We start from the raw sequence: 120,000 nt of genomic DNA, 5'->3' as shown, positions 1-120,000 counted from the left end.
ACATATTTCTGTGCATTTTGAGCTGTGGAACCACCATCAGCCACCCTGTCCCTCTATCAGCCATAAACCACCCTGCCCTTCCATCAACCTGAGGACTTGTTCACCACCAGCCATAAACCACCCTGCCCTTCCAGCAGCTTGAGGGCTTGTTCACCACCAGTCACCCTGAGGGCTTGTTCACCACCAGCCACCCTGAGGGCTTGTTCACCACCAGCCACCCTGCCCTTCCATCAGCCTGAGGACTTGTTCACCACCAGCCATAAACCACCCTGCCCTTCCAGCAGCTTGAGGACTTGTTCACCACCAGCCACCAACCACCCTGCCCTTCCATCAACCTGAGGGCTTGTTCACCACCAGCCACCCTGCCTTTCCATCAGCCTGAGGACTTGTTCACCACCAGCCACCCTGCCCTTCCATCAACCTGAGGACTTGTTCACCACCAGCCATAAGCCACCCTGCCCTTCCAGCAGCTTGAGGACTTGTTCACCACCAGCCACCAACCACCCTGCCCTTCCATCAACCTGAGGGCTTGTTCACCACCAGCCATAAACCACCCTGCCCTTCCAGCAGCTTGAGGACTTGTTCACCACCAGCCACCCTGCCCTTCCATCAACCTGAGGGCTTGTTCACCACCAGCCACCCTGCCTTTCCATCAGCCTGAGGACTTGTTCACCACCAGCCACCAACCAGAGGGCTTGTTCACCAACAGCCACCAACCACTCTGCCCTTCCATCAACCTGAGGGCTTGTTCACCACCAGCCACCAACCACTCTGCCCTTCCATCAACCTGAGGGCTTGTTCACCACCAGCCACCAACCACCCTGCCCTTCTATCAACCTGAGGGCTTGTTCACCACCAGCCACCCTGCCTTTCCATCAGCCTGAGGACTTGTTCACCACCAGCCACCAACCAGAGGGCTTGTTCACCAACAGCCACCAACCACTCTGCCCTTCCATCAACCTGAGGGCTTGTTCACCACCAGCCACCAACCACTCTGCCCTTCCATCAGCCTGAGGACTTGTTCACCACCAGCCACCCTGCCTTTCCATCAGCTTGAGGACTTGTTCACCACCAGCCACCCTGCCTTTCCATCACCTTGAAGACTTGATCACCACCAGCCACCCTGCCTTTCCATCAGCTTGAGGACTTGTTCACCACCAGCCACCCTGCCTTTCCATCACCTTGAAGACTTGATCACCACCAGCCACCCTGCCCTTCCATCAACCTGAGGACTTGTTCACCACCAGCCATAAGCCACCCTGCCCTTCCAGCAGCTTGAGGACTTGTTCACCACCAGCCACCAACCACCCTGCCCTTCCATCAACCTGAGGGCTTGTTCACCACCAGCCATAAACCACCCTGCCCTTCCAGCAGCTTGAGGACTTGTTCACCACCAGCCACCCTGCCCTTCCATCAACCTGAGGGCTTGTTCACCACCAGCCACCCTGCCTTTCCATCAGCCTGAGGACTTGTTCACCACCAGCCACCAACCAGAGGGCTTGTTCACCAACAGCCACCAACCACTCTGCCCTTCCATCAACCTGAGGGCTTGTTCACCACCAGCCACCAACCACTCTGCCCTTCCATCAACCTGAGGGCTTGTTCACCACCAGCCACCAACCACCCTGCCCTTCTATCAACCTGAGGGCTTGTTCACCACCAGCCACCCTGCCTTTCCATCAGCCTGAGGACTTGTTCACCACCAGCCACCAACCAGAGGGCTTGTTCACCAACAGCCACCAACCACTCTGCCCTTCCATCAACCTGAGGGCTTGTTCACCACCAGCCACCAACCACTCTGCCCTTCCATCAGCCTGAGGACTTGTTCACCACCAGCCACCCTGCCTTTCCATCAGCTTGAGGACTTGTTCACCACCAGCCACCCTGCCTTTCCATCACCTTGAAGACTTGATCACCACCAGCCACCCTGCCCTTCCATCAGCCTGAGGACTTGTTCACAAGTAAAATGCTGCACAACGTTACACCCTCAATGTTAACCTTTCATAATCCGATACACAGCATGATGTACACAGATTGTGGTGACCCTTAATTGCTGCATGGTCGTTTCACTGTCATAAAAAAAAAAACAAGAAAAAAAATACACATTAGTCATGGAAGTTTATTAATTTCTGGAATGCAAGAAAAACATGTCATGTAAAGTTTTGTTCTCATCCTGGGAATTTCAATACTCCGTACATATCATCGTCCTCTGATGAATGGTTCACGAGTTGATGACTGGAATGGAAAAAAGGTGGTGTCTTTAATCATCCCCCATCTCATCATCGCTGCACAAATCCCTACAACCACCACCATTCATGACGCCATCATCATCACCTCCACCATCCATGTCGCCATCGTCACCGTCTCCACCATTCCCTTCTCCTTTTCCATTCTCGTCACCACCTTGCCTGGCAGATCGTTTCTTGCGGAAGCACAAGATGCTGCCAACACTGTACGAGCACGAACACCAAACATCCACCATTACAATGAATAAAATAAATAACTCGATGGTACTCAGAGAGTAGAACCGCGCAGTACCGATGGTACCGCGCAGTCTTCAGAAGGACTTGGTGCGAGCGAACTGTTCTGGCAGGAAATTTTGTCATCGCATCTGTCTACACTTCTGAGGTTAAATGTGTACAAATTATTCGTTAAAAAGTCTGCTATAATGTACATTCATAAGCCTTTACAAAGTAGCTTTTATTCTCATTGTTGAGCGTTTCCATAACGACCAAGGCTGACAAAGACCCTTATTGTTCTTCTTCCTCTTCTTCGCTATTTCACCAGCTGAGCACAGTAAAGACCGAAGCGATTACAATGATACTAATTTCGAACGCGAGGAAGTGACGTTGTCACTGGGCACGAGGCTTCGTTTAATTCACCATGTAAGTTCCTGAGGGGGTGTGCATCATCCAGTGTAATATACACCATGTCTAATGGCAATGTTTCATTTGGTGAAGTTTCAATTTCCTCAGTTGAACGGTTTTCGATGTTCGCTCTTAACACCAGAACTGCCGCTTTATAACTACAGGCAGTGATGACCGGGTACCAAGACATCCCATTTTGATCGGACACCTGACCCATTACGTCCTCTTCATTCAATTGAATTCAGAATGGGATTTTTTTTTAATTAAAAAAAAAAAACTTAGATTCAAATCAAATGGAAGTCATCAGAAGGAAACCGAACGAGCAAAAAAAGCAAAGATGACGTCATCAGGAGGAACCTGGATAAGACTCAGGCTGCAGCTGCTACTCCTCTACCCTCAAACCCATCCAGGCACAGCCAAGTGAACCTTATTCAAAAATAAAAAAAAAGAATTCCCCATGGAGAATGCTTCAATTTTCTTTTCCAGGAAGCGGTTTTGGAGATACCGAGGTCCAACTTTTCTCCTTTTTTTTCCATCATGGCTGCCACACCGCATGGCCTATGACGTCATAATCATTATAGCATTCCACATGAGTCGGCACACCAATGGCCGATGGTGAAAATTTCGCGTCAACCCGACAAGAGGTTGCAGAGAAAAGGGAATCACAAAATGCAGACACGTACGTACGTTCTACGTACGTACGTGCGAGACCGATTGCTCAAGCCCCATTTTTCACTTCGTGCTGCCATGGCCTAACAATGCCAAGTTTGTGTCAGTACAGTGATTCTGTTTTACACATTTATTACTCACGTAATACTGATGATCGTGATCACTACAGGAAGAACGATCAGGGCGACGATGACGCATTGAGCTTTCGTGTCCATTTCCCGGATCTTCTGGATGAAATTTCGATCGTCTTCTATTAAATGTTCCATCGCTTCTTCCATGTCTTCCACCTCATCCATCAAGGAATTCTCCGTCTCGACACCATCTTCTTCCTCTTGTGCCTCATCCGAGTCAAGCTCTTCTCCCTCGTCCGGATCAGGCATGGGAGCTGCAAGTCCACAGATTGTTACAGCTTGGTTTCTTGCCACTTACAGATACACCAGATCATTTGTAGAGTTGATGGAGGTTTTAAAAAAGGAGTTTTAAAATGGAGAGGCAAATTAACACAAAGTTATCACCTTGGTAGTTATAGTCAAATTCACCCGTTAGTGCGACGGATTCATCAGCAGATCCGACATGTTTTAAACATCGGGAAACAAATGCTTTGATGATTCAACTTTACTAGTTAACCGCTTGGGAGCGGCAGGAAGGGACATGTTGTTGTCCTCTCGGGGGAATATACATTACAGTAGATCTAGGCTCGGGTCCGTTCGTCTGTAGGGGACGCGATAATCAAATAATGCCTCCAGAACGTCGGGTTTCCCCGCTTTCAGTTTAATGTCAAACAGCAGTAGCGACTGTGAAAAAAGGTAATCATACGTGTTTGTGGTTTATAATATTTTTTTAGCTCACTTGGACTTTAGTCCGGTGAACTTATGTGATGAGCAGTGTCTGTAGGCAAGTCAGTCAGTCAATCAGTGAGTCTGTAAACACCAGTCATTATCGCTTGAACCAAACAAATGATTTTCATTAAACTTTGCCATAAGCTTCATATTTGATGCTGAACGAAGATGTATTGACCGCATCAAAATCTGCGTTCATTAATGGGTTGAAATCAGGCCAAAAACGCAACAACAAAAAAAATCCTGGTCTAACCTACAGAGGACATTGCTTCAGCAGCACCGTCATTCCCTCAGCCAAAAACACGACTTGTAACTTGTAAAAACATGATCTCTAACCTGTACAAATCTATAACCTGTAAAAACATGACCTCCATAAACATAACCTGGAAAAACACGACCTGTGACCTGTAAAAACATGACCTGAGAAACATGACCTGTAACCTGTAAAAACATGATCTCAAACCTGTACAAACCTGACCTGTAAAAACATGACCTGTGACCTGTAAAAACATGACCTATATAAACATAACCTGTAAAAACATGACCAGTAACTTGTGAAAACCTGCCCAGTAACAACATGATCTCTAACCTGTACAAACCTGACCTGTAACCTGTAAAAACATGATCTCAAACCTGTACAAACCTGACCTGAAACCTGTAAAAACATGACCTATATAAACATAACCTGTAAAACATGACCTATATAAACATAACCTGAAAAACATGACCTGTAAAAACATAACTTGTAAAAACATGTAAAAGCATGACCTATATAAAACCTGTAAAAGCATGACCTCTATGCTGTAAAAGCATGACCTGTAACTTGTAAAAACATGACCTCTATAAATACCTGTTAAAACATGACCTGTAAAAACATGACCTATATAAACATAACCTGTAAAACGTGACCCATATTAACATAACCTGTAAAAATATGACCTATACTAGAATGGGCACTCGGTAGAGCACATACCTTCGCCTCCGCTACTTTTTTGTTCTTGGCATGAGAGTGGGGGGAACAGAACAGTGAACATTTTGGTGTTTGTTTCATGCAAATCGGTTTTGATTTGACCGTGTTATGACAAAAACCGCATATTTTGAAAGGTCGTGACCCCACTGACCTTTGACCCCCAACCGCTAACAAGGGTAATGACATAATTGTGTCATGTCGCCCATCACAAGATTGGGCAATGAATTCTGAACATTTTGGCATCGGTTGCATGCCAATTAGATCAAAATTGACCGCGCTATGGTAAAAATATGAATTTGACCTTTCCGTGACCTTGACCTTTGACCCAATCGCTCCCAAAATCTAATCAAATGTTCCTTGGATAATAACCCATCTTCCCACCAAATTTCAAGCGATTTGGTTTAATACTTTCTGAGTTATGCGAATAACAAACAAACACACACACACACACACACACACACACACACACACACACACACACACACACACACACACACACACACACACACACACACACACACACACACACACACACACACACACACACACACACAAATAAATACACAGCGACCAATACATAACCTTTCGCAGAATGCGAAGGTAATAAACATAACCTGTAAAAACATGATCTCTAACCTGTACAAACCTGACCTGTAAAAACATGACCTGTGACCTGTAAAACATGACCTATATAAACATAACCTGTAAAAACATGACCTATATAAACATAACCTGTAAAAACATGACCTCTAACCTGTACAAGCCTGACCTGTAACCTGTAAAAACATGACCTATATAAACATAACCTGCAAAAACATGATCTTGAACCTGTACATTCCTGACCTGTAAAAACATGATCTCAAACCTGTACAAACCTGACTTGTAACCTGGAAAAACATGACCTATATAAACATAACCTGAAAAACATGACCTGTAAAACATGACCTATATAAACATGACCTATATAAACATGACCTATATAAACATAACCTGAAAAACATGACCTGTAAACACCTGTAAAAACATGACCTGTAAAAACATGACCTATATAAACATAACCTGCAAAAACATGATCTTGAACCTGTACATTCCTGACCTGGAAAAACATGATCTCAAACCTGTACAAACCTGACCTGTAACCTGTAAAAACATGACCTATATAAACATAACCTGAAAAACATGACCTGTAAAAACATGACCTATATAAACATAACCTGTAAAAGCATGACCTATATAAACATGACCTATATAAACATAGCCTGAAAAACATGACCTGTAAACACCTGTAAAAACATGACCTGTAAAACATGACCTGTAAAAACATGACCTATATAAACATAACCTGTAAAAACATGACCTGTAAAAACATGACCTATATAAAAACCTATATAAACAACCTGTAAAAACATGACCTATATAAAAATAACCTGTAAAAACATGACCCGTAAAAACCTGTAAAAACGTGACGTATATAAACAACCTGTAAAAACATGACCTATATAAACATAACCTGCAAAAACATGACCTGTAAAAACATGACCGATATAAAAACTTGTAAAAAGATGACCTATGTAAAAAAAAAAACTGTAAAAACATGACCTATATAAAAACCTGTAAAAACATGACCTATATAAACATAACCTGTAAAAACATGACCTGCAAAAACATCTCCAACCTGTACAAACCTGATCTGTAACCTGTAAAAACATGACCTATATAAAAACCTGTGAAAACATATCCTGTAAAAACCTGTAAAAACATGACCTATATAAACATAACTTGTAAAAACATGACCGATATAAAAACCTGTAAAAACATGACCTATGTAAAAAAAAAACCTGTAAAAACATGACCTATATAAAAACCTGTAAAATCATATCCTGTAAAAACATGACCTATATAAACATAACCTGTAAAAACATGACCTGTTAACAAGTATCACTGTCAACATCGAGAGGGCTTCCATTTCAACCAATTACGTGACCACAATCTGCACACGAGCAAAAATTTTGATTTTTATGACGTCATTGACTGTTGCTCCTGATTCAGGTGAGCTTCAGGACCTGTGGTCCTATTTTTTTTTTTTTTTTTACTTTGGGTCAAGGTGCCCTTCGAAACGTCATACTGACTATTGATACATGTTAACACAGCATTTTTCCAAGGAGGAAAAACACCTTGGGGAGATGGGGGGGGGGTGTGGGGGAAGGAAGGAAGATATTATTTTTTGTATTACTATTGTTTTGTTGTTATTACTTTTGTTGGTAGAAGTGGCCTTAGAAAAATGCCACGATTAGCTATCTTAACACGATATACACCTTAACATGGATTTCACCCAAGGCAGAAAAACCACATTTGGGAGGGAGGAAAATGATCGCTACAACCTCCGACGGGTGACCCTTAGTCCTCCTGTCAAGTTTGGTTGAGATTGGATAAGTAACGACCGAATATATCGCAGTCAGTCAGTCAGCCAGACAGACAGACAGACACCAAATTGTGTATTTTAGAATGATGGATAAACACCAAATGCAAGGCAATTTAGGCCATCATGCCTGTATCACATCCAGACCTCAGCACTTCCACCTTTTGTAGATAAGTGCCAATTATGAAATGAACGTTAAACAGGAAATTTAATAACTATAACATACTCCATTCAAACGGCACTCTTGGATCTTCAACGACCACAACTGGTTAACCACTTGTCATCATCAACCACTGGTTATTGGATCTTCAACGATCACAAATCAACCAACCCTGCCATTAGGATCAAACCCAGATTAGTCACGAGTTCAATGACGAGAAAGCTCCCAACCAAGCTCTCCGAGAGTATGTTCCAGAAGGTACATTTGTTTGCTTTAACGTGAAATCGCAAGTCATTGCTAAACGATTACACTTGTGCCAGGTAAGGGTCAATTCGGAATAACTCAGCCAGATGGATGCATCGTTTCTGGTGGACGACGTCACTGCTGCAGTGCCCCCCTGGTGGGTTACCATGGCAGGAATGCGTAATTTGGTCAGGATGCCGGCGATAACTCGTAACATATTTGCGAAAGAGACCACCGGGTTGGGGGATATTTCAGATTTCTCAATCAGTCTATTATTATTATTGTCATCAACGCGTCACTTGCTGCAGGAGCAGGAGATAATTATCAATCACTCAATCAATACATATCCACTATAATGTGATGTATCAACTTAATCGATAACTAATGTGACAGTTGATTAACTAATTCACAAGGTCAGACTCACAAAACTTTGCCAAGGGGGCTCCCAGGAGCAGCAAGAAGAAGCAGTAACTCCACATCGCTTTTTGTTTAAAAGTTTTTAAAAATCAATTCGATGAACGTCGTTCCGGTTTAAACAAACCGACAGAACGATGCACAAAGTTAACGACGGTTTGAAAATTGTTCGTTGGTGTCACGATGCGTCGATGCGTCGTCATGGAGACCCAGGATGCTCTCACCACTCGGTATTTATACAACACGGAATAATTATGATCAATGAGTTAAAGCTGTTGTTGGCTTAATGGTTAAAGTGTCTGGCTTAAAATCCCCTGGTTTTTACCGTTAAATAACACCAGGTGGGTTGACTCGGCCTGCCATCCTTCCGAGGTCGGCAAAACGTAGCCACCTTACTGGTAACAAGGGGGCACTGCATCAGCGGCACAGTTGCGCTCCCAGCAATGATGTAAGCAGTAGCACCAGGCTGCGTGCGAAGTGATGATAATAATCATTGGGTGAGCAGAATAGCAATAAAAGACAGGCGGACTCTCCCCCGAGCTGTCTATCCTGGGTTTGAACCCCAGCCAAGAGCTGGACAAAGAACCACACGAGCTCAGGTTTTGATGGGATGAATGCAATCCTTCTTTATGAAGTTCCATGTCAGAGAACAAGCCTGGTTTGAGATATTATTCGAGTTCTGACTTCGAGCCCCGTTTGTCCACTGAATTAACAGCAGTTGGGGTTGATTCAACCTGTTTTCCTTCTGGGGTTGGTTAAATGAGTACCGGTGTACCGGTGTACCGGTGGAGGGGCATCGGTGGCACAGCTGTGCATCAAAGAAAATGATAGATAGCTGGCAGCCAGGCTGCTATAAGCAAGAACATAACAGTAAGGGAACATGCATTTTGTGGTGTCTTCAGCACAACGATGATCATCGGATTGGTCGTACAACATGTCTGGAAGAAACACGCAGACATTGAGCTGCGGACATGACCAGTGACGGCGGGGCATTGGAAACAGGCGACGGATCCCTACCATACACCAAGCCAGGTGCAACAGATACCGGTGGCAAGAACGACTGCAAGGTGGGGGAAGTTACGTCGCCTCCCACCAGACTCCCGGAATTGTAGGCCGTCGCTCATGGATAATTCCGTGACGCGGCGGGTCGCTGAACCGACCGTGGACGCCAATACCTCAACCGCGTAGCATAGGGTCTTTTTGTCGAGAATCAATTTACCTAATCACGCAGTTTCGACTACCGGGGAACCACACCCTCGGTACGCCTTTCCCAAACCGGATTACTCTCCCAACTCCGGATCGGATGCAGCCGAGCGGAACTGCCAACGACGTACCGGCTAGAACGAACAGATTATCGGGGATAAAGACCTGGCTAAACTTAGATCCGAACCATGCTGGACCAATGAAGGAAAAGACAAAAATGAACTGGGAACATTTCTACAATAATTTATTTATACAATATAATTTATTTGTCATATTTATACAATAATAATTAATTTATTTATACATAATTTATTTATACAATAATATTTATATATAATTTATTTATACAATAATAATTTATTTGTCATAAGCGAGGAAATTCATGTGGTACAGGAACAGGTTTATTGGTGTGTTATGCAGGGGACAGAAGAGAGAGATGGAGTACGACAATTTTACAGCAACTTACAAAAGAGGACACAGAGTGGACTTGTCGCGAGAATAATACAGGCAAGAATTACAATGATCAAAAACTTATACAATTCTACTTGTGCCACACACCCAGACAAAATAAACCCAGTTGAATGGCAAAGGACTTTTGCAGCCACGGAGGGAGGGAGCTGAGGTCACAGTTCGATTGGTACCTGAACGTTCTGAGGGAAGGGATGCTCCATGGTGCGGCACCTGACAAAGGTCATGCAGTTAGGCCCACAGCCACACGTGTGGAGACCGTGTCTGCGAAGGAGCCCAGGTGGAGAGCGTGGAGTCCAAGGTAGAACAGGGCAGCAGACAGGACCCAACGAGAGACCCGGTCAAGGTCGGGTGTACTCGGACCAGCACAACAGACGGGCCACCGAGGCGAGACGTGGGCAGGCCCTCCGTGATCACGACCTTCCTTCTTCAACCAACAACCAAGGGACCAACTCAACCAACGACCTTCCTTCTTTATTTGCAACCAGCCAACGAACCCACCGAACTCTCTCACCACCAACCAACGAGAAACGAGGCTCCGGAGACGCAGGTGGACAGTGGTACGTTGTTGCCAGCGAACCGAAGGCTGCAAGCGCTATGGTACCATGGATCGTAACGGAGGGGATATAAAGATTTATTAACCAAACTAAAAACCATCGCAACGCACCCCTTTTGCTTTCCCACTACACACAAAGAGGGGTTCCATCTGCACATATACTTAATGGCATAACTAACTTTGGGACAACTGTAGGTTTGTATGCATACGGTTCCTAGAACTGTAACAGTATTATCACCACCACTGCCTGCCCTCGCTGCCCACTCACCACTTTCTGCCTTCACTACCCTTTTGTCACTGCCTGCACTCACTTCACCCTCACCCACGACCCTTATAATGGATTAAAAAGTTACATAAATGGAGGAGGGGCACCAAAGTAGCCCATTGAGGCTTCATTTGATCTTGGAGCGGCCCGACGTTCGGATTCCAAGTTCAATCCTTGATTGCACCCCAACAGTTCCTATTCATAACCGATAAAAACCCCACCGGAAATAATAATCACCAGATGAACCAAAGCTAAGGTATATTAACATACAGTATTGATAAACCAAAGACAAAATTATGCTGGGACAAACCCAAAAGAGACTCGGTGGTGTAATAGTTTGACAGTTTGGTGGTTCAAACCGCGGTCAAGTCATACCAAAGACTAAAAATGATCCGTGCTGTTTCCTTGTAGTCCAACGGCCTCCGTCTAGCCATCCACGAGTCAGATGCCTGGCCAATCCTCATCTCCTTGAGATGCCGATCAATCTACTATTCTACTGCAACCATGAGGCATGTGGTCGGCCCATTAGCCTCTTCCACTCACGAGACTCCCTCGCTCAGAGAATCTGGTGAGCAGGAACAGCATCAGGAAAACGAGCCACATGTCCATACAGCCGCAGCTGATGTTCACGGACTATGCAGTTAACAAATCTCATTTGAGTCTCTCTCAGCAACCGCTCGTTGGACACAAAGTCCGACTAGCGATAGCCAAGGATTCTGCGAAGAGACATGGTACCAAAGGAATTTAGGCACCATCTCAGATCCCTGGTCAGAGTCCAAATCTCACATCGAGAGAGCAAGAATGGAAGCACAAAGGACCTGAAGACTCGGATTTTCGTCCTCTTGTACAGGTACAGACAGCACCACACCCCATGATTCAATGAATCCATGACACCCAAGGACTGACCGAGATATCTGTTGACCTCTGGCTCACAGACAGCAGAGACATGAATATCACTACCAAGGTAAGTGAATCTCTCCACGACCTCAACACCCTCACCACAAACAGGTAGAGACAGGACAGCAGCATCCAAGATGCCATTGAAAGCCTGGATCTTAGTTTTGACCCAGGAAACCCATAATCCCAGCAGCTCAGACTCCTCATTCAGCACCTCGAGAGCCCCCAAAATGTCATCCTGAGTCTTGGCAAAGATAACTGCATCGTCTGCAAAATCAAGGTCCGAGATCTTGACATTCCCAAACGATGTACCGCAGCTTGATCTCTCTGACATTCTCTACAGAATCCAGTCCATTCAAGTGCTGAAAAGTGTGGGAGCCAGGACACACCCCTGACGAACTCCAGGAACAACTGGAAATAAGTCAGAGATGGGACCACCACATCTCACAGCACTCTCAGTCTCAGAGTGTAGTTCAGACATCACATGGATCAGTTTTCACGGCACCCCATGATGACCAAGAATTCTCCAGAGGACATCCCGATTCACTGAATCAAAAGCTTTACAGAGATCAACATATGCTGCAAGCAGCCCCTGCCGAAACTCTCATCTGTGTTTGGTGAGGACCCGAAGAGCAAGGATACGGTCAATCATTGACCTCTTTAGTGTAAAGCCTGACTGCTCTGTCTACTGCTGCTCAAGCAGATGGTGGCGAACCCTATCAATAATTATTCAAGCAAAGACCTCGCCTGGCACCGAGAGCAGCGTCACCCCTCAGTAGTTGTTGCAGTCTTGACGATCACCCTTCCCTTTCCAGAGAGGGACAACAAGGCCCCACTACCAATCAGTTGGGATGATGCCTGTGTTCCAGGCAAAGCACAGAACTCCATGCAACAACACGAGTACAGCATTTCCACCAGCCTTGAGAGGTTCAGCATGGACGCCACAGATCCCTGGAGCTTTACGCCATTTAAAACCAGTTCACCGCAGCCTGTTTTCACAAAGTATGGATTACAAGGAAATTATGCACAGGAGGAGGCCATTTGGCCCATCATGACTGCACCACACCAAATCCAGATTTTAATAAATCTATCAATACCCCTTCCCTTTGTGTGCAGCCTTTTGGCTGCTACACTGGTACTCATTTTGCCAACCTCGTTAGAATGACAGGCTGAATCAACCCGCTGGTGTTAATTCAGCGGGTAAACGGCACTTGATCTCAGGATCCCAGCTCGCATCCCAAGCCACCACCCTAACCACTAAGCCCACAGCAGGTTATAAAGTAAAGGTGGATCACTTCAGGTTCAGGATCACATAACCTGAACACCAGGTTATAAAGGTGTATCACAGTTGATTGGAGGGTCAGCAATTGGGATAGTAACACCCTTGACATCCAACTCGCCAGCTGGTAGATCAGCCTGGTACAGCCGCTCAAAGTAACCGGTCCAGCCGGTATTCCCTTCGTACTCCTCTGTCAAGAGCCCACCACCCTTACTGAAGTGCACCAAGGAACGGGCTTGGAGGAATGCAATGCAAGAATTCCTCTGAAAGCAGGACGAGAATCACTTGACCACAGATGATGCTCTAACACACACACACACACACACACACACACACACACACACACACACACACACACACACACACACACACACACACACACACACACACACACACACACACACACACACACACACACACACACACACACACACACACATCCTTGTCTGCCCTCGGCGCACTTACAGTTTTACGCCTCAACTCCCTGAACAGCTCAGGTCTGCCATTAAACCTGGCCTTGCGACTGGTCAATGGTATCCAGTGTCCCTTGAGAGACAAAATATTATATTAATAGGGTAATAAGCAATATGAGTATCCTGCATCAGCGGCAACCAATCCAGGACTGGACTCCTTAACCAATAAAACTTCCTCACCCGCACTATGTGCCTCGTAGAATGAAACATAGTTACACGTATTATATGGAGGATGACAACGTTATGAGTTAATGGATAAATCCAAGCGGTAGATGGGATACAAAAACTCTGATACAGTGTGAAACAGGCCTGCACCATTGTCGTAACTTGGCGTGCATCCGGTCGTTTCTCGGATTGGTTTAATCAAAAGCAAGCTTGTTGGATGACACAAACGCATTGCATGTCTATCTCTGGCACCGAGGATGTAAAATGATGCAAAAACACACGAAAAGGGATCTTTCATAACACGGAATTGTGGTCGTTTGTGGGCTCCTTGCACTGGACTTTCAAATTGCTTCAAGAAGTATTCACACCCCCTCGATTTTTGTCACATTTTGTTGTATTACAGCCTGAAATTATAATGGTTTAAAATTAAATGTCTTTGTCACTGATCTGCACAAAATACCCTGTAACAACAAAATGAAAACAAGTTTTTAGAATTTTTTTATACAAATTTATTAAAGATGAAAAGCTGAAATGTTTTTCCTCAATAATTGTTCAACCCCTGAGTCAATAGTTTGTCGAAGTGCCTTTGGCAGCGATTACAGCTTCGAGTCTTCTTGGGTATGTCTGCATCAGCTTTGCAAATCTAGATTTGGGGATTTTCTCCCATTCTTCCTTGCAGATTTGCTTAAGTTCTGTCAAGATGGATCGGGAGTGTCGGTGAACAGCAATCTTCAAGTCTTTCCAGGGACTATCGGAGGACCTGCCCTTTGGGCGATCTTGCTCCAAACATGCAACATGTTCTTCTGACGCATACCTTTATTTGGACAGTGTATAGACAGACAACTGATGGCTTTGTTTAAGCAAAATAAAAAATAAAAACAGGTTACATGCATGAAGCAAAAACATACCTACTGCTTATAATTCAAAACACCTCAATGCACTGGAAAACATGGGGACAGGAATACTGTACTGTAAATGGTGAAGACGTGTAATATCCTCTCCCACCTGGAGGTGGTGCTATACGATACACATTTACATGGAGAACTTGTGTCCTTCAACCTCCAAGACCACCGACGCCGATAGAAACACCCCTATATACTAATTGGGGTTATGCTGATCGTTTGTAGCAAGTCTGGATGTAATTGACCCAGAACTGCAGGGGGGGGTAGCTCGACAAACAAACACACAAACGCCGGTTGGTGAATTATAGCAGGGATTCCCAATTGGGATTAAAGTCTGGACTTTAGCTGGGCCACTCATGGACTTTCATGTTCTTGTTCTGAAACCATTCCAGTGTTGCTTTGGCTGTATGCTTGGGGTCAATGTCCAGTTGGAATGTAGATCTTCACTGCAGTCCAAGGTCTTTTGCACTCTGAAGCAGGTTCTCCTCAAAGATTTGCCTGTATTTGGCTCCATTCATTGTTCCTGCTATCCTTACAAGTCTCCCAGTCCCTGCTGCTGAAAAGCATCCCCATAGCATGATGCTGCCACCACCATGTTTCACGGTCAGGATGGTGTTAGATGATGAGCTGTGCTCGGTTTTCGCCAGAAGTAGCGTTTTACATTCAGGTCAAAGAGTTCAATTTTCGTCTCATCAGACTACAGAATCTTTTGCCTCATGCTCTGTCTTTCACGTGCTTTTTTGCAAACTCCAGGCATGCCATCATGTGCCTTTTCTCAGGAGTGGCTTCCATATGGCTATTCTCCAATAAAACCTAGATTTGTGAAAGGCAACAGAGATTGTTGTTCTTCTGGCAGATTCTCCCATCTCAGCCAAGGAACTCTGTAGTTCTATCAGAGTGGTCATTGGGTTCTTGGTCACCTCCCTGACAAAGGTCCTTCTTGCCCAGTTCCTCAGTTTGATCGGACAGCCAGCTCGTGGAAGAGTTTGGGTCATTCCATATTCTTTCCATTTCCTAATGATGGAGCTCACTGTGCTCTTGGGAAATTTCAACACTCGATAAATTGTTTTAAACCCTTCTCCAGATCTATGCCTCTCACAATTCTATCTCATAGTTCTACGGATAGTTCCTTGGACTGTGTGTGTGTGTATGCTTTTTATGTCTATTCATTAATTATGTACAATTGGAATGTATCTTTTGACCCTTTAGGCTGCTGAGACCCCTAAAAGACACTCCTGCAAATGGATGGTGTGCGTGTGTGACGTGCTTTGTGGAGTTCTACCCGAGCGTTCTGATGTGGAATGAGACACACCAAAATGATCGTCATGACCTTCTGAGTTGATTTGGCTAATTAACTACAAAGAAACTGGAATAATTCCCATGTTAAGGTGTATAGAGCAGCTTAATAGGTCCTTCCATGGTATGGTATTCTAATTACAAAATAAACAAATAAAAAGAACATTGTAACAAAGCATATCCTGTGGAAATTAATTAATAATATTCACAACAATAACAAGTCATATCATTTGGCAAGAATAATAACAAACACATAATCCCTGCCCTGGTTCAAGCACATCTGGGCTTGGTGAAAAGGTAAGCTAATGCTCAAGCAATACAGCAGGCAGTTATGCTACAAGGCCATGAAGACCAATGAAAAAGAGAATTCAATAAACGGCTTAGTACGTATCCTTGAGGAGTGCAAGTATTCAATGTGATCGAACCTGAAAAGCGAGATCCCAGTCTAATGATTTGTAGCCTATCAGATAAAATGTCAACTGGAGAGTTGAGAGAACACCTTACCCCACGCAGTCTTGATAGCATGAATATATTTCCAAGTACTGATAAACAGAAGGTTTTTGAAAGTGCCAGGAAATTTGTTATATGGTATTTAAGTATAGAATTCAATTGAAATAAAAGAAAAATTTTAATAGTTGTAAAAAATATTTTTGGGGAAATTTACCGCAGTTGATGCAGTGTCTTATACACCACCTGATATATTATTTAACACGTTACATTCATTCATCGTGCCTGTTTGTGTCCTTTATGATGACCTTAAAAAAAATAAAAAAATAAAAAAAGTTTGCTGTTTCGAAGGATTTTAAATTTTGTATGATTGCCAGACAAGCAGACAGAGTCAAAAATAATCTCGATCATCTCTGCACATGTACGATTCCAAGGTGAAGTGCAGCAAAACTACAAGTTCATTTTCCAATTCATGTTCAAAATATAGCATTCAATTGAAATAAAGTTGTTGCTCGACCATAAATTGATATTTGTAGACAGAGACAGACGGAAGTGAATTGATGGCTTAACCCCCTTTTCACTTCTCCTGTGGTAAAAATCCATTTGCACAAAGAACCATCAAGAAGTGGAAGTAACTTCATATGCAAGTTCAACGGTAAATTGTTATTAAAAGCAAAACTAAAATCTATTTAAAAAAAAAAAGCCGAGCGCAAGTGAAACGAGCTTTATTAAGGTGTGCAACACATAATGGAAAACGAGTGCAACCGCATCACTGACAGAATGATTTACACGGTACACGAACTGAAAAAGATTGAACAATGCCGGAAGAACAGATTTGTAAGACATGAGTACAAGACATTCAAATGTCTTCAAAATAATGGATCCAAGTGCCATCGACCTATAATTATTCAGGCAAATAACTGGGTATCGCTTTGGAATAGGTACAACAATCGTTCTTGAAAAATACATGGCACCTGACAGACGCCAAGTGACCAATGAAATAAGAAAGTTAAAATACCAGACAGTTCATCAGCACAGCCTGAGCAATTGTGGGGTGATGTCGTCAGGTCAATTAGCGGCTGTTGCTGGTAATTAGCAATTTCTTCAGGGTGCCAGCGATAATTCGTGTAATTGCTTCACGAAAAAAATAAGTGACCACTATATTCGTTATTGTTGTGTCTGTCTGTCTGTATGTCTGTCTGTCTGTCTGTCTGTCCCGAGCATAGCTCCGTGGGTTTTGATCTGATCTTGATAAAAAATTTTGGTGGGAGGTTTATATCATGATGTAGTTGTGTTTTCCTGAGAATGGAGGAGAATGGAGGAGGCTGGAGTTCCTCAAGGTAGCGTTCTGGGCCCTGTTCTTTTTCTGGTTTTCATCAATGATCTCTCCGACTCTCTGGAAAATCCTCTATTTCTCTTTGCCGATGACTCCACCCTCTGCCGTACCATCTGTCATCCCTCAGACCGGCAAGCAGCAGCTTCTTCGCTCACTGCAGATCTGGATAAAATCACAAACTGGTCCAACACGTGGAACATGTCTTTCAATCCAGACAAATCTCACACTCTCACTATGTCTCTTCGAAAGGACCGTTTAGAAAACCCCCCCCATCCACTTTCTCAACAATCCTCTGGAAGAAGTCTTTTCTTTCAAGCTTCTGGGTCTCACTATCTGCCATGACCTTTCCTGGGAGTCACATTTCCAACCTCGCCTCAAAAGCCAGTCGCCGACTGGGAATCCTCCGTCGTGCAAAGTCCTTCCTCGGCCCTCTTGAGCTCCTGACCACTTACAAAGCTTTTATCCGTCGCCTGATGGAGTACTGCTCTCCCCTCTGGGCTTGTGCTCCTGCCTCCCACCTTTCTCGGCTTCACGCTGTCGAAACCAGGGCATTTAAGATCATCGGCATCTCCCGCAATGAAGCTGAGTCTTTGGGCCTCTCACTCAATCACCGCAGGTTGGTCGGTGGTCTTTCTGTCTTCTACCGACTCCTCTCCAGCCTTGCCCCCTGCTCTCTCTGCGATTTGTCCCCACCACATTTCCACAGGGCGCTCAAGGTCCGCCAACAACCCCCTTCTGGTAAAACTACCAAAATCACGAATCACTGCTCATCTTCACTCTTTCATTCCTCTTTTTTCCCAAACTTTGGAATAAACTTCCTCACTCTATTCTTTCCCATTCTTCCCTCCAGGCTTTCAAAACAGCTGTTCACCACCACCTCTTATCTTCCCCCATCCAAATCCTCAATCTTTTCTACCCCCGATAATCCACCCAAGCCCATTTCCTTCAATTCCCCTGCTTTCCTTCCTGAAAGTCCCTGTAATATCCATCTTCTCTTCGCCATGTTCTCAGTCCCATCCCCATCCCTCTCCCTTCCACAGTTCACCTAATGTGTCTGTTCCCCACTGTTTTGTCCCTTCCACTCCCGCCCCTCTTGTCTCATGCCCCCTTGCTGCGAGTTGTGTGTTAGCTCTCATACGAGCCTCGACAAGGTATACAAAAAAAAAATGGACGTGGTGCGCCCATTATGGGCAGAGCCACGCCCAAAAACCATGTGTTTTTAGGGGGTAGCCGATTTCAATTTGCATCTTCTCCTAGGGGGTTTGTCAAATCTGGCAGGAGTTTTGGTATTTGGTTAGTCCAATGGCACCTGCATAGCCCCACGGAGCTCGATTTTTCATTTTCGTCCCAAAGTCAAAAGGTCACGAACTTAGAAAATTGCGAATTGTGTTTTTAGGGGGAAGACGATTTCAATTTACATCTTCTCCTAGAGGGTTTGTCGAATCTGGCAGGAGTTTTGGTATTTGGTTAGTCCAATGGCACCTGCATAGCCCCACGGAGCTTGATTTTTCATTTTCATCCCAAGGTCAAAAGGTCACAAACTTAGAAAATTGCGAATTTTGACATAAAAATCCATTTTCTCTGAGGGGTTTGGCGAATCTGGCAGGGTTTCGGTATTTGGTTAGCCCAATGGCACCTGCATAGCCCCACAGAGCTCGATTTTTCATTTTTGTCCCAAGGTCAAGGTCACAAGGTCACAAACTTAGAAAATTTCGAATTTTGACATAAAAATCATATGACCGCCCAAACTTTGAGAGCTCGGATGACAATATTTTTTATGCCTAATCTTGAGGTCATTCCCCACCTAAAGTCTTGAAACCATTTTGCTCTATCTCGAACACCTTGCCCGTGGCGCCCCCTTCAAGTTTGTTTTTTACGCTGATTTCATCAAAGTATGGATAATCCGAGGAGTGTGAAATGCCATATAGCCTATATGACGTTATGTTGTTCCTGGGATGTTCCAGAGGAAGTTTTGCACCAAAGGTCATAATCCTTGACCTTTGACCTTTAAAGTTCAAAAAAGTCAAATTTTCAAAGTTGTGGGAATCGAACCGGGTTTTCGACCTTCTTCGATGAACTAACTCCAATAAGCTATAGCACGTATCCTGTTTCCTTATTTTAATGTCCACAACATTGTTTTGTGACCTTTAAAGGTTAAGCAAAGGTCAAATTTTGAAAGTTGTTGAACGAAACCGGGTTTTCGACATTTTGCAGCTAATAACCTGTCACTCATACCACATCATGTTGATAGTTTTTATAACTTGGTCAAACATTATCACATTGTCTCATCCTTGACTTCTGAAACAATGTACATCGTCAAATACCGCTCGTGAACAATAGTCGTCTTCAAACTTGTCTTTGTTTAAAGACACCTCGTGATTGTTAACACCCCTCAACCATAAAAGCTAGCAGATGGGTCCTCTGGCTCAACGTCCTTCCCGATGTACCGCGTTGCATGCGAAACACCAGGACGTCAGTTTGTAGCTCGGCCGAGATTCAAACCCAGGTTCGGTAGTTCAGAGGCAAGTGTGCATACCTCGAGGCTATCCTGACAGTCCTCGATCATGATGTGCTTTACAGAAATACGACAAATTTAAGAAAGACCTTTCGAGTTTTACTTCCATCGTATCTTTATTCCTCAACAGACATTCCAGAGTAAAGCAGACACTCCAGAATTAGTTGAAACTTGCGTGCAAGCATTATAAATTGCAAAGAGTAAAACCTCAGAGAATTGGCAGAATCATGAGTACAGGTGGACAAGATAAATGAAGTGGTCATAGATGAGAAGCAACTTATTATTGCATGAACAGTTAAATAAGGTGATTGTACAAAAGTATGTGCGAGTGATGACAAACTCATGCCCGAAGTGTGTGTGTGTGTGTGTGTGTGTGTGTGTGTGTGTGTGTGTGTGTGTGTGTGTGTGTGTGTATGTGTGTGTGTGTGTGTGTGTGTGTGTGTGTGTGTGTGTGTGTGTGTGTGTGTGTGTGTGTGTGTGTGTGTGTGTGTGTGTGTGTGTGTGTGTTACTCATTTCTTTACCACCTGGATAACATCGTCGTGCTCCATTCGGTGGTTCAACCCAACACGCTGAGGACTGTACTTGGTGCTTGTACCCTGCACCATGACAAAGGAAGGGAAAGGTTAAATAAATAAATAGTTTTTTTTTTGTTATTATTTAGCAGCAGACACCAATCACGACCTTGCAAATACAGGGTTAGTCACAAAAATGTACCCAATTTAATTGTTTGTTAAATCTGCTCTTTTTAAAACACGATCATACACTTCATCAGGAAAAGTACCTGTTCCCGGTGACGGGGAAAGTTTGAGTTAATCTATCAATTGAAATAATATTTCATGAACTTTAAAAAGGTCAATTGTGTTGCACTCTTGGTTTTATGCAGAGCTAAAGCTCTGAGCTACTTAAACCACCCACCACAAAATGGTGTTGCAACATAGGGCGGCGGAGGTTGGATTTGTCTAAAATGAGGGAAAAATATCCTGGTTGCAAACTAAGATTTGGCATCAACATTACTCACATCTGTTCTCCGGTGATTTCAAAAGTGAATGTTGAGCTTTTCAATGCAGCGCGAGAAGTGGCCGCCGAAAAGAGGAGACAGATGAAAGCACGGAGAGACACCCCGGTTCACAATATATAATTGATGACTTCCTTTCCAAGGAATTGAACACAGAAAGAGATCATGCAGCCCATGAAGCCTGTACAATGGTTGCCAACCTATGACTTTTTTGTTTATAGTCAAAGCTCATGCAAGAGCTAGAACACTAAACGGATAGACACCAACAGTGGAACTGAAAGACAAACAATGGGGTGGGCAGGATAGATATAAAGGACAAACCCCCTCCTCTCTCTCACCCTCTCCCCTCCCTACCGGACTCTCTCTCTCTCCCCTCCCCCTCTCTCCACGTTCGTTCCCTCCACTCTCCATATGTCCATGCTCAATCCTTTTCAAACAGCTTTAATTTCCTTTTATCGCAATTCAGTTGTAACTTATTTGACATTTGATGTACCATACTCGTTACTGAGCATCTGTGCTGCCAAAACAGCTTCACGAGTCAGGGTTACGTACTGGGTGGTTTGCCATTGCTTTTCCAGCAGTAGTTCGAGCAGGAATTTGCAATTTGGCCAGGGTGCCAGCGATAGCTCGCCCACTCATCGTGAAGGACACCGAGGGGGTCTTTATCGTCCACACATTGATGATTCACCCAGTCTGTGAAACACCAGGGCGACATTTTATAGTTCGGTTGAGATTCAAACCCAGGCTAGCTACACAGCTTGGAGGCGAGTGTAGGTACCTCGCGGTCATTCAGTCAGGTTGTATCTTAACACACTGTTAATAAACAAACTGTGATTCCATGTTGTATTTATACGTTAAAAATGTAAAATGTAAAAATATAAAATCAGACTTACAATAATTACCTTTAAAAGAGTGAAAAAATGAATTTTGGAGCCATTTTACCTTACCGTCCGTGCGGACCCGATTATTTAATTACATCGGGTTAGAAAGAAATCGCTTTTTCCAAAATTTTATCCAATTTCACTCTAGATTTTGACAGTTATTTGAGCCACGAGTTTAGATTGTCAAATATGTAATCAGATGTCAAATATCAGCTTTTTTATTAAGCTGACACAACTTAATCAATCTTGCCAAGAGCCAATCACATTGCACTGAGCCTCACATAGCCAATAGCGTCAACCGCAAACAGACGAACGGGCAGCAATCTCTGATCAATATATATATATATAATGCATAAAGGAACTCAAAGTTTTGTTTGACAATAATGTTTGAACTGTCCTCCAAGTTCTGCACACTTACGGATACATATTGAATCGTCTGACTCCAGACTGAAGTGTTTCACGTGAGACTGGAGACAGCCCAAGCCACAGCATCTGATTTCAAGAATGTTAATTTGGTTCACTTTGAAAACGTTTTCCTGAACAAGTCCTCATAGAGAGAAAAAAAATCTAAATGCGAGAGGTCGGAAATTGTGGAGGTCCAGGAAACTCAGATCGGTGGGAAATTGATCTGCCAGGAAAGTGATTGTTGAGCCACTGCATGGACAAGCAAGCTCAGTATGTGCAGTTGCTCCTTCCTGTTGAAATGAAGAACCAGAAATGTTTGTCATTCGACTCCAGAAAAATGTGTTCAACATGTGTACGTAATGTTCCGCATTCACCGCCACCTTTTCCTCAGTATCCTGATCTTCAGAAAAGTAAGGACCGTAAATCCGACTACTACTGAAACATATCGTTATTTTGGGGGGAGTGACGAGGTAGCTGAGAACTAAGTAGACTGGTTTATCCGTGCCCCAAAACTGACAATTCTGTTTGTTTCCTCCAAACCATTCAAGTAAACACGGTTGTCGCTGAAAATCATATCGTATATGTTAATTCCTGCTTGATCAATAATATGCCTTGTGTTGGCTTCATGGTTAGGGTGGTGGGCTTTGGGATCCCAGGATCCTGAGTTCAAATCCCCCTTGGCTGTCGAATTAATACCAGGTGGGGTTGACTCTGCCTGTCATCCTTCCTAGGTTGGCAAAATGAGTGCCATCATGCTGGTATCTTGTGTCGGAGTGGTGGCCCGTTTAGGATTGTGCCCAATAGCCAAGGAAACCACTTAGGCAGCACCAACGCTCTGCACAGATTATGGTCCCGATGGATGGATGGATGGATGGATGGATGGATAATCCTACTGAATTGCACACAAAATTAAAGAAGTTGACACTCATGACCTGCGGTTAACTGCAATATCAATTTCATTTTGTAAGGGACAGTCTTGCGATCCGACTAACACTCTAATTTCATGTGAAATGTGCCTTGTGCATTATTGTTCTTCAGAGCACGTGCCTCTCAATTTCAAAACTATACGACATCCTGTGTAGTCTGGAGTTGGTGCATTAAATCTATGGAATAGTCTTCTGAATGCACGTGGCACTCCCATTGACCACGGATTTCACCTCTATATTCTTTGAGACAATGAAGATTCGCTCCTCTGTTAGTTGTCATTGGTTACCTGTAATAAATAATAATGTCAAAATACATTTGTCACAAACCATTTGAATGCTGATTCAACCGAAGATTTTTGGTAATACATAATTTCTTTCAAATCGGGGACATTTTTGTGACTCACCCTGTAGAAACAGCATGGGTTATCATATTTGAACTTTCATTAAAAAAATTTTTTAAAGGGACACTCCGAAAAAAAAAGAGATGACACTTTAAGAGTTTACTTTACGTGTAGAGCGATCGTATGGGCGGTCTCATTCGGTGCGTTCCGGACCTCGATCAATTTTGACTGCAAACCGCCGTTCTTCCAGTCAAAATCCTGAATCGTGACTGTAAATATTGTGCTCGGCCGAGTCCACGTGCGAATGTAAATCAATATCACCTTTATTTTAGCACAGCGACGGATGCACCAGCTCTTCAGACCAAGCACTCTGCTTCCGATTCTTCTCAACCACTTTGAAAAAATGGAAATTTTGTCTTTAGTTCTTCATGGAATTTAGACTTTCCTTTTGGCGTTGTGTTTGGAGGGGTAGAAAAATAAAACATCAAATAAAGAGTTCTTGAAGAAAATCAAACAAGTGTGTATGGTACGGACTCAGAAAAGGCACTGAGTTGCGGACCGAGCACGCCACTGGACTCTCTCGCTCACTGCGAGGTTGGACAGGAAGTGGACGCGTGGATGGTGATGTTCGAACACGTCCATTACGCCACGACAGAGTAGTACAGACTTGGACCAAACTGTCCTGGTCCAAACATTACACAATCGTATTATTTTATCACCGTAAGAAAATGTACAAACACGGTTTAACCGTTTAAATAAAGTTGACAAAAATAAAAAATAAAAAGCAAAATCCCAGATATTTTTCGATATTTGAAAAACAAACAAACAGCCAGATGGAGATTTAAGGACCGAAAAGGAGGACGTCTCGGGAAAACTGGACATGTGGTAGCACTTATAGAGCGCCATCATCCTGCATTCATTTTTAGCACAAAAAAAAAAAAAAATCACCCAAGTCTTGTCATAATTTTTTCACATATAAAACACCTAAACTTCCAATTACAGAAGTATCAATGAAAAGCCTTGGTGCCTAACTTACCCAGACCAAGCAGTACTTGAACTGGCTCACCAAGGTTCTGTGTATGGTGTGGCACTGTAGGGGGGTTGGGGAAAAGATGTATTGAATTTGACGTGAATGCGATGATGGATATGCCCCCGTCCGTGTTATATGTCAACACCAGCTGTTACATTTGATCTCAATTCAAGATCACATGAGAGACAAAGAGAGAGAGGCAGAACAAACAACATTAGATACTTCAACTCAAGTTATGGTCTGCAAAATTTTCAATGAGAGGTCACATCACCTTTGACCTCTGACCTGTTGAACCAAAAATCGAATCTGTTTTACTTTGTATTACCAGTCCCTACTTGTACCTATTGGTCGAAATCCAATCTGTGGTTCACAAATTATTACGGTAACAATCAATAATCTGCCATGATCTTTCATGGGAAAGCCACATTTCCAAACTGGCCTCCAAAGCCAGTCGCCGAGTGGGTATCCTCCGTCGTGCAAAGTCCTTCCTCGGCCCACCTGAGCTCCTGACCACATACAAAGCTTTAGTCCACAACCTGATGGAGTACTGCTCTCCCCTCTGGGCTGGTGCTCCTGCCTCCCACCTTTCTCGGTTTCACGCTGTAGAAACCAAGGCATTTAGGATCAATGGTATCTCCCGCGATGAGACTGAGTCTTTGGGCCTCTCTCACTCTCACTGCAGGGCAGGTCAGTGGTCTTTCTGTCTTCTTCAGTCTTCTCTCCGGTCTCGCCTCCCCCACCCCCCTGCTCTGCTTGCGATTTGTCCCCACCATATTTCCGCACAGCGTTCAAAAGTCCGCCAGCACCCCCTTCTGGTAAAACTACCAAAATCACAAATCACTGCTCACCTTCACTCTTTTATTCTTCTTTTTTCCTGCCTTTGGAACAAACTCCCACACTCTCTTCAATCCCATTCTTCCCTCCAAGCCTTCGAAACAACCGTTCACCACCACCTCTCATCTTCCCCCATCCAAAACCTCGATCTTTTCTATCCCCGTTAATCCACCCAAGCCCACCTCCTTCAAATTCCCTGCTATCCTTCCTGAAAGTCCCAGTAATGTTCATCTTGTATACCCCATGTACCCCACCCATCCCTTTCCCTTCCACAGATCTCCTAATGTCTCTGTTCCCCACTGTTTTGTCCTTTCCACTCCAACCCCTCGTCTCATGACCCCCTTGCTGTGCATAGTGCGTTAGCTCTCATACGAGCCTCGTCAATGTACACAAAAAAAATTTTTTTAAATAAAAAGAAAGTCACATGCCCTTAAACCTTCTGAACCAAAAATATAATCATAAAAAAAAACAAAACAAAATATAATCAACATAAAATACAATCTTTGCAGTACACTCTATACTTTGTGTTAATTTTGCTTGAAATCCCAAGTGGTTAACAAATGATATAGTAACAAACAACTAATAACGGATGCACAGCCAACCTGAAAATAATACCTCCAGCTTTGAGCTGGGAGGGGCATGAAAATGATTCCACCATGACAGCCTTGACGAGGCAACAAAGAATGCAGTGTTCACTTGTCATGCTGCCCGATTTCTCAGAATGTACAGTTCCTGTCCACGACAAGCACCATGCAATGCAATGCAATCAAAACTATTAATTGCTGCAGCAAACCCTTACCACGTGTTCAACAGTGGCTGCTCTTCGGAGGATGAGGCCCCCCTCAAAGTCTGGCCTCTCTGCAGCATTGCATGAAAAAAGGAGGAATTGGAGAGAATGAGCAATGTCTGTGCTCGTATTTATTAAATTATTTTTACAGGCTCGTCGGTCGATTTGACGACGTGCATTTATCAGACCAAACTTACCAGGCTGTTTTGTAACACACGTAATCATACCGGACATCACTCGACGAGCTACAATGAATCTCATGACGAAGGCAACAGGCTCGTCACTAATTGGGTGGTGACCTTTACATTCTATTTAAAATAATGAAAATGATCACCCTCACGTAGTTCGACAATACAAAGAGCAGAGTTACGTCGTTTGAATTTGCTCACCTCCACGTTTCTTTGTGTACACTCGAATTAGAGCCAAGTAGTCCCAAATGACTTCCAGCAAGAAGTCCAAGTTCAATTTCATTTCACAGCTTCACAGCGGCAACCGGATGGGAAGAAGAAGGGGAGGGGGAATGAATTATAAACTGGGAAGAATAATGCATAACATGAGTTTGGAAGGGGCAAAGAAGGGAGGAAACTAAAGCGAGACTTGCACATTGACCAAAACACAATACTTCGAGAAGGAAATAGTCCTGCATGCTCGGTTGAATTTGAAAGTGACCCCTTGTGATGTGCAGAAGTCCTGAACAGTTCGTTGTTAAAACACAAACTCCACTGATGTTCTTTATAGCTCCAAGAAAACCAATTATAAAGAGAGATCATAGCAAATCTCATGGATCTACAGCTTATCTGGACCCTGGCTTAATGTTGGCGCCCAAATTTGGAAGCATTCTGACTGGTGGGTCTGGAGAAGAAGATTTCTGAAATAATTTACCAAGACCGTCATTTTGACCTCCGTAAAGTCAAGTGACTGGAATGAGCTTTGCAATCCCAATTACCAAATCACTTGTGGAGCGTTGCTGCCAAATTTCAGCTGGATCAGCCCTGCGGTTTGACCGGAGAAGTCGAAACAGGAGACGGACGGACGGTGCACGATGACAATACCTTATCTGGAATTCCAATTCCAGATAAGTTAAAAAAAAAAATGGAAACACCAATGTAAAGTCGCTTAATTGGGCGTTAGGCCAACAGGTACGGTCTGTATGCGCCATAGTAGAGTCCACCAGGTTCTGGAATTCTGCAGGAGGGATGGCGCACCATTCTTCCACGAGAAAAATCAATCAACTCAAACCCGTTTGATGGAGGTGGAAAACGCTGTCTCAGGCGTCATTCCAGAACATCCCATAAATGCTTGATTGGGTTCAGACCTGGAGACTGAGAAGGCCATGACATATGGACAACATCATTGTCATGCTCATCAAACCATTGGGCAACCACACATGCTCTGTGGATGGGGGCATGGGGGTGGGAGATCTCTTGCAGCCATTACTATAGGCAACTCGGCCTGGGCAGCATTTTTATGCATGACCCAAAGCATGCTGGGATGTTATTTACTTAATTAACACATGGGCCACACCCATGTGGAAGCCATTGCTTGGTATTCCTCATTTATCCAGATGTTTCCATTTTTTTTTGTCCACCACCTGGACGTACATGCATATGTTGTTGTTCGTCTTTCGGCTGCTCCCGTTAGGGGTCGCCACAGCGGATCATCCGTTATGATCCGCATACTGATTTGGCATAGGTTTTACGCCAGATGCCCTTCCTGACGCAACCCTATTCACCTCTTATGACACAGGGATAAGGATTGGGTTTCGCCATGATTCCGGGCTGCCTCTCATAGCGTAGCCCAACGCAGAGCTCCCGTCCTCAAGCAATCCTCCAACCCAAAGCCTCCGAGTAGCCGGATTACAGGCGCACGCCACTCCGCCCGGTATTTGGACGTACACGTATATATAAATAAATAAATGATCGCACCTCCTGGCTGTTATGGTGAGCATCACCGTGGATAATGTCTCACGGTAAAACTGCGTAATCTGCAAAGGACAACCATCCGTCTGCCACCCAGATGATTGTTCCCACTAATGTAAACCATTTTACCAGAAGGCACGTGGTGCGAGAGGCGGGTAAATCGAAATAGGTGGAGTGTGATGAGCACTCCCTCAATCTCCAATGGACATAAAGTCTGACACCAAAGCATCACCTCCAACCCAGAGGCCTCAGCCCGGCAACTCTGTCAAACAGACAAGGATTACATGGTCAACATCAGTTAAACACCAAACAGAGCCACCGATCCAGGTTTCGGGCTTATTTTCCCTCATCAGGACAGCATACCGATAAATATCTAACCAATGATGACCACATTCGTCATATGAACATCAAATCGCACCTCCTGGCTGTTATGGTGAGCATCGCCGCGGATTGTGTCTCCCACGGTAAAACCGCATTATCCGCAAAGAACATAATCCTGTTTTACCCGTAAAAGGCAAACAAGCCCGAAAACCTGGTAGAAGGCTCCATTTGATGGTTAACTGATGTTGACCATGGAATCTTTGTCTGTTTGACAGAGTCGGCAGGCTGAGGCCTGCGGATTGCAGGTGACGCTTTGGTGTGGGACTTTATGTCCATTGGAGATCGGGGGAGTGCTCGTCACACTCCACATATTTCGGTATGCATATATAATCACAACCACACTTTCTGTCATGTGATATGTCCGATGAGAGCCTATTAACTGATAAGGATACACTGCGAGGCTGGGAATGACCTCAAATGCCCACGATGGCAGTTTATCAATCTGTGCTGAACGGTCTCTGAGAGTTTGCAGAATGGTTTGAGTTGTATACTTTTGCAAGCCATTGCAGATGAGCAACGAGGCAGTATTGAAGGCCGACACAATGCAGGCCAGGCACACCTCTGCTCAAACGTCACGTTTCTGTGACAGCTTCAGCATCATGTTGTTGCTCTAACCCAGACTAAGCCGATCTCTATCTTGTGGTTATGCTACAGACGGAACATTTCCTGATGCCATTTTCATGGCCATAGCAATAAACCAATAGGAATATAGAACGTAGTTCTGGCTTTGTGCGCTTTATGCCCAATGTGCCGATTATAAGGAACACTACTCGATTGTCCCATAGCTGGAAAAAAAAAAAAAAAGCATCATTTTTTTTTTCATCTTGAAACCAAGCTGGAACAGCATGTTCGCAACATCTGCAATCATCGGTGAGATATGGAAAATGAGTTGTGAACTTGCACCATTAAAGTACGTTTTCAAGTTGTCAATTCCTCTCGATTCAAATTAACATTACAAGACCAGATGAGGCAGTTACCAACCTAATAACAACACTAGAGGGTTCATGAGCAAGTTTCTGCACCTCTTCCATGGAGATCTGGTCGATCTTGTTATAAACCTGTCAAGACAGATCACGATCTAAAGAACATCAGATGTGCGCAACAACACAAGTACACAGCAATCTAAATGGATAGATACAGATAAAACGAGAAGGGAAATTGATGGAGCGCATACCTCCGCCATGCAATGCCTGATCCACGAGAACACATCAGGCCCAATAGATTTTTGAAATATCATGCGAGATATCGTTTTTGGCTCAATCCCTGAATGGTGAAGAATCACTTTAAAAATCAATCAAATTCTCGTATCCGGATCTGGATTTAGATATTCACCAAAATCAAATAAATTTGTCCTCGTCACCACCCAACCTGTTCACCAGGTTTCGGCTAAATCCCAGCACAACTTGACATATCGTGCTATATATAGTTTCGCCATATCTCTCAATGGTGAAGAATCACTTATAAAATTCTGGTCGCCAGATCCGGATCTTCACCAAAATCCAATCCGTTCATCCTTGTCACACACCGAACCTGTCCACAATTTCATCTGAAACCGTCCACAACTTTTTGAGATATCCTGCACACAGACAGGCAAACAAGAAAAAGACGTCGTGCAGAGCACGACACTTGCAAGATCTAACCCCCCCCCCTCCAAAGGTTTCCATGGATACATCAAACTGTCCATTTAAAAAAAGATTAAAATTGACAATCTTAATCAAAGCACAGGTCAATCAGATGAAAAATAATTATTTTTCAGATTGAAATAGTTTAGAAGTTTGACCTCGAGTTGACCTTTGACCTTTTCTCAAAAATAAGTTGGTTTCCCAATTCAGTGATGCAATATGCAAATCCTGTTTCATTTTCAAGTCAATCGGATGAAAAACGACGATTTTAGAAATCTGATCTCATGTCCTTTGACCTCAAAAATCAATAGGCTTCTCAGTTGAAAACTGCCCCTACGACTTGGTAAAGTTTCATGATGGTCGGTTTAGAATTATGACCTGTCGGCAATAAACAGACAGATATTATAATAAAATCCATCCATCGGGACCATACTCTGTGCAGAGCGTTGGTGCTGCCTAAGCAGTCTCCTTGGCTATTGGGCACAACCCTGGACAGGTAACCACTCCGACACAGGATACCAGCAAGCTGGCACTCATTTTGCCAACCTCGGAAGGACGACAGGCAGAGTCAACCGCACCTGGTATTAATTCAACAGCCGAGTGGGATTTGAACTCAGGATCCTAGGATCCCAAGCCCACCACCCGAACCATGACGCAAACACCAGGCGTATTAGCAACAATTGGCACTCAAACAGCTTTGCATCTCGAATCAAGACTTTCGAAGAAAAACCTTCAGAAAACGTCGCTCAAACGCGTTCAACCTTTACAAATGAGAAGGAAATCTGCACCTGTGCAAAAATGTGGCACATTTGAAATTAAATTAAAATGTACATAAAAATAACAAGGAGCTCAAAGTAAAGGACGACGTCAGAACAACTTTGCCATATACTGGTGCACTTTCCGAAGCACCAGCAACTTGCAGGAAAAGGCTGCTGCGATCGACCTCACGGCTGCAAACAGCTGTCCTTACGTAAATGCAGGGAAGATAAACACGGTTCCCAACAATGACGTCGATGAAGTCGTCGGTCGAACTATCTTCACGCAACAATACCTCGGCGTTGAAGATTTCTGAAGTGTGGGGTGAAGGATGCCGTTTTCATGGATGTGCAATTACCGCTGTACCCAAAAAGCAACGGACCGTTGTATGACTCGCACATTATTAGCACAATTACAGACAACCCATTCTAAATGCGAAGCACGAGTGTTTTGGTCCAATTATAAACACCCTAAATGCCCACAATTATTTTGGGGGAAAGGATGACTGACACGCACAAAGATATCATGCCACAGTGTATGAGATACAAACCTGTGCCGACTGGGTGCGAGTGAGGGATGCTCCGACCACGACACTCGAATGCACCTTTCGCTCTCGCAACGTAAACAAGGGCTGCGTGCATACTCGCATGCGTGACAATCCAATTGCAGGATTATTGATACGCTGGTAAGACAATCTCTCTTGAGATTAAGGTCAGAGTGTCCGGGATGGTTTACATTTGTTCCAATGGAATGACGCCGATATCATGCAAGACCAGATGCACGTAAAATACACGTGTTTTTTTTTTTTTTTGGGGGGGGGGGGTGGGTTTGTTGTGAAAAAAAAAATTTTTTCATGTTCATCTAAAACTTGCCTTTCAATACATCCATATATAATGGAGCAAGTGGATGTACATTTCATCTACTCCCAGGAAATTTGACCGAGGAAGCTGAAACTTTCAGGGATTAACGAGGGCACCCTGAAGTTATGCGTGTGCAAGTTTCGTTTGATCCCATCAAGTTTCGGGAAAATAAACAAATAAATAAATTCACCCATCTTTGGCATTTGGGCAGAGGGTGGATGCAATTGGAACTATCCGAGCCGTATGACCAGGATTAACGATACATGAACATGAGCAGTACACGCACGTTTTCGCTCCATAAACGCAACCCGGGCTGTTTTAATTTTTGGTAGCGATCGAACCAGTGGTCCGTTGCCGATACACCGCCCAAATAAAGGGATGCGTTTGAAGAACGTGCTGCGTGCTTGGAACAAGATCGCCCTTAGGGTGGGTACTCTGCTATGGTATTAATAATCATAAAGATAATTTAAAAAATACTGCTATATGGCTAATCAGACATGACGTGTTCGGAGGGTCTAAAGAACACGTCTTGAGATGCTCTCATTGAGCATGGTTAGATCGCGCCCTTGTTCCATCAAGGATACTGTACTCATGCAGGATGAGTTGGCACAGCTTTTCCGAACACATGGTAAGAGGCACCGTTGAGTTGAAGGCAATGCCGCCTCCCTTTTTTTGCTGCGAAAAGGCAAATTGCACATTACATCCCAGAAATTACTTCACTGTGTGATAAAATTAATTCACTGTCAAAACATCAGGCCATTACCTTGAAGTAGATGTGTGGTTTGGATTTGTTAAGACGGATGCCAACAGCTTCGAGCTCTTTCTCCAACAAGGCCCTGTGAATAACAGAACCCCCCCCCCCGGATGATGTTCAGTCAGTTCAGTCATGCTGCGAATATTAAACCACGTACCGATGAGAAATCCAGGTAATTCGGAAGTACCAACCATGTAACAATCACTTTTAAAAACAAACTGCCTTATTAATGCAATAGTTAGGGAATTTTAGCAAATTGTATTGACCATCTGTGAAAAAATTGCTTACCAAAATTTTTTTTCACCGACGTATTCACCTAGGTGTCTACTAACACCTATCAATTAGTGCAAACCCAAATCCTTGTGGAAAATTCTGGGGAGGCAATCAAAGTTCGGGTGCTCAGAGGGTCTGTGCAAAAAAAAAATAAAAAAAAAAATAAAAAAAAAAAAATCGGAAAAATGAACTTTTGCCAATATTGACTTGTGGGATGTCTAACTAGGGATTTTCTGGGGTGCTGAATTGATTCCAACCATTAGATTTGAGGAAAAATGAATCCCTGACCGTAAAATATTGATACAATACATTTTTAGGTATCTCAGACTGTTTTGTGGTAATTTGGCTCAATTCATTCAGATTGTTCAAATTGTGCTGAAACCAGCATACAACATTTTTGAAACCACTGCTATATTGTTGGTTATACTTGTGTTCATGCTCAGTGGAATTCAGGTTCTCAGACCATGAATGGTCCGGCACATGGACCGACATCACGATAAAAACCACACTCATGCGTGAGGCAAAATCCTCCGGTGGTCTAAACAGAGGCCGCTTTCGGAATGAGTCTTCTCACAAGTCTTGGGTTCAGACTCTGAACCACTTCTCGTTCATTCACCAAGAGCTAGAAAGAAGTATGGTCAAATGTGGGGTACCTGTCCACACCGACGTTAAGAGCCCAAATGAAGAGAGATAACGATGCTGTCAACACCATAGTTGGGTGGTTGGAGGAAGTCAACCCTTTTGATGACACATGGGACAAGAAGACTCTGGTGTCCTTCTCAACTGGTTCAGCAGCACTCCCGAAGACCAAGTCAACGCTGATCAAGCATAAGAAGTTGGCAGAGCCATACAGGCTAAGATGGATGGGAAAACTTGTGGATGCAATGTTAACCAAACACAAGGTCAAATCACTTGCAAGCCTCAGATCTGGACCCAAAGTCAATGGCGAGAAGCTGGTCATTGACTCACTGAAGCTATTCACTGAAGCTATGGACAGCTATAACGCCAGCTATAACTGCCTCATTGTCATCAGTGAGCGTGAAGTCAAGACCAAAGAAGCTCTGCGCTTTGAGTTGACGCCAACACCGATGTCTCTGTTTGACAAAAAGCAAAAGTTGCGAAAGCCAGACAAGGCTGCCCTAGCAAGGTCCCTGAAGGTATGTGTGGCACTTGTCGAACAACCCCCTGCACAGGCCTTGTGGTTGATGGTGGGTGGCTCCTGCACAATGTCAAGTGGGAGGCTAACCTTACTTGGAAGGATGTTGCCGAGAGCTACCTCCGGTTTGTGAAGTCCATGGGGAGCCATCGCCTCTGGATAACGGTGGTCTTTGACGGATATGGCAGCTCCACCAAGGACCATGACCACTTGAGACAAACAAAGAATGCATGCTGTGACATTCAGATTCGTCTGGATCTCAAAATCATCATTGCAAGAGAAAAGTTCCTCGATAACAAGAACAACAAAGCCCAGCTCGTTCTGTTCAATGCTGGGACATTTAGTAGGAATGGAATCAGTGAACAGCAATGCTCCGATGATGCCGACACCTCCATCGTCCGCGCAGCTCGAGATGAGGCAAGAGAGTCCCCTGTCAAGGTGAGGGCTGAGGACACAGATGTCCTGGTTATGCTGATTCATCATGTTGCAGACCATCCGATCTTCCTCACGACAGCCAAAGAAACATCTTACGATGTCGGAAAGATCCGCGAGGCCCTCCCAGAGATATACCGGAGGTATCTCATCTTCTTGCACAGCTTCTCTGGCTGCGATACAGTGTCTGCAATTTTTGGGTTTAGCAAACCAACTTTGCTAAGCAAGCTCTGCAAGACTGATGAAGCAGAGAGGGCAATGGACGTGTTTATGGACATCTGAGCTGAGAAAGGTGATATCATTAAAGCAGGCTGTGATCTTTTCAAGCTCATGTTCCATGGGGAATCCTCCAAAGACTTGGAAGACTTGAGATTCGACATCTTCAGCAAGCGAGCTGCTACTGGAAGCATAAAACCTGAGAAACTCCTCCCCCCCCCCCCCACGACAACAGGAGCTGTGGCACAGCACTCTCTCCGAGCTTACCTCCAGACTAGAGACTGGCTGATGCTGCAAAGTCCATCGTTGGATGCCCAGGACTATGGATGGCAACTTCCTGAGCAAGGATATGCACCAGTCCCTTCTACAGACCCCATTGTACCAAACTACCTCCTGACGTTTGCCAGCTGCAACTGTGTGGGGGACTGCAGCTCACTCAGGTGCTGCTGTAAAAAGCAAGGAGTCAAGTGTATTTCTGCTTGCGGCATCTGTCATGGTAACTCTTGCCTGAACATAAACCAGCTGGATGACAAGAGGAGTGAGGAAGATACTGGGGAGTTTGATGAATTAGTTTGTAAAAGCTGACGAAGCAACATTTCCATTGAGCACAGTTCTGTTAAAAATGTCAATAAAATACATTTTATATGATCAAGGAGTGTTTTTTTTCTCAAAAATAATGGTTGGTATTGATTCAGCACCTCAAAAAACCCCTAGTTAGACATCCCACAAGTCAATATTGGCAAAAGTTAATTTTCCCATTTTTTCGCGCAGGCCCTCTGAGCACCCGAACTTTGATTGGCTCCCCAGAATTTTCCACAAGGATTTTGGTTTGCACTAATTGAGAGGTATTAGTAAACACCTCGATGAATATGTTGGTGAAGAAATTTTTTGGTAAGCAATTTTTTCACAGACGGTCAATACAATTTGCTAAAATTCCCTAACTACAAGTACTGTTACGTTGTCGATAAGGCATATTAAAAAAATATATAATTAATCGATGCCATTGGAAAGTTCTGGAATAACTACACAATATCTTGTTGTTATTGTTCATGTTATTCTAAAATTAAACTGCACTGCACCCTCCCCCTCCCAGCCCCCACCCAAACCCCAAATGTTGTTTGTTACCTCCACCACCAAAGGTGAAGGAAGTTATGTTTTCACCCCTCTGTTTATTTGTTTGCACGAAATCTCAAAAAGTTGTGGATGGGTTCGAATGAAACTTGGTGGACACGGGTGTACGACAAGGAAGAAATGATTTAATTTTGGTGAAGATCCGAATCTGATAATTTTTTTAAAGCGATTCTTCACCATTGAGAGTTCGAGCTAAACCGATATATAGCATAATATCTCAAAAAGTTATGCACGCATTCAGATGAAACTTAGTGGACAGGTTGGGAGTGTGACAAGGAAGAAACGATCCGATTTTGATGAAGATCAGAATCTGGATGTGGATAAGAGAAATATTTAATTTTTTGAGTGATTCTTCAGCATTGAAAGATAGGGCTGCAAACGATATAGCACTGCATAGCATGATATTTCAAACATGTATTTGGCCCAACATGTTCTCGTGGATCAGGCATTACCTGGCGGAGGTATGCGCTCTACCGAGTGCCCTTCTAGTTTCTTATGGAATCTGAAACTAAAGATAAACTAAAGCGCAAATCCAGCTCCTCACTTGTCATTCAGATGAGTCACCTCATTGCCGATGGACAGTTCCATTTGTTCTAGTGGACAATGAAATTTGGATTCCAATGGATAAATGATTATATTTTCAGTTAACTCGACGAATAGTCATTATATAATAAAGCATTGTCTAATACATATAATTATACATCAACATAAATAGCAAAGTGGTTAAGCAATTTAGATGAGCTGGCAGGATGGCTGAGGGATGCATACTCACGTCTAAGCTGTCTAGCCTGGGTTTGAATCCCGACCCAGCTATAAACTGTCACGCCGGTGTTTAACAGGCGTGCCGCTCCTCGGATGGACGTTAGACGGGCGTCCCGTCTGTTGACGGGCATTAGTTGGTGGAGGTTAAAGACCCAACGGTGTCCTTCGTGAAAAGTTGGCGAACTATCGACAGAACCAGGTCAAATTCCGAATTCCTGCCCTAACCACCACTGGGAAGGAAATGGCAAGCCACCGAATGTAATTCTTGCTGCGAGGCTGCATTGACAGCATCAAGTCTGCCTTCAGGCAAGGTACCAGAATTACGGAAGCTTGGCTCAAGTGTTCACGAAACGGCTGGCCACACCCGACGGTCGGCAGGCACGGAAGCACGAGTTGACAAAAACGTTCTTTGACACGATCACCGGTATGGGAAGTGCAATTCGGAACTCATTCAGAAAACGAATCCAGTGTCCTTCAATTAAGATGAATGAAACTTTTGCTCCAAATTGCAGTCTGTTTTTTTTTTTTGAGAGGGGGCAGAGGGGGTGGGGGGGGGCGTTACATCAGAAGCATTTTTCCACCCAATAAACTGCATGCTGATGCATCACATCCACCTCTGTATACTACCCTTGGTAGCATCCAGCATCATGATTACAACATCGGATGTCCGTGCCACGGCGATCACCTGTCTTCCTCGGCCCTTTCCTACGTGAAAAGCAAACAAAACACACGATAACCTGCCAGCACTGTAGCGAAGAGCCTGACCGTGGTGCCAGAAATATTTCCAGGGCAGAATAATTAGAATGTTTCAAGAGCGTCCATAATCCATTTCTAATATGGTTAAGGTCTCCCTTTTCTTGGAGTCATTTTTGTTGTCTGTACCTTGTGATGCCCCTTCTATTATTCCAGGTAGGTCCAACAGTTGGATGTTTGCACCATTGTACTGCAGAATAGAAAGGCACACATTCTACAATTAAACTCCTATTAGCAGCCAAAAGACAATCAATCGATCCATAAAAAAAAAGATCAAGGGGGCAAAAGGGGTAGAAATCATGGTAAATTGTGACCTTCCTCCATAACAAACACGTGTGCACACACAGTTGGTGCAGAATGGCTCAGTTTGTGCCAACTTGCAGCAGTTATGTTTTACATTACTCAAGATATTGTTGCAGAAATGGCCACAGGGGGAGTGAGGGGGGAGGGGGGGGGGTAACAGGAGCAAGATAGACTCGTTATTTCATTAATAAGCGTCGAACATATGTGTGTGGTTTCTATGTAGACTGCAGAATGATACGACGTGTCCAAGTGTGTTCAAAAGCTAAATAAACGTGGTCCCTCTCTTCCACACGAAGTGTCGAACTCCCTCCCACATTAACCCTATAAATTGCCTCCCTTTGTAATCTGTCTGAGTTTCCTTTAATAAAATGTTTGAAGCTCTGCAAACCAGCAAATCCAACCCACCCCCTCTCCCCTCGAGAAAGGTGAAAGCAGGGTCTTACGACCACGTGTAAAGGTAAGAACTACGCCGAGAGCCGAGAATGGGAAGTTTGTGGACACGCTCGAAACCGCAGAAGCTACTAGAAGCAGAGTGTCAACCTAATGAGTGAGTGCACAGCTACGCAGGGTCACGAGGTGATGTAAGGCTGAGGGATGGGGAAGAAACGGACAGTCAGTTGGAGTCTGAACTGAGCGTGAGCAGAACCACAAAGAGAGCTGCACACGAGTGAGTCGTGGAAAGTGATCATATCAGGAAAAATGGGTGTCAGAGAAGTAAAGCACCGACAGCGAACTCGAGGACGGTCCAAGAGCCGGTGGAACAGCCCAAGATATACCATCTTCCCAGATTATACCTGGGGTTAAAGTGAGCTCGCCTGTTTTATACCCCAGGTATATTCTGGGCTCATCCAGTTTATACCCCAGGGTATTATTTAGGTAAGGCTATTTCATACCCCCCCCCCCCAAGACCAGACTATACCCCCACACTTGGACAAACAAAATATTCAAGGATACAGTATAAAGTTTTTGATTTTATTTCACACGTTGATGACACAAACGTATCCACTACAATACACAATTTTAATCGCTTGAATGCCGTTGCAAACTAATCAAGTGCAGACTACAATGAATCATGAGCTTAATAAAATATATGATTGGCTTGGTACAAATAAGCTATCCCTGAGTTTATCAAAAAGGAAACATATTATTGCAACACGATTCACTAACTTTTAAAATTTGGTGAATCTCCAATTCAGCCAACAAACTGCTGCAATTTTCTTGGCGTCCCTATTGACAAGAATCTGACATTTAGATGTCAAACTCAAAAGCTCTCAAGGAAAATTTCGGAAACTATCAGGATTCTAAATGAATGAAGATATACGATCCATATTTGCCCTGAGGTCAGGTCAGGTATGGGAGCATGTGCCAGAACAGCGCGTCGCTGCGTCCACTTTCCGCCGGTACTCCAGGGGCCTCAGTCTGGCCATCCCCCAGGAATATGCCAGGCCCATCCCCATCTCCTTGAGATGATGGTCAACCTGCTGCAACCATGATGCACGTGGTCGGCCCACTGGCCTCCTCCACTCATGAGACTCCCTCGCTGAGAGAATCTGGTGAGCTGGATCAGCGTCAGGAAAACGAGCCACATGTCCATACAGCCGCAGCTGACGCTCACGGACTATGCAGGTAACAAATCTCATCCGAGTCTCTCTCAGCAACTGCTCATTGGACACAAAATCCGACCAGCGATAGCCAAGGATTCTCCGAAGACACCTGGTACCAAAGGAATTAAGTCTCCGTCTCAGATCCTTGGTCAGAGTCCAAGTCTCGCACCCATTGAGCAAGACTGGAAGTACCAAGGACCTGAAGACTTGGACTTTCGTCCTCCCGCACAGCTACCGGCAGCGCCACACCCCATGATCCAGTGAATCCATGACTCCCCAGGCCCGACCCAGACGTCTATTGACCTCTGACTCGCAGCCAGCAGAGACATGAATATCACTGCCAAGGTAAGTGAATCTCTCCACGACCTCAACATCCTCACCACAAACAGACACAGACAGGACAGCAGCATCCAAGATGTCACCGGAAGCCTGGATCTTAGTTTTGACCCAAGAAACCCGTAATCCCAGCGGCTCCGACTCCTCATTGAGCACCTCGACGGCCCCCAAAAGGATGTCTAAAGTCTCCGCAAAGATGACTGCATCATCTGCAAAATCAAGGTCCGAGATCTTGACATTCCCAAACGATGCACCGCAACTTGATCTCTCCGACATCCTCCCTAAAATCCAGTCCATACAAGTGCTGAAAAGTGTGGGGGCAAGTACACATCCCTGACGAACTCCAGTAACAACTGGAAATAAGTCAGAGGTGGTACCACCACACTTCACAGCACTCTCAGTACCAGAGTAGAGTTCAGACATCAGATCGATCAGTTTTGGTGGCACCCCACGAAGACCAAGAATCCTCCAGAGGACATCCCGATTCACTGAATCGAACGCTTTACAGAGATCAACATAGGCTGCAAGCAGCCCCTGCCGAAACTCTCGACTGCGTTCGGTGAGGACACGAAGGGCAAGGATACGGTCAATCGTTGACCTCTTTGGTGTAAAGCCTGACTGCTCTGGACGCTGGTGCTCAAGCAGATGGTGGCGAACCCTATCAAGAATTATACGAGCAAAGACCTTGCCCGGCACTGAGAGCAGCGTCACCCCTCGGTAGTTGTTGCAGTCTTGGCGATCACCCTTCCCTTTCCAGAGAAGGACAACAAGGCCCCCCTTCCAGTCAGTTGGGATGATGCCTGTGTTCCAGGCAGAGCACAAAACTGCATGCAACGACACGAGTGCAGCATTTCCACCAGCCTTGAGAAGTTCGGCATGGATGCCACAGATCCCTGGAGCTTTGCCCCGTTTCAACTGGTTCACCGCAGCCCGTGTTTCCACAAGCGAAGGTGGACCACAGTTGATTCGAGGGTCAGCAACAGGGATTGTACCACCCTTGACATCCAACTCGACAGCTGGGGGATCAGCCTGGTACAACCGCTCAAAGTAACCGGCCCAGCGGGCCTTCACTTCAGACTCCTCTGTCAAGAGCCTACCACTCTCTGCTCGAACTGCAGTGCTCCGAGGGATGGGCTTGGATGAACGTAATGCGCGAATTCCCCTGTAAGCGGGACGAGAATCACCTGTCCACAGGTGATGCTCTACCCCCTCACAGATTTCTCGCACATAGGCCTCCTTGTCCACCCTCAGTGCACGTACAGTTTTACGCCTCAGCTCCCTGAACAGCTCAGCTCTGCCATTCAGCCTGGCCCTGCGACTCTTCTCAATGGTATCCAGTGTCCCTTGAGAGACAAAATTCTTCTTTGCCCTGCGGTGAGCTCCAAGACATCCACCGGCAACATCAAGGACGGTGATCTTGAAGGCGCTCCACAACTCTTCAGGACCCCCCAAAGCACCCAGACCCCCCAAGTGTCCACTCAGCCTGTTCGCAAACTCCTCAGCTACTCTCTCATCCCTGAGCTTGGCAACATCCAGCCTAGGCTGGGATGGTACCATTCTCCAGGATTTAAGGTGCAGCTTTAGAGTTGCTACAACAAGCCTGTGGTCAGTATTGAGGAACTGAGCACTCCGGTAGACCCTGTAGTTCTGGATCATCCTCCAACGACCGTCAATGAGGACATGGTCAATCTCCTTTGCCACACCGCCAGCGTTGGAATACCAAGTCCAGCGATGAGCTTGTGGGCACTGAAACCATGAACCAGCCACCCTAAGTCCATGACTTCTTGCAAAGTCAAGGAACTTAGTGCTATTCTGGTTCATAGTTCCTGACCCATGGGGACCAACACACACCTCATAACCATCCCTATCAGTTCCAGTCGATGCATTGAAATCCCCCAAGACTAGAAGTGTATCTCGTCTGGGGCACCGATCAACCACAGACTCGAGTGTGGCGTAGAATGCATCCTTCACGGTGAGATCACTCACCTCAGTCGGAGCATATACAGAGACCAGGGAAATGACACCTAAGGAGTGATGAATCCTTAATCTCATAATACGCTCGTTGACTGGTGTTACCTCAATTATCATTGGGGTCAGCTTATTGGACACAGCTACAGCAACTCCTTGGGTATGGTAACCATCAGAGCGACCAGACCAATAGTAGGTGTAACCACCCACAATTATCTTGCCGCAATCCGGTTTTCCGAACCTCAGAGAGAGCTGCAATCCCGATGTCCAAACGCTTGAGCTCAGATGATAACAGAGACAGGTGATCATCCTCTCTTAGGGATAGGACATTCCAGGCACCCACCCGAAGGGACCGCCTCAGGTTAACCCAAGGAGACCGCCGTCTGGTGGACGACACCTCAGCACCACTCCGACACACTCTCCCGCAATCTGACCCAGGGATGTTACCCCGTGGTTTCCCTCCTATCAAAGATTGGGGGTCCCGAAGGCTTTGCCGCAATCCCGTCATCCGGTGAGCTGCCCTGCGAAGGGAAGCTGCACAGGAGGTACTCCCACGGAGTGGGTTTTCAGATTTTTTTGCGATTTGCGGAATGAAGGGTTTCACAGTGGCCGGAGTGCAAATCCTGCCACCAACCTCCTAATAAGAAGTAACCCAACTGCAGGAGGACGTCTGCAGACACAGTTGGGTACTAGATATGGATGGCCGTTGGCTCACAAGGAGCTCCTGAGCTGGACATCAAAACCCAGGAAATCAAAGTGCACACGACATGTGAGTTTCACAATCCAGTTGTTACTGTCATTGATGTTGATCTTCATGCCGCATCGATCTGTGTTGCAGTAACATGTTATTTTTTAAATTATGATGGAAAGAAACTCTGGACATTGAAATACAGACTTATTTATGAAGAACACAAGGGGGTATAATCTGGACTAGTGGGGTATAGTTTGGCAGGGGCTTAATCTGGCCTGCTACACCGGATCATAAAAAGCAAAAAGCACACGTGTTATATTCACTCCAGCTCCAGCTCATGGCTGGAGCCATGAGCCCGGACGCGACAATGTCTGCCACCTCCCTCCCTCCCTCCCTCCCTCCCTCCCTCCGAGAGCACTACCACCAAACTCATCGCCAACCCGCGCAAGCAGAGTGTGTGAAGGTTTTGTTCTCTCACGACATTCAACCCTGTCTTAAAGCCGAAGTCACATTTGCTCTACGGCGAGGATACGGCGGCCGTACACACTCTGAATTGACAGAAACGTGTGGCGGCCGCAGAGTTTCTGCAGTGGCCTCAGGGTGGCCCTATGCCGTTTGGCTATATTTTACAGGCCGTAAGGTCGCCGTGGAATTATAACGCGGAATTACAACTTTTTTCATTTCTACGTTCGCCGTAGCAATTCGACAAGCCGAAACAAAATGGTAAAAAAAAAAAATTAAATTAACCCATTCGTTACCATCCGTCTGGCCGCACATTCGCCTTAGGACCTCCTGCGGTCACCGTGCGACATCAAATCAAAGACCGTACGGCAACCCCACGTTTTCGGTCTCCACAATTTCTAAGACCTAAGGCCTAAGTCACATTTGCTCTACGGCGAGGATACAGCGCCCGTACGCCCTCTGAATTGACAAACGTGCGGCGGCCGCAGAGTTTCTGAGGTGGCCTCAGGGTGGCCCTACGCCGTATGGCTATATTTTACATGCCGTAAGGTCGCCGTGGAATTATAACGCGGAGTTATAACTTTTTTCATCTCTACGTTCGCCGTAGCAATTCGACAAGCCGAAACAAAAGAACTGGTAAAAAAAATAAATAAATAAAAAAATTAATCCATTCCTTACAGTCTGTCTGGCCACACGTTCGCCTTAGGGCCCCCCTGCGGTCGCCTTGCAGGCACCTTGAAAATTCTATGGCCGCCGTAGGAACGCCCTAAGGTCACCGTGCGACATCAAATCAAAGACCGTACGGCAACCCCACGTTTTCGGTCTCCACAATTTATAAATACGCCGTGCAGCTACCCAAAAAATAAAAAAACATATGTGACTACTACATTGTGTGACCGTGGAAATACTGCAGCCGCCGTATAATTGCTAGTGGCCGTACATTTTGGAGACCCCACAGCCGCCGTGGCAAAATGTGACCTAGGCCTAATACGTGTGAGCGACTCAGCACCAAATTATATCGCTTAAGCCGACCAAGTCTCAGGGAAGGGAAGAATGGATCAAGGCATTTAATTATTGGCTTTTCAACTCCTTTCTTTAATAAATCCTGTCTTCCCACTGGCATGTTGGCCTGATGCACGGTTTGAATTGGAAATGGTCATTGATGGAGGACTCATTAGGAGGACTAAAACGCAGAGGATTGTCCCGGGTAATTGCTCAGCCCATCCCATGAGACAAACTGTAGGTGGCAAGACTCGGAGTTTCTGTCCGCCAGAAACCAAAGACCTGTTCGGCTTTCCCGGCAGATGCCCCCCCCCCCCCCAAGGACTAACCATTACCAAATTGGTGAACAAGCATATGGAAGATTTTAATTCAAGTCCACCCATGGTTGACTGTTAAGATATAAGAGAACATGCATTTTGGTGGATTATTATTTTGGCAAAACATTTGAAACCCAGCTGTCACCAATTCTTGTAAACGTTCAATTGTTAAAACCTAAACGTACCATGCAAACTTCCTGTTGTCCACAATTGTTAAAACATTCCTTCAACTATAAAAAACAAAGGGCTCACAGGTTCGTTCAGAGGTATGAAGATGCAGTCACCTTTTGGTTGTCCAACCTGAGTTGGCATCTCGGCGCAGCTATAAACTGTCACCATTGTTATTGGAGCAACAAAGCTGGAGAAGCCGTCTACAAGCACTAGTTGTTAGTAGACGTTAAAGATACCATGGTGTCTTTCACACATTGGCGGCGAGTTATCGCCGGAGTCCTGAACAGATTACAAGCACCTGTCCAGCCTGACTGTTGGGCAGGCAATGGCAAAACACCCAGTGCAAGCCTTGCCAAGAAACCGAATCAGCAGCACAGACACCCAGGGAAGACCATGTGACTGCTGATTACGAGACAGTACCTGCAGAAGAAACCCTTTCACCCTTTGAGAAAAATGAGAAAACCTTTTCATGCAGAAACCATTGAAGAGAAATGCTGCTCAATATTCTGCACAACACCTGATAAATCAGAATCAAACCAGGAGGACACTCGGAAGGGCGCATACCTCCGCCACGTAGTGCCTGATCCACGAGAACACATCGGCCCCAATACATTTTTGAAATATGCTATACAGTACTTTATCGTTTTTTTGACCCCATCTCTCAATGGTGAAGAATCAATTGAGAAATCAAAATAACTATAATATCCAGAAGCGTATCTTCACCAAAAATCGAGTCAATTCATCCTCGTCACACACCCAACATGTCCACCAAATGTCTGAATCTGTCCATAACTTTTTGAGATATCCTGCTCACAGACAGGCAGACAAACAAGCAAAACAGACAGGTGCGAAAAACATAACCTCCGTCCAACTTCGGTGGCAGCGGGTACCAGCAACGAACATAAATGAGGAATACCAAAACAAGAACATTTCACAGTATAGCGATGAAACCTCAACCGCAATAAAAATCCAAGATCCTCTTCAGTGACACCGACGCTTGACATACAAAATGTCACTCGTCGGTAACCCTGCAATTCAGGGGAGCGGGAGCTGAAAATGGATTTATTTTAATGGGTTCAATGGTACCGAAATGGATCAGCAGGTCGTTCACCATGCGGAGTTTTCATTTTCACTGACGTGGCACGCAGTGAGGTGAAAGCCCAGCTGGAAGGAATCACCAATACCAACTCATCGTCACACCTGTCACACCTGTCTTCTCATACTTATGGCTGTCAGAACTACCTTAGCTTTTCACTCCGACCATCATTGACAGAAATGAGTTACAAGATGTAAACGATGACTTGCTCTCGATGACTTGCTTTAGATCCCAGTAGAAATCTCAACCCTTTTTTAAAAGTACAATCTGCACCAATCACAAGTCCCTACAGCAAAAAAAAATTTCAATTATTATTTTATTTATTTATTATTAACACCACCAACACTTATTGCATGGCATAACATGAGAATCACTGTTTCCTCAAAAGGACCGTCAAGGCAACAAATTATCGAGGAGGAAAATGGCCCTGCCTCATTATCAAAGCTTTATGGTTCCAAGATGGTCAAACTAACCCCTACCCACTCCCGTACCTCAATAACACCAGGTATGCAGGTGAGGGTCGTGAACTCGTATGAGGCACATTCACTCTCGGTTGATGTCATCAGACTGAGGAAAGTGGACTGCAGGCAAAGGACAGGTTGCATTATGTACAAGTAGAAAGCCAGATGGAGTAAAGAAACAGATACTCATCGATGTTATATCAATACGTAACATAAGGGTGACCGAGGTCAAGGCCGACCTTTCCCACAGAAGGAAATCCTATAAGAGCCACTCTTGCATCGCCAGACTTCATGACATCAAAGCCCTCGCCCTTGGCACTGGCAGACTTGGACGGCTCGATGAGCTGTGACCGATATTTCGCCAATTTTGCTTTCAACAGACCCAGGTGGTACTCCGTCGCTGCCAAAGGGATGAGACAGAAGCAAGGAAAAACAAATAAATAAATAAATAAAAATAAAAAGATGAAGGTTCATCAAACTAGAGAGGTCGTAGAATACTCAAACCCCACGCAGTCTTGAAAAATAAGGACATACACAAGGATCCCAACATGGGCGGGCTCTGCGAGCGGCACATTTCATTGGTCATGATGACACAAAATTCCGTAATATTGCTGTGGTGCAGAGGTTCGGGGACGGGGAACGACCGCTAGATGGAGCAGTTCAGTCGTCTCCACCCGAACACCCGCAATTGAAGGTCGTCACGCCGGATAACTCTGTAGTCGACTGGTCGCTTAATGGACCGTGGACACCAATATTTGTCCGATTCCAATTTACGTAATTAACCGTGCGGTCTCGCTATCGGGGAAGCCACACCCTCGGCCGGCTTTGTTCGAACTGAGTCGCTGTTACCGACTCTGATCCGGCGTAACCGAGCGGGAATTACCAAAGCCGCACCGGCCCAAATAACAATTTACGACACAATCGGCCTCCCTAATTCTTAAGCCCGAACCATACTGGGTCAACGAAGGAAAACACAGACAACGAACTTGAACATTTAACAGCGATTTATTTACAAGGTAATAGGGAGGGAAACACAGAGCAGACTTAATCACGAATATAAATGCAGGCAAATGTACAATGGCAATCACTTAACAGTTTTACTTCCAAGACTGGCCACAAACAGACACACACCCAAAAATAAATGGAGCCGGCTGGCCTTTATTGGACTCTCCAGCCGTGGAGGATAGGCAAGCTGGGGGTCAGAGTCTGGTCAGGTACCTGGCCGCCTCATGCGGTTTTACCATCTCACACTTGTGGAGCTCGGAGTCCGTGGACGGGAACGGGGATCCCCAGCTCGAGCGCTCCAACACAACCCACCACTCAACATCCAACGAGCGTAGCCAGGATCCCACGAATGACACAGCCAGCCACGAACGACGATTGACGACATGAGCACCACGAAACACCTCCGCCACGACCACCACCACCACAAGCACCAACACGACCACCGACCAACAAGGCACCCCGAAAAAGAGACCGCCGCCAAGACAGCTCGCCACCCTTCTTATACCTCCCCCGGGTGGGTGGAGGGATCCACTCTGAGGTAACTCGCCTCCAGATTGGTCGGGGGGCCGTCGGGCGATCGGTGTCCTCCCCTCATTGGACGAGGCGAACATTCCATCTGGCTGGGGCGAGGTCGGCTCTGAGGTGATCTCACCCCCGCCTATGTCCGTGGCCTCGAACACGTGCGTAATGGCGCTGAAGGAGTGGAGGAGGATTTAATGCAGAAGACTAACTAGAAAGAAACTCGCAGCGCACACATGAAATTCCCATTAGACATAGGGGAGAGATTCTAACTATCCACATATACTTAACGAAATAACTAAACTTTGGATCAACTGGATGTGTGAAGGCGAATGGTTTCCAGATTCGTAACAATATTTTGTCCAGGTACGGCGAAACGGAAGGGTATTGAAAGCACCAAAAAGGCCATTTGTGTTCTGCAGTGTTCAATTCAAGTATGTCAATCAATTGGAATGAAATGAAAAACAGATTTTAAAGTTAGTCGAAAAGTAAAAATTCAGAAGTTTACCGACGTTGACGCAGGGTCTTCTACACCACCTTATTCAACACGTTGCACGCGAGTTTGTCGTGCCTGTTGTTTGTGTCCTTCATGACGTCGTTAAACACAGTAAGTTTCCGGTTTAGAACGATTTCAAATTTTGTTTGACTGCCAGACAGGCAGACAGAGTAACAATAATATCCCACTCCTCTGTGCGCATGTGCGATCGGGATGAATTCAGAGCCAAAGTACTGCGATACTACAGGTTTGTTTTCCGATTCCAAATACCATGTTGACTTTCGGCACTTTTCAAGCACGTCATACATCAAGGAGAGTATTGACACAAGAAACACTTTCAGATCGGTAATCAAGCGGTTTCCATTCGTAGACTCGACACCCAAGCATGGAAGACAAAGTAGATGAGGTTGGTTCTCAATTACATCAACGTGTCAAAGGAGGCGGCCCACATTGCTGCACACACAGCAATGTTTGATCGAGAGGACTGGAATCTGGGGATCAATCATCTGAATTCGGTCTGAGAGTAGATTTAAGAGGAAGAATCAAGCACGCCACGCACTGCCATCTCGTGTCACCCCCAATCATTCCAAACTCAACCCTCTTGGTTGCAGATTACTGTGTGTCCTCCCTTGTTTTTTCTGTTCATCTATTGCCTTGCTTGTGTCTAAGAGATACCCCCACTGCCTTGTGAGGCCGTTCAAAAATTACATAACTGTTGTTGCTCAAATTTGACACCCCCATCCCCCTGTAACAATCAGCAACACTTCAACAGACACCCCCTCAGAGATATGAAGCAACGCTTGAAGACCATCCTGCCCCCTCCCCTCCCCCAAGTGGTGGAGCAGGCTGACTGGGTGTCCTGTATTTATTCACAAGAGCGACTTTTTTTTTGTCAGGACTACAAACAATATTTGAAAAAGGAAAGGCGGCACATTATCCCGTCAACCAGATCAAGCAGGAGTCGAAAACCCTGCAAAGGCATCAATGGATGAACCGCTCAGAGTGATGTAATCGTTACTAAATACGTTCAATTGCTTTCTTTGCAAACGAGATCAAGTATCTGTTGAAAAAGTAATGATGGAATAGTCGTCAAAACTGCACCAACTAGAACAGCACTCGGTAGAGCGCATACCTTCGCAGGGTTGAGCAGTTTACAATTTTGCATCCGGACCTGAACCAAAATCGAATCTGCTTGTTCTGGTCACTTACCCAACTCATCCACCTCATTTTGTCACAACTCGTCTAAAACTTTTTGAAATATCGTCTTTTTTGGCCCCATCTCTCAATGGTGAAGAATCATTTTTATGGAAAATTTAAATCATCGTATCCAGAACTTTACCAAAATCAAATCTATTCATCCCGGTCACACATCCAACCTATCCACAAAGTTTCGCCCAAACCAGTTCATAACTTTTTGATACATCATACTCACAGATAGACACACAGACAGACAGACAGACAGACAGACAGACCAGTCCAACCAATATACTTGTGAATCTTCAATTTCACAAGCAACAGACAAAGGAGAAAACACAATCTCTGTCCACTTGAGGTGGCGGAGGTAACAGTAGTAAATGTTGTACTTTTTGCGAAAATGAATAAGCAACCCGATGACACCCAAGATGCCGTGTCACAGAAAACCCAGAAATGGAGACAAGTTTGAATCAGAAAATAAATACATAATTAAATAAAGGGTGCATGAAACAAAGTCATTGATTGATATCGTTATGTAATGGAACTGGAAACCCCCCTCCCCCATGTAACACTCCGTAGCGTTTGGATATACTGTTACGAATCTGGAAGCCTTTTGCACACAAACAGCCAGCAGTCCACGTAGCTTATTATTTCGATAAGTCTTCTTCTTCTTCTTTCGGCTGCTCCCGTTAGGGGTCGCCACAGCGGATTATCCGTTATGATCCACATAATGATTTGGCACAGGTTTTACGCCGGATGCCCTTCCTGACGCAACCCTGGTCGCCTCTTACGACACAGGGATATGGTACACCTATTTTAACCGGGGAATACACTGGGCCCAGTATACTGGTACTCACTTCGCCGACCTCGGAAGGATGACAGGCTGAGTCAACCTCCTGGTGTGTATTAATTCAAGCGGCCAACGGGGCTTGAACTCAGGACCCTTTGGATCCCAAGCCGCGACCCTAACCACTACGCCAACACCAGGCTATTAGTTATTTCGAGATATGTTATTTCGATAAGTATGTGTTTATAGTTAAAATCCCTCCTTCTGTCTAATGGCAATTTTGTGTGTGCGCTACAAGTTATTTTTTAGTTAATTTTTTATACAACGGCACTGTCCTTGACTCAACCCGGTCGCCATTGCCCACGTGTTTTTGGCTGAAGGCGTGGGCGGAGCCTCCATCGCCTCACATCCGACCCCGCCCCAGAAAGGTGGGAGTTGCCCCGCCTACCGTGGGCCTGTCCAATGAGGGACGGCCAGCGGATCGCGCGATGGAACCGTCCAATCGGGAGGCGAGTGGCGAGAAAAGAAACCGCTCCCACCTCAAGAGAGTAGAGACTGAGCGTGGCGACTGCTTAGCGTCTGCAGTCTTGGTGGCGACTGCTTAGCGTCTGCAGTCTTGGTGGCGACTGCTTAGCGTCTGCAGTCTTGGTGGCGACTGCTTAGCGTCTGCAGTCTTGGTGGCGACTGCTTAGCGTCTGCAGTCTTGGTGGCGACTGCTTAGCGTCTGCAGTCTTGGTGGCGACTGCTTAGCGTCTGCAGTCTTGGTGGCGACTGCTTAGCGTCTGCAGTCTTGGTGGCGACTGCTTAGCGTCTGCAGTCTTGGTGGCGATTGGCTTCGTCTGCGGTCGTGGTGGCTTGGTCTTGTGTGTGGGCCGTGGACTTGGGGTCGTGGGTTCGAGTCCCACCATGGTGGTTTGGAGTTGGTGCGATTGCATGAGGCGGGAAGGTACCCTGGCCCGGCTCTACCGAATAAAGACCCACGGGGTCCATTTTCTTTCAGGTGTGTGTGTGTGTGTGTGTGTGTGTGTGTGTGTGTGTGTGTGTGTGTGTGTGTGTGTGTGTGTGTGTGTGTGTGTGTGTGTGTGTGTGTGTGTGTGTGTGTGTGTGTGTGTGTGTGTCCGTGGGCCCCGTCTGTAAGTAGAAACTGTTAAGTGCCTGTGTTCCTTGTAAATTGTATTTCTTTTATTCGTGATAACTCTGCTCTGTCTCCCTCCTTATTGTAAAATAAAACCCCTGTTAAATGTACCAGCTCGTTTTTCTGTGCTTTCTCCCATTGGTCCAGCACGGTGCGTGTTGAGAATTTGTGAGGCCGTTCATGCCGTAAATTGTTCATTTGGACCGAAGGATCTTGGTAATCCCCGCTCGGTTTAAACCTGGATCGGGCTCGGTAAACGGTCCGTTCCGCCCAGGGTCTATCGAGGATGTGGCTTCCCCGGTAGTTAGGTGGTGTGGGTACTTAAGTAAATTGGAATTAGAGAAGTGGACCCCACCTCACGCCGTTGAAATATTGGCGACCACGGTCCGCTAAGGGACCCGTGACCTTTCGGACTTATCAGAGTGTCACGACATAAATTCCGGGTGTTCGGTGGGAGACGACTCTGCTGCTCCACCTAGTGGTCGTTTATCGCCACCGGACCCCGGCCCCACAACAATAGGTCCCACCTGCGTTACGTCATATTTAAATGGGCCCTCACTGTGCCACTTCATACCCTCCATCTTGGCGAGCAGAAAAACAAGCTCCACCACTCCTGCGTGAATCAATGACGTCAGTAGAAATTGGACGAATGAGCACATTACATGTGATTCGAACCTGGGATCCCAGCATCATGAGCCGCGTGCAACAAACAAGGCAAAGGAACACAGGTACACCCGAACATCCCTCAGTGAGCTCAATGATTGCCCCAATGGTGAACAGGTTTCTTAATTAATTCTTTAACTGGAAATTAAATATTCTAAATTTAAAAAAAAAACTACAGTAATTCGATCGCACGCAGTGGACGGGTATGCCTCCGCTCTCCCACACCAACGCTTGAGTATCGACATATTTGACCCTTGACCTCTTATCATATCTGGCCCAAAATCTTCTTCTTCTTCTTCTTTCGGCTGCTCCCGTTAGGGGTCGCCACAGCGGATCATCCGTATGATCCGCATAGTGATTTGGCACATGTTTTACACCGGATGCCCTTCCTGACGCAACCCTGGTCGCCTCTTACGACACAGGGATATGGTATACCTATTTTAACCGGGGTATACACCAGCCCAGTATACTGGTACTCATTTCGCCGACCTCGGAAGGATGACAGGCTGAGTCAACCCCCTGGTGTATTAATTCAGTGGACCAACGGGGCTTGAACTCAGGACCTTTTGGATCCCAAGCCGCTGCCCTCACCACTGCGCCAACACCAGGCTTTCTGGCCTGGTGCATATCTGGGCATATCTGGGCATATATGGGCATATCTGGCCCAAAATCTAATCACTTAATTGCCCTGATCTTACTTTACCTTGTTACAAAGTTTGATGAAATTCCGTCCAACATTTCTTGAGTTAGGGCGTAAACAGTAAAGTTTCAGAGCTTGACCTTGACCTTTGACCCTTGACCTTCATCACATCTGACCCAAAATCTAATCACTTAATTGCCCTGTCTTACTTTACCTCGTTACCAAGTTTGATGAAATTCTACAATTTGATTCTTGAGGAAGGACGGAAGGACGGAAGGACGGGATAACCCCCCCCCCTCGGCCCCCCCCCCAAAAATCCTTTGTTTTTCTGAGTTTTACCTTTGTTTTTCTGAGTCCGTGCGATTTCCTTTTCGACCTCCGAGATTTTCTCCAGGATCCCCATGTCCTCAAGATTTCTTCACCACGAGCTCCTCCACCGTCCAAGCACCAAGAAAGCTGAACTCAACGAGAGGCACACCGAGCAGGGAGACCAGAGGCTCGAGCCCCGTTTAGAAACTTCTCGACTCGAGTACCACAAACGATATGTCGTGAGGAAAACCCGCGCTGTACATTACCAACATCACTCGCAGAAATAAAATATACCAACGATTATTTACGTAAAATCATCATATTAAAAAAAAAAAATAGTTGAAATAAAATGAAGAAGAAAAATAGGATAAATAATTAAAGAGCGAACCTGCCTGCCGGCCGGCACCTGCACGGTCACCACACGTGACGTCGACAGGAAATGGATGCGATCACGTGTCACGTATTTACATCGGAGCGAAATACTATTTAATCTCAGGTGAAAATAATTTTATATCCCTATCTAAGGTTAAGTATTATCTATAACGTGTCATTAAAGTATTGTATATTCATATAGTAAAAATAAAAAATAAAAAAAAATTGTTGAACATACACCGCTTAAAACTTGAGACGCGTTTTTGAGCAATTGGTACAAGCATAGAATATTTAAATTTTGATCGCAGGACGAGCCCACTCGGCCCATCAGGCTTGTGCTATACCGACCCGAAATACCGTCACCCATCCACACACAAGCGAGAGAGAGGGTTTCAGTGCCCATGATGCAGTGTTCCGGCGCCATATTGGTTGGCAAGCTAAACAAGCGAGAAAAGGAAAAACAAGGCCAAATAATTAGCGTAACCTTCCTCTGCAATAAGTCAGAATAACGAGATAAATATGCTGCATTGTAGAACGACTGACGTCATATCGTTGCTATGGAAATGAATACAACCGACATGGTGGCGCGCACGGCATTCTGGGACACTTCTGAAAACCTTGTCTCCAGAGAGACATGACAGAAGTAAATAGACACTTTGAAGTAGGTTTGATCCATTTTACTACATTCACTAGTATTTGGTAGACTTGCCATTTGCAGATTTCAATGCTTTTACTCTTTCAGGTAAAGCACTAACGAGTTCTGACATTTTCTCTTGTGGGATTTCTTCCCAGGCTTCACCCAAAAGGTTCAGCAATTCTGCCCGTGATGTTGGTTTCCTGGACTTTTTCTGCACAGCTCCATCCAATATGGCCCAGAGGTGTTCAATGGGATTCATGTCAAGAGACTGACTTGGTCATGGAAGTCGCTTGATCCCATTTCCGTCCTGCCATTATTTGGTCTTTTTTTACAGTGTGGCAAGGAGCTCCATGTTCCATGGACAAGAGTGTTGTTTTTGAATATCTGACCAGTGGAGAAGACGAGGAGAAGTCCATCCTCGAGGATAGAAATGTATATCGTAGAGTTGATGTTGCCAACACGCTCCACAAGCTCTGACCGACCAACGCTCCAGGTTGCTCCCCACACCATCACTGAAAACCCACCGTGTTTGACAGTTGGCTGCAATCGGTTCAAAGAAAACTCTTGACTGGGAAGTCTCCAGACCCAAACACGTCCACCGTCAGAATATTGAGCAAATTGGGACTCATCTGAAAAAACGACAGTTTGCCAAAACTCCAAAGGTCTGTAGGCCATCTCATCAGCCCACTTCTTTCTCTTTTGAATGTTGGCTGGTCTAAGAAGAGGTTTTCTCCAAGCTGCTCTCCCATAGTAGCCCAGTTGATGAAGGTACCGCGCGGCAGTTCTTGAGCTAACCTGGACCTCCTCTGCACCATCTGCTGCCTTGTAACAGGGAGTTTTCTCAATGGACCGCTTGACAGCTCAGACACCTTTCTGACGGCCCAGATCGACCAGAACAGGAAGCTGTGGATTCCGTGCCTTCGCTAGTGAATTGCACAATCACCCGATTGACCGTAGAAAGCAGGATGCCAAGTTTCTGAGCTATATGACGCTGGCTGACTTCACATTCCAATTGGCCAACAATTCGTCCTTTTTGAAAATCCCAACGGTCGTGTGCTCCCCGGGTTTGAGGCGTAGTTAATTGGCGTACAAGACCCAGGAACTCGTTTCTGCAAATAAATAGTTGAATATTAGGACAAATCGCTGAGTAAAACTGCGTTATACAGATGAAATGAAGAAATTGAAGGTGTCTATTTACTTCTGCCATGTCTCTGTATACCTACAACTCCATAAGTCCTGCTCGTATGTCTACCCCTATACTGGCATCTCTATCTACAAAGCATCGAGCGCTATCTATGGGGATTCTATAGGCATATCTTATCCTGATCTAATATTCCAATTTAAACTGACATCTACTCTTCCTATTGTCACTACCTTTGATTCAGTGAGACCATTATACAAACATTTAACTACTTTCTGACTGAAAGACCCTTACCTTATTACAGTCTTCACTCTCCTCTTCCTTGCCCTCAACCTATGGGCCTAGGTCCTATCACTGTGGCCATTCCTCTGAAAAACGCTCGGAAGATGCTCGGGCAGTAATTACCTAGGGAGTGGAAGATGCAGGACCTCGTGAACTAGTGACCACAGGACCTTGTGAACACAACAAGAACTTGTGGTGTACATGGTTCTTGTTCTGTTCACTAATTTAGGCCATGAGTTGCAATGTTGACCCGATGAATGTATTCATTCCGCACAGTAAACCGTTGAGGCCAGTCGGATGCCTTTCTGTCACCATTCAAATGTGTCATTGTTTGTCCACCTTTCCTTTATCGCAAAGCTACGTAATGGCTCAAGTTCTGTTTGCCATTTACTTTTCGGCCATGCTCTTGCATGCACTCAAATATCTCAACATAGGAGTGCACATCCAGTTCAGGGCAGATGGCGACCTCTTCAATCTGTAAAGGTTCAAGGCTCACACAAAGGTCAGAGAACAGCTACGACGTGAACTCTTATTTGTGGCCAACTGTGCTCTCACTCTGAAGGACAGACATCCAGCTGCTCGTAGACTGCTTTACCCAGGCCTCAGAATGTTTTTTAACGTCCAGGCCTCAGTTTAACGTCCGTCAAAGGGACAACACACACATTGATGATTCACCCCGTCTGTGAAACACCAGGACGACATTTTATAGCTGGGTTGGGATTCAAACCCAGGCTAGACAGCTTAGAGGTGAGTGTGCCCACCTCGAGATCATTCAGTCAGTCAGTCGTGTCTTAAGGCACTGTTAATAAACAAACTGTGATTCCATGTTGTAGTTATCTATCTATAATTCCAGCAGTGTGTGTGTGTGTGTGTGTGTGTGTGTGTGTGTGTGTGTGTGTGTGTGTGTGTGTGTGTGTGTGTGTGTGTGTGTGTGTGTGTGTGTGTGTGTGTGTGTGTGTGTGTGTGTGTGTGTGTGTGTGTGTGTGTGTGTCTGTGTGTCTGTGACTGCCGTTTCTCGACAACCACTGGTCCGATCTAATTGAAACTTGCCAGGTATATTGCTAGGGCCCTGAGTATGTGCCTATTCAAGGTTTGATATTAATCGGACAAGTGGTTCCCAAGTTATGGCCATTTATTTACCAAACCAATGACAGGACACGTTGCTGCAGCCATTTATTTACCAAACCAATGATAGGACACGTTGCTGCGTAGGCGTGGCCGATGGGGAAAGGGCACCTTAGTTACTGTGGCGTAGGAGTGGCAATGGTCAATGGCCATGAATGTCATGGCGAGCAAAGACAGGGAGGTAAACTTGATTTTAATTAATTCTGTGTGTGTAATTATAATCACAGCCAATGTTGCCAGGAGCCAATCACATTGCACCTAGCCTCACACAGCAAATCAGCGTAACAGCTAATGGATGAATGGACAGCCATCCTTGGTATACTGTATGTTGATGCACACCCGGGTGTCGGTGGCGAGAAAACCACAAGGGGGTAAGCTACCTTGGGTTCCCACCATACTCTCCGGAATCGCAGGCCGTCGCATACGAATAACTTTGTGACGCGGTGAGTCACTAATCGACCGTGAACGCCTATAACTTGACCACGTGACTTGGGGTCCTCCGTCTAATAAATACCGTTTACCAACTGGTCACGTGATCTAATTACCAGGGGACATGCCCTCGGTACACCTTGTTCAAACCAGATCAACTTACCAGATCAGATGCAGCCGAGTGTAACTGCCCAAGGACTACCGGCTAGAAAACAGATTGTTGGGGGATAACGTCCCAGCTCGGCTCGGATACGAACCATGCTGGACCAATGAAGGAAAAGACGAAAACGAGCTGGGAACATTTCTACACAAAGCATTTATTTACAATCAAGCGAGGAAAGGAATGTGGCCCAGTAATTTGGGTTTATTTGTACATACAGCAGGGATAGCAAGGAATTTGTGGGGTGCGACAAAAGGGCAAGCAATTTACAAAAGCAGACACAGTGCAGACTTATCCAGTTATCACTTCTACAATCTTAAATTCTGCTAACACAGGTGCCATCACATCCACACACATGCAAACCCGAGGAAGATTAGATTGGCAGAAAGAAAGAGAGCAGATGAGGATAAACGGCCTCACAATACCTGGCGTGGTCGGCCGACCAACGCAACCCAATACGCTTTTGGGGAGGTAGGAGGGAGAAATACTGGTGTCTAAGGTGTGGGAGTGGGAGGTGTGCTGGTGTAGTGCAATATGGGGGGTGCGGTGTTGTGCCAGAGGAAACTGTGATTGGGAGTCAGTAATGATGCTCTTTTGTGTGTCCAAAGGGGATGAAATAAAGAGGAGGAAACAGAGAGAGTAGAGAAAATGCGTGAGGCGACAGATCCCTAACCTTGTCGAACATAGGTATGTGAGGATAGCATGTACCTCCATGGGACGCTCCGCTTGAGCGTTCCCACCTTGAGAGTTAGCGCGTTATCTCCGGCTTAGTCACTTTGCCCGGGCTTGTGGCAATATGCGTCCGCACTGGTCCTCCAGAATAAGCACGTCTCAGTCTTACACCAACCGCGAATGAAGAGCCAGTGACGGGCAGAGGCAACGAGGAGCAGTGAAGAAGAGGGCGAAGCAGAGAGGTGAAGAAGAGAGCTAGCGGCTCCGCAATCTGCCTTTTATAAGCCCCGGGCGAAGGTTGGGGTGACGACCTGAACCAATGTGCTGTGACATGAATCCCACTTTTCTTTTAGGCCCCAGCGGCCCCAGCCATGCCCCGCCAGGCTCCCGGGGCTGGAAACGCTCATTCGCACATCCGGCATAACATGGCCTGGAGCTCCATACCGAATTCCCAGGTTGCTCTTCCCGTGACCCCTCCCCCCCCCCGCCGCCCATCCTGCTGTGCTCTGGCAACTGGACAAGGGTTGTATCAATCCCGCATGCCCACCCGGGACACCCCCGGCGAGATGCGGTTGGTGCTACTAACGTCCGTTGATCGTCCCCACATCATGTGGTCCGAGTACTCTGAGCCGTGCAGCATGCCTCTGTTTAGTGGAAAATTGTATCGCTGCAGACATATGAGGAGGTACGGGAATATTTTTCCCGTGTGCGGGAGGTGTCGGTTGTCGAAGTGGTGAATTTTTGGTGAGCGAGGGGTGAGCAAGGTGAGATGCCGTTGGAAATTGACGCACAGATTTGAATGAAATAATGGCGCGCCATGTGTGTGTGTGTGCTGTACAGTGTTTGTTCTTTTGTTGATTCTCCCACGGGAAGCTGCGTGGTGTGTTTGTTATTCATATCGTGGTGTGTTTGTTATTCATATCGTGGTGTGTTTGTTATTCATATCGTGGTGTGTTTGCCTGCTTGCTTGACTTGTACCATGGCTAAAAAGAAAGGGTTGGAATATAAATCAGAATAGAAGATAGAGATATAGTTAATAGACCTAGCTATTAGACCAACGCATCACACTTCGTCCTGTTAACCCACTAAACATGATGGGAAGGTCTAACTGCATGAAGACTAGTGAAATAACTGCCTGGGGATCACTGTATGTTGGGTGCCATTGCCTTCGAGGCATGTGGTTTTACAGAACCACAACAATATATATATATATATATATATATATATATATATATATATATATATATATATATATACATACATTTATTTATAGTAATTCACCGAGTAATTCACTGAGTAAACTGAGTAAGCCACATAGTAATTCACCGAGCACAAAATCACTTTCCAGAAGCTTGCAGAATCCAGAAATCCTTCATGCTTATCGGCACCAACCTGTGACTTCTAATGATGGGTGTGGAAGGAAGCTCTTAAACGATGTTGTGACGTCACCTTTGCACCTGCGGTGTTTATTGTTATGGTGTACACTGTTCCACTACTGACCTCAAAATTGGGCAGCTTGTCGCAGCCATTCATCACTGATCACTCCTCTTGTAACGTTCTTTCTTGGTAACAGGCCTTTCCTCAAATCATGGTTTGAGCAGTTTCAGAGTGAAAAACTTTCTTTAAAGTATACATTTTATTGCCCTTCATAAAGGCAAACATTTCAACGATGTCATCTCTTTGCCTCATTTGTTGGAGCAACACCATTTCTCGGAATTGCAATGTCTCATAATAAACCATATCCCTGATGATATGTCATGGACTTTTTCTTGCAACTCTTCCAAAATCTGTTGTCAATTATCTTCTCCTTCTTCTTCCTCGTCTTCCATACGGTAGCTATCATTTTGATGGGGTGCAGTTGTGCTGCTGATGCTGTGCCCCTCCACCAGTAGAGTGGTGTGCATTTCGCCAACCTCAAAAAGATGACAGGCTGAGTTAACCCCACCTGGTGTTAACTCAGCGGCCAACAGGGCTCGAATTCATGACCCTAAGACCACAAGCCAGCCACCCAAACCACAAAGCCACCACCAGGCTTTTTGTCATTTGTAATCGGTGATGAAGGCCTGTACACAGACGGGTACCACCTCCAAGTGCAGTTTGGCACAAGTCTGGTGCAGTATTTGTGGTTATGTTGAATAACCTCTTCAGAAGGGCGAAAGCTAATCTATGGTATTGTGTTTAGAACCCACAACCATCCTCAAATTTCCATTGCCGAGGCATCCGCCATTCTCAGCAACCGCCGCTCTTCACTGGGACTTGCATGATTAGGCCTCACAACGGTATTGATGCAGCTGTTTCAGCCGTAAGAAGATTCAGCTTCAATGCTGCTGTCGCTGAACGCTCATTCACTCTGCCATGGTGCAGCCAACAAGTGCTGTGGCAATTGTCCCCCGCACGACCTCAGCTCAAATCCCACAAGCTTCTGCATCCGGACATGCCACGTGCTTATGGACCACACAATGGTTCCCTGGCTGAATCAGCTCCTCTGTGTCACCCATAATTTCTCAAGCTTTCGCGAGTATCAAGTCAACCGAGCTCTGTGCGTGCAGAACAAACGTCCAGTGATGAAAACAAAAAAAGGGAAGATTTAAAGTCTGAAGACGACGATGGTTCACGAGCGGTATTTGACGATGTAGATTGTTTCAGAAGTCAAGGATGAGACAATGTGATAATGTTTGACCAAGTTATAAAAATGATCAACATGATGTGGTACGAGTGACAGGTTATTAGCTGCAAAATGTCGAAAACCCGGTTTTGTTCAACGACTTTCAAAATTTAACCTTTGCACAACCTTTAAAGGTCCCAAAACAATGTTGTGGACATTAAAATAAGGAAACAGGATACGTGCTTTAGCTTATTGGAGTTAGTTCGCCGAAGAAGGTCGAAAACCCGGTTCGATTACCACAACTTTGAAAATTTGACCTTTGTGGCCTTTAAAGGTCAAAGGTCAAGGAATATGACCTTTGGTGCAAAACTTCCTCCGGAACATTCCAGGAACAATTTAACGTCATTGAGGCTATATGGCATTTCGCACTCCTCGGATTATTATTATCCATACTTTGATGAAATCAGCGTAAAAACAAACTTGAAGGGGGTGCCACGGGCAAGGTGTTCGAGATGGAGCAAAATGGTTTCAAGACTTGAGGTGGGGAATGACCTCAAGATTATGCATAAAAAATATTGTCGTCCTAGCTCTCAAAGTTTGGGCGGTCGTATGATTTTATGTCAAAATTCTCAATTTTCTAAGTTTTTGACCTTGTGACCTTGACCTTGGGACGAAAATGAAAAATCGGACAATGACAAGTTTTAGATAATTGATTTTGCTATTCAAATACCGAAGAACCCATTGCATTCAGTCAATTCCTTCGGAGAATATAGATTTTTAATCCAACTACCCCCTAAAAATGGCTATTTTTGGGGCGTGGCTCCACCCACAATGGGCGTAGCATGCCCTCATCCAGGAAAACACAACTAGACATTGATATCGAACACATAACCAAGTTTCATCAAGACCGGATCAAAGTCCACGGAGTTATGCTCTGGACAGACAGACACAGACAGACAGACAGACACACAGACAAGCCGGTAGGCGGACATCTCAAATCTAGTACAAATCTCAAAAATTTTTAGACGAGATCGACTACCCAACAGACAGACAAAAAATTTAAAAGTCCCTTTGCTAGGCAATGGTGGTGTCCATAGCAACGGTTATCATTTGCACAGAACTAGGTCATGGTATGAACCTACAAACCAAGTTTCATTGAAATCGCCATTGTATTAACTGAAATCGCCATTTTAAATGCTGATAATAAAGGTAGAACAAATCTCAAAAAAAAAATTGGGGGAAATTTTTTTTCTTTTCGACGAGATCGACTACCCAACAGACAAGCCGGTAGGCGGACATGGATAGTCGACTACCCAATAGAACCTGAAGTGATGGGCCCGTTCGATGGGGAATGACCTGAGGATTAAACACAAGAAAATTCATGATTCTAGCTTCAAGGGTTAATGCTGCAGATTGTTTTTTCGTTAAAATATCCCCACATTTAGAGGTTTTTCGGCCGTTGCTAGGCAACAGAGGGGTCCATAGCAACGGTTCTTTCTCACACATAACTAGGACATACCATGAACGTACCATACCAGTTTCATGTATATCTGACTCATAGTCTCTGAGATATAACGAACTTCGTTTTTTTATTGTTTTCGACCAGGGTTCATTCAATGTCTATCTTCTCCGACAGTTTCATAGGATCCGGCTGGAAATTTTTGACAATATGGCTGAATGTACTGCTCACAGTTGCTTGTGGCCCGATTTTAGATTTTCGGAAACAAAAATTTTTTAATGATTTTTCAAAAATTTCAAGGTCCCGTTGCTAGGCAACAGTGGTGTCCATAGCAACGGTTCTCATTTGCACACAACGAGGTCATGGTATGAACCTACGAACCCAGTTTCATCGAAATCGCCATTGTATTAACGGAGCACAGGACCAAACAGAGGGACAGACAGACAGACAAACATATCGACGGAAAAACTGATAATAAGCAAAGAACAAATTTCAAATTTTTATTTTTTCCGACTGGATAGACTCCCCAACATATCGACGGAAATACTGATAAGAGTAGAACAAATTTCAATTTTTTTTTATTATTTAAAAAAAGAATTTTTTTTCGACTGGATAGACTACCCAACATATCGACGGAAATACTGATAAGGGCAGAACAAATTTCAAATTTTTTTATTATTTAAAAAAAAAAAAATTTTCGACTGGATAGACGACCCAACATATCGACGGAAATACTGATAAAGGTAGAACAAATTTCAAATTTTTATATTTAAAAAAAAAAAATTTCGACTGGATAGACTACCCAACATATCGACGGAAATACTGATAAGGGTAGAACAAATTTCAAATTTTTTATTTAAAAAATTTTTTTTTCCGACTGGATCGACTACCCAACATAATGAATATAGTGGTCACTCTGGCTGGCACTCCTGAACCAAAACCTGGCCTGAAATAATACATTCCGAGAGCTATTCATAGATCAGTGTTCTTCCTTTGAGATATGACTCGGGTTACGAAGTAACGACCACAAGGCACAAAACGTGAAAATCACCAAGTCTGTTCAATTTCCTCCCCCCTCCTCAAAGCCTCGGAGATGTGTAACCCTTCCTGAACTCAACCAAATATTCATGGCACAATGCCGATGAGGATTATCATGACTTTTATACTGGTGCCAGAGAACAGGATAGTTCATGCCGTTTGCAAGTGACAAAGACATTAGACCTAACTGAGCCGGAAGTACGCTTGAGCATGTCCATGATCTTCTCCAGGCTGCATTAGAGGATGCATACATCATGATCTGCTATTATGCACGTACGCCTACATCTGTGCACCCTCGAGTACCGCATGTTCCACATGAGAGGAACATAAAGGAATAAATAGTGTGGAGCTGTGATGTAAATGTGACGACATTTGGACCATTCCATTCAATGTGAGGATCAGTGTGTGAAAGTGTGTTATTCTTCACTCCATGTCTGATGCCACCTGAGGCCACTTGTTCAGATAAAATGCACTCCTTCAATGTCAATCAGTTATGCATGAGGCAGTTGGAAGAGGATGGAAGAAGAAAGAGGAGGATTTATGGTTGGGGTGGATTGGGGGGAGGGAAAGAGAGAAAGGAAGAGGAATTGAAGAGTATGAGATGGGGAGGGGGGTGAAGGTGATGGAAGGGAGAGGCATTTGGGGAATAATGCAGGAATCTTGCTCTTTCATGAGCCTCACGCCTATAAGGAGAGAGAGAGTGAGAGAGAGTGACATTTGACATTTTGTTCCTCTTTATTTCCAGGAATCATTGTGCAAAAGGAAATAAAAAAAACCAAACGCAAATATTGTACAAGGAAAAACAAGGAATCTGTAAGGAATATTGCTATGGATTCTGTCAGGAACACAGTTATGGACTTTGTCCACAAAGAACATAGATACGGACTCTGCCTGCAAGGAACAGAGCTGCGGACTCTGTCTGCAAGGAACAGAGCTGCGGACTCTGTCTGTAAGGAACAGAGTTGCGGACTCTGTCTGTAAGGAACAGAGCTGCGGACTCTGTCTGTAAGGAACAGAGCTGCGGACTCTGTCTGTAAGGAACAGAGCTGCGGACTCTGTCTGTAAGGAACAGAGCTGCGGACTCTGTCTGTAAGGAACAGAGCTGCGGACTCTGTCTGTAAGGAACAGAGCTGCGGACTCTGTCTGTAAGGAACAGAGCTGCGGACTCTGTCTGTAAGGAACAGAGTTGCGGACTCTGTCTGTAAGGAACAGAGTTGCGGACTCTGTCTGTAAGGAACAGAGTTGCGGACTCTGTCTGTAAGGAACAGAGTTGCGGACTCTGTCTGTAAGGAACAGAGTTGCGGACTCTGTCTGTAAGGAACAGAGTTGCGGACTCTGTCTGTAAGGGACAGAGTTGCGGACTCTGTCTGTAAGGGACAGGGTTGCGGACTCTGTCTCGTAAGGGACAGGGTTGCGGACTCTGTCTCGTAAGGGACAGGGTTGCGGACTCTGTCTCGTAAGGGACAGGGTTGCGGACTCTGTCTCGTAAGGGACAGGGTTGCGGACTCTGTCTCGAAGGGACAGGGTTGCGGACTCTGTCTCGTAAGGGACAGGGTTGCGGACTCTGTCTCGTAAGGGACAGGGTTGCGGACTCTGTCTCGTAAGGAACAGGGTTGCGGACTCTGTCTCGTAAGGAACAGGGTTGCGGACTCTGTCTCGTAAGGAACAGGGTTGTGGACTCTGTCTGTAAGGAACAGAGTTGCGGACTCTGTCTGTAAGGAACAGAGTTGCGGACTCTGTCTGTAAGGAACAGAGTTGCGGACTCTGTCTGTAAGGAACAGAGTTGCGGACTCTGTCTGTAAGGAACAGAGTTGCGGACTCTGTCTGTAAGGAACAGAGTTGCGGACTCTGTCTGTAAGGAACAGAGTTGCGGACTCTGTCTGTAAGGGACAGAGTTGCGGACTCTGTCTGTAAGGGACAGGGTTGCGGACTCTGTCTCGTAAGGGACAGGGTTGCGGACTCTGTCTCGTAAGGGACAGGGTTGCGGACTCTGTCTCGTAAGGGACAGGGTTGCGGACTCTGTCTCGTAAGGGACAGGGTTGCGGACTCTGTCTCGTAAGGGACAGGGTTGCGGACTCTGTCTCGTAAGGAACAGGGTTGCGGACTCTGTCTCGTAAGGAACAGGGTTGCGGACTCTGTCTCGTAAGGAACAGGGTTGCGGACTCTGTCTCGTAAGGAACAGGGTTGCGGACTCTGTCTCGTAAGGAACAGGGTTGCGGACTCTGTCTCGTAAGGAACAGGGTTGCGGACTCTGTCTCGTAAGGAACAGGGTTGTGGACTCTGTCTCGTAAGGAACAGGGTTGTGGACTCTGTCTCGTAAGGAACAGAGTTGTGGACTCTGTCTCGTAAGGAACAGAGTTGTGGACTCTGTCTCGTAAGGAACAGAGTTGTGGACTCTGTCTCATAAGGAACAGAGTTGTGGACTCTGTCTCGTAAGGAACAGAGTTGTGGACTCTGTCTCGTAAGGAACAGAGTTGTGGACTCTGTCTCGTAAGGAACAGAGTTGTGGACTCTGTCTCGTAAGGAACAGAGTTGTGGACTCTGTCTCGTAAGGAACAGAGTTGTGGACTCTGTCTCGTAAGGAACAGAGTTGTGGACTCTGTCTCGTAAGGAACAGAGTTGTGGACTCTGTCTCGTAAGGAACAGAGTTGTGGACTCTGTCTCGTAAGGAACAGAGTTGTGGACTCTGTCTGTAAGGAACAGAGTTGTGGACTCTGTCTGTAAGGAACAGAGTTGTGGACTCTGTCTGTAAGGAACAGAGTTGTGGACTCTGTCTGTAAGGAACAGAGTTGTGGACTCTGTCTGGAAGGAACATCGTTATGGACTCTGTCTGGAAGGAATGTTGCTATGGCTTCTGCAAGGAACATAGTTATGGACTTTGTCTTCAAGGAACATTGTTATGGACTTTGTCTACAAGGAACATAGTTATGGACTTTGTCTACAAGGAACATAGTTATGGACTTTGTCTTCAAGGAACATTGTTATGGACTTTGTCTACAAGGAACATAGTTATGGACTTTGTCTACAAGGAACATAGTTATGGACTTTGTCTACAAGGAACATAGTTATGGACTTTGTCTACAAGGAACATAGTTATGGACTTTGTGTGCAAGGAACATAGTTATGGACTTTGTCTACAAGGAACATAGTTTTGGACTTTGTCTACAAGGAACATAGTTATGGACTTTGTCTACAAGGAACATAGTTATGGACTTTGTCTACAAGGAACATAGTTATGGACTTTGTCTACAAGGAACATAGTTATGGACTTTGTCTACAAGGAACATAGTTATGGACTTTGTCTACAAGGAACATAGTTATGGACTTTGTCTACAAGGAACATAGTTATGGACTTTGTCTACAAGGAACATAGTTATGGACTTTGTCTACAAGGAACATAGTTATGGACTTTGTCTACAAGGAACATAGTTATGGACTTTGTCTACAAGGAACATAGTTATGGACTTTGTCTACAAGGAACATAGTTATGGACTTTGTCTACAAGGAACATAGTTATGGACTTTGTCTACAAGGAACATAGTTATGGACTTTGTCTACAAGGAACATAGTTATGGACTTTGTCTACAAGGAACATAGTTATGGACTTTGTGTGCAAGGAACATAGTTATGGACTTTGTCTACAAGGAACATAGTTATGGACTTTGTCTACAAGGAACATAGTTATGGACTTTGTGTGCAAGGAACATAGTTATGGACTTTGTCTACAAGGAACATAGTTATGGACTTTGTGTGCAAGGAACATAGTTATGGACTTTGTCTACAAGGAACATAGTTTTGGACTTTGTCTACAAGGAACATAGTTATGGACTTTGTCTACAAGGAACATAGTTATGGACTTTGTCTACAAGGAACATAGTTATGGACTTTGTCTACAAGGAACATAGTTATGGACTTTGTGTGCAAGGAACATAGTTATGGACTTTGTCTACAAGGAACATAGTTATGGACTTTGTCTACAAGGAACATAGTTATGGACTTTGTCTACAAGGAACATAGTTATGGACTTTGTCTTCAAGGAACATTGTTATGGACTTTGTCTACAAGGAACATAGTTATGGACTTTGTCTACAAGGAACATAGTTATGGACTTTGTCTACAAGGAACATAGTTATGGACTTTGTCTACAAGGAACATAGTTATGGACTTTGTGTGCAAGGAACATAGTTATGGACTTTGTCTACAAGGAACATAGTTTTGGACTTTGTCTACAAGGAACATAGTTATGGACTTTGTCTACAAGGAACATAGTTATGGACTTTGTCTACAAGGAACATAGTTATGGACTTTGTCTACAAGGAACATAGTTATGGACTTTGTCTACAAGGAACATAGTTATGGACTTTGTCTACAAGGAACATAGTTATGGACTTTGTCTACAAGGAACATAGTTATGGACTTTGTCTACAAGGAACATAGTTATGGACTTTGTGTGCAAGGAACATAGTTATGGACTTTGTCTACAAGGAACATAGTTTTGGACTTTGTCTACAAGGAACATAGTTATGGACTTTGTCTACAAGGAACATAGTTATGGACTTTGTCTACAAGGAACATAGTTATGGACTTTGTCTACAAGGAACATAGTTTTGGACTTTGTCTACAAGGAACATAGTTATGGACTTTGTCTACAAGGAACATAGTTATGGACTTTGTCTACAAGGAACATAGTTATGGACTTTGTGTGCAAGGAACATAGTTATGGACTTTGTCTACAAGGAACATAGTTATGGACTTTGTCTACAAGGAACATAGTTATTTAATGAACAACCCTCCCTCGCCCCCGAACGAAACATGTGGTGATGCTCAACCATAATAAGATTGTGGTGTCATATTGTGGAATCATAATGTGGTGACATTCATACCTTGTTTGGTTGTTTGTTTTTTTTGAGATTTCATCCCTCTGTTTTGACATTTTTACCTCCATCACCGAAGGTGGAAAGAGGTTGTGTTTTCACCCCTGTCTGTCCGTTTGTTTGTCTGTGTGCAGGACAGCTCAAAAAGATGTATAGATATTGTCAAAACCGATATATAGCAGGATATTAATTGAAACATGCATTGATTGAGCCCGATATGCTCTCGTGGATCAGGCATTGCGGGGCGGAGGTACGTGCCCCACCAAGTGCCCTTGTTGTTATCAATGTCTTTTTTTCCGTTTTTTTTTTTCTTGTAAATGGATGAACCACCCTCCCTTCAACCTCCTGTCCCCATTCTCAGAAAACGTTTCGTGAACAATATTGTAAAATTGCACAAAGCCAAATTAACGATGGAACCGAGTACTATTAACCATCTCAGTAAAAGAAACAAATCACACTCTGATGTCGCATTCAGCCATTTGTGGCATCAACACAAATTGTACATGCAGACTGATGAAATTACCGTAACACACTCATGTAAAAAAAAAATATATATATCTAACTTTAAGAGGTTTTTGATACCACTTGGCATTTCGCTGCTTTGTCATTACACATAATTGTGCCACAAAGTGTGCAAATGATGAGTGTTATCATTGCAGAAACATATGCACCAAATCAAGAGGCCGGCTTGGGGCGGAACTTATCAAGGGACGAATGAAGTTCGACCCAAATATCTGACCTAAATACCTGACCTAAATTCCTGTCTATTTTAAATGCAAACAAAGGACGTGCAGTTGTAACCCAGATATGTTTCTCAAAAATGGGAGCCATATCTTTATTTGCAGACACATTGCATGAGGGATGGGGGTGAAAAAGAAAGCTGAAGTTGAGAATATGAAGGGAGGGTGACAGAAAATGGTGGGAACAGGAATGTGGGAGGAGAGGAAAAGGTGTTTGGGAGATGTAAGGGATAGAGGTTGTGGGGAGAGGGTGTCCATTGGGAGGAGAGATCTGAATCAGTCTTTCAGCCTACTGACTGCTTGATTCAATGGCAACCCAGGTCAAAGAGAGAGCGGGAAAGAAAAATCTGAAGAATTCCTTCCACTTACCTTTAATATTTTGTCCGTTCTGTTCTTGCATTTGACAGCTTGCCTCCTGGGTAGCTATCATTTCTTGGAAGCACAGCTGTGCCACTGATGCTGTGCCTTGCTACCAGTAGATTTGTATGCATTTCACCAACCTCAGAAGGATGACCGGTTGAGTCAACCCCACCTGATGTTATTTCAGGAACAATGGGAGCTTGAACTCAAGACTCTAAGATCCTCGGCGAGTTGCCCAAGCCACTAAGCCAACAACAAGTTAATTTGGCTTCTTTACGAGAGGTTGGACCTCAAGGTGAGGCTTGCAGTTTGAAGGACTTTACTTCCTTCAAGTGGCTGATGATGGAAGTTAATAAGTGTATTTATTAGACAATCCTTCCAGAGAGACATGGTAAGGTCAATGAGCTTCGTCTGGATTGAAATGATGTGTTTCAAGTGTCAGAGCAGCATTGAATTAACTACCTTGTCAGCAGAGAGGAAAGCAGTTGCTTCCAGTCTGTCTTTGAGATTGGGTACCACCTTTTGGGACCATGGTAAATCATGTTCTAAGAAGAATATGGTGGTTTTGAAGGCATCCTAGAGGTTATTTTGGTAGATGAGGAACAGAATTGGACCCAAGATGCTGCCATAAGACACTGGAGCCTCGAACATTCTGACTTGTCTCAAGTAGTGTCTGCAGTGAAGCCATTTGTGGTGAGGGAGGAGATGGAGTGCAAGCACACACTTCAGGTGGCCAGCAGGGGCCAATGGGCCGACCACGTGCCTCGTGGTTGCAGCAGGTTGATCAGCATCTCAAGGAGTTTGGGATGGGCCAAGCATCTGCCTGGGGGATGGCCAGACGCAAGCCAGTGGAGTACCGGCGGAAAGTGGATGCAGCGACGCGCTGCTCTGGTGCATGCTCCCATACCTGACCTGACCTGGAGGAACAGGAGAGGTCGGAAAGAAAGTTGGTCATTGCCAGGTACAGGAGAGAGGATTTGGCATGAGTGAAGACATGGGTTGGGAAGTTTACAGATTGGGTCAGATTCACAGATTCAAAAATATTTCAGTGCTGAGTCAGACGTGACTGGTTATTGGTGAGCCAGACCCCGGCAAACTCAAAATTCGCTGCAGACGGGCAAGAAAACGATGAAATTGGTGGTTCATAGTTGGTCGATTCATCATCATTTGGTGGTTGACACACCATGCAGACGAACAATAGCTGGTTATGGAGAGGAAACAATATCCAAAGCTATTCAAGGGAGTTTGGGGGCAGAGGAGGTAGGGTGTCGAGAGAGAGGGTTTTGGGGGGGGGGATGGGTATTTGGTGGATTTGTGTCGAGGCTGCACAAGCAGTGATTACTGGATGCCTTTTCATCAAAATAATGTCTATTGTCCATATATCTAAATTGGAACTTTACCCAAACACAATGGTGTATTCTAAGCCAAAGACAGCTCGAGATCATAACTGTTCACAAAGGAAGGTTGAGGGATGGATGCTGTGGAAGGAAGGGAGACAGCCAACCGAATAACCCCAACCTCGTTCAGTATTCAGCACCAAAGCTGCACATAAAGGAGTGGAACACATTAACATCGAACACACAGTCAAATGATGAACTCTCTTATTATGGAGCGTCATCGCTGGAAATGTCAGACATTAAGCTGCCAGATTAAAAAGCACGTACTACACAGTAGCCGACACACACAACGGGAAAAACGTGGACGAGTTGCATAATATTCGTTTTGTGTTCGCTTCGAGTGGTGAATATTCATTCTGTTTATCCACTGTTATCTGTTATCCACTATTCGAATAACGATTAAAAGCCATGGTTTCCGTTCCGTTCAATTCCAATGGAAGCATGATGGACCAGAAGATGAAACATGCCCGGTCCTCTTGTTTCTTATAATATTTATGTCCTCGTGGAGGATCTCCAAGTCTTACTCACGTTGTTGTTCTTGCGGACTTTTTTGTTTCACAGCCTACAGTTTTCATCGAAACTTCCTGAAACTTGGCATATATATATATATGTAAAAATTCCCCGCGCAGACAGTAATCACCTCCGATTATGAAAATTCCTCCTCGAAAAAAAAGTTATGACGTCAAAATATCTCCGCTAATGGAAATCGCCTAAAAAAATTATCTCCGAAACTTGGCAAGCTTTTTGAATTATGTTTGCGGGAATCGAACGGGGCATTAGCAGAGATGAATTACCGCACATATGATACATCACTATGACGTCATATCAATTTTTATGACGTCATTCCTATTTTTTGACATTTTTTTGGTTTCACAACCCAGAGTTTTCATCGGATCTTCGTGAAACTTGCCACGTATATGCAGAAAGCCCACGCACAGGCAGTAACCATCTCCGATTTTGGAAATTCTTCCTAGATGAAAAAAAGTTGACGTCATAATATCGCCGCTAACGGAAATCGCCTATACCATTATCTCCGAAACTAGGCAAGCTGTTTGAATTTTGTTTGCGGGAATCAAGCCGAGCATTAGCACAGACAATATTTATCGCAAACCTGATACATCGCAATGACGTCATATTCGTTTTTATGACGTCATCATTAAGAGGACGAGGATCTTAGCTCATTTGAGCTTGTTATTTTAATTTGTGCATTTTGGTTCAGAAAATCTCATCGTTTCGGGTGTATGGCCGCAACACACTATCCCATTGTAGTAGTTTGGGTGTGGAGTGTCATCGCTGGATTTCCTTACGTATTTAGCAAATGTTCCGAAACAATAAAAAAAGTACCATTGTAGATACATTGTGCGAAAAAAAACTTTTAATGACAAAGTCGCTTTGCTGATGGGAATAAGAAGAGAGGGGGGGGGAGGGACCCAAAAGCACTGTAAAAAGTGCCACATCTGTGGACCTCATGCTTTGATGGGGCACTCCCCCAACAAGATAAAACTAAACTGCTGCTGGGTCTGGGCCATGGCTTTGTTCCCAAAATCACTTGATTATTGACGCCATTACTGAAAATCCTATTTTCGTCAATATCTGCAGAACAGTACGTGGTATCATCACAAATAAGGTGTCTAAACCCATGTTTTCATGGTCAATGATTATGAAAAAATACATATTTAATGCTCGAAAATGTATAGTTCACCCATAAATGTACATATTGGTGTTGGCTTTTCTATGAGTAATGGTTTCTCTTTCACCGTTTCCTCCTTTTCATGATTGCAGATCATGGTGAATGACAACTAAATTTTCATCACTTGTAAGGAGACAGAAGAGGAGATACCTGGCTTGAAGTCTTTCAATTCCAGAGATTATGGGAAATGGCAAAGAATGCTGCTAAACGTCGAATGACGCTTCAAAATGTTCAGTTCTTCAGCACGTCAGAAGAGATCAGGAAGACTGAGCGACCAGAAAGCAAATATTATCACTCAAAATGTCTCAGTCGTTTGTGTGCTGTTTAAGGACGATCATCAGCTGACAAAGAACTGTCTGAACCACTCCGCAAGGTGACTCGTTCAAGTAGTGATCATCTTTCGACCAACAGGAGAGGTGTTCTTGAACAGGAATGCCTTTTTTTTGTGGAATGTCTGACAATGAACCCCTGAGACAATGTCTGACAATAGATGGTCTGCAAAATTGTCCATGCTGCAAAAAAAAAAAGTGTGTTTCCAGGATCCTCGGACTTGGACAAGATGTGATTGCGAATTAGGCAAAGTCGGTGAGATTATGTAAGGCAGGATGATGATGAGGAAAAGCAAACATCCAATCTGAAGAAGCATGGTCAAGCCTTCCAAACATTGTCACTCTTAATTGACAATTAACTCATCAAGAAGAAGAAACCCATGTTGGTGACCGTTCATTTAAGTTTGTACAAAGAAGAATTTCTTGCTCTTGGAAGAACCCAGGATGAGATTAACAAGTACACTGTCTAAAGTCTCACGTCTAAGGTGAAGGATCAATTTAAAGACATCCTCATAGACAAACAAGCAAATAAATCTGGAAATGTTGTCTTACCCTCCTCAATGACGTCTGCAGAAGCATTTGCTTTGCTGAATGAGTCCAATGACAGACTGAAGAAATCAGATATGCTGCCATGGAATTGGACAAATAAATTCTTGCAATTTCCTCATCAAATATCCCGTCACCCACTCCGGTTCACACTTTGAAGGAGCATGCCCCCAACATCCCCCATCTGATGCTCCTGTTCTTCCGTACCCTCGCCGGTGGCATGCAACCAGGATTGGCACACGCCAGGGATGCAATTGAAAGAAAAGCAGTGGCCAGTGTATCGGATGCTGTGTTCAACTGTACCAGGGGAGCAGTTCATCCTTGGAAGCATCAATCACTTGGGCTGGAGCTGCGAACATTGACCGGATTGAAATCATCGCTGACCATCCTGAACCGCCTTGGCCATTGTATCAGCTCTGATGAATTGAAGCGGCTTGATACTGATATCACCGACACATGCTCTGATGGTGAACGTGAAATCCCTGCTGGCCTTAATCTGTGCAGTCACTATGGAACAGGTAACACATAGCAATCATATCACCAATATATATATATATATATATATATATATATATATATATATATATATATATATATATATATATATATATTGCAGCATTCGCTTGGGATAACTACGATGTAAACACGGAGACACCAGATTGTAAGAACACTCTGCATTAAACGGTGGGGATATGTTACCAGAATCAGCTTCAATCAGAGACATTACCAGACGCACCACCTGCTCGCCCAGTAGAGACACTGATTGGCCGGATGAGGAGACGCTATGATGAGAACTAGAGGGTGCTTCCACCCTTTCTAACATCTCTCAAACGGGCCCAATTCAAGCCGACTCCATCTATTCGAGTGATGGAAGAACAAAGGATCCAGTAAAAGGGTCTGGACTTTATATGGCTTCTTCAGTCCTTCACACAGAAGGACTCCCCCAAACTATGATTGCATACATGGACCCCATCTCCCAGCCCCCAACGAGGAACGATGTGGTGCAGGAAACAATGGTGTCCTCAGTCAGAGTTGCAGAAGAGACCAACCAGAGGTGTGCCATCGTCACATATGACCTTGCTGTTGCCCTGAAGGCGTACTCAATTCAAGCTTTGCAAACTCCTACTTTTGATGGACTCATCATACTGCTTGGAACCTTCCTTCTTGAGCTGGCCTATTTTGGAGCAGTGGGCACCTTTCTGGCCGATTCAGGTGTTGAATACCTCCTCACTGAAGCAGGTATCTTGACTGAGGGGTCACTCGCTGGTGTCATTAAGAGGAAATTGATGAGTCCCTTGGACATGGACAAGAAGATGAAGATGAGTCCCTTGCCAAATAAATGATGTATGACTGCGATAGCACTATTGAGCACTGCCAAGATGTTGTTGAGAATGGCTCATTCGTGGATCTCATGAAGCAATACGAGAGCTTCTTCCATGATGTTGTAGCTGGACAATATGGAGGCACAGCAGTATACTAGGCCATCAATGTGAATCTCGTCAACAGGATGTATCGAGAACTGCATTGGGCCGTGTGCACCAATGATGTCGATGGATACATAGGTGTCCTCTCACGTCTGATCAACATCTTCTTTGCTTTGAACCACCCAAATTATGCTAGATGGGGTTCCCTCTTTCTCCATAAACTATGACAGATGGACCCCAAAGCTCGTAAGATTCTGGAGACTGGTGCTATGTCAATTCGCCGCACAAATAAGTCCTATGCCAGGAGTCCAGTTGACTTGAGCTTGGAGCAGACTATCAACAGGCATGCTGCATCTCCCATGAGAGGCATCACTGCTTTCAGAAACTCGGAAAGTGCTTTCAGGAGGTGGTCTATCACCCTCACCCAATGTGGCATGGCCCTGTCAGAGCTCTACGAACTGGTGGATCTTCAATCAGGGGAGGAACCAGGTAGTTAGCTGAGGAAATGGAGATTTAGGTTTGACAATGCTGACATGAATTCAGTCATCATTACCCTGAACCACACATGCAATCCATTCACCAATGATGCTGCTGCTGATCTTGTCAATATATCATCAGGAAAGGCAGAAAATGAGGTGACCAAGAAATTTCTTTTTGGGAAATTGGAACGGGGGAGCAAACTGCGACCCCAGTTTGAGGATGAATGTTCGGTCGATGGTTCACGCTTTCTGAAGCCAGTGGCAAGAACCAAGATGTTTAAGTTTGGTGCAGATAATGTAAAGCAGTCTAAGACAGCAGTACGGAAAGTGAATGCGGCAGAGGGATGTCTTTGGACAAATGTGAGCTGTCGCCGCCAAGACAAGCGATGCACTTGACCAACACTACATTCTTCGCTATCCTGTCACCGCCTCTTTTTCTTGCCAAGAGTGATGGGACTCCTCTTAAGACAGACAAGGCAGCTCTCACAAAAAAAAAAAAAACACTTGAAAGCAGACAGGAAGCTGTTCTCACAAACTCGAGCCTTCCCCCAATCACAGACACAGTGATAAATAGTGGCCTCATCCTCCATGAAACTGTGATGCAACACAGCAAGTCCACATATGCAACCATGGCTTGGGATCTTCTGGTTAAGGTTTGTTCATGTCACGGAGAACAGGTCCTCCTCGGAATCGCCAAGTATCAGTCACCATCCATCAAGGATGTTGAGCATAACCTGCATAGTTCAGGTACTCCCAAAGTATTCATCATTCCTGAGCCTGACTCGGCCCAGTGACAGAGTGATGCGGAGTTGCTCAAAAATGGATCATTCAAAGAAGAGTTTGCTCGCTTCCTCATGGAAGAATTGAAGAAACTCAAATATGGACCAATCCTTGGAAGAAAGACTGTGTATGTTTCACATAGTGGTACATGCATGGAGATGAAGAACGAGGATGAACTGCTGCAAATAGAAGAACCAAATCACCTCCAATGTCGACATGAAGAAGTTGATACCCTCATGACTTTCATGCAAACAGCATTTCCAATGGGAATAGTCTGGTAAGGTCCACCGATACGGACGTCATCATCACTCTTCTTGGGCTTTCTGAAAGGTCAGAAGGGATTAGCATCATCCTAGACTATGGATCTGGCATCCACTGGAGGTACATTGATGTCTCGAAGCTAGCTGCAATTCTTGAGGAGAAACAACCTGGGATCACTGAAGCACCAATAGGCTTTCATGCGCTGATTGGTTGTGACTTCACATCATGCTTCTTGAGAAAAGGAAAGGTGAGGCCCTTCCAGCTGCTGGAGGCAGAACAAAATCATGTCATGGCACTGTGATCTCTCACTACAGAGGAAGTAGACATTCCAGGTGTCACCTCCTTTGTCTGCTTGCTGTACGGATTCAAAACATCCAACATCAATGAAGTAAGATGCAAAGCTTTTGTGTGCATGAGTGGTGGTACTCAGAAGGAACCCCTGGCCAGAACAAAGCAGATAAACTGTGCTTCTCTTCCACCATGTACCAATACACTTGACAAACAATCCAAAAGAGCACACACAGTATGAGGCAAGAATGTGGAAGAGGGCTGATCAGACTGATCCCAAGGGTGAGGCGAGTTCCACAGACTATGGATGGAAGTTGACTTGAAACTGCTTGCAACCGGATTGGTACCCAGGAAGTTCACTCCCAGAGTCCCTTACACATGCATCAACAGATGATGGAGACAGTATGGGAACTACGTCCACAGGTGATGAAGAGTCGGACAATGTATGGAGTGATGACGGTGATGACGGCGATGAGAATGATGAGGATATGTAAAACACAGCACAACAATATTGTTAGAATTGTGTCATTTTCTTCTGAGGAAGGAAAGTGACTGTATAAATGCCTCTAGATAGTGTAGCTTGGTAGTGTTGGTTGAGGGATTCTCCAACCCATTGTTTATTGACTTGGTATTATTAAAATGTCAGTTTAATATCAAATAAATGCGCATCATTTGCTTTTTTTTTCATTCAGCATCATTATTCATATATACTACTACATGATTAACTACACGCTTTTCAACAATGAAACTTTTATAATTGGAATCATTGACCGTGAAAACATGGGTACAGACACCATATTTGTGATGATGCCATGTACTGTAATGCAGATATTGACGAAAATAGGATTTTCAGTAATGGCGTCAATAATCCAGTGATTTGGGGTACCAGGCCATGGCCCAGTCCTGGCAGCAAGTAATTTTTATGATGTTGGGGGATTGCCCCCATCAAAGCATGAGGTCCACAGTTGCGGCGCTTTTTACACAAATAAACCTTCCGGGCTCACACTCTCGGAGGGGCTGGTGGGGAGAAATAGGAAGGAGGGGGAGTGAGTGGGGCAGGAGGAGAGAATGAGAGAGGGGAGCAAGGAAGGGAGGGAGAGAGAGAGAAGAGTGAGGATGTGGAGAGGTGAGAGTGAGGAGGAGGATGGAAAAGAGAGAGAAGGGAGGGGGAGTGAGAAGTTGTGTGGTGAAGGGGGGGTGAGGAAGGGGAGAGCGAGGAGGGGTGGTGGAAGGGAAAGCAGCATACGGGGGCAAAAGACCCTTTGAAGGGAAAGCAGCATATGGGGGCGAACTGCACTTCTGGACCCTTTGAACATGTCACAGCTAAATCAGTTGATGTCTTGCCTACCGGTCTGTTAGCAAAGCAATCAGCATGCTTTACTGGGCGACTCTAAATGCCTTGCTATTCATTTAAAAGGGACACTTCCTTGGGACGCGTTTCGTTTGCAAGTGACTGATTTTGCTGCTATATTGCAAACGTGATGCCCCAGGGGGGGCATGTTCCTTTTCAATTAATACATTACCAGGCCATGGGTAACCGGAACATGCCCAAAAGGGATGAAAAAAATTCCCCTGAAAAAAAAAAACGCTTCTTTCTAAGAAATAGGAATGACTCGCAATCAATGTCGATTCACGTAGCGATTCATCAAACACGTAGCGGAGAGAAGCAGCAGATACACGCAATCCACAGATCATATGATCCTTAGCACCGCATGGTCCTCCCGTCTGAAGGGTCAAACGGCTGGAGAACGGATCTAACTGTCAATGTCCTGGATCATGCAAACCCAAAAGTGAACAAGTCCAAGTGGCTGACAGCAAAATCAATTCTATCGGTTCCATCTTCAAGTCCATGACAGACACTCACAAGAACCTTCCTCTCTATGATTGTCAACTCATTCAACAGCACTTGACTGACCAATGGGCCAGAATGCAGCATTGGAAGCTACAGTGCTCCAGAAGCCATCACAAAGAGATCAAGGCAGAAAAATAGGTCTCATGGATACTGTGAGAGCAGGGACAAAGTTAATCTTGTTTCTAACAGTCAATGGCTCTCCAGATGGTATGTTTCAAGATGCAATGTCCATTGTCAGTCCACATCTGCCATATTTGTTCATTACATTCAACCACAACCCTAACGGCTCTGAAATTCAGCAACTGCTTCTTTCAGGACAACACCCGCATCATTGTCCAGACATCATTGTGCGCATGTTTCACCTGAAGTCAAAGGCCCTGTTTGACGACCTCCTGAACAAACAGGTTTTGGGCATGGTGAAAGCCTGTCTCACCACGAAGGTAAACCAGAAGTGTGTGCTCCCATGCATCCACATCTTTCTCCCATTGGCAAGAGAAGACAAATTGAGGACACCCGAGGATGTGGACAAGTCAGTGTGTGCAGAACTACCAGATCCAGAAGATAAGCGGCTTTGGGATCACCAATCAAAATGTAGCTCCATCCAACCATTACCTCCTCATCCACTTCAAGGCTCACATGAACGTCGAAGTAGTCAGCTCTGTGGATTCAGTTAAATACCTGTACACGTATATCCAAAAACGTCCTGACAAGGTCATGGTCTGAATTTCTGGAAAGGAACTGAGGTGATGATGAGATTAAGGGGGTACATCTGTGCACATGAGGCAGCCTGGTGCATCTTTAACTTTGAACTTCATTTCAAGGACTTTCCAGTGGAGAAGCTCCCGTTGCCCAATGTCCAGAAACTACAAAGCTGAACACCTCATTTTACCTATGCAACAAATTTCAAAGGCCAGAGGCATCGCTTACTCACATGGATGGAAACACAACACCGAGAAGCGCAATACTTGATGCAAGCACAATAAGTCCATTCAGAGAATCGATGATGGTGCGGGAGCACTGCCATTCACAGTCTGCCAGGTGCCACAAGCTTTCAAAACCTCCGAACTGCCAGTGGTGATGTTTACCCCACCTACAAGCACACAACCAGCTTATACCAGAACACCACTACCTATACACCTACACAAAGGAAACTGGAAGTGTGTGAGTGGGGGAATACTTTTGTAACCCCTCATGTGCATCCATATACCACCAGCTCATGCCAATTACGATGCAGGAATGATGATGATGATGATGATGATGATGATGATGATGATGATGATGATGATGATGATGATGATGCAGGAATGATGATGATGATGATGATGCAGGAATGATGATGATGATGATGATGATGATGCAGGAATGATGATGATGATGATGATGCAGGAATGATGATGATGATGCAGGAATGATGATGATGATGATGATGATGATGCAGGAATGATGATGCAGGAATGATGATGATGCAGATGATGCAGATGATGATGATTATGATGATGCAGGAATGATGATGATGATGATGATGATAATGATGATGATGATGCAGATGCAAGAATGATGATGATGCAGATGCAAGAATGATGATGATGCAGGAATGATGATGATGCAGATGATGATGATGATGATGCAGATGATGATGCAGATGATGATGATGCAGATGATGATGCAGATGATGATGATGATGATGATGCAGATGATGATGATGATGATGATGATGATGATGATGATGATGATGATGATGATGATGACGACAACGTGGCTTTGTCTTGAAATCTAAAGGGTCCTTATACTTCAGCATGTAGTGCCCGGAAATGAGTTGCGGGTCATCTGTAGAAACGGCTGCATGCTGAGGATAGGTCTCTCATCCATGTTTCAAAATACAGGACAATGCCCTCAACTCAGCCAAATGACTTCAGTCAAAAAAATCGTTCATGTTAGGGCATCACTTCTGGTATCAAAAAGTTTTTTTTATTGCAATTAGGCCATGATGCATTAGGCCATGATGGTCCCGTGCATTAGGCCATGATGATCCCAGCGTGCATTAGGCCATGATGGTCCCAGCGTGCATTAGGCCATGATGATCCCAGCGTGCATTAGGCCATGATGGTCCCAGCGTGCATTAGGCCATGATGATCCCAGCGTGCATTAGGCCATGATGGTCCCAGCGTGCATTAGGCCATGATGATCCCAGCGTGCATTAGGCCATGATGGTCCCAGCGTGCATTAGGCCATGACGGTCCCAGCGTGCATTAGGCCATGATGGTCTCAGCGTGCATTAGGCCATGATGGTCCCAGCGTGCATTAGGCCATGATGATCCCAGCGTGCATTAGGCCATGATGATCCCAGCGTGCATTAGGCCATGATGATCCCAGCGTGCATTAGGCCATGATGGTCCCAGCGTGCATTAGGCCATGATGATCCCAGCGTGCATTAGGCCATGATGATCCCAGCGTGCATTAAGCCATGATGATCCCAGCGTGCATTAGGCCATGATGGTCCCAGCGTGCATTAGGCCATGATGGTCCCAGCGTGCATTAGGCCATGATGATCCCAGCGTGCATTAGGCCATGATGGTCCCAGCGTGCATTAGGCCATGATGATCCCAGCGTGCATTAGGCCATGATGGTCCCAGCGTGCATTAGGCCATGATGATCCCAGCGTGCATTAGGCCATGATGGTCCCAGCGTGCATTAGGCCATGATGATCCCAGCGTGCATTAGGCCATGATGATCCCAGCGTGCATTAGGCCATGATGATCCCAGCGTGCATTAGGCCATGATGATCCCAGCGTGCATTAGGCCATGACGGTCCCAGCGTGCATTAGGCCATGACGGTCCCAGCGTGCATTAGGCCATGACGGTCCCAGCGTGCATTAGGCCATGACGGTCCCAGCGTGCATTAGGCCATGACGGTCCCAGCGTGCATTAGGCCATGATGGTCCCAGCGTGCATTAGGCCATGATGGTCCCAGCGTGCATTAGGCCATGATGGTCCCAGCGTGCATTCGGCCATGATGGTCCCAGCGTGCATTAGGCCATGATGGTCCCAGCGTGCATTAGGCCATGATGATCCCAGCGTGCATTAGGCCATGATGGTCCCAGCGTGCATTAGGCCATGATGGTCCCAGCGTGCATTCGGCCATGATGGTCCCAGCGTGCATTAGGCCATGATGGTCCCAGCGTGCATTAGGCCATGATGATCCCAGCGTGCATTAGGCCATGATGGTCCCAGCGTGCATTAGGCCATGATGGTCCCAGCGTACATTCGGCCATGATGGTCCCAGCGTGCATTAGGCCATGATGGTCCCAGCGTGCATTAGGCCATGATGGTCCCAGCGTGCATTAGGCCATGATGGTCCCAGCGTGCATTAGGCCATGATGGTCCCAGCATGCATTAGGCCATGATGGTCCCAGCGTGCATTAGGCCATGATGGTCCCAGCGTGCATTAGGCCATGATGGTCCCAGCGTGCTGCACAATTCCATTTCCAGTTTTGGTCACTAATTACATCATCACCAACGTGGATTGTTTGGGTGTTTATTTTTCACTGGAAGTGATATTTTTGTTTGTTTATTGATTTAAAAAAAAAATTTCTCGATATGTTGTCATAATGTTTTCCGCCAAACATTTCTGTGGGTTCCATATCAACGTTCTTTTTGCATAACCTGAAGAGTTTTTCTCCAGCCATTGCTGCCTGCCAGCAGTTCTTAACAGCAAATGAGTTTTCATGATGTTTTGTTGCGATAATAATTGAGTGTTCTGACTTTTCTATTTTCCAAGAAATATATAATACAACGTAATTTTACTTCATTTGAAAACTCAATAAGTAACTCAAAGAAAACCCTATTTTTATCTTTGGTGCCTCTTAGTCCTTTGTTGTTAATATCAACATAATTAACTGAATACAATTCAGAGACTTTGCTTCTGCTCCTGACTATTTAACATCCAGACCAAAACATGAGGGGCTGGCATGATAACCTCGAGGTATGCACAGCCTAAACTGTCTAGCCTAGGTTCGAATCCTGGTTCAGCTATAAATTGTCACCTTAGTGTTTCACAGGCAGGCTGAACAGGGCAAGGCATCATCAAATACGTCCGCAATACAAGCAATTGCTCGTGGGCAATAAAGATGTCACGGTGATTTTTCGCTTATCTGAAATTGGAATTCCAGGTAAGGTATTGTCATCGTGCACTGTCCATCCGTCTCCTCTTTAGACTTCTCCGGTCAAACCGCTGGGCCAATCCGGCCGAAATTTGGCAGCAAGGTTCTGCTCCTGACTGGTTCCGGTCACGTGACTTTAAGTAGGTCAAAATGGCCATCTTAGTAAATGTCTTCAAAAATCTTCTTCTCCAGACCCACCAGTCAGAATGCTACCAAATTTGGGTAACAACATTAGGCCTGGACCCAGAGAAGCGACACGTCCAGTGGTCATATTTTGATAAACAGTAGGCTGTTGATTCTAAACTCTTGCCCTGATGTACAGGGGCACTGCATTGGTGTAAGAGCTGCGTCTCAGCACCAAATTTAGCACTGTGTTGCGTCTCAGCACATCGGTCGAAGATGGAAACAGCCGACCAAATTTATGAATGAATCCCAGTCAAATATGAATGTGCTTCATGAGATTCGAGATATTTTGGGTGGTGTTGCCTCCTCATTAGGGATTATTTTAGTATCCATCCCAAGATTCCCCAAGGACATTAAAAGTCAAGTACATCACGAGGACTGGTACTCGCATCACATGTGCGAGGGACGTTAAAATAAATTATGCCAATGAGATGCAATAGTTCATGAAATGGTCTCAGCAAAGTGTAATTTTGTTGGCTTACCCGACATCATTGATAATTAAATAACACAAAAAGTATGAGGCATCTCCGACATAGACGTCTTCCTTCAGTATTTTGGGAATATAAATTTTTTTTAGACCTCCCCTAGAAACTTCCTGTTTGTGGTTTGTACCAAGAAACAAACACAAGTTTGTGTTGAAGCTCCTCTAACTGTGCTTGATGTTCTTGATCGAGGGAATTCAAAAGCCACGTACGACAAGGTGACTTGTGGGTGACAGCTCATATATTGACAATCATCACCCTCGAGCCAATTGCAGAACAGCTTCCTCTTTGTCATTCTTTTACCACTATTACCATGGCCATTGCTCTGCAGAGCTAGCAGCTGCAGTTCCTCTACCCATGATGTACTCTAGCATCAGCTGGCTCTGCAGATGTACATCATGTGAACTACTTGCGCTGCTGATGAAAGATGTCAAGAAGAACTGCCTGTGATTACTCAGCAGGAAAAGTAGACAACACCTCCTGACAACCAGTTGTGCCAAAATGCAACAGCAAGCCAATGCTGGCATCCAATCAGATCAGGTCAGGTCAGGTATGGGAGCATGTGCCGGAGCAACGTGTCGCTGCGTCCACTTTCCGCCGGTACTCCAGGGGCCTCCGTCTGGCCATTCCCCAGCCAGATGCCTGACCCATCCCCATCTCCTTGAGATGCTGATCAACCTGCTTCAACCACGAGGCACGTGGTCGGCCCATTGGCCTCCTCTACTCATGAGGCTCTCTCACAGAGAAAACCTGGTGAGCAGGATCAACGTCAGGAAAACGAGCCACATGTCCGTACAGCCACAGCTGATGCTCACAGAATATGCAGGTAACAAGTCTCATTTGAGTCTCGCTCACCAACTGCTTCTTGGACACAAAGTCCGACCAGCGATAGCCAAGGATTCTCTGAAGAGACCTGGTAACAAAGAAGGTAAGTCTCCGTCTCAGATCCCTGGTCAGAGTCCAAGTCTCACATCCGCAGAGCAAGACTGGAAGCACTGAGGACCGGAAGACTTGTATTTTCATCATCCAACACAGGTAACGACAGCACCACACCCCATGATCCAGTGAATCCATGACTCCCCAGGCCCGACACAGATGTCTACTGACCTCTGTCTCGCAGCCAGCAGACACATGAATATCAACGCCAAGGTAAGTGAATCTCTCCGTGACCTCAACATCTTCACCACAAACAGGTACAGACAAGATAGCAGCATCCAAGATGTCATTGAAACCCTGGATCTTAGTTTTATTCCAGGAAACCCATAATCCCAGTGGCTCCCACTCCTCATTCAGCACCACGAGAGCCCCCAAAAGGATTTCCAGAGTCTCCGCAACGATGACTGCATTGTCTGCGAAATCAAGGTCAGATATTTTGACATTCCCAAATGATGCACCGCAGCTTGACCTCTCCAACATGTTCCACAGAATCCATTTCATTCAAGTGCTGAAAAGTGTGGGGGCCAGGACACACCCCTGAAGCTCTCCAGTTACAATTGGAAGTAAGTTGGAGATTATATCACCCCATATCACAGCACTCTCAAAACCGCAGTATAGTTCAGACATCACATTGATCGGTTTTGATGGCACCCCAAGAAGACCAAGAATCCTACAAAGGGCATCGCGAATCACTGAATCATATGCTTTTCAGAGATCAACGTAGGCTGCAAGTAGCCCCTGCCAAAACTCTCACCTGTGTTCGGTGAGGATCCGAAGGACAAGGATACGGTCAATCGTTGACCTCTTCAGTGTAAAGCCTGACTGCTCTGGGCGCTCGTGCTCAAGAAGATGGTGGTGAACCCTATTAATAATTACCCGAGCAAAGACATTGCCCGGCACTGAGAGCAGTGTCACCCCTCCGTAGTTGTTGCAGTCCTGGGGATCACGCTTCCCTTTCGAGAGAGGGACGCCAAAGCCCCTCTTCCAGTCGATTGAGATGATGCCAGTGTTCCAGGCAGAGCACAAAACTGAATGCAATGACATGAGTACAGAATGTCCACCAGCCTTGAGAAGTTCAGCATGGATGCCACAGATCCCTGGAGCTTTACCCCATTTCAATTAGTTCACCACAGCCTGTTTTCCCACAAATGAAGGTGGATCTCAGTTGATTGGAGGGTCAGAAATATGGATGGTAACACCCCTGACATCCAAATCAACAGCTGGTGGATCAGCCTGGGACAGCTACTCAAAGTAACCGACCTAAGGGGCCTTCACTTCAAACTCCCCTGTCAAGAGCCCACCACCCTCCACTCTAACTGCAGTACACCAAAGGACACACCTAGAGGAACGCAATGCATGAATTCCCCTGTATGCAGGACGAGAATCACTTGACCACAGGTTATGCTCTACCCTCCCCCCGTTATATTTGTCAGTTTTATTTGTGTTTTTCTTGTGTTTTGCGGAGTGAAGTGTTTTATGGTGGCTGGAGTGTAAATCCTGCCACCAACCTCCTAACAAAAGTAACCCAACTGCAGGAGAACGTCCGCAGACAGTTGGGCACTAGACATACATGGCCGTTAGCTCACATGGAGCTCTTCCGCCCTTTGACACGTTTTGTTTTAAATCCTGCTGATTGTCCATATCCATACACCCTCCTCACCAGGAAACCTGATGGGGGAGACCACCTGACCAGGGGACAGGTTAGTACAGGTATACATGGTGCCTGCAGCAAGTCACAGATCTAATCTGGCCTGACCATCCTATCATGACGAAGCTAACTCCAGAATGTGTCTTCATGTTGCTGATGCTGTGCAAAAGGGTGCAATACTATTATGGTGAGCACCGTCGATGCAGATGTTGTTGTAATCCTGGTAGCTATATTCTTTGAGCAAAATGAGTGCCAGCTTGCTGGTATCCTGCGTCGGAGTGGCGACCCGTCCAGGATTGTTCCCAATAGCCAAGGAGACTGGTTAGGCAGCACCGACGCTCTACACAGAATATGATCCCAATGGATGGATACCCTCCGCTGCCTCAGATTCTTCCTTCGTCAATGAGGTGCTGCCGTTCACCCTCCTCCTCCTTCATGACTGATAGGATTGAGAGGGCAGGATGACGCTCATGGGAAGGAGTGTTCTTTTCCCACAGAAGCTCGACACCAACAGCTCGTGAAACCTTTCTTTCTTTTCCCTCGCACTCTTTTTTTTCCTTCTCTCACGAGCCTTCTCTCTCTCCACCATTGGTCCACAGCCTATGCGGGCGGGTCCACGACATCACTTGCAGAAAATACCACGCCCTTCTTCCGAGGGAAATTTCAACGCAGCCCCGGCCCCTCCCTTTATGCACCCAAAGCCACGACGAGAGCCCCAGCCCCCTCACTGCACGTGCAAAATGCCCACTCGAACTCTCCTACACGATACCACACCTGCGAGAATCGCCGCACCTCTTAGGCCATGACGAGCATCAAGCATCATGAACATGCATGTGAGATGCCACATGAGCATACATGTTGAGAGCACTCTATGGGTTAACGACCAGCCGGCTCGAACATGCAAAATCAAGCAATGCACGAATGGAGGGAACAGGGAGAGGAATACCGCCGGACTGAGGGACGACCGAATGGCCGTGGGGCCGAAGGTAAGACCGATGGGGTGAAAGAGGGATTGTTGAAAGGGTGTTTGATGGAGGGGAGATTATTATTGGCGAACCGTTGAAATGGGCCGATGATGTAAAGGAAGATTGAAAGTACCAGAGGGATTTGACAAAACGATGGTGTGAAGGAAGAAAGATTGAAAGTAACAGAGGGGGAGGGGAGAGACATTACACGGGACATAAACAGCCTCGCCAACGCATGCCCCTCAAACAGCCCTTTGACAAGGGACCAAGGACTATCTATAGTCTATACAAAGACTAATGAAATAACTGATCCTCGGGTCACCTATGTGTCCATGTATGCTCTCTCCCCCGGGGTAAATTTTGTCAACTTGATCAGACGCATGGTCTGGCAGGCAGAATTTTTAAATTTTATTTGAATAAGGTTCACTTGGCTGTACCTGGATGGGTTTGAGGGTAGAGGAGTAGCAGCTGAAATGTGAATCCCCATCCAGGTTCCCTCCTGATGACTTCATCTTTGCATTTTGCTTGTTTGGATTCCCTCCTGATGACTCCAATGCAGGACCACCTATTTTTATTTTGTCTTCCATTTGATTTGAATTCAATTCGCTTTGTTACAAATTTGCCGCCGGAAGAGTTGGCTCGCACCAAGACGTTCTCAAGACTGCACGGGGTAAGTATTCGCTGAATGCCGTCGAGTTTATAACTTTGTTTAGCGTTGTTATATTTACAATTACTTCTCAACTAGTGCTATACATAATAATGTTAAAACTTATTTGTGTCATTTCATTAAATAAATAACTAAAATTTAAATTCATTTAATTAATTTTATTTTTCCATTCAATGTTTGGTTGGGGTTATAAATAAATAAAAAGATGATACATGGCAAAACAGAGTTATTCACGAGCACGATGGCAGGCATCCTGGATAACCTGAGTGTGACCGTGGGAGGTTGGGTGCGGGGACGAGGGGGGAGCAGAGTTAGGGGGACATCTTGCCTACTGCGGTTTACGCTCGTGGAAAAGTAATTATCTTTGTGGCCTGAAAATCCATACACAACCCATTGACGCCATAAACTTTCTGCCTTGTTTTTGCGCGTTTTCACACCTGCTGATAAGACAAAGGTCAGAGTCACTTTATTTTTAAAGAATGAACCAGCATACGTCCAATGTGTGCATAATAATCAAAGCCATCTCAGGAGCATCGCAAGCGATTGTGGCGCGAAAGCGACTTTGTAGCCATCAGTGGTGTTTTGAGTTTCTTAATTTTTTTACAAGCTAGGGGTGGGGAGAATGAGCTCTTGATTTCATAAGAAAAAGCAATTGTTCCATATACATTGAGCTTGGCTCATTCAAGAAAAAATAAGAAATAATCTGTTGTGCCAATACCCTTGTCCATGATGTCATTTCATTGTGCAACTAGCTCTTCAAAGACATCTGGAGAATTATTTCCTCCTGCTCTGTGCTCCAAAAGAGAAAATGTTTCAAGAATACAAACAGCAGGCATTTTCAAAGAAACGCACTCGTTGTCGAAAACAACTCGATCAGAAAACGTAAACGCACTTGACATCCTGCAAAGTCTCTTTTGATCCGTCGCCATAAGTTCCTGCAGGAACAAGGTCACGTTGAAATGAAACGCGGGGACGGTCTCACGGCCGGATTCAAACACGACAACCGATCAGCACCCTCACGGACATTGACAGGCTCACAGAAAGGATGGCCTAGACGTACGCAGACTTACCTCTAAGCTGTGTAGCCTGGGTTTGAATCCCGACCTAGCTATAAACTGTCATCCCAGTGTTTCACAGGCAGGGTGATTCATCAATGTGTGCGTCGTCGCTCTGATGGACGTTAAACTGGGTGTCCCATCTGCCAACATATGTTGGCAGATGTTAAAAGATCCCACAATGTCCTTAGTGATGCTGCTGATGCTGCTGATGCTGCCATTGGCTGATGGCGTGGCTGTGCTGCTGATGGCCCTCTTGCTGGTTAGGACAGGAATTTGTAATTCTGCCATGGTGCTGGCAATATCTGCTGTAGTTGATGATTCCACAGTTGAAACAAATCACTTTTGTGACAGGCCAAGTATATCCTAAATTTTAAATACTTTTTGCTTTTTTTTTTTTTAAAGTTTCTCATTGACCTATTTTGATTATACATGTAAAAGAATAAAAACTACTTTATGAAATTGTTAACAGAGCAAGAGTGGAATATGTTTCAACCGACGTAAAAATTGATTACAGTAAATGATAATTTGAAATGTGTTCTTTTCATTTCATCCGAGTAATGTAATCCTTCTGAACAGCATAAGCCATTTCAATCTGGATGAAGTAAGCTGTGTCAAATGTATAGCATTTTATCAGGGACAAGTGGGCTGGAAAAGGTCAGACAATTACTTCAAATCTTGTGTTGCAGTTGCGCTCATGTTTATCAGCTCGACGGGAATTCATTAGGGGCCACCTACATTAGAGTAAATGGAGAGAATGTAAATGAGTGGGAAAGGAAACAGGAGAAATTCAGAAAAATGCTTCATTTATTTGTGCTATCAGAGTTTATGGAAAAAAAACAAAATGAATGCTAAAAGAGATGGATGATCAAACACAAACAAAATGTACTAACCGTGAGAGGAGTGTTGCCAATCAACAAAATCTTTTACCATCGACGGACCAGAAATTACCAGTGAAATCAGATGTCAAAACGAAGCATTGCAATGAATGTGAACATATGGCACAGTAAGAAAGCGGGAAACTACCAAAGAAAAATTGTGAATTCACAATGGCACTGCAAGAGCATAAATGCTAAAAATAGGACCACAAGTCTTGAACCTCACCTGGATCAAGAGCAGCAGTCGCTCAAGCCCCCCTCCCCCCCCCCCGCAGATCCCCTTTGACCCTGATAAAAAAAATTTTTAATGCTGTGAACAAACTTTGGTACATCATGTGTGATGAAAGTTGTGGTCAGGTTTCATTTAATTTGTGTAGTTTCGGAGAAGAGAGCAAATACCTCTTTTTTGGGGGGGGGGGTCAAATACCTCCCGTAGACCCCCATCATAAGCGTAGATTTTGATGCGGTCGACAGACATGGTTGTATTTTTGATCAACATTACAATTGCTGAAGATTTTTCTCAGTTGTTAGTATGATTTCTGAATTGGCAGATCGTATTCGAAAATCCCCATCATTGAATAATGCCTCATTCAAACTTAAGCAATATTTTGTCTCGCCGTATTGTATGTAGGTCATTTAAGAAAGATATTGTACATTTGTCTAATGAATTCCCACACCGGTGTTTTCCATTGATCCATTTATCGACTGACCCACTCATTCATCCTGTCAAATTGTTTGCCCATGAATACGTTTCTTTGATTTGTACCCTGGTTTATCTATATCTGTTATGCAATTTGATGTGATTTCATCGCTGTTTTTTTTTTTTAATGAATTTTATCTGTGCGTGTAAAGGCGTTCCTGCTACAAGCTTGCTTTTTGGGATTCTACCTCCTTCAGCTATTCCAATGTCTTATTTTATACCTGTTGCTTTTCTGGAAGGAAATCAATGTTTTTTTTTGATTGATTGATTGATTGATTATCCAGAAAAATGCAACCCTAACTTTTTTCCATGTGTGGATATGTATAAGCTCCTCCACAAGCCTGAGAGAGCAGAATATTTAATATGAATAGTCCCAAGTGCGACAGATGCTCGTCTCCCGATGAAGGGTAGTCATATTTGGGGGGCATTAGGTGATAAGGTTGATTTTCAGTTTGATTCGATGGAAAATTATGGCCCCGAGGGAGCTGCAAGATCTGCGAACACGATTGTACTTGCGCAGTGAAAACTATGCAGGATAAGTGAGTCAGGAATTGATGAAAAACGTTCCGTTCGTTTTTGTCCAGTGAAAGGATCCTCAAACCCTTTTAGACCTGAAAAGGGTGTAAATGGTCTAAGGGATCTAAAGTGTTGAATGGGGTTTTGAAATACTAAAAGGGTCATAAAAGGACTTTTAAAAAAAAGTCGAAATGGGTCTAAAGGGCCTATAGGGGTTTAAAAGGTCAAACAGGGTCTAAAGGTCGAAAGTGTCTATGCTATCTAAGGGGTCTAAAGGTTTCATTCCAATAGTAGATAGGATATAAATGGTCAAGGAGTCTGAAGGGTTTATATATCTAAAGGGTTTATAGGGTATAAAGGGGTCTAAAGTGTTAAAAGTTTCTTAAAAGGTCGAAGGGGATCTAAAGAGACTAAATAGTCGAAAGGTCAAAAGGGTATACAGGTGTAAGGGATCGAAAGGGGTTTAAAGGGTTCTAAAGGATGCAAATGTCAAAAGGATTCCAAAGGATTGTGAGGGGTCTAAAATGGTCTTAAAAGGTCTAAGGTTTGAAAGGGTCTAAAAGTTTAAAGGGTCTAAAGGGGATGTCCCAATAGTAGTTAGGGCTTAAAGTGTTGAAGAAGTCTAAAGGGTGTAAGAGTCTAAAGGGGTCTAAAGTGTTGAAAGGGGTTTAAAAGGTCTAAATGGGGTCTAAAGAGTCTAAAGGTCAAAATATTTACAGGTGTAAGGGGTATAAAGGTTTGTGAGGTCCAAGGGATTATAAAGGTCCAAAGGGTACATTCTAAAGTAGTTGGAGTCTCCTAGGTCGATAGGGTCGAACAGGGTCAAAAGAGATGTAAAGGATGTAAATGTCTAAAATGTCTTAAAATGTCGATTAAGCATTTTAACCGGTTCTAGAGGGTCTAAAGTGTTGAAGGGGTATAAAGGGGTCTTAATGGTCTCAGGGGTCAAAAGGTCCAAAGGGTACATTATAATAGTAGTTGGGATCTCAGCATCTATCGTGTCTTAAGGGGTCAAAAGGGTGTAAAGTGTCGAAAGGGTCTTAAAAGGACTAAAACAAGGGCTGAAAGGACTGTCCCCTCTCTGCCATTCACCCCAACTCTCTGTCCTTCCGAACCCCCTTTCTTTCCCAGTCCTCAAAGCAAGAGGATATTAATGACATTGAGGTTAAAATTTAATCAAGAGGTTAAATTAAATTGTGATTAAGATCAAATTAAATTAAGAATTTAAATGAAGAGGTTTAAATAAACAATGATGAAACATCTCGTGAGGTGACAGAACCTCACGATTAGATATGTGATGGACTTTCAAACATGGATCATATTTTTGAGTTAATTATCTAATTATCTCACCACCTGGATGGAAATATTTAATAAGGGTTCCATTCCTTTTTGCGCATCGACGTCAATCATCGTGCCGAGTTTCAAAACGACCCGTTGAGCCACCTCGGAGTCGGGGTAAAAAACAAAAAAATGTTAATGGATTTCGATTTCTCGTTTCTTTTTTTTTTAAATTTCAATCGAGGTGATGAGGTCATTAACTTAAAATGTAATTACGTAAATATTACGTACAATCTATACATAACAGAGAGAGTGTTTGTATGTATGTACGAGACTGATATTTGCAGCATTGCTTTCAAAAATGTTGAAATTTTTTTTTATTTTTTATGGAAAAAAGGTTTTTCCACAAAATATTCAAAGCACTTCTCATAAATACAGGCCTACAGGATGTCTAACAAGTCTGGACTCAGAGGGAAATATAGGCTTATATTTTTTTAAATTAAACAAAAACAAACAAATTAAACAAAAACAAAGAAACAAACAAGCCGGTAGGCGACATGGGTGGTCGCTATATAATTACATACTAGTCATACAGTTTTTGACGGATCGGGCTGAAATTTTTTGACAAAGAGGTTGATTATAGTGCGCATAAAAGCACGGAAGCTGATTTTTGATTTTCGAAAAAATATATATATATATAAATGTTTTTCGGATTTTTTCAAAAAATTCAAAGTCCCGTTGCTTGGCAACGGTGGCGTCCATAGCAACGGTGATTAAAAGCATACAACTAGATCCTGGTATGAACCTACCAGTCAAGTTTCATCAAAATCGGTTGATTCCTCTGGCCTCCAGAGCTGTCCATTATATACATACAGACAGATGGAAAACCTGAGAGTAACGGGAGTCTAGCGACCACCCAAAAATGAAGATGGTAAAAATTATGAACTTTCAGAATCTTATTTTTGATAAGTAACACGTCAATGTGAGAGCAAAAACCAATACAGGTATCTCCTGCTTACTGAAGGGGTTACACGTAACAACGCGAACCCTGGGTTACGTGAACCTTCATTCTGCAGAAGCTCGTTTGTCATTATTAGCCCCCGTTGGACGTAGTCCAAAATGGAGGCTTGTGGATTTGCTCTCGATTTTTGTGTCTGCACGTGCGTGCGTGGCGTCCGCTACCATATCTCAGACGAGTATGGACTGAGTTTATTCGTACTTAACAAAAACACAACACATGATGGTATGCACATATGCACGCCATTTTTTCGACATTGGATCCAAGATGGCCGACTGGCGGCCATTTTCGTTTTTTTTTTAAAACCCAATGTTGAATGTGTCCTCAACCATTTCTCGGACTTGCATTTACCGGTGTTGTTTATGTGGTGTAGTGGCGTACGTGGGCAGGGCACAATGCGGGGAGCGTTGTGGGGGCGTGGAGGTGTGGTGTTGGTGGTCACGTGTCCGCAAGGCTTATAGGTGTTTGCGCCGCTTGAGGCGTGTGTGTAGTCTGCAGTAGTGTGCATTCGGACGGGAAATAAACAGTTCGACAGCCCTCACGACTATCCGAGTCCCACTGCCCTCCGGACATTACATTGGCGACGAGTCTGTTTCGGATCGACGTGTGCAGAGTGCCTGGGTTTCATCGGTATTGGCTTGGAGTCTTTGGCAGGGGGAATTGGATTGTCAGGCGCGCGGAGCGCCGGGGAAATCAGTGCAGCTCGCGCGGTTCGAGTTCGACCACCTGGCGAGAAGCCCAGGGAAGCGCGTCGCGAGTTTCGCGCGCCCGCACGCACAGTCTTCGGTGCGGGTCGAGTCCTGCAGCCAGACGTCTTGCCGTCACCTGCAAATTCGCGTCGAGTGAACTGCAGGATGGCTCGAGGATGGCGGAAGGTCAGGGCACAGTGCACGGACGAGTGCCCATCTTCGTCGGAGACAACTTCGAATTGTTTTCAGAACAATTGGGATGCTATTTCCACGCGAATGATGTAGACGACGAGAGCAAACGCAAATCGATCTTGCTCGCCTCGCTCTCAACGGAACATTATAGGCTACTAAGTGATTTGGTAGCGCCGGATAAGTCCAGTGACGACGGGCTGTCGTTCCACGACATGGTAGGGAAGATGAAAGCCCACATGGCGCCGGAGAAGTCATTGCAGCTGGCTCAGTTCCAGTTCGATCACCTCGCGAAGGGTGCGGAGGAGCGCGTCGCAGATTTCGTGGCGCGGGTGAAGCATTCGGCCGTGGCTTGCAAGTTCACGGCGGAGGAGCGTCCAGCTCGGCTCAGAGATCACTTTATTTCTAGGCTGCAAGATGCGAAGATGGTGTTGGCGATTCTGCGAATGCGAAGTGTCGACGTTACATTCGACTCGGCGGTCAAGACTTCTTCAGCTGTCGAGCAGACACTCACGGATGTCCGCGCCATCGCCAGCCAGAACGTGACGGGTGATTCCAGCTGGGGCATGTCGGGTGACCCCGGGGTCCACGCGATGACCCAGGTGCCCCAGGTCATGCGCACGTTTTTCGGTGTGGCCGTGGCCGCGCGCTGCAGCGTGGCCACGTGGGAAGCGAGATGGACACCCAGGGGTGCTGGGGATGTGGAGGACCGCACCTGCGGCGGGTGTGCCATATAAGAACACCGTGTGTTTGCATGGTCACAAGGTGGGACATCTGAAGCATGTGTGTCGAATGGCGGGGGCCGCCGTTAAGGTCTTGGATAGCGAGGTGCGGGACGACCCCAGCGACCTGGGGAGCGGCCTGCAGCCGGGGCATAGCGATCCCGGCGGCCCGGAGCAGGAAATGCAACCGATGTTGAGCCTGTTTTCAATTGGTCCTGAGGTGACAAGACCAATAACAGTGGAGGTCGAGGTGAATGGCGCGCTGATCGTGTTTCAAGTTGACACCGGGGCTGCAGTGTCGGTCATGGGCGAGCGGGCTGCTCGTGACCTTCGCAGTGTTCACCTGGTCAAGACGACCTTGTCGCTGTGCACGTACACCGGCGAAGCGATTGCACCACTTGCTGTGACAGACGTCTTGGTGGTCTACGAAGGTCAAAGCGCCCTACTCTCATTGTGGTACGAGGGGAGGGGCCCACCCTTTTGGGCCGGGACTGGCTGGCTCGCCTCAGGCTAGAATGGATGGCGCCAGCCGGTGACCTTGAGCGGCCCGTGCTGGACCGGTTGGGGGTTCGACGTGAGGAGGAGGAGTTTCCTGTTTCAGAGTTCGTACCTCCAGGTGCACCTGTGCCTCCTTCAGGGCACGTACCTCCGTTAGGGCCCGGGCCTCCCTCGAGACCCGAGGGCGAGGTTCCGGCGACGGGGGCCGCGACGATGCAGCATGGGCTGCCGTTCATTGCTTCCTGTGACAATGATGTACGGTTCTGGAGCAACGGGAGCCATGCCAGCTGCGACGAACTCTCGCGCTTCGGCTGCGCTCGTGATACAGTGCACACCCGTGTCATTCAGGCGATTTCAGTGGGGGATTGGAGCGAGCCGGTCGCGTTCAAGAAGTTTGCGGAACGCGACCATCGACGACAAGCAAGTCATCTCAACGTCGTGACAACCAAGAGGCGTACACACGATGTGATTCATGAATTGCTAATTGTTGTGTGTTTGATTCTCGCTGCACGAGTGATTCGATTTAGCATTGTCAAAGCAAATGCCGACAGTCCGCGTGTGAGCATGATATGTTTGGTTGGGATCAATCAATGGGATGACCAATATGATCGATGTGATGTGAAGAGCTTGCGGGCGATCATGGCGAATAAAGAGGTCTTTCTGATCTCCAGCTGCGAGAGCAGTCCACGGTCCGCTACCCTCTCATGTGTGGGAGTTATACTGAGAGAACGCGCTGTACGTGAAGGGGAGGTTGCATTGGAGCAGACGATGTTTTTGTTGTTGTATGACACTGATATGTCTCCAGGCTACACTGATCGTCCGTTCGGACATGCGTTGAGATCTCGACTGGATGTGATGCGTGGGTTTGTTAAGGGATTGATGGTGCGGCCGCCAGCTAACTGTCGGTTCGACTTGCACGTGGCATGACGGCGCAGATCAGCCTCACCGCCCATCCCTGATATGGCCAAGGTCAGACGTGCCTGGCGCCATGCAGCGCAAACCTCTGGTCTTGCCAAGGTCAGCCACGCTGGCGCCGCGGGGCTTGCAGGCTCGGGATGTTTACCTGATTTGGTCCTGTCTGAGGGAGATGTGCCAACTTGTCGACCGGGGGCATTTGATGGTGCTGGCGGAGGTTCGCTTGCGGTGTCACCACGACCTCGCCGGAAGACGTGTAAGCATGAGCCGCCTGGGGGCACTTCTGCTGCGTAGTGATGCTATGCCCCCCAACTTGCTTCTTGATATCTTTAACATGGCCAGGGTTTTGTGGTCTGCAGCCATCATTGGGTTCGTCGTGCACCTCAGTACTCGAGCACCTGTCCACTGCATTTTGGGATTCGACTCGAAGGGATGAATGATATGCCAGGTTAACACAGCGGCATTGGGGTTGCAGGTTGGGCAGATGAAGCACGTTTTCTTTTGTGCCGGCTCTTATGGGTTTGGTTCACGACCACATGATTAATGCCGTGTTTGGGCTCTGGTTGTTTTCTGTGTGGTGGGGCCTATGATTTTTGATTAACGTCGTTTTGTGCCGCTTTGTTTTTTTTTTATTATGCCGTAGGTTGCTTTACCGATGTTGTTTCTCGTTCTAATGGTCATTTTATACTCATGTTTTGAGGAGGGAGGAATGTGGTGTAGTGGCGTACGTGGGCAGGGCACAATGCGGGGAGCGTTGTGGGGGCGTGGAGTTGTGGTGTTTGCGCCGCTTGAGGCGTGTGTGTAGTCTGCAGTAGTGTGCATTCGGACGGGCAATAAACAGAGTTCGAGAACCCTCACGACTATCCGAGTCCCACTGCCCTCCAGACATTACAGTTTAATCTTGGTAAATAAAGAATGATGGCTTACACAAGCACACCATTTCTTTTCAAGACCAGATCCAAGATGGCTGACTGACGGCCATTTTAGTTATTTTAAAAACCCGATGTTGAACATGTTCTCAACCATTTCTCGGACTTGCATTTACCGGTGTTGTTTAATCTTGGCAGAGCGATAAGAAAGAATGATGGCTCACACATGCATGTCATTTTTTTTAGATCAGATTAAAGATGACCAACTGGTGAACATTTTGTTACATAAACATGTTCCCCAACCATTTCTCCGACATGCAATGGTCCGATTTTGTTCAAACTTCGCACAAGCACGTTATACATGGCATACACTTGCACGTAACGTTATTTTACGATCTCATCAAAGATGGCCGACTGTGGACCTGGTGGCCATTACAGTTGTAAAAAAAAAAACAAATGTCGAACACGCCCTCAACCATTTCTCAGGCATGCATTTACCGATCTTGTTCAAACTTGGCACCCAGATAAGGAATGATGGCTTACATAAGCATGTCATTTCCTTTTGGAGATCAGATCCAAGATGGCCAACTGGCGGCCATTTTAGTTGTAAAAAAAATAAAAAAACCCGTGTTAAACACGTCCTTAACCATTTCTCAGGCATGCATTTACCAATCTTGTTCAAACTTGGCACCCAGATAAGGAATGATGGCTTACATAAGCTCGCCATTTCCTTTTGGAGATCAGATCCAAGATGGCGGACTGGCGGCCATTTTAGTTGTAAAAAAAAAACAAAAACCCGGTGTCAAACACGTCCTTAACCATTTTTCAGACAGGCATTTACCGATCTTGTTCGAACTTGGCACCCAGATAAGGAATGATGGCTGACATATATGCGTCATTTTTTGCAAATCAGATCCAAGATGGCCGACTGGCGGCCATTTTAGTTGTAAAAAAAAAAAAACCGGTGTCAAACACGTCCTGAACCATTTCTCAGACAGGCATTTACCGATCTTGTTCAAACTTGGCACCCAGATAAGGAATGATGTTCTACGCAAGCACGTCATTTCCTTTTGGAGATCAGATCCAAGATGGCCGAGGGGCGGCCATTTTAGTTGTAAAAAAAAAAACCCGGTGTCGAACACGTCCTTAACCATGTCTCAGACAGGCATTTACCGATCTTGTTCAAACTTGGCACCCAGATAAGGAATGATGGCTGACATATGTGCATCATTTTTGCAAGATCAGATCCAAGATGGCCGACTGGTGGCCATTTTGTTACCTAAACGTGTCCCCAACCATTTCTCAGACATGCATGGTCCGATTTTGTTCAAGCTTAGCACAAGCACAGTACATGATGGCTTACACATGCATCCGACTTTATTTTGTGATCTTATCAAAGATGGCCGACTAGTCGACTGGCAGCCATTTTAGTTGTCCATAAATAAGGGTTAGCCCTTTAACTCCGTGCAGCAAAATTATTAAAACAGCGAGGGCTATGACATTTTAATGTCTTTTTTTACTTGTTTCCTCTGGGAAAATCAACACTTCGTTTCCTAACCGTAATGTGTAGGTCTAAAAGCCAAGCCACATGCTTGGTATAACAGTGGTTTCAGTTGCATACGCCATTATAATATTATTATTTACCTAATAATAGACAGTAACACAACAATAAAGTTAATTTAGTTGTAACAATTACCAAAACAAGCTTGATTCCAACTTTCGTAATGGTAGTGGAGGACGAGAGATGAGACGGCAAAAACGGTATGAGAAGTCACAAGTGCATGGTAGTGGAGGAGATGGTTATTTTCACCCTTTCATTCGGAATAGTTCATTATTATGCACAAGCATTCTGAAAAGTTAATCACCCCCAATGAAAAGGTAACCCTTGGCAAAAACTCATCGTACTTGTCATTGCCATTGAAGTGACATTGCACAATCACCATGACACTGTGATGTTTCTGTTGTAGAATTTTGTCGTTAACGTTTTAACCGACTCGATGTAAATCCTGTTACTCAAATGAAAGCCACAATTAATTCACTGTCCACAACGGAAAGTACATTACATCAGATAATTTTATGAACATAGTACTATGGAGTCAAACCACTGAGATGGTATACATCCACAATGATTTGCACTAAACTAAGATTACATTTTCTGGCATTTATATGCTTTTGTGGGAGTGGAGGGGGCTGATAAGCCTAAGGCAAAATAACTCCAATTGCAATATGTGTCTTCTAGGTGAAAAGCAAATGACGTAATCATGGCAAATGTTGCAGCGTTATCAACCAGATTACTTTGTTCCATAGCAAGACATTCCTTTTATCAACATTTAGGTCAAAAGACTCTTGGCTAAAAGAAACCATAACAGACATTATTAGGCCATGGGCCAATCACCCAAAATGGACTTCTCATTACCATCTCGGGTGGCAAAGGTTGACTGTACTTTTTGGAAAGATCTTTGTCTGGGCCAACTTTTTGGGTATGATGGCCACTCCAAATCGGTAGCTTTATTGTAGTTTTTTGGGAAAATAGGCATTTTTGGGGTAAAATCGTGTTTTTTGAATTTTCAACTGTAGAAAAAAATATCTGCGACAAAACAACATATTTGAGACTTGGAATAAATAGCTATGTAAAGTACAACCATTTTGGTGTGCTTTGTGTTGGGTTTCAATCGCCGGTTACCATGGCAACAGCCATTTTAAGGTTAAAAAAAAAAAACATGGTTTTTGATACTGAAACTTTAAAAATTCATATCTCAGAAATGAAAAACGATTTTTGAACCACTTAAACGATAAACACATCCCGATGCATCAGGGAAGTTTTTAAATTCCATAGTATGAGGGTAGGTTTAAGATAAATATATCGTTTTAGGGTAAAAACATCACATTTTGAATTGCATTTCTCGGTAAATGGAGAGAAAACCCAGTTTTTTGAGCATTTTAAATATTTCTCAATTTTACAAAGTATCAAAAGTCCATTTATCACTGTAGATGTATTAGCATACTAGGTTGGATGAGATACCTAGTTCAAATAGATTGACGTTGCCATGGAAACGACCAATTTTGGGATAAAACACATTTTTTGACGGTGAAACTTTAAAAATCCATAACTTGGTAGAAATGTAATATTTTCGAGAAATTTGAATGCTAGCTACCGCCCTGACACCCTAAGGCTCTTTGTTTGTTCAATAGGTAGAATAACCTGCAGGCAGCTGTCGTGTAAGTGTCTTAGATTTACATTCCTTGATCGCTATCATCATCACTTTCATCATCTGCATATACGGTTACGTCTGTGTCTGCTTCGTCATCCTCATATTGGTTGTCACACCTGGTTTTTACACATCTTGGTGCATTTCAGTCCATTTCGGATGCACGTACAGTTTTTTGTATCACAGTGGCATACACATCTACAGCTCATGAGCTCCAAAACAGCTGATGGAGCTGGTGGACCAGTCATCCAGAGAATCTCAAGGTCACCGCAGTCATCTGTAGACCATCCACAATCTGTTGGTGGGATTACTTCAGGAGTGCATTCAAGGGATCTACGCCACATGGCTGCTTGGTAATTTGCCCGCTTGGCATGATGGAACAGGCAATCTCTGCATGGTGGCAATTGTGCTGAAATCATGTTGCTCCTCTTTGATGTGAAGAGCTGATAACGACACTGGTTGACTTCAACTATAGCTCTGTTAGAAACATAGAGATGGCAGGTGAATGCTTCAAGCTTTGCAAACAGTTCATTGGACATTTGCCATGACCGTCCAAGCTCACTGAAGCACTGCTGATAGTCCACGGTCTTCTTGGTAAGTTTTAGTGCATTCAGTTTTCCCTTTCCAGCAAATGTACTGACTGTATCGCACCCCGTAAAGGCGTGCAAGCCAAGTAGGGCCTCGCAGACATCTTCACCAAGGGCGTTGGCAATCTTGGTTATGTCAATGTACTTTTGCCGAGTTTTTGTTCCAACCTTCTGATACATGGGTGAACGGATCATTTTGCTGAAACCAATGCAAAGTACCAGAATGTTCGTGTCTTCAGCAGTTATCACAATAGCGTTGCACCCATTTTCTGCCAGCTATAGAATTACTGAGTGTAGCCAGCAATGTTTCAACTTTCGTTCTAAGTTCGATGATGCTGCAGGCAAGTTCGTCCCTTGTCAAGGTGTCAGGGTAAACCAAGACTCTGCGACCGTGGTTTCGGACGAAATAAAGTGATTTTTTCGACGCATATGTGTCTTAGTTGAGTCGCTGATCTCGTTGAAACCATACGAGTTCATCAGTGAAATTAAAGGGGATGTCAAATCAGTGAGGTGCAGAACCTTTGGATTTGGAAATATTTTGTTCCTGATGAAGTCAAATAAGTCTTTGTAAGCAGTAGTTTCAGCTGATTCATAGAGAGTTTCTGCTGATGCCTTACTGGTTGCGGCAATTCCACTGTCAGAGGTAGTCGATGCCTTTGTATACTGCCGGTAGCAGGACCTTTGGTAATGTGCTTCAGCTGCAACAATCTCTCGACTGACTATGCTAAGAATCTTATTGTCCATTTTTCGCACAGCAGCTTGACTGACAGCTGTGTCCGCTCGTAGCTGTTTACACTGCGCAAGGGTTTCCTTAGAACGCTGTCCTTTCAAATATTTTGCAACTTTATCACAAAATATGCACTTTGCCTCGTACACGCGAGATGAGACAGCCCCTTGCCGAGGTGTCCCATGTCGGCTGGGTTGCTCGTGTATGTCTGTTTTCTCACGTGTTAGTCTATTGAGGTCCTTTTTGTTGGTAAACACAGAACGGCACCTGCGATGATATTTCACTGGCGCAATCTCTCCTTCGGATAAACCTTTTGCAGCAGATAATGTTTGTCCATGACCTCGAATTTCGGCAGCCTTTAACAGAGTTGTCCATGAACCAAAATTTATTGGTGACACAAGATCAGTGTCGTCGTCATCAGTGCAGTGGATAACACAGTCGGTACGTGGCCGCTTTGGGGGAGGCAATGACTCTTCCATGATCAGTCAGTCACCTGAAAAGAAAAAAAGATGTAAAAACCCTGTAATATTTAAATACACTTCACAATGGCTTCTCCACAACATTACCGTTGCCATGGAAACGTCAGTCTTGTTCAACTTATTGATTGCCATAAGAGAGAATTCATATAAATTGTTAGCCAAAATGGACTTTTGATATATGGTACGATTGAAAAATCTTTAAAACCAAAGACTTCTCAAAATCTCTGCTTTGACAATTCTATCAAGGAATGCTATTGAATAGTTGATGGTTTCACCCTAAAACGAGATAGTTGACTACCTGCCCTATACATTGAAATAAACAACTTTCTGTGTGCATCGGGGTGGTTTTAGCCTTCAGATCTCTGAAAAATATTATTTCACTTGCAAACTACGAATATTTCAACTTTTCCCGTCAAAAAACGTGTTTACCCACAAAATTGATCGTTTCCATGGCAACGCCAATCTATTTGAACTAGGTAACTCGTACAACCTATACTAGTACATGTAAAGTGATATATAAATACATGTAGATTTTGGATACTCTGTGAAGTTGATAAAATAAAAACAGTTCTCTTATCTCAAAAAACAGGGTTTTCTGTCAGATTAGCAAGAAATGCAATTCAAAATGTGATGTTTTTACCCTAAAACGATATATTTATCTTAAACCTACCCTCATACTATGGAATTTAAAAACTGCCCTGATGCATCGGGATGTGTTTATCGTTTAAATGGTTCAAAAATCATTTTTCATTTCTGAGATATGAATTTTTAAAGTTTCACTATCAAAAACCATGTTTTTTTTACCCTAAAATGGTTGTTGCCATGGTAACCGGCGATTGAAACCCAACACAAAGCACACCAAAATGGTTTTATTTTATATAGCTATTTATTCCAAGTCTCAAATATGTTGTTTTGTCGCAGATATTTTTTCTACAGTTGAAAATTCAAAAAACACGATTTTACCCCCAAAAAATGCCTATTTTCCCCCCAAAAAACTACAATAAAGCTACCGATTTGGAGTGGCAATCATACGCAAAAAGTTGGCCCAGACAAAGATCTTTCCAAAAAGTAGTCAACCTTTGCCACCTGAGATGGTAATTAATGATCACCCATCTGCCCCATGGCCTATATAGCATAAAAATTAAATTTATAAAACACCAGCAACAATTATAATTGTGAGTACATTAATATAATTATTTTCTCCCACAGTTCCTTTGTTGTAACGAATGAAGATCTTCCTTATGCAATTAATAGTCCAAAATGAAACCATTCATTGTAGTGAACCTCCACTATGCGAACCTTTGGTAAGCAGGGGATATTATTAATTATTCGAAGTGCGCATTTTTTAGTCAATTAAATTCTCTCCATTTCAATATTTGATGCATTCCCCAGGCTAAAATTGTATAGTTTAAGCAAAGCAAGACAAGGGTAGAATATAAGACAAGTACTACATGTACTTGGAAAAAAACCCCTTTAACTTATTAATAATGTCAACATTTCGTGAGAGCAATTTATGCAGATAGTCGGTAAATACTTTCCATGATAAATTATGATCAATGAACAATTCAATAAATTTAGTCGAGTCAACTCTGTCTAGGTGTATATCGTTTACACTAATATGCTCGGGAAGCTCTGGAATTGAATTGTTAACTAGCATGTAATGAGTTTTATCTAAAGCCTGGTGTTGGCTTAGTGGTTTGGGTGTCTGGCTTGGGATCTTCGGGTCCTGAGTTTGAGCCCCATTTTCCTTCTGAATTAACACCAGGTGGGGTTGACTCAGCCTGCCATCCTTCTGAGGTTGGCAAAATGAGTACCAGTGCACTGGTATAGGGGTACAGCATCAGAGGCATAGTTGTGCCCCAACAAAGTGATAGATACCCATACAGCAGTCAAGCTGCCGTACACAAAAATAAATTTTATCTATATAAAGAGAAAGTTTGTTTGCCAGAGTGAAAAAAACAATACAGGTCAACAATAGTTAAATGGCCTGTTTGTTGCTGCCATCTGAGCACTTGCATATTGATCACTGTGAACCCAGTTTTAAATCCTATATCCTGATTTTACCTATCTGTAGTTATCTGATGATTTATCCATTACCTGCTTATGGTTTACCTATCTATAGTTGTTGGAGTTGGAACCATTATTAAGTAGTTGTTTACCTAGCCTTGGTGGTATAATGGTGTGATGGTCCTGAGGCTGTCGGGCACAGATAATTTCGCGTGCAGGCAGATTGCTAAGCATCCATGAATGCCGAATGGTTCCGCCAATCCTAGCAGGGTTAGACTACTTCAAGTGTTATCATTTCCGGTGGATTGACCCAACCAAGCGAGTTTCGTGCCCTCGATGCGTACTTGCGTTAACTTACCATATCAGGTGCAGCCGAGTGGAGCTGCCAAGTATGCACCAGCTAATATGCAAATGAGGTGGGGTACAACGTCCCGTCTAACTATACTTGTGTACTGTCGGAACAATAAAGGAAAAGACAACCGAGATAGATTGGAAATGACAACAAACAATTATTTATTACAAACACACAAGGAAGCAATCATTTAAAAGCAAGAAAGCAAAAAGGCACATAGGAGCATATTTAACCATAATATGTATTCTTATTCAATCTTACTGAAACAAAAGACTTGCCTGTCATTCACTTAGGGGAAAAGAACAAAACAGGGAGGACTTGAAACTAAAATAAGAGTGAAGTATGGAGAAAAGAAAAGTGGAGCCTTTTCTTTTCTTGCTCACCTCATACAGCCCAAATATACGAGAGAATACGGAGGAAAATGAATGAGGAAGATGGACAATGGAAATGTGGCACGATGGGACACGCAGCCACATCCCCGAGGTGCCAGGACCCAGTAGGAGAGTCCTCTCTGGTTGTCCAGATATGCCAGCTAGATGTGCGATTTGTCCTCCTCTGCCTCAGCTTCTTTCCTCCTCAGGTCCCCGTCGATGAGGTGCTGCCGTTCACCCTCCTTATCCTTCATGTGTGACAGGATCACGACCGCAGGACGACCTTCATGGAAGGAGTGTTCCCACCCCCGCCCCTCCCTTCACGCACCCAAAGCAACGACGCAACGTCATCCCCCTCCCTCGCACACAAGTATTCACTCGTACAGTCCTGCAGTGTGCCACGCCTGCAAGAAGTGCCGCACCTCGCGTCACGAACGTGCACGTGAGATTGGAGCGAGAACTGAGAGGGATTCCGTTGGACCAAGAGATCACCGAACGGCCACAGGGTTGAAGGTAAGACCGATGGTGTGAAGGAGGAATGATTGAAAGTAGCAGTGGGGGAGGGAGAGGCATTACACCATGGAAATACAACCGAACCAACGCAGGCCCTCCAAACAACCCTTCGACACGGGACAAAGGACTATCTACACAAAGACTAATTAAATAACTAATCCTCGGCCACCTACGTGTCCATGTATGCTCTCCCCCTGGGGTAAGTTTCCAAAACGATATATATATATATATATATATATATATATATATATATATATATATATATATATATATATATATATTGTTGTGGTTGACGAAATTCACAAACCACCATTGTGGTTGACGAAATTCACAAACCACCATTCAGGTCCCTTAGGTGAGATATCTCTGTAAGTATATGTGTAGTTAGGCCCAAACCCGTTGTCTAGAGGGAATAAATGTCATTCATGCGGGCTGCGACTCTTCAGGATAGCCGTTTTTCTTTTACTATCTTTATTTTGGACCAGCCGCCATTATTACCACCACCAACCACGTCTCAACAGCCATCACAACAACAACCACCAACCACAACGCCGCTTCACAACAACAACCACCAACCACAACGCCGCTTCACAACAACAACCACCAACCACAACGCCGCTTCACAACAACAACCACCAACCACAACGCTGCTTCACCACAACCGCCATGACCTTTACCGTCACAACTCGCCACCATCGCATCCACACCATCTCGCGCCACTCGTGGGCACCGATACTGGACTCGTGCGGGGCGCGCACCGAGCAGCGTATTCAAAAACATCACGGACTTTCCGCAGAAAACGGATCAAAAACGACTCACGCCCACTTTTGTTCCGTCCAATCGGCGAGCTGGGGCGATTTGGCCCCGCCTCCAGGGCGTTGGAGTGAGGATGCTATATGCAAATTCATGGATCAAAAAGCATTCACGCCCACTTTTCCTCGGTCCAATGGGGAGCCAGTTAGAGAGGTGAAGGGTCGGAGGCAAAGGGTCAAGGGTGAAAGAGCGAAGCCACGGGGCTTATATAAACGGCTGCGTTCGTCAGTTCAGGGGGCAGTTGTGCGGAGTTCAAGAGAGTCGTCGGTGGAGCTGGAAAGAAGTGAGAGAAGTCAAGAGTGAAGAGTTGGGACGAGCCAAGAGAGGAGACGGAGAGGGCGAGTAGACGGAGCTGTGGAGAGGTGACGGCGGCGAAGGCGGACGAGGGGGTGCTCGCGTCGGTGCCGGGAGCTGCACAGGGAGAGGCCAGAAACGCGACCGAGGTCGAGGAGGAGACGCTCGCCGCGGAACCCGAGACAGGGTGATATCCTCCTTCCCCCGAGCATCAGCAACCCCCTCCTGTTTCCCCCCGCGCTGAGATAGTGCGACAAAGGGGGCCCCTTTCCCACCCCCTACCAGACACTGTCCGCGAGGCCCGCGGAGTTGAGGCGCCACTGCCGCTCTGCGTCTCATCATCAGACGGTAGGCCCGACCCGGTCTCGGCCCCAGGCCCGCCTCATCCTGGAGGGGGGTTCTCTTTTCTTTTGCTTTGGGAATATGTGTTGTCGGCGCCGTCTGTGAAGTAAAATTGTATAAGTGTTGCCGTGTGCCCGGTAGTCGGTTAGATCTGCATTGTTGCATTTGCTTTTTGTGTAATATTGCATTGTCTTCTTCTTTTACATGTGCTTTTGGTGGAATTGTATATGTGTGCTTTCCGTTCATCGCGAAATAAATGTGCTTCATGTTGAACTGTTTTCCCGCTTCGCTCCGTCTTTTCTTTCATTGAATCTCCATCTTGCTTCACGTAAAGGGTTGGTCGTGGGCTAAAACGCCCGATAATTAATCGAACCGTCGAGGCCGACGAATAACACCGCTCGGTTATCCCGATAGTACGGAACGGGTCGTTTAAAGTGGCCCGTGTCCGAAGTCGACCTGCGGCGAGGTGCGATCGCCCGGTCTACCCTCCGTGTGGGTACTTAGGTAGGTCGAATATGGCGAGCAACCCTATCCCACGCGGGGGCCGATTGGCACGATCGCAGTGAGACCGAAAGGTCCACCCGTGACTAGTTCCCGGCGTTAGTCCGAGAGGGTCACGACTGGATGGTCCGTCCGGTGGGCGACGTGCCGCGATTCGAGTTACGTGGCCGTTCGCACGCCGGCGGGCGCGAATCCGCAACAATATATATATATATATATATATATATATATATATATATATATATATATATATATGTTGGGATTTGTACCTTTTTCTTGTTAGCTTTGTTTGTTCCCAACTTTACTCACTCTCTTACAGTTAATCAAAGTATATTCTTGCTTGCTGTTCACAAAGGAACATTGGAATGCTGTGTGTTGAGATAAAGATGGGGTCAGTCTTGAGTAATCCACAAGAATGCTGTGAGCAGCATTAGGGATTAACTTTGCTTCCTCATTATCTTACTTGATTCACAGTTGTTGAAGGATATAAGCCAGCTGCTCTCAACTGGCCCTGGGTTGGAAGAAAGGACAATTGCGAGATAAGCATTTGTCAAAGATAGAACCGTATATAAGGGAGTTGCTCAACGAATAGAGCCAGAGCACTCTCCGGGCTTCCTCAATTACATAATTGGTGTTCCTGGTGTTTTGCTGCTCTCCGTGTACACGTATTGGTGGGCAATAAACAGTTTTCTCTCAAGTACATCGAGGTCTTCATACCTTCGTGAAGGGTGATCGACGCTCCGACATATATATATATATATATATATATATATATATATATATATATATATATATATATATATATATATATATATATATATATATATATATATATATATATTTATTTGTTGCTGGGACAGCCATAGGGGCTTACATGAGCAAGGTAGAATATATATTTCATTAAAAAAACCATACAACACAAGTGTGTTGGTTTTTTGTGTGAAATGATGTCACATGTCGAAGAGTGTTCCAACCGGCCCCCTGCCATTATGCATGTTTCTAAGCCCCGAAAATTTACACACCTTATTTCTCGAAATATTTTTCTTTGGAATCTGTCTGTGTGTTTTTAATGGCCCAAGGGGTACGAGAAGGGACGCAGTGAAAGTCGCCCCACACACCCACAAGGAACCCTCTCGAAGTCACGCCTGATCGCTGATGTTTATAAAAGGTGGAGTGCAGTGCTGATCACCCCCCTTCTGCCCCTTCTTTTTGTGAGAGTGCTTCAGCTTCAGGCTTCGAGTGAGTTGCTCCAAGGCAAGTTGGGTCTGCTTGCTCAGGAGGGTTGCGGTGAGCAGTTCTTAAGCATCAGCGCTGCAAGGGTGAAACTGGACCGGGGTGAGCACTAGCTCCACATCACCGAAACAGTGCCAGAGAGGATGCAGCATGACCCGGCAATCAGCCCAGGGAGAGCATGGACTAGGACATGGCGAGTCTCGCCCACACGGCTTTCACTACTCCCGCCACAAACACAACCACCACGCACAAACGTAGCATGTGGACAGGTTTCTTTCAGTCTTGTCTTCCTCTATCTGTCTCTCATTTGAGTGTGTGTAGTCCTTCAAGTATTCCGAAGCCGACAAGGTTCTTTGTGGGAGTGGGGGGGGGGGGTTCAAGTTTGGAATGGCCTTCTCCTTCAATGCAATATTGCTTCACTGTGCTCCCTCTCCTTCTCTTTTCAATAAACCCTATGTGGAATTTATTTGGAGATTTAGGAACGGTAAACCAAGGCACAAGTGAAGTGGCGACCATTGGGAATAAGTGTGAACGCCCCTCGATAAGAGGGTACAACCATGCTGGTTCGTCAAGGATCTTGCTCGATTCCCATCCTTTCTCACCGACGGACGCACCACAAGCCGCAGGCTTGTTGGACAAACTACATGTTGGAAACCAAAGTGAAGATCTTTTGGGCTTTCCAGGCAGAAGGCATCGCAGTTCAAAGGACTCACTGTCATGACATTGGTGACCATCTGGATGGAAGACTTGACCTCGTGTCCACCCACCAATCTACCATTACATTGTATGATATACCTGCCCTTGCTGCATCCAGAAGTTTTCAGCCACTCATCTAGGATGCCCTGCTGGCTGCACAAAGATAATTACAGTTAATTAATGAGCAGCCAGCAAATACTATGGCATGTGGATGGACAATTCACCCTCGACGATGCCCAAGAACTTTCAAAAGTCAAATCTACTCGGAAAATAAAACCATTGATCTCACACTGATTAACACCTTTTCTGCTGCTGGAGAGGTGAGAGATGAGTGTGACATCACAGTGTACTAGAAAAAAAAAATGGGAAATAAAACTCACAAAACAGCTTGGAAAAAAAATGAAGGAATAACACAAAAACGGATTAAATACAGATGCAAGAGGACCGAATATCCAGGAATATGTTCCAAATGATTTAATAGAACGGTGTCGTATATTTTACGAGTCTCACCCATTCCCAATGTAGAAGTAGAGGGTATTGTTAGTGTGTGTGTGTGTGTGTGTGTGTGTGTGTGTGTGTGTGTGTGTGTGTGTGTGTGTGTGTGTGTGTGTGTGTGTGTGTGTGTGTGTGTGTGTGTGTGTGTGTGTGTGTGTGTGTGTGTGTGTGTGTCCTGTCTGCCACCACTGGTCGGGTCATCTCCACACAGGGGCCCCAAGAATGAACGGAAAAAGAACTGAACTATTCAGCAAAATAGAAGGAAGAGCAATTTTCATTTACTCACATCTTTTGTGGACTAGAAACCAAAAAAGACAACAAGGATAACAAACCGCAGATAAAAATTCGTTTTCTTTAACACACGCGCGAGCCGATGTCAGAACCAAAACGAAGAAGAAGAACTCTCTAACCCACCACGTTTCATTTGTTTCTCGGCTTTGCCTATTTCATACTTAAAAAATAGAAGTGCACTCGGTGGAGTGCATACCTCTGCCGTGCAATGCCTGATCCACAAGAACATATCGGGCACAATACATTTTTGAAATATCATGATATACATCATTTTTGGCCCCATCTCTCAATGGTGAAGAATCACTTGAAAAATTAAAGTAATCGAATCTGGATCCGGATCTTCACCAAAATCGAATCAGTTCGTCCAACCCGTCCACCAAATTTCATCCGGATCCGTCCACAACTTTTTGAGATATCCTGCACACAAACAAACAAACAGACAGACAAACAGACAGACAGGGGTGAAAACAAAATCTCCTTCCACCTTCGGTGGTGGAGGTAATAATCCGATGTACATATTTCGAAGCTAAAACATGCGTCCAGCTTACGTGCATATATAAATACCACGTGGTTACACACCTGTGGTCATTCCAACTGAACTGGGCCATGGACAAACACCCAGGCCGAAGGCCTGCCAACTATGCTGCTACATGCAATGGCGGCGCATGATTTTATTTGTGTGGAGTCAAGCCAGCTGTCCAGCCAATTGGAATAAAGCAGTGGGGTGGAATCAAGGTAGCTGAACACTGAACTATGTGATGTTCTCTTAGACCAAAAAGGGCAAAACTCTGTGAAAAATTGAAGAAACGTCCTGAGGCTCGAACTGTTTATGTAGCTGATCCCAATAAAGCCATGTACCAAGTTTCTGTTGAATATGTTAAAGGGTATGGGGGAAAAAGTCGGAAAAAACACAAGTCAGACGGACAGGCAGAGAGAAAACCTACGGTCCCCAACAGTAAAACCGGAAGGGAACTAATAAAGATTCCATTCCAATGTCCATTGAAAACTGGTGAACACCACCTCACCATGCTATAAAATAATGAAAATATAAAGTTGGTTTCACAGCTGGGAAAAAAAAGAGGAACAAATGAGTAGAGGTGAGCAGATATTCTTGATTTTGGGAGTTTCACTACAGGGGGTTGCTGGTGGACCAAGTTTGCCCTGCAGATACCTGTGGGGGCCAAAGAACGGAGAGGGTGCAAGATCAGAAATGAGGCAGTGGACGACTGTGAGCACTGACCTGTCTGTGATGGGAAACTGATCAACCCGTACACTCAGCTTCATCATGAGTGATTCCAATAATCTTGAAGGCCTTGGTTTGATTTCCACAGCATCAAGCTGAGCAAAGTGGGAGGCAGGTGTGCGAGCCCAAAGGGGAGAGCAGAAGTCCATCAAGTAGCAGATGAAAGTCTTGGAGGTAGATAGGAGTTCAGGTGTGCCAAGGAAGGACTTTGAACAATGGAGGATGCCCAGATGACGACTGGCTTTGGAGGCCAACCGTGAAATGCAGGTTTTCCCAAGAAAGATCGCGACTGAGATTAGGACCTCGGAGTCTGAATGACCAAACCTCCCTGAGAGGGCTGTTGAGAAAGTGGATGGAAGGGCCTGCCACACAGTCATTTTGGAGGGAGTAAGTGGGTGGGATCTCTGAGGGTTAAAAGACATATTCCATGTGTTTGAGGAGGTTGTGATTTTGTCAGGTCTGCAGAGAGGGAAGAGGCTGCAGCCTGCCTGTTTGAAGGATGAGGGATGTCACGGCAGAGGATGAAGTCATCAGCAAAGAGATAAAGAGGATTTTCCAGAATGTAATCCTCTAACCCCCTTTTACAGCAATTGCATGCAAGACAATAGAAATGTCGAGTCTGACGACAGCAATCATGATGGTACTTCTTCGAGAAATTGTTATGACGGGCGATCGCAGTCGCACAGGAAGGGGTCAACCAAGGTTGAGAATGTGGTCTCATTTGGAAGATCTGAGAAGGGATGAAGAGCTCCATGCCAACACAAATCCACCGAGTACCGTTATCAGCAGCCTCTGATGGACTAGGACAAAGAACTGAGCTTCAAGGAATGTCACAAATAAAGGAGTGGAATGCACTCTAGTTAGCCTTGCCATCCTGAGAAACTGTCTGGCAAAAGGAATGAGCAGTTGTTGCATTTGAGTAATAGATAATATGGACAGCAATGGTGGCATGTTCTGAGTTACTTAGTGGGTCAAGAATTTCAGCAACACAATCATTATGGTTAGAACACTGAAACGTATCAACATATCAAGAAAAATGCTTGGAGAAGAAATAATCTGGTGAGTTCATGAGACAGGGTGAAGTTACACACATTCACACCTGGAACACCAGTGCAAAAGGGGATGGGCCCACCATTCTTTGGTGGTGGTCATTAAAACCACCAAAGATTAGGAGAGAGCCGCATCAATACTATTGGATACAGGATGCAGAACAATGCAGTTGGGTAAAGGTCTTTTGAGAAATGTGGAGCAAGATACTCCTCTACTTACCCCTCCGTCACCCCCATAATCTCCTAATTCAATAACCTGAACGTTTGTACCGGAGGACTCTCGAACTGATGGTATTGGAGGCAACTGCAAATGAAAAACGTTCAGTGTACTTCACTGAACAAAAATGCTGAATAGGATTACTTTGGTCCTATATTGGTGATGGAGCATATGTGAAGTAGTAATATTATGTTTAGTGATGTCGGAGTATTCAAAAGGAGTCAAATGGTCTCACTTTTCCAAACATTTAGACCTAAAAACGTGATTTCTGTTCAAACGGCATTGGAAAACTCAACAACCACTGGGAAGTTGTCTGACACCCTGAAAACTACTTTTTTTTTTTTTTGTGTACATAGGTCAAGATTCCTGGAAGAGCGGGATATGTTCCCAGCGGTTGGTGAGTTCTCCGATTCCGTTTGAACAGAAGTACTGAGAAAGCAATCAATATCTGTGCCAAGTTGTTTTTTTTTGTGAAGGGCCTTCATGGTTATCAAAAAATTATTTTGAGAACTCCCCTCCCCCCCCCCCCCACATCACTGTTGATTGGATACAGTGGTGGCCTGTTGGAAAGAATGCCATAAAATGTCAAAAACAAGACAAACACACCTGTCATGATCAGCAAGGCTCAAAACCACCCAATCATAATAAACGTTTAATTTATTAGTCCATCCCCCATGTAGGGGGTGTGTGTGTGTGTGTGTGTGTGTGTGTGTGTGTGTGTGTGTGTGTGTGTGTGTGTGTGTGTGTGTGTGTGTGTGTGTGTGTGTGTGTGTGTGTGTGTGTGTGTGTGTGTGTGTGTCAAATTTTCAACAGAGCTGTATTTTGAGAATATGGAGAAGTAGGAGGAGGAGGAGGAGGAGGAGATTGGGACCATACTCTGTGCAAAGCGTTGGTGCTGCTTAAGCAGTCTCCTTGGCTATTGGACACAATCCTGGATGGGTCACCACTCCGACACAGTATACCAGCATGCTGGCACTCATTTTGCCGACCTCGGAAGGATGACAGGTCAAGTCAACCCCACCTGGTATTAATTCAACAGCTGAGCAGGATTTGAACTCAGGACCCTCAGATCCCAAGCCCACCACCCCTAACCATTAAGCCAACACCAGGGATATATGGAGAAGACAAACGAATAATATGGCCAAAAGGTCAAAGGTCAAAGGTCAGAGTCACAAAAAAAACGTCAATTTTCATCCACTTGACCTCATCTTTGAATTATCAATTGAGCTTTTGTTATGAAATTTTCAACAAAGCTTTGTTATGAGAATATGGAGAAGACAAGTTAACAATTTGGTCAAAAGGTCAAATGGTACCGTTTGGCATTCGCAAGAGGAAGAAGTCCGAATACATAGCGGACGAGCCTTTCATTTTGAGATGCTTTCTGGTTATAATTATTATAATAAATAATGATTATAAAAGTAATTAATGATACAAGTAATTAGTATTATTTCCTGTGCAGCTGATGGCTGCTGGTTGTATCATTTCTGGAAGCACAGTTGTGCCACTGATGCAGTGCCCCTATTTTCAATGAGCTGGGGTATTCATTTTGCTGACCTCAGAAGGACAAGCTGAATCAAACCCACGTGACATTATTTCATGGCACAAAAGGGGCTCAAAATCAAGACCCTCAGATATTAAGGCAGCCAATTTCACTGTGAAGCCACCCACCACCAGGCTTATACAAGTAAGAAGAAGAATATATATATATATATATATATATATATATATATATATATATATATATATATATATATATATATATATTACACATAAGGATATCGGGGTGATGTGCTGATGTGGATTTTTTTAACCCACCCCATTGTGATCATTGAAGGATTCTACCTGGCCGATTGTGGAATCCTATTTGATTTCAGGCAGAGTTTAACGTTTGTCCGATTTGGTTATAAAATCCTGCATAAAACCCATTGACTCTGATAACCGATGTCCACACAAGTCCTTTCTTTGTGAAACAATTTATTTTCTAATTATCCACCATACACTTCTCACCCTCGTACAATGAACTTAAGAATCCCCATTGATTGCAATATTATTTGGATCTATTTCATTTATTCTTACTTTTAGTTAACAGTTAGACCAACCCGATTCAATTCACTTCCACATTACATCAGAGAGTTTTATTCTAACTTGGTACTTGGTCAGTTCCAAGGAGCACAAGCCACTGAGATTCTATACTTCCTCAGGTACTTGCACTGAAACAATTTCACATTTCAAAGCATTTTATACTTTCATGGGAGAGTGGTGGGGGCTATCAACCCAGACTGCAGACTTGTCTTTTAGACGAGAAGACACTTCGTACATTTCGAGGCAAAGTTTCGCTGTTATCAGCTCAGGTCACACCGCTCCAGACCAATATATTTATCAACATTTAGGGAAAAGGTCTCTTGGCCAGAAAGGACAGCCAATTCAACTTATAGCATAAAACTTACATTTCTAAAACTCTATTTGTTACAATTTAGAATACATTAATATAAATTTTTTCCCAAAAATAATATAAACAAGGTAGGGATGGTCACAATAAATTATCATGTGAAACCAGCCTTCCATCTTTCTTTGAACAATGTTTCTGCCTCCAAATGACACCATACATCTCTCTCGATTTGGCTTCACAAGAACACGAGCTGAATCCACTCTGTGTGTGTGTGTGTGTGTGTGTGTGTGTGTGTGTGTGTGTGTGTGTGTGTGTGTGTGTGTGTGTGTGTGTGTGTGTGTGTGTGTGTGTGTGTGTGTGTGTGTGTGTGTGTGTGTGTGTCTGTGTGTGTGTGTGTGTGTTAATGGTTTAATATTTCACTTGTCAAATTAATGCATGGAAGCAATCAACATTGAGTATCATTGCAAACCAGTAGAGCCTACCTGTGGCTTCGCTGACGGACCAATTAGCCGTCCTGTTTGGTAAAAAATTTGGGTGAGAAGGAGAAGGAAAGGAAAAACAAATTTACCCATGCGTGGAGTACTTTAACCCCTACCCCCCACCCCCGTCCCCATCCTCACGTCCTACCACATACCACATCACGTCCCCCCCCCCTCCATTTTGTCCCCTGTTCATCTTGATGTCCCTTCCTGCTAGAAATGTCACAAACACAATGAAAGGCTTTGACAGGCCCCACCGGTTTTTTTGTTTGTTGGTTTTTTGGGGTGGGGGGGGGTAAGAAAAGGAGGACAAATTTACCTGTGCGAAAAATGCTTTAATCTCAGCGTTGCCCAGGTAAAGAAGAAATTGTAATACTCTCTGCCACAGCCAGCAGGTGGTGCTACACAATACACATTTACAAAAGGGATTTAAATCCCCCCCCCCTTTCCCGATATTAAAAACCACCATGCCCTATAACGGTTCCTTGCAGGGTTGGCCTTTATAATCCTTCAGAGGACAATTTGATTGGAGAGTGTTATGGTCGATTCATGATTTGGATAGGTGACAAGAACAAGCTGATTATATTTAGGTCTGGATGCAGATTCAACCTATCAGTGGGATACAAAATGTTTAGAGGGAGAAAGGGAGTGGAGTGAGGAGAGAGGGAGAAGTTTCCTTCTGTATCCATCCTGTCCACTCCATCCCCCCCCCCCCTAACCACACACACACACCCATTGTTTGTCCAAATCTCCCTATATTTTGTTCTTCAAGTCCATTGTTGGTATCCCCCCAAACCCTCCACTGTTCTATTTGTCATGTTGTCCTCTGAGCCGTTCAGTGTTCTCGCTCTACAATGAGCCTTGACTGTGTATATATATATATATATAAAAAAAATAAACAATGTTCAGTCTGGCAGAGGTCTGCACTCTACCGCATATCGTTCTGGTTAAATTATTGTGATGGGACTCATACATAGTCACATCTATGTCTGCATGAATCAATGTCAAGTGTTCTATTACGGTCTGCAGATTAAAATGTTCTGGAGATGCTGCTACCAGCTGGGACATTTGACGACGGTATATAGATTAGCGATGTGTTTGTGATGCAAACAGCTGGGACATCCATTGAAACATAGATTGGATGGTTTACTTTTTTAGTATCTGATGTAAGAGCCTAGGGAGTATAAAAGCAATGAAGGGGTGGGGGTGGAGAGTAGAGTTGGGGAAAAGGCAAAAAAAAAAACTTCAAACATGCCATATTGTCCATCATAGGACATTGATAGCAACCACATTGGAGACAGGAACGATTTCAGGCAGACAAGAGAGGAAAATGACTGGCAGGATAGTCAGAGTACCTTTCAGCCGTTGAGTTTCGGCTCTTTTCCCACCGCAAAAGATCCGACTCCAAACTGTTACCCTGATCTTCTAGCCAGGAAGCTGCATCTGGCTGTGTTTTCAGAGCAGACAGCCAGCTGGTATGTGTACTACTATTCACCTGTGATCCTATTAAAGAAAGCCGGTTACCTTTTGCAAAGGTAGGTTTTCGGGTGATGGTTTCTTTGCATACATAGTCGAGGCTCGTGGAAGAGAGAGCGCACTGAACGGATCAGGACGTAACAGATAAAAACAGGACGCAAAACATGCAAAACATGCTTGGAGAAGGAAAAACTGGAAAATTAGGAGGGATTTGGGTGGGGTTAACGAGGGTAGAAAAGATCATGGTTTTTGGATTGGAAATGATCTGACACGGCGGTGAACCGCCGTCTTGAAGACCTGGAGGGAAGAATGAGATTGATGAGGATGTTGAAGTAGATTCAACGGGTGGAAAAAATAAGAGGAACAAATGAGTGGAGGTGAGCAGTGATCCTGGATTTAGGTCGTTTTATCAGAAGAGGGTTGATGGTGGACCGTGTGAGTCCTGCAGAAACCTGGTGGGGGACACAGCACCGAAAGGGCAGAGGGTGCAAGATCAGAAAGGAGGCAGTGGAAGGCAGAGAGACCACCGGACCTGTCTCTGATGGTGAGTGACAAGCCCATAGACTCAGCTTCATCACAAGAGATTATAGTAATCTTGAAGGCCTTGGTTTCCATGGCATCAAGCTGAGCAAGATGTAAGCAGGGGACCAAGCCCAGAGGGGAGAGTCGTACTCCATCAATCTGCAGATGAAGACCTTATAGGTGGATAGGAGTTCAGGTGTGCCCAGGAAGAACTTTGTACGATGGAGGATGCCCAGTCAGCAGCTGGCTTTGGAGAACAACGTTGAAATGTGGTTTTTCCCACAAAAGATCATGGCAGATAGTGAGATCCAGGAGTTTGAATGACTGAACTTCCTCAGTAGGATTGTTAATAAAGCAGATTGGAGGGCTTGCCAGATGGTCCTTTCGGAGAGAGTTAGTGAGAGTGCAAGATTTGTCTGTATTGAAAGACATATTCCAAGTGTTTGACCAGCTTGTGATTTTTGTCAAAGTCTGAAGATAGGGAAGAGATTGCAGCGTGTCTGTCTGAAGGATGAGGGATGTCATGGCACAGGGTGGAGTCATCAGCAAAGAGATAAAGAGGATTTTCCAGAGAGTCAGAGAGATCATTGATGAAGATCAGGAACAGGACTGGGCCTAGAACAAGACAGGTTGCCAGACTGTATCAAAAGCATGAGATATGTCCAGAGAGATGGCCCTGAACTCATTTCTGACATGGAGGGCATCTATCCATTATTGGGTGAGTAGAAGCAACATGTACAAGGTGGAGTGACCTGGTCTCATTAACCCCACCCAAATCCCTACTCTTTCCAATTTTCCTTCCTTGGGGGAGTTTCCTTTTGTATCCATTTTATCCACCCCATGCATGAGTGTTTCATGTCTGTTTTTGTCTGTTACGTCCTGATCCGTTCACTGTACGAGCTTCCAAGAGTCTCAACTATTTACAGTGCACAAAATTATAATAATAATAAATAATAATAATAATAATAATAATAATAATAATAATAAAAGAGTCCCATCTTTTTGTACACCCTGTATGATCAGTTTTGCATTCCATTAAATCTGGAGAAATGTTGAAGAAGGAAACAAGTTGTTCATCGTGAACACCTTTCATCAATTTTATTTAGTAAATAAATGTCATTTTTCTATTTGTCTCTCGATCTTTGTCTGTCTATCTGTGTGTAGCACCAATCACACCAAACTACTGAGCCAATTGCCACCAAACTTGGCACATGCACCAAGTTCGGCCTCCTGATGAACAGGGGCTACTTGGTTTCATCTATAGTCGCAGGGGTTCGGGAGGGAAGGTTGACAAAAATTCTCTATGTAAATGTGTATCGTGTCGCGCCACCTGATGGTGGTGGCAGAAGGTATTACAAGTCAGCTGTAGAGATAACTTGCATTTTGAACTGTGCATGCCCCAAGAGGGGAGAATTGAGATGAGGCAGGGAGTGGAAGGAGCGGGAGGAGGGACCCAGCTTTGCATGGCAACGCCAGGTATCCCTTGCAAGTACGAAATTAAACGGTTTGTTAGTTTACGCAGTTTTTTTTTAAATAAATATAAACAGTGGTTTGGTGGTTTAATGGGTTAAACCTGGTTGCATTGTTTTTCACCAGTGTGTGTTGGGTACCCATGGCAACAATGAAGAAAATTTATGTATGCGACTCTTGCAACACTTTGTCAAGGATTGATGCTTTTCCAATTACAAACACTCATCTTTTTTGTACTGATTGCTCTTAGGAAACTTGAGTCTTTTATGGCTCACCTTCAGACAACAGGTGCACTATGATTCCTTCCACAATTGCAAGAATTTCGTGCCTGGAGATTTAGCATGTATCCAATTGGCTATGAAAAGTAAAAATTAGGTGAGGACGGTTTTCTCAATGACGGTAGTAAAAAAAAATCATTTCGCTGGTGAGATAACCTAAATTGGAGCAGGGCTGGCATGAAGCTGTCTCGTCTGGGTTCGATCAACACTCCCGTCATGGATCAATCCCAGACTCAGAGATGTGAATCGTGGCTGCAGGGATAGATTCATCCCAGGGCAAGTCGTCGTTCTGATCTATCAGATAGAGACAAAGCTGGTTTTGGAAACTTAAAGATCACACAATATCTTTTGAAAACAGAATGCTGTTATGTGCTGGTACTTTGATCAATTTCCTTGCTGGGAATTTGCTGGATAATTGGGTCATTCCGTGTTAAATCAACAAATTTTCAGAAAAGTTCCAGGTCGACCATCTCAGATTTTCATGACTTTTTTTGTGTGGGTTGGACAAATATTGAACAGAAAAAATGTCAAATATTAGTTCTGTATTCCAAGGAGTTTTTGAGATATGACCCCTAGAGCGTGTCAAGGTTGGTTGTAGAAAAACGACCCCCTAATTATCCTTCAATTTCAGCAACCCATTTCTTGGCATCTGTTTGAGATAAAGCAATAAAAAAAATTTCCTAATGCAACTTTTATGGTATTTTAAAGAAAAAATAAAGCCGGATACATTGCAGAAAAGATGAGGCGTGCAGCCACCCTCAAAAATGGTAAAAATCAAAATAGCACGACTGAAACGGGCAATTTTGACCCATGTTAAAGTACCTTTCATTGATTGTGTCACCCATGTAATTTTTTGTGTGTAAAATATACTAAAATGTCTACCAAAATATGAATTACCAGGTGTCTACTGCATTTTTTTTATTTCATTTCTTTATTTATTTTATTTTTTTTATTTATTTTATTTTTATTTTTTATTTCCCTTTCAAAAAGGGAAAAATATGAAATTTCATGATTTTCAGGTCAAAAAAATCACATGTGGCCTACCTTGAAAATATACGTGCTTGGTATCAAATGAAAGCTCCTTTCATGTACTACAACTGTACCAAATCTCATTTGTTTTATAGCAATCCTTCATGTCCTACCAACCCCATCAATAAAGCTAAACAACACCAGTGCGTTAAATCAATTTATAACACACAGTACAAAACACCTTCCAAAAAACGCAGCGAAACGCAATGCAATGTCAGTGTGGCCAGGCCAAGAGTCAAAATAACTTAATTTCCACTTGAAAGCTTCAAAGTTGATCCCTTCAAATGACCGATACATCACATATTACTGAAGTTATTCAGGCACTAATAATATTGTGCAAGTTTTGTTTTGAATCCAATGACATCAAAGTAATGCACACATGAGCTCAACTACTGATTCATAAAATAAAGACAGTATAATTTAGAAAGAATCAGACATGCATTTGAAAATTGCCCTTTGGATGCATTTATTGTATTAGTAATAACTATAAAAACCTTACCTGCAATAGGTTGTTTTATGACATTCTGTTTCTTCTTGAAGAATAGAACCAACAGTACAAGTTTTTAATTGTTTTCTGCAGACCAGGTCCATCTTGTTAGTGTGCTTCCAAATTACAACTTTCAGAAACTTTTGCACACCACCGCAAGTTTAAAAATAAGCTATCCCTAGAACTAGGCTATGCTAAAAATAGATCCTGAGTCAGCTTCAGATTAAAGACTCTAGTACTTTAATTCTTTATGCTTAAAGGTGAAACACATTGTTGTTCAATGTTAAAAGTTTTTAAATATTAAAGCAAACAAACAAAACCATTTCCTCTGGAAGTGTATTTTTACTCATTAGCATTACCGGGTAT

The 120,000-nt window shown here is 44.6% G+C and overlaps 2 protein-coding genes and 1 pseudogene across 5 annotated transcripts; 1 reads left to right on the top strand and 2 right to left on the bottom strand.

Moving 5' to 3' along the window:
* Positions 1-2,123: 2,123 nt before the first annotated feature.
* Positions 2,124-13,874, bottom strand: LOC147021156 (uncharacterized). 2 transcript variants are annotated; one of them, XM_085891002.1, is made up of 3 exons: positions 13,715-13,874; positions 3,678-3,921; positions 2,124-2,450 (listed from the first exon to the last, which is right to left on the bottom strand). In XM_085891002.1, the coding sequence occupies exons 2-3, from the start codon at positions 3,914-3,916 to the stop codon at positions 2,261-2,263; spliced, it is 429 nt and encodes a 142-aa protein (XP_085747128.1). In that variant the 5' UTR covers positions 3,917-3,921; positions 13,715-13,874; the 3' UTR covers positions 2,124-2,260. The 2 variants fall into 2 exon arrangements, with proteins under 2 accessions (XP_085747128.1, XP_085747127.1); XM_085891001.1 differs by lacking the exon at positions 13,715-13,874 and adding an exon at positions 8,592-8,778.
* Positions 13,875-20,473: 6,599 nt separating this feature from the next.
* Positions 20,474-53,254, bottom strand: DRG2 (developmentally regulated GTP binding protein 2). 3 transcript variants are annotated; one of them, XM_085890996.1, is made up of 14 exons: positions 53,166-53,254; positions 52,808-52,924; positions 46,269-46,429; positions 46,060-46,149; positions 37,748-37,808; positions 37,480-37,570; positions 32,905-32,977; positions 32,726-32,816; positions 31,496-31,593; positions 29,885-29,961; positions 26,993-27,081; positions 26,616-26,674; positions 24,989-25,042; positions 20,474-20,980 (listed from the first exon to the last, which is right to left on the bottom strand). In XM_085890996.1, exons 2-14 carry the CDS (start codon positions 52,869-52,871, stop codon positions 20,894-20,896), a joined length of 1,095 nt encoding a protein of 364 aa, XP_085747122.1. In that variant the 5' UTR covers positions 52,872-52,924; positions 53,166-53,254; the 3' UTR covers positions 20,474-20,893. The 3 variants fall into 3 exon arrangements, with proteins under 3 accessions (XP_085747122.1, XP_085747123.1, XP_085747124.1); XM_085890997.1 differs by lacking the exon at positions 53,166-53,254 and having other exon boundaries at positions 52,808-53,129; XM_085890998.1 differs by lacking the exons at positions 29,885-29,961; positions 37,480-37,570.
* Positions 53,255-58,161: 4,907 nt separating this feature from the next.
* Positions 58,162-76,359, top strand: LOC147021154 (uncharacterized; annotated as a pseudogene).
* Positions 76,360-120,000: the final 43,641 nt, after the last annotated feature.

The sequence above is a fragment of the Eptatretus burgeri genome, chromosome 8 (assembly GCF_056783735.1).
Source record: "Eptatretus burgeri isolate ZD-2024b chromosome 8, Ebu_testis_v1, whole genome shotgun sequence".
In the NCBI taxonomy this organism is placed as follows: Eukaryota; Metazoa; Chordata; class Myxini; order Myxiniformes; family Myxinidae; genus Eptatretus; species Eptatretus burgeri.
The sequence above is the reverse complement of the archived record's forward strand: the minus strand, read 5'-3'. Positions and strand labels throughout refer to the sequence as shown.

Excerpts from the sequence above, each read along its gene's own strand:
- LOC147021156 (XM_085891001.1), bottom strand. The coding sequence starts at position 8,646 with ATGTGGAGTTACTGCTTCTTCTTGCTGCTCCTGGGAGCCCCCTTGGCA. Across the intron at positions 3,922-8,591 it reads AGCCCCCTTGGCAAAGTTTT|CTCCCATGCCTGATCCGGAC; the intron begins GTGAGTCTGACC and ends GTGGACTTGCAG. Across the intron at positions 2,451-3,677 it reads ATCACGATCATCAGTATTAC|TGTTGGCAGCATCTTGTGCT; the intron begins GTGAGTAATAAA and ends GTGCTCGTACAG.
- DRG2 (XM_085890996.1), bottom strand. The coding sequence starts at position 52,871 with ATGGGGATCCTGGAGAAAATCTCGGAGGTCGAAAAGGAAATCGCACGG. Across the intron at positions 32,817-32,904 it reads AACCACACATCTACTTCAAG|CAAAAAAAGGGAGGCGGCAT; the intron begins GTAATGGCCTGA and ends GCCTTTTCGCAG. Across the intron at positions 20,981-24,988 it reads TCAAGTACTGCTTGGTCTGG|GGTACAAGCACCAAGTACAG; the intron begins GTAAGTTAGGCA and ends GTCATGGTGCAG.